The 116106-nt window shown below is 42.5% G+C and overlaps 2 protein-coding genes across 3 annotated transcripts in view; both read left to right on the top strand.

Moving 5' to 3' along the window:
• The first annotated feature begins 21747 nt into the window (after positions 1-21747).
• On the top strand, positions 21748-72911 carry FSTL1 (follistatin like 1). The gene is made up of 11 exons (XM_029214896.1): positions 21748-21873; positions 22035-22091; positions 55203-55307; positions 58004-58133; positions 58972-59004; positions 60284-60414; positions 64005-64123; positions 65417-65529; positions 65853-65963; positions 66889-66965; positions 70250-72911. The coding sequence occupies exons 1-11, from the start codon at positions 21871-21873 to the stop codon at positions 70292-70294; spliced, it is 924 nt and encodes a 307-aa protein (XP_029070729.1). The 5' UTR covers positions 21748-21870; the 3' UTR covers positions 70295-72911.
• A 24382-nt stretch (positions 72912-97293) lies between these two features.
• Positions 97294-116106, top strand: part of LRRC58 (leucine rich repeat containing 58) — a 20223-nt gene continuing 1410 nt past the window's right edge. Inside the window, exons 1-4 of one of the 2 annotated variants that reach the window (XM_029215095.1) lie at positions 97294-97859; positions 108516-108644; positions 110007-110284; positions 113407-116106. The exon at positions 113407-116106 is cut by the window's right edge and continues 1410 nt beyond it. In XM_029215095.1, coding sequence (XP_029070928.1) covers positions 97360-97859; positions 108516-108644; positions 110007-110284; positions 113407-113615 — 1116 coding nt within the window. In that variant the 5' untranslated portion in view covers positions 97294-97359 and the 3' untranslated portion in view covers positions 113616-116106. The remainder of the gene's footprint in view (positions 97860-108515; positions 108645-110006; positions 110285-113406) is intronic. The other variant, XM_029215094.1, reaches the window with a different exon arrangement.

The following is a 116106-nucleotide window of genomic DNA, read 5'->3' as shown; positions in this document are numbered from 1 at the left end:
TCTCAAAGTCGGTTGTGAGCAGCAAAACTTCATCTTTTCGGACTTCCTTGGTGGCGCAGTGGTTAAGAATTTACCTGCCAATGCAGGGGACACAGGTTCGAGCCCTGGTCTGGGAAGATCCCACATGCCACAGAGCAACTAAGCCTGTGCACCACAACTACTGAGCCTGCTCTGTAGAGCCCACAAGCCACAACTACTGAGCCAGCATGCAACAACTACTGAAGCCCACACAACTAGAGCCTGTGCCCCACAACAAGAGAAGCCACCGTAATAAGAAGCCCACGCACCACAACGAAGAGTAGCCCCTGCTCGTCGCCAACTAGAGAAAGCCCGCGCACAGTATCGAAGACCCAATGCAGCCAAAACTTAATTAATTAATTTTTTTTAAAAATTCATCTTTCCATCTAAACAGGATGAGAATAATGGAGTGAGCGGGGGGGTGGGGGAAGCACATTTATCTTCTACAAAATGTAAAAAGGAAAGGAGAATTGGGATATCTTTATATTATCTAATTGAATCTTTGAAGTAGGAATTACTATATCCATTTTATAGAAGACAAAAATTGAGGCTTTGAGAGATTAAGCTACTTGTGCAAGGATATAGAGCTGGAAGTGGGCTAAGCAAAGCTTAAACACACAGTTTTCTCTAATTGCTGTTCATTATGCTGAAGGCAACAGTTATGGGTTGAATTCTGTGGCCCTCCGTATGTTGAAGTCCTAACCCCTGGTACCTCAGAATGTAACCTTATTTGGAAATAGGGTCTTTATAGAGGTAATCAAGTTAAAGTGAGGTCATTAGGATGAGTTCTAATCCAGTATGACTGATGTTCTTCTAAAAAGGGGAAATTTGGAAACAGATGCACATAGAGGGAAGATGGTGTGAAGAGACATAGGGAGAAGATGGCCATTTGAAGTAAGGATAGAGGCACGGAACAGATCCTTCCCTCATGACCCTCAGAAGGAACCAACCCTGCCAACACCTTGCTTGCAGACTTCCAGCCTCCAGATCTGCAAGATAATAAATGTCTGTTGCTGAAGCCACCCAGGTTTTGGTAGTTTATAACAGCAACCCTAGCAAACTAATATGGTGAATCTATAGTAAGGATTTAATCAAGAAAACAAAATCCACATCAGTTATTTTTACAGAAAGAATTTAACTGAAGAAACTGATTAAGCAGGTATTGCAGACTGAAAGGTAAAAGAGAATTCAGGAAGCAGCTACCATCCTAGGGCAAGGGGAAATGGGTTATCAGAATCTAGAAGCTTAGAAGAGTGGCCCTGCTGAGCTGGGGTTCAGACATGGGGGCTGCCTGTTAGTGCTGGTGCCTCTGGAGCTCAGAGGAAGGACCCGCCAAGCTGGAACTCATCTCTGAGGAGATGGGGCCAGTGGCTGGGGCTGGCATCTCCAGGGGGATGGTTCAAAAGTGTGAAATTTTGGAAACCAGAACCCATTGTCATCGACATGGTGAACACCATTTCCTGGGGTGACACTGACAGGAACAGAAAGCAGAACAGTTCCAAGAATCTCCTCCAGCCTTCCAGTCTCCCTTTAGTATCCCCTATTGTCAGGGTCACAGGGAGCCAGCCAGTCAAGGAGAAGTGTGGCTTGAAGACATCTGTCTTATTATAAAGGTCTAGATGGTTTTCCTTCAAGAGGACCCTGCTCACCGTCCCTCCTTCAGTCCCATTACTAGTCAGTCTGGAACTTGGCAAAGCTTACCTGCACCATCTGGTATACCAGCACTTTATAAAATCCCTGAAACACATTTGTCATCACATTGCTCCTCTCCTCAAAAACTTTTAGTAACTCACTGTTGTCTCTATAACCCTATTTTCTCTCAACTTTGACCAGGCCCTCAGCCCTGACCAGCAATGATTTCACTTGTCTTTACTAAATGCCCTTTCTCATTCTCCGTGTTGGCGACTCCACACACCTTCCACAGCTCTTTCTCCAGCCTATCCCCCTCAATCTCAGCAGTTGAGATAATTTGTCACAAAGAAAATGGGCCATCAGATCGGAACCCCTCGATTTCTTTTTCCTCTTCCTCTAAACTCACCTATCGTGGCCACAACTTTCCTCCTTCCTGCCTGGCCCAGAGGAAGAGATTTCAGTCCTCCTATCTCAGGCTAACCTCCTCACCTCCCTGAGCCTCAACCCAATCCCTCCTGCCTCTCCCCAGGCCTTGCTCTTTTGTCTATATTTTTATAATCTCACCCTCTCCAAGAGCTACTTCCTATCCACCAAAAATATATCCAAGTCTTCTCCCATCTGAAAAAAGGGTTCCCCAAATCCAGCTCCCTTTTCATGCTCTCATCCACACATATCTTCACTTCATCACTTTTCAGTCACTCCTCCACCTATGCATACTGGCATCTGTCACTGTCACTCACCTAACACCTTCCACTAAGGTCAGCAATGACCAAATAATCAAATTTATTTTGTACTCTCTTACCTGATCTCTTGGAAGGTTTTATGATGGTTTTTGTCTTGGTTTAAAATTAATACGCAGTCATTATAGACATTTGGGGGAATACAGAAAAGAATAAAATATAGTAATAAAAAAAAAGTTCTGAGGGGGTTCTGAGAAGCCATGGGGCATTTATGAGACAACTGGGATTCTTGGAGTAAAAAATTAAAAAGGAGAATAGGAATTAAAAACTGTTCAGAGGTCACAAAATATTTACACTGAAGTCTCAACTACTGACATCTTTGGAGAATAGTTCTGGATAATCCAGCATTCTGAATACCTAATGCTCATCCCTTTAACCATCAAGACATTTGAATCTTATCACATAAGGCTAAAAATCTGTTTTAAAAATAACATACCCCCCCTTCTTCAACAGAAAATAACATACAGAGTTTAATCCTTTATTGATGACTTAAGGTCATCATATGGTGAGTAGAAATAATAATAGAACTATATTTGTTTTCTGCCTATTATGTGCCAGGTCTGTGCTAGGTGTTTTGCCCATATAACCTGAATGTAATATCATATAATTTGCACACCTCGTCTGTGTTTTGTAAATGGACAAACTGAGGCTCAGAGAAGTGAAGGAGATTGTAAACTGCAGCCCACCTTCTAAGTGGCAGGGCCCTGTATTTGAACCTAAAGCCTTAGGTTCTTTCTGCTACACCAAGCTGCTGCCTGGTGGGCAGGAGGTTGGGTTGGGGAGCGCTGGGTTCAATTCTGTAACTTCCTGGAGATCTTGGAAAAACCCGTGGTCTGCTCTGTGACTAAACTACAAAACCTTAGGTAGACTTTTTTCAGTAGAAAGCAGATAACAGAGAAGTCAGTTCTTGGCTTCTGTGTTTCAAAATAGTCTTCATATTATTTTGCTAGGGCTGCCATAGCAGAATACTACAGTCTGGGTGGCTTAAACAACAGAAAGTTATTTTCTCACAGTTTTGGAGCCTGGAAATCCAAGATCAAAGTGTTGGCAGGTTTGGTTTCATCTGAGGTCTCTCTCCTTTGCTTGCAGATAGCTGCCTTCTCTCCATGGCCTCATGTTACCTTTTCTCTGTGTGTGTGCATCACTGGGTGTCTCTGTGTGTCCTCATCTCCCCTTATAAGGACACCAGTCAGATTGGACTAGGGCGCACCCTAATAGCCTAATTTTAGCTTAATCACCTCTTTAAAGGCCCTTTCTCAGAAGACAGTTACATTCTAAGGCACTGGAGGTTGAGACTTCAACATATGAGTTTGGGGGAGACACAATTCAGCCCATAATAATCTTTGCAAAAAAGAAAAAAAAAGTTTTGAGATCTAAAATCTTGCCTTTTAGTTGTCAAATGCTAATGCGCCAAAAGATTTAGGGCATAAAATCATGTCACACTGTTATTATTATGTCATATTATTAAATTATGAATCCCATATTTCATACTTGGATTAGATTCCTCTGAATTTCCACTGAGCTCTAAGACACTGATCAATTACAGCTCTGGTTACAGAAACAAAAGAGAAATTTAAGACATGCTGTCTTTACACTGATGTCCCTAGACAGCACTGATGTTTTAAATGTTTATATCTGATTTTTGTTGTATTTCTGACTCTTCTGTTGCTATCATGCTAACAGCACTTTTTCTTACTGTTTGCAGTATACAGCTAGATCCTCCTGTCACTTACCAACCCCAATCTAGCCTAGAAACTTGATAACTTGGGTGTGTTTGAATATGTAACAAGAACAAATAAGCTTTATTGAAGGCTTTAAGGGGCTTGCCTATGAACGAACTCTTTGGTATATGTCTTCTGTGAAACCTGTTTTCATGACTCTGAGACTTTGTTTGCTACTTCCTATCCCTAGCTGTGTTTTGATTAAGTCCAATCCAAGTTTCAGGTAGAAGAGATGTCACCATATAGTAGAACTTTTGCAAGGGAAAATCTTTTCCTCTTTCCACAGAGGAAAACCTTGAGCTTGGCAAGGGGAACACAGGGCTCTATTTAAATCCCCCAATTCATGAATACTCCACTGGCATACAGAGTGGATACTGTGACCCAATGTCTTCTCCTCCTACCCACCCACACACTTTCTGCTATCCTTTGTCCAATCTGCATTTGACCTAGACCTGAAGTTGTCATTGTCTCAGAGTAGACTTGTTACAACAAAATGCAAATAACAAGTCAGTTCTTAGCTTTGGGGTTTCAAATGGGCTTTGCAAGAAAAAAGGGGTTTGAGATCCCAAAGCTTGGCCTCTAGATATCAAAAGCTAATAACAAAAAAAATTCAGGGCATAAAATCATATCAAATTATATATTATTAAATTGTGAATTCCATGTTTCTAGGAGAGCAATATAGAAAGACTCTCTTTGTTAGTTCTGGTTATTTTGTAATTAAAGAAAACAACCAAATAAGCTATTTCTGTATAGGTACTCTAGTAAGAATAAAACACTATGTTTTAAAAGAAAATGTGCCATAAACAAGAGGCTGAGAAGACTTCCAGGGGAGGGTCTATGATCCAGTCCACCATCCCAGGGTTGCACAAGAGGAAAGAGAAAGAATGTCAGCTAGTAACTTGAGAAAGGCCCTTGTGCCCTTCCACAAGCTAAGCCAGGAAGGAAAATGAACAGACCACTCAGAATCCTGCTGGGGAAATCCGAGCCCAGGGAGGGGCAAGACTCTACCCCTGTGGGCAGTGGAGCAATTGCAGGGTCTGGCCCTAGAGAAGGTGTGGGCTGAGAGGCCAGAATCTACCTCAGAGAGTCCCTGTGCACTGAGGCAGCAGGTCTGGACCCCAAGAGCAGGAGGGCCAGGAGGACCAGAGGGTGAGGGAGATCATTGGAGATGCCAGGCATGCATCAGTGGTGATGACCCAGGGTTATAGCCCATCCTCACCAGTGCATTCCCCCAGGGGGGAAGAGGAAAAACACTGAACCCGGGGAGCAAACTCAGACTCTGCTACCAGGTAAGAGGAAGGCTGAAGATAGGAATTAAATTCAGCATCTAAAAAGCACAAATGTTACTCCCCTAGGCCCTAGCCCACACCTGAGTTTGTGGCCTGAAGAATATGTTCCCACTGCACATGTGGTTTACCCTTCCAAAAGCTGTAAAGTACAATTGAAAATTATGCTTCCAGTTAATACTTTTATTCCGCCTCGACTCCACTGAGATGCAGAAGCTAGCAGTCTGCAAGGTATGTTCTCCAGTTAAGCCACTCTTCCCGATCTCAGCTCACAGGAGGAGGCTCGTACATGCCCCCACTGCACCGGTTACCACAGACTGGCCAGGGGGCTTGATTGGAGCCCATTTTTTCAAAAGGACCAGAACAACTCAATATAGCTTAAGCAAAAAAAAAAAAAAAAATTTATTGGAAGGCTACCAGGGTATTCCATGAACCTCAGAGACAGAAAGAAGAGGTAGACCTTACACTAGAACCAGGCCTCTGGACCCAGAACCAAGAGATCAGGAACGTACCCCATGCTCCCCATTTCCCAGGGATCTCAGACTCTCTCCCCTCTGCATGTTTCTGTACCTTTGCTTCTCTTATCTCTCTCTGACGTACAGCTTTCTCTTCTGTGTATGCTTGGCCCCTCCACCCAAGATTAACGTGCAGTTTCTCAGCTCAGAGCCTAGGAGAGATGCCTAGAGGCTCAGGAGCTCACTGTAACTCAAGGAGTTTTGTTTTAATCTTTTTAAAGGGGCTTTTCATTTTCCACTACAATCTTTTCCAGTGTTTAAAATTTTAAACCAAAGAAAAACTGAAATAATAGTACAATGAACATTTGTATACCCTTCAGTTAGATTTATTAATTGCTATAACTCTGTGATGTTTGCTTTCTCTCTCTGTATAATATATACACATATATACACTTTTTTCCTGAACCATTTGAAAATAAATTATGTCTATCATGAGATGTGATTCCCAATTTCTTCTTCATGTATCTCCAGAAAATAAGAACAATCCGGGAGAGAAAATTAGGTTGACTCAAGCACCAAATCAGCTCTCCCTGGGTCAGGTGTCCCATCAGTTGCGGTGAGGGGTCACAAGCCAGCTCTGGGGGTCCATCTCTTTTGTTGGGGGGGAAGTTCTCAGAGGAGAGCATGACTGGGTGGGTACTCAAAATGATTCTACTGCATCCTCACTACTTCTTATCCCTTTTAGATTAAGGTGATATATATTTTATATATATATAAAATATATATACCACGTCATGAACCCTTGAGATTGTCTATGAATAGCTGAAACCACAAAACTGAAATCCACGAATGACAAAGGTCTACATCATTTTACAAATGGCTCAAATCTGTCCCTGCTAAATGTCTGTAAAACATTCTGCTCTAGACCATTTCCAGCGATGGAATTCTGATATTGGAAGGTTCTGGAATAAAGTACTTGTATGCAGGTTCAGTACCTATGAAAAAATAAAATAGTTAAATAAATAGCTAAGTAGTAATTAAGAACTCACTCTGTGCTAGGCACTAAGTGTTTTACATACATTATCCAGTTCCATCCTCATAAAAACGCTGTGTGATATTATTATTCTTCACGTTTTACAGATGAAACTGAAGAGCAAAGAGCTTAGGTAACTGGCCCAATCAGCTAGTAAGCTGCAGGTCTCTCATACACTGGAATCTGTAGTCTTAACCACTGCTCTGTATTCAAAAGCATAACTGTGCCCTGAATGCCTAAGGAAACTATTAATTTTCCCCTCCCCCTATAGAGAAAGAAAACTTGAGCCCATTTTTTAATAACAAAGGATGGAAATGGCCCCAATACTAAAACTGGGTAGTCTCAGACAACCCTTATCATTTTTACTGCAGGAAGCTCACCAGGGAACAATCATCACAGAGTAAGTATTCTTGTGCCATTTAGCACTATCTCTGAACAGCCCCAAATACTCCAAGTTCAACTAAAAGGTCACATGCCAGTTAAAGAGAGGTTATCCTTTTCTTAAGAACGCCATGGTGTTGGAATGAAACCATCCTTTCTAATCACAGTCCTGCCTCAGCCCACAACATGTCAATGGGAGTCTGTGAAGTGCTTAGCCAGGTGGCAGGCACTGTGTCTCCCACACTATATGTTGTGAGGGCCTTTCACAAGAACATTCTGGGCTAGGCAGTGTGTCCATGGAGTATACTTCTAATTACCCTCATCCTTGCAGAGACCCAAAATGTTGACTCGATATATTTAGTCCACACACAAATTGATAAATACACTATATTCCTGCCTCTGGGCCTGCTTTGAATGCAGGGGTTGAATGTTGCCTCCCACTGAGCCCATCACAATGGTTCAGCTCACTGCTCAGGTCTGGTTTAGGGCTTCTGGGGCTCATGTCCTCAGAGGCCATTCTCAACTTCACAGCCCCTGCTGGCAGCCTTATCAAGAGGAACCCTTGCTTCAGGCCGTCCTGGGTTGGTCCTGCCCGGGACACCACAGTTATGCCATAGGAGATCATCACTCTCTTTCCTGACATCCATCTCATAGAAGAGGAAATAGTCCCAACATATTGAGCTTTTCCCAATAAGTCCTTATGACTCAACCACACAGATAAGTTTTAAAATTTTCTTAAGCCTACTTATGTTTTCTAATTTTGAGGGAGTGGAATGTGTTCTGAAACTTCCTTTTTGCAGTGTAAGTTACTACTTCCTGTTATTGACCTAAATTGTACTCTTTCAGGTTTTCCTTGGATGCTCTCTAGTACAACTCTTTTAATTTTAGTTGCCAAATCTCTTTGTAAAGGGAAAATTTACCCCGTTGTCTGCTAGGCTCTTTCAGGCTGCTTGGGAAAAACACACCCTTACTAGTAGAGGAATTCATTGCAAGGATACATGAGAATGTGCGCCAGGAGGCATCCTCTCCATCTTGGCCGTAGACTTCCAAAACTGAGGAGCATACCAGGCTTCACGAAGACCTGGAACAACAACTCAACATTGCTCGCATTCAGTCTGAGCTCTAGTCACCCACTTTCCCTTTCTCCATCTAGCATTTATTCTTCCAAAGACCATGGATGGGATCATTTTGTCATGCCCCACCCTAGTGCTCCCCTATTGGTCACACTCTGTGACTCTTGGTCTAGATCCTGTCCAACTGCGCTTCGCAGCTTTTGGCTCAAGGAGAAATCTTTTGTTTCATCATTTATGGCCAGGATAGCAGGATAAACACATGATAAATAAATCCAATTTGAAAGAAAGGTGGGAGCATGACAGACATTTGAGGCTTCATGGTGTATCTCCCAATTTATATTTAATAAGTTCTGTTTTATAACTTCAAGTTTTCCTTAAAGCAGGAAAAACTACAGACACTGGCAAATTGTGGAGATTAAAGAGTTAACATAGCAGGCCTGAGACTGCTATCCTTAGAAAGTCCTGATTGCAAGTTTGGTCCATGGCTGGCATCAGGAAACTTGGGTTTCAGGAGGGTTCCCACCATTCCCAGAAACGATGAGAGTGGTTCATTGTGCCTAATCTGTGCAAACAGTATGGCTTATGCTGAACACTTGCTTTCCTTTTAAAACTCTGGAATTCTGGTAGGACCAAGCAGCGTGTGCCTATATGACCAGCTCCCAATAAAAGCCCTGGTTGCGAGTCTTAATAAGCTTCCCTGGTAGACAATATTTCACACTTGTGCCAATTTGGGGCTGGAAGAATTCCATGCATTCTGAGTGACTCCACTGGCAATAGACTCCTGGAAGGCTGCACCTGGTTTCTTCTGGTCTTTGTCCCATGTGCTTTTTCCCCTTTGCTGATTTTGCTTTGTATCCTTTCACTATAATAAATCATAGCTGTGAACACAACTATGTGGCCAGTCCTGTTAGTCCTCCTAGCAAATCATGGAACTGGGAGTAATCTTGGGGATCCCCCAACACACAGTCAATCTGGTCCACAGATTTCCATTCATACTGAAGTAGCACCATTTCCTCACATTAAAAAATAAACTGTACGTCTATCTGCAAGGAAGAGAGATTACATTCTCCTCCTTCCCCTCCCCCATACACCCATTACAGCTATTTAAGTCAGTAACTTGAAAGAGTCACCTTTCTTTGGAAGAAGGCATAAGTGCCTAAAAATTTAATGAGGGCAAAGAAGAAACATCAAGGGGGCAGACCCAGCTGGAGGGGGCTTCCAGGCAGCATCTCTGGTAGGTTCACTCTGAGTCGTATTCAGCAGGCTACTGGCAGCATTTCTATTTACCATGAAAAGCCAGTAAAAATGAACATTTTCTGCCACGTTCACACATCCTAAATGAACCAAGTTCTTCTACTGCATGACCTTCATGTGCAGGTCAGTTCCTTTAACCAGCTGCATTTATTCACTTCCATTTTTAGGTTTTGCTGGTGCATTAAAAATAATACCTAAGGATCTGAAAGAAGCCCTGTCATTGCTCAAAATACCTGATTTACTCCCGGGGAGTAGCCCAGACCCTGGAAGAATCTCAGTCTGTGAGGTTTTATGATAAATGTCAGTGATTATGCTGATAATAGACTGTTCCACCAAAACTAGGCAGGGGAAGGCATTGCTTCTCAGTGGGGAAAAAAAAGTCATAAACTGCTTTCTACAAAGCCCATGGCTGGTGCGTTAGCATCCTGCTTCTTATCCCAAGGGTGGGAGTTAGGAGAGAAGAAGAGAGAAAAAAGAGGGAGGGAGGGTAGTAGAGGGAGGGAGATTAAAAGGGGGAAAAGAGAGGGAAATGAAATTGCCAGAGAATGAGGAAGGGCTCTCTTCAGCCTTGAGCTCTGGCCATGAAAATGTCCTGTCCCTAGGGGTCCTCTCAGGAGAGTCCCAACCTATCCATAACCGGCGACTGCCAATTAACTTCATGGCACCACCGAGGCCACCCTCTCATCCAGCCTAGACCAGGCCCACTCTGACTGGAACATGTAGGAGGGTGGGCCCATCATTCTGATCAAACACGCAGCTTTTCCAGTCTCCACGTAAATTCCAAAGGCAGTTGTTTACTCCTTCATCTGGATTAGGGGAGGGAAGATCCAATGTCCCATGTCCCAGAGACAAGTCTGTTGTTCCTCTGCCCATAACCCTACACGTCCTCATGGTGTCCCAAGCTGGGAAAGAGCCCAGGAATCTGGCCGACTACCTTGTGGTAGATATTTGTTGTTTTAGTCCGCCCAGTGTCCTTTCTCGGGAAGAAACCCCTGCCCCATACCATGTGTTTTGGGAAGCTGTTAATCAGAATGTGCTGCCTGCTATAGGGATGGTATCATGACCCAAATACAGCCTAGCACAGGACCAGCCCCTTGACAATATGCTTTGTCCAAGCACATGGTAGCGGTGGGGGGAACATGACACAAACAGGACCAATGAGAATCCTTCCCTGGGTTGGATGTACACGACCTTGGGAAAATACACACTCTCTTCTTGCTGTGGTACCAAAGCTGGGAGGATGCAATTTGGGGACTTGCACTAGCCATCTTGTCAGCCATATGGAGAAACTAAAACTGCAGAATAAGCTGAGAGTCTGATGAGAGAAAGAGAGAGAGCGAGCAAGTACTTATAGCATTGAATACTGTATTCATTTCCTGGGGCTACCATAAAAAATTACCACAACCTTGGTGGCTCAAAACAACAGAAATTTCTTCTCTCCCAACTCTGGAGACCAGAAGACTGAAATCAAGGTGTGGGCAGGGCAGTGCTCCCTCTGCAGGCTCTGGGGGGAGAATCTGTTCCTTGCCTCTTCCAGCTTCTGGTAGCTGCCAGCATTCCCTGGTGTTCCTTGGCCTGTGACTGTACCATCTCCCATCTCCACTTCCCATGGCCTTCTCTGTGTGTCTCTTCTCCTTTGTCTGTGTTGACTATCCCTCTGCCTATCTCTTATAAGAATGCATGCGATTGCATTTAGGGCCCACCTGGAAAATCAAGGATAAGATCCTCCTCCCAAGATCTTCAACTTAATCACATCTTTGCCATATAAGTAATATTCACTTTTTTGCCTAAAAGGTAACATTTGCAGGTTCCAGAGATTAGGAAGTAAATAAATCTTTGTGGGAGTTGGGGGGGAGCATTTTTTTAGCCTACCACAAGTCCCATTCAAGTCTCTGAGACCTTATTTCTTGCCAATAAGTTCCTTCTTGTCTTAGGCTAGTATAAGTTGAGTTTAATCACTTGTGTTAAAGGTATCTTAAGTGATACACATCCCCATGTCTGCAGCAAGCTGGGGAAAACGCGGAGGAAGCAGCCTAGTGCAGTGGACAGAACATCTGCTCTTCTGCAAGTGTTTGCGAAAACCATTTCCTTTTCCCAGCTTTGATACTTCACACCTTTTACAAAGATTAGGTTTAAAGGACTGTTGCATATGCTAACTATTTTGTTTTAAACACTCTGTACTTATATTTATGGCCTGATGATCAGTTGGGACTTTTTTCAATTATGATCAAAAAACTCAACCTAAGAGGCTTGAGCAAAACCAAGCAGACAACAAAGCTAAAAAGTCTGGGGCTAATCAGGTGCAGCTCAGTTTGAGGCTCTGATGATATTATTGGGCTCCATCTCTTAGCTCTGTCTCTTTACAATTGGCGGTATCTCAGGTCCCAGGAAGCGGCCCCTTGCAGCTTCAAATTCACATCATCTTGTACCCTGGCCAGTGGAAGAGAAAGTAGCCTTCCCTGATGGGTAGAACAGAAATCTTGAAATTGGATCTCATTGGCCCTATTGGTTTGACTTCTGTCAGATGTCTACTGCTGAACTGTGGCCAAGGGAATGAAAGGCATTAGCTTACCCTAGAGATCATTGCTTTAGCTCTAGAGTGGACTAGAACACAAGGATGAAGAGTGGAAGAGGAATGGTATTCTAGAGGGATATGCAATATGGTTACCTGAAGTGGGGTGAAAGCATGCTGGCTGCAAAAGGAATAGATGTGTACTTAATATCAGAGATTTCATGATATAAATTCCTTTATTTTTTCAAATGAATAGGCCTGTCAAGCTCATGATAAATAAATTGATTATCATAAATCATAGTTTTGTGAACACAATATGGTAATTTATACTACCAATTCACAGAATTTTCAGAAATTAACTTGGAGAAGATTGTGTGAATCTAGCACCTCTAGACAGGGTAGAATAGGCATACATATAAATTACACGTTGTTCTGTGTATGTAAATAAACACATAAATATGTAATATTTCCCTAAGTTGGTGATGAAAGCATCTTGTCACAGGTGCTCTCAATGATTAAACAAAATGTCACAATGATTTGATTAATGTCACAATGAACGTGATTAACAATAATAAATATTGCATTCAATTCTAGAAATGTTCTTTTGGCTTGAGTGTGAGATTTAGTTTTCTGTAGCAGTGGTCTTCAAATTTATGGTGACATACCTCCAGCAATAACAATGGACTAAATATATACATTATAAAACATACACAAAATATAAAATAAGGAGATGAGTTAAAGACAAAATAATCAACATTTAAAAAACACATCATTTTACTTATTAATGGTTGAAAAACCTTTATGCTCTCATTGGAAAAATAATAATAAATTTAGTGAGAGTGGTGTTTTTATTTTATTTAGAAAATATTTGCTTAACGTTTTGTGACAGAGACAGTTGAAGGTCTAATCCTAAGTCCAGTTTATTTTGATATTTGGTTTGATGACCGTGAAAGGTGAAACAGATAACTCATTTTTATAGACAAAATTGTGTTTACCCAAAACTTATATGTTGAACCCCCAATGTGGCTGTATTTGGAAATAGAGCCTTTAAGGAGGTAATTAAGGTTAAAAGAGGTAGGAAGGGTGGAGTCCAAATCCAATAGGACTGGTGTCCCAATAAGATGTGTCATGTGAGGACACATCAAGGAGGTGCCCATCTGCAAGCCAAGGAGAGAGACCTCACCGGAAACCAACCCTGTCATTGCCTTGATCTTGCACTTCTAGCCTCCAGAACTGTGAGAAAATAAATTTTTGTTCGGTAAGCCACCCACTTTGTGGTATTCTGTTACAGCAGCCCTAGCAGGCTCATACACTCCAAATGTTCATAGATCAAATGGGAGATGTGCATCAGTGGCCCACTGGCAAAATTATGACAGTGTTATAAATCAGTCATGCAAAAGTTCTGTCTAAATTTGGCTAGTAAATTTCCATCTGCTCCAGAAATCATTTGTTCTTCAAATTAATTGAAAGTTGTTACATATTTAAACTTTTCACAAGTGAGTAGATAAACTATTAAAACTCTTTGCTGGGAGATTTTTTAAACAGGTTAGAAAATTTTGTTGAATTTATTTATTTATTTTTAAACATCTTTATTGGAGTATAATTGCTTTACAATGTTGTGTTAGTTTCTGCTGTATAACAAAGTGAATCAGCTATATGTATACATATATTCCCATATCCTTTCCCTCTTGCGTCTCCCTCCCACCCTCCCTAACCCACCCTTCTAGGTGGTCACAAAGCACTGAGCTGATCTCCCTGTGCTATGTAGCTGCTTCCCACTATCTATCTGTTTTACATTTGGTGGTGTATGTATGTCAATGCTTAAAAGTTTTTTAAATGTGCATACATGGGAGTTTTTTATGGTGCCACACCTTTTTTGTTTGGGACAACAAAATCACCTAACAATGAAACGTTTCCAAATATCCGATTTCAAAGTATTTTCTCCACAGCACAAGTTTGTTTTTGTTTTTTTGTGGTACGCGGGCCTCTCACTGTTGTGGCCTCTCCCGTTGCGGAGCACAGGCTCCGGACACGCAGGCTCAGCGGCCATGGCTCACGGGCCCAGCCACCCTGCGGCATGTGGGATCTTCCAGGACCGGGGCACGAACCCATGTCCCCTGCATCGGCAGGCAGACTCTCAACCACTGCGCCCCCAGGGAAGCCCACAAGTTTGTTTTTAAGAGCAATTACTTTCTCACTCATTATTAGCATCACAAATTTTCCACGAAATGGTAGATTGTGTGTGGATTCTTTTTTTAACATGATTAACATGATAGGTAGCCTTGTTATCACATAATAAGACAACAAATATAGAACAGCTGTCTTTTTTTTAACATCTTTATTGGGGTATAATTGCTTTACAATGGTGTGTTAGTTTCTGCTTTATAACGAAGTGAATCAGTTATACATATACATATGTTCCCATATCTCTTCCCTCTTGCGTCTCCCTCCCTCCCACCCTCCTTATCCCACCCCTCCAGGCAGTCACAAAGCACCGAGCTGATCTCCCTGTGCTATGCGGCTGCTTCCCACTAGCTATCTACCTTATGTTTGGTAGTGTATATACGTCCATGCCTCTCTCTCGCTTTGTCACAGCTCACCCTTCCCCCTCCCCGTATCCTCAAGTTCGTTCTCTAGTACGTCTGTGTCTTTATTCCTCTCTTACCCCTAGGTTCTTCATGGCATTTTTTTTTTCTTAAATTCCATATATATGTGTTAGCATATGGTATTTGTCTTTCTCTTTCTGACTTACTTCACTCTGTATGACAGACTCTAGGTCTATCCACCTCACTACAAATAGCTCAATTTCGTTTCTTTTTATGGCTGAGTAATATTCCATTGTACATATGTGCCACATTTTCTTTATCCATTCATCTGATGATGGACACTTAGGTTGTTTCCATCTCCGGGCTATTGTAAATAGAGCTGCAATGAACAGTTTGGTACATGACTCTTTTTGAATTATGGTTTTCTCAGGGTATATGCCCAGTAGTGGGATGGCTGGGTCATGTGGTAGTTCTATTTGTAGTTTTTTAAGGAACCTCCATACTGTTCTCCATAGTGGCTGTACCAATTCACATTCCCACCAGCAGTGCAAGAGTGTTCCCTTTTCTCCACACCCTCTCCAGCATTTATTGTTTCTAGATTTTTTGACGATGGCCATTCTGACTGGTGTGAGATGATATCTCATTGTAGTTTTGATTTGCATTTCTCTAATGATTAATGATGTTGAGCATTCTTTCATGTGTTTGTTGGCAGTCTGTATATCTTCTTTGGAGAAATGTCTATTTAGGTCTTCTGCCCATTTTTGGATTGGGTTGTTTGTTTTTTTTGTTATTGAGCTGCATGAGCTGCTTGTAAATTTTGGAAATTAATCCTTTGTCAGTTGCTTCATTTGCAAATATTTTCTCCCATTCTGAGGGTTGTCTTTTGGTCTTGTTTATGGTTTCCTTTGCTGTGCAAAACCTTTTAAGTTTCATTAGGTCCCATTTGTTTATTTTTGTTTTTATTTCCATTTCTCTAGGAGGTGGGTCAGAAAGGATCTTGCTGTGATTTATGTCATAGAGTGTTCTGCCTATGTTTTCCTCTAAGAGTTTGATAGTTTCTGGCCTTACATTTAGGTCTTTAATCCATTTTGAGCTTATTTTTGTGTATGGTGTTAGGGAGTGATCTAATCTCATACTTCTACATGTAGCTGTCCAGTTTTCCCAGCACCACTTATTGAAGAGGCTGTCCTTTCTCCACTGTACATTCCTGCCTCCTTTATCAAAGATAAGGTGACCATATGTGCGTGGGTTTATCTCTGGGCTTTCTATCCTAGAACAGCTGTCTTTATATCAGACAAAGGTTTGAGTTTTCAAGTTCGACAACATTTATGGCCTCTGCCCCAAGGTAATCTGTGAGCCTCAATGTAGTATAAAATGCTTTCATAGTCATTTCCCATATCATTACTAAATATTAAAATATTCTGCTCTATGTTATTTTATAAAAGAAACCACATTCGTGACTTTCTACAGCATATGCTGTGCAGCGCTGGCCTCAGTCTCTTTGCTGCAGGAGCTCATCTGTGAATTGTGCAGCACAGATTCCCCCTGTGAGGGTAGCCGTGGAACCTTACCCTGAATCCTTCTTCCACTCTGTTCAAAGCAGCCGCTCTTCTGTGGCTTCACATACACAGTTCTTCCAGAAGATGTTGCTTTCATTAAAGAAGTCATTTAATATTAAGAATGTATCTTTTCCAGCACTATAGCTTTCTGTAGTTGCTCACACACAAAAAGCAGTTCTTTGTTGATTTCATTATTGAAACAGAATCTAGCCAGTCTTTAATAAGCAATGAAACATTTGAGGCATCCATATTTTCATCACTATATAGCAACTATGGATGGTGTAATTTGCTCTAATACTTGTTTTTCCTGCTGATCTTCAGGAGTGTGTGTGTGTGTGTGTGTGTGTGTGTGGCTTTTTGAATTTTTTTTGCCAATTCCAGTGGTGTGTGCTGACCAAAAAAGGCATTTTAACTTGTTATTATATTGTTTTCCATGTACTATTTCTACTATTCAAGATTAGATCAGGAAGATAATTGTTCCCCCTCAAGGTATGTCTTTTGCTATTATGTAAGAAACCCAAAAGAGTGTCTCTAAATATTTAATATCAAATTGAGTGAAATTTTCTAAAGTACTGAATTGAGTACTGCATATCTTCGAACATCACCCCACCCCACCCCAAAAAAATGATAGGTATCTGTCTCAATGTCTTTATGTTCCAGATACTTGGTTTCTAAAGTTCTTGGTAATCCTAAGTACAACATTCCTAACAAATAACTCAAAGCATACTAGGCATGAGGATATCACTAATAATAATGAATGTGAATCCATATTTCACATAGTCTTATTGTTACTTTTGTGTTTGACTCATTGTCAGATCTAATTAAGTCGTTTGTTTTTATCTTGTTAATGTGTCAGTCAGCGAGCTCTTTTCAGAAGTAGGAAACATGTCAGCTCTGACCTTTTCTTATTAATAGGAAGAAGGTTTATCCTCAATTTACGGTTCTGTTCCTAAAATGTTTTTTTGTTTTGCGGTACGCGGGCCTCTCACTGTTGTGGCCTCTCCCGTACGCGCAGGCTCAGCGGCCATGGCTCACCGGCCCAGCCGCTCCGCGGCATGTGGGATCTTCCCGGACCGGGGCACGAACCCGTGTCCCCTGCATCGGCAGGCAGACTCTCAACCACTGTGCCACCAGGGAAGCCCCCTAAAATGTTTTTAATCTAGTTTATTAAAACTAGATCATATAATATGTAAATCCATTTAAGTGGGCACACTGCAGTATAACACAATATGTTAAAGGAAACGATGCCGTCATTCCTTTGTGGGGAGAAGGCCCACTCTTTCCTCATGGTGTTTGGCAACAGGACATAACTCGTGACTGTCTGACATCGGGACTAAATATGGGCAACAGAGTCTGTCTACATATTTGCAAAGTTAATTTCTATTTTTAGATTGGAAATAAGTAAAAATAGACATTCTAATATTTTTTCCCATGTCCTTGGGGGACCCTGCACCCCAACTTTGGAGAGTACTGGTTTCACAGTGTAGGTTGGTGATTCGTTGCTGCAGCGGACATTCTTGGCTTGGTCCCAGCATTCATTCCTGCTTTTCCTGTCAGCGTTACCCTTATTTTCTTTTGGGTGGGTCTTCATTGGCTCAAATTAGCCCAGCCCAGCCTCCAATCAAAGTGACTGGTATGGAGATGTCAAGAAATTCAATTTATGCTTTCTTTTTTAAAAAGTGAACCCTAAGATTTTGTAGCAGCTCCCAAAAGAGGCTCTCTCCTTCACCCAGATGGGGTAGTCCAAGGGCGTGATGAGGCTGGCACTGAAACCAGTTTACCACCCTGAGAGCATAAACTGGAACTCTCAGAAGCCACCATATGGAACCCAGGGATGAAATAAGATTGCTGAAGGTAAAAAGGAGAGACGGCAAGAAACAGGATCCTTGCTGACCTTATTTGCGGTCCGGATGAAGGCTTTCCTGAAGCCAGACTTACCCCTGGATCTCTCAGCTACTAGGTGAATAAATTCTGTTTAATTGCATAAGCAATTTAAGTTGGCCTCTTTGTCATCTGCAACCAAAAAATTCATCACTGATACAGCTATCAACTCCTTTGTTTTGTTGTTATTGTTGTCGGTTCATTTTTATAGAGAGTCAAGTTAACCATACTCTGTAGCACAGAATTATCATCAGTATCTGCAAGGTCCTTCCATTGAATTATTCCCCTAGCAGCACACATTAATTATAAGCTTACGTACCAGGCACTGTTCCAAGTAATTTACATATATTAACACATATAATCTGCAGAACAATCCTATGGAGTTACTATTATTATTATCCCTGTTTTACAAATGAGGAAACTGAGACCAGAGGTAAGTAACTTGCCCAAGGTTACTCAGTAAGTAATAAAGCCAAGATTTACTACCAAGGCAAATTTGAACCAAGGTAACCTGGCTCCTAAACCCATGCTCTTAATCACTACAGTATACCAGAAAGACTACACTATGCACATACTAACATTTGGCATTGTCCAACTCTCTAATTTCTGCCACTGTAATAAGTGTAAAGTAATATTTACCATTTCTTATGTAACTTTGGGCAAGTTACTTAAACTCTCTGTGTCTAAGTTTCCTTACCTGTAAAATGGAGGTAATAAAATAATACTGATTTTATAGGGTTGTTGTGTAGTTTAAATAATGCCAGTGACTGTGAACATCTTTTCTCTACTTGTTGGCCATTCAGGATTCCTTTTTTCGAGAAACTGCCTGTTCATACCCTTTGACCATTTTTCTACTGAGTTTCCTGTCTTTTTCTTATTGATTTGCAGGGGTCACATATATATTGCAGTTATGTCCATTTTAGATATTACACATCTCCTTCTAATCTGTCACTTTTCTGTGGTGCCCTTGTTTAACAGGAATCTTTAATTTTGATATAATCAAATTGATCAATTGTGCTCCAGATGTGGAGAGAATGAAGACATGAAAAACAATGTTTATGCCCTCAGCAACTTAAAATCTGGCTGAAGAATCAAGACTAACAACTATTATGAACAAGTGTCAGACACCATATAACAATGTGCAATAAGATGCCAAGTTGTAAGTCTATGTAATCAACTATTAACCTCGGAAAAGTACCCCAATGTTTTTTTACTTGGAAAGTGGACACAATAAAAAAATACTTTTCAGTTTGTTGTGATAATTAAATTAAAAAGACCTGGCTCTTGTGGTTAGTACCTGGCATATGATACCAACTGCAATTCAGATGCAAAGCAGATTAATGAAATAATAATGGCTACCATTTATGGAGGGCTGGTACCTGCCTGGCACTTTCTATAAGATACCATATTTAAATTTCACAACCCCCTGCAAGGCATTATTGTCAGATGCAGAAACCTAGGTTCAGAGAGCTTCAGTAATCTGACAAAGTCACACAGCCAGTAAAAGGTGACAACAAGATTGAAAGCCAGGTTCATTTGACCTCAAACCTCATGTGCTTTCCACTATGCCAAGTTATTGCCAGAAAAGGTACCAGAAAAGCAATGAAACTTCACTTGGATCCTGAAAATTTTTTTAAAAAGACAGAATTTGAATAGACAAAAGGAAGAAGGAAGAGCGGAGACCATGCCAGATTCTGAGAGGGTGCAGTGCATGGGCCAGGGATGAAAAGTATTGTGAGTTACAGGGCAGAAGCAAAACTTGTACAACATAGTGCCCTTCAGTCCCAGCACAGAGACTGGGATGGGTAGCTGGTGGGGGAATGCCTATTCCCTACTTCTCTTACTTCCATAACGAGGAAGCAGGAGTGCATTTTCTGACTGGGAAGCTTGAAGGAGGAACTAGGGATGTGTCCCTCTGACCCCTCAATTTTGGGAAGCAGGCCTGCCCCAGGAAGCATGTATTTTCTGCTTTTCCAGAAACTGTAAAACTGCAGTCAGTTTTATACAAGCAGACTTTCCAACTCTGTTTGTGGCTGGTGGGATATGTTCAATTCTGGGGTGAAGTACAAGCAGGTCCTTGTCCCTGCAGATCTAAAGCCACTGCCACCATTCCAGTTTTTACCAGGGACAGGCTGACATTTTGCTTTCCACCAGTCTGACTCCTGCAGCTATCTCAATGGATTCTGAACTTGCATGGGCGATATGGGTGTTATTTGAAAGCCCCCTAAGACCACAACCGTCGGCACTCAATAAACCATGGTAAAAGAGTGAATGTGACAAATTCAGAGGACAATGAGAAGATGGCCTGATGTGAGCAGAGGACATATAAGTAGCTTAAGTAAGGTTAGATGGATGACTTAACAAGAAAGGCTTTTGGATTTGACGTGGGAAGAGTGCTTAAGTTTCTGAGCAGGGGAAGAGCACGAGGAAGACCGTGTTTATGTAGAGATAATACGGCAGTGCGCTGCAGTGGAGACTGGCGGGGGAGAACTTGGAGCTGGAGGGAACCAGAGGTGGTTTCTATAATTCCTAAGTGAAAGAGGATGAAGGTCTGGCCTAGGGAAGTGGAAATGTGAATGGGGGTGAAAGGATGAACAGGAGATCTCGAAGGAAAAACTGTCAGGATACGGTCACAACTGGGGTCTGAGAAGTAGAGATAACGTTTTTCAGGGAGGTAGATGAGCAGGCCCGGAACTGGTGGGAAGTGGGTCTCAGCCTTGGGGACATTAAATCTGAGGTGTCAAGTTGGTTTGCTCTCCGCACCAGGGACACCGGGCGCACAGTAGGAAAAAAGCTACAGTGGGAGCAGTTTGCGGAGTCAACGCTGTCAAAGACGCATCACGCATTTGAGGACCTCTGGGAAGAAGTTGGTGGAGATGTGAAGTATGAACATAGAGGATGCCCGGGATGACCGGGGTGGGAGTAGGGACACAGGTGAAGCTGGGAGGAGGAGAGCAGGGGGACCCCGGTCGCTCCTGGGCTTGAAGGAAGGACGGGATGAGGCTGCAGGCAAACGCTAGAATCAGGATCTTCTCAGCAGATGGCCTCCGCCTCCCACCCCACTCCCCAGGAAATCCACAGTTGAACCCAAAGCTGCTTTCCTCAGGCTGGCTGGTCTTCTGGGCCCCGCGCCCCCTTCCTCGCGCTCTGGCGACAGTGATGCCCTGGACCCGGAGCTGCGGGGGTCCCTCTGCACCTCTGGCCCTCTCTCTATCAGCCGTAGGGGGCGACTTCAGCTCCCCACGCCGCAGGGCCTTTCCCCCCAGGTTCCCGCCCCAGGGCGAGCCAGGGCCCCCAGCATTACCGCCCCACCTGGCCACCGCCGCAGCCCGCACTCGCAGCCTGCCCGAGCTGCAGCAAGCCAGCGGCCCCTCCCGGGGGTGGGGTTTCGGCTCCCACACCCACACCCCCTCCGCCTTTGTTGCAGTGTCCCCCAGGACCACCCCCTCTGTGCCTCGGCTTCCACGTCCTGGGGGCTAAACTGGGGGCCTGGGTTTCGGGAAAGGGGTTCGGCGGCGCCAGGACGCTCGCGGGCTCCAGGACGTAGCGAGGGGCTGGGAGGAGGGAGCGGAACCCTGAGCCGCGGGGGCCGCTGCTGCAGAAGGGGGAGGAGAATGGGGAGGAGCTGGGGGGCAGGCTGTCGGGGAAGGAGGGGTCTTAAGGGGCGGCGAGGCCAGGTCGGATTTCCTCTGAGGCTGGCGATCGGCGAAGCTCCCACCTTCCCTTAGAGCTCGCTGCAGCCGCCTGGCCCCGCGCCCTCCGGAGACCGGAACGGGACCATGGTGAGAGCGGGGTTTGCTGCGCGGAGCCGAGCGCACTGGCCCGACCCCTCTGGGCGGCCGAGGGTGGCCGGGCGGAGGGAGCGAGCCTCCGAGGCACGAGGAAGTTTCCGGGGTCGACACGGGGCCCGGTGCCTTCACTCTCGCTCTTGTCTTTTCCTCAGATGTGGACACGCTGGCTCGCGCTCGCGCTGGTGGCGGTTGCCTGGGTCCACGCCGAGGTAGGTGAGCCTCTGAGGAGGTCCGAACTCAGGCGCCGGGGCCACTGGGGTCTGCGCGTCGCGCGGGCGGTGCGTGCGTCCAGGGGATGCTCTCCCCGGGTAGGACTGGGAGTTTCCATCTGCCGGGTGAGGGGGGCGCTCGGAGCAGAAATGCTGCTTACGAAACTTAAACCTAAGAATCAGGAAAAGTAGTTTGGGCCGTCAGCGGGAACCCCCCCGCGGCTAATATGGAGGGAGAGTGGGGAGGGGGAGAGAGGACGAGCAGGGCCGATTGGGATGCAGACGGCAACAAGAGCAGGAGCCGAGTTCAAAAAGGCGCCTGAGTTCTTTCCTTCACTTAAGAGGAAATTGAGAATAGTTGGAGACTTTTCCCTTCCGAGTCTGTCTCCTGGGGGAGGGGGGTCGGGGGATCGCAAGAGACTCTTCCTTTAGGGCGGGATATTTTTTTTTTTCTTTTATAAAGTAAAATGATGATTCTCTGGGTTTTTTTTTTCTTTTTTTGTAAAGTGCCCTCGGATTTTGCGTTATTATCAGAGCCAAATAACGGCCTTTTAAAATCTCAATTTTTTTCTTAAACTGGCGTTGCGCAAGTATGAGTGATCCATTGCTCTGCTCTTTGAGGGCTCTGCGTTTCCAGTCAAAGTATTTCAGCGCCTTTTGGGTAATGTTTTCTTTTCAACTCCAGTGACCTTCCTGAGACACTACAAACAAACCAACAAACCCTTCGCTCACAAGCCCCTCCATTAACTCAAAGGTTTATGGACAGAAAATAAACAATTCTAAATTCCCTGGGCTCTAGTCTCCAGAAAAGTGAGGTCAGAAACCAAACATTTGATAATTATGGCAGGAAATGTGGAAGGAATTAAAAAGCATGAGGGAGAAGAAATGGAATGTACATTACAAAAGAAATAGCTCCCTGGTGGGTGGTTATTCTCCCTCTTTGAATTTTTTTTCTTCATATTACAGTTTAGCCCCACCCTTAGTATCACAGCTTGACTGCCCAGAAAAGTCATGAAAGCCTGCAAGGTCTTCCCGATTAAAAAAAAAAAATACACATTATACTGAACTCTCATTTAATTCACTACCACACTTTTGGTTGATCTGGAAACACGTGCTGTTTTTACTCACAATGAAATAAAAATAGCTAATATTTTTTGGATATCTACTTTGTGTTGTAATAAAACTCCATTTGAGTGATGGGGAAACTAAGTCAGAAAGGTCATGTAATTTACCTAGTGCCCTAAGTTGTTAAATGGTAGGAGTGGGATTTGAACACAGTCAGGCATCGCACCCCAGGCTCTTAACCACTGTCTCACACAAGGACTTCATAGTTGCTATGTACTTCTTATATAGCAGACATTGGTTGGGCTGCATGCCTCATTTCTTTTAAAGCTTCCCAGAACCTTGTAGGGTCAGTTTTGTTATCCACAGTTTACAGAGGAAGAAACAGGTTCCGGAGACTAGGTAACCTGCCCAAGGTCTCACAGCTAGTTCTTAGGAAGGATCTGAACCCAGCTCCTTCCACTGGTGGAGCTCATCTTGAACTCCAGATCTGCTTCTAGTGCATTTTGTTCTCCAGGGTTTGAGTTTGAGGGAGGATCCTTCACTGGCTGATTTAGTCCTGGCTGAGAAACAGCCTTCCATCCCTGCTGTTGCCCTCAAAAGGCTGCTGTAGTCCGTTGATGGACGAGGTGAATCCCTGGTTTGTTTTACTGCAGGTTTAGGAATTGCCAGCTAGTGTGTGAAATCGCTCTGTGAACTGGAATGCACATTTGAGGAGTGAGGATGCCATAGGTTCACTCACCGCAAGGCTCTGTAGCCCAAGGTCTGGGATCTATTCTCCCAAGCTGTTTGTACTATACAGCCCCCCCACCCCCCACCCCCAGTGCATTGCAGGGAAAAGCTTAGCCCTCATAGGAAGTTCCCCCAGCAGCAATTTCCTGCTTGAGGTGGAAGAGCAGAAAGTACTCTCACAGAATTCCCAAGGCAAAATCGTGGGGAAAGAGGCAAAATCAAGAAGTGCTGAGGCATGAAAACGGAGGAAGTGGTGCAGAAAGAAGGTTGTGAACTCAGGGTATGTGAGGAGTAGGTATGATGTAGCTTTCATTTCATGACTCCATATTATTAAGGATTATTTTTTTTATCACTACAATCTCTTGGTATCTGACCCTGGTAACATTTGGCAAGTTTTTAATCAGTGTTTTAATGATAATAAATGAAAAGGTAGATTAGCCCTAGCAATTTGGATATTACTTTCAGCATTTTATCGTGTAGTTAATGGTGCTTTTGCAGTGGAATTTTTTTCCTTGTTAGCTGCAACAACATATAGCAAACAAAGCCAAGTAATGGTATTTACTGTTTTTATTGACATGAATCCACTTTAGTAGACTTTAGGGCTGAAATCGTACAAATATTGTTGAACTTTTAAAATGAAATTTAAAAAACAAACTTAGTTTTCTTGGTGCTTTTTGATTTAATACAAGCACAAGGATTCAATTCAGCATATTTTTAAAGTATGTGATTGCACAACAAATTATGCTGATAGTTTAAGAAGCCAAGTCTTTGGAATAGTAGTAGACCTCTAGAATCAGGTGTCCCTAGCTTGAGAAAAGGTGGCTGTCGTCATTATTAGTGCCAGTCTGTAAATCCTGTTTGGTTAGATTCAAGAAACTATTAACAAATCTCATTAAGGAAAGTGTTATATTTTTAATGTTTTTCATGGTCTCTTGGCACCTCAGGGTTGATTTTTTGACTGCTTCCTCTTTTTCTTTCTTTTTGTCTTAATACTTCAGGCAACCTCCATCAAAATTCCATCCCATCCACTTGAGCTCACAGCCATGTACTCTTTAGAGTCTGCTTGAAACGGGGTGTTGGCACATATCTCTTGATGAGCATATATTAGTATCTGCAATGGACAAGGAATGGGCGGTTGCAGCGGCAGAGCAAGCTACCTTGTTTCAGAATCTTTTGGGAGGGGGCTAGGTGGGCCTGCTCACTCTTCCTTCACCCATCCCCCGCCCATTGAGAATTACTGCAGTTCACTGCGAGGTGTGGATAGTGGAGGCTGGGAAAGGTTGACATGTGCCCTTGAGTCTCAGGAGGTGGTGGGTATGAGTCTACTTTAACACCAAAAGGCAGCGTCGGCAAGTGCCCAAGCACACTCCACTCTCCGTTGGTGGTTATCTCTGCTGGCACTCTGATTTCCAACATTCCAGGTCTATAAATTCATCATGATAAGTCACAAGTACAGGAGACTGATTCACAAATCAGAACACTCATTCCAGTAAGGGAATACTTAACCTATGAACTGTCAGTGCATCATTTAAGATAATAGCAGCAAGAACAATAACAATTATACAGATAGGCAAGAAGATTCTGAGGGCATTGTCCCTCTGAAGCCAGGTTTCATAACCTCATTTATACCCTATTATCAACAACCACTAGGGGTATTATTGGCAGATGTGGGGTCTCCTCTTTATTCTTTAGAATTATTCTAATAGTGGATTCAGGAAGGCCTAGAGTGTGATTTTCCCATTTTGCCTTGATTTTCCCCACATCCTCTGACTGCTTCTTGAAGCTACAGAAAAAACTAGGATTTTAATATCCATCTTGTACATTAACCACTATCTCTTGTTTGTTTATCCTTTGGCAAATAAACTCCTCGCTGTGATTCTGGAGACCATTGTTAGAAATTGGGATGTTAAAACATGGCAGTGACTCTGCTGAATAGCCAAAACAGATGGACAAGCACCCTGCAAATTGAGGCCCTGGATGTTGAAAATGTCTTTAGAAGGGACATGTCACAATTCCCATAGACATCTCTGGATTGGGTAATGGAAAGCAGGAGTCCATTCTCAGGCTCAGAGGAATGAGTTTGGGAAGAGCTGTGAGGTGGGGGCATGGGCTGCTATGAATGTAATGTCACAAAGAAGAAAATAAAGTCTTCAAAGTCAGTGAGGCAGGAAGACACATGTTTCCAGGAGAACAGGGAAAGGATGAGCTGTAAATGCCGGTGGTCACACATGGAGGATTGAAAACATCATGGTGTCTTTTTCCTGCTCCTTTTCTAATAAATGGACATCCAGACAGAAATTTCTAGTAGCCACAAATAGTATTAGCTTAAGGACACCAGATATTATAGGACTGAAAAACAACTTATACTTAGATGGGTTCATTTTGTAAGCTATGTGACTGATGTCCTGTAGGTCAAATGCATACTTTTCTCTAAGGTTCCATCTTCTGTCACTTGTGACTTTGGCATGGGGTGCTTTCTCCAAGAGTGAGTCATTAACAGCACAGGCCTTCACTTCACGGTGCCCATCAGTCAGTATTCCCTGATGTAGGCTGAGCATGCCCTACACAGGGCAGAGTCATGGATGTCATAGCAAGCATAGCTATGTCAGAGTCATAGCAAGACATGGTCTCTGCCCTCAGGTTGCTTACAATCTAATGGTGGGCCGTCAGATTTAAACTGTGGCAGCTATAATGTATAATATTATAACTGCATGATGAACAACTATCTTCATTATTATTATTGCTTTTTTTTACATTAACAGGGACTTCCTCTGATTTTTAAAGTTATTTTACATTAGTACAATGCACAAATCTTTAATGTATAGTTTGATGAACTTTCACATGTGAATATACCCATGTAGCCACCACCCAATCAAGACTGAGGGAGTTGGTACAGTAAGGAGGCTATGAACTCAGGGTGTGTGGAAACAGTTAAAATGAAAAAAAGTGAGGGATAGGTATGATCGAGGTTACGTTTCATCACTTGATGATCATTAATTATCATTTAATTAGTCCAGTCTCTTGATGTCTGTCCCTACTAACATTTGGCAAGCTTTTAATTCATGATTTAACAATAATGAACCTTTAGTAATTCATGAAAAGGTAAATGAACCCTCTCCATGTGAGACTTGCACTTTGGATATTATTTTAAGCATTTTTAACTTGTAGTTAACAGTGCTTGCAGTAGAAAATTGTTTTCCTTGTTAGCTACAAAAACGTAGCAAACACAGTTAAATACAGTCTTTATTGACATGAATTCATTTTAGCAAACTTTGTATAGCTGACTTGACTGTTTTGCTGATGGATATTTCAGGGCTCCATATAATCTACGCTGAGAAACCAAATCAAGGAAAGAAACTCAGATAATTCTGTTTGACCACTTTGCCCTGGTCATTATTACTTTGAAAGGGACTCTACATAAGATGCCTATCACATTATGAAAGCTAAAAACTTAAAGCCTACTACATACCTAACAAGAGGAAAAGAGTTAAGAGTTAACAGCAATATATTCCACTAAAAGTTATGTTTACAAAAAATTTAAGGCTCCGGCAAATGATTATCATTTAAATTAAAAAGCAGAACACCCCCCCACTCCAGTGCCTATCCTCACAACTATGTAACAATTTATAGAGAAGTATGACAAAATGTCTTAAAATCCATCATGAGGATTCTTGTGACATCTCACCTTTTTCGAGAGGAATTTATCCTTCTAATATATGCTATTTTATTTAAATAAGAAAGTGTTATTTTCTGATAAAATATGGAAGTTAAATATGTTCATAAAAAGCTCAGAGAATATAGAAAAAACTAGAGCAACGAATAAAGTTGCCCATAATTCTACCACCTAAAGATAAACTAGCCCTTCATCCCTCCTTTCAGAGAAATTATCAAAATCAATTAACAGATGTATGTGATATGCCTACTAGACACTGTAAGCAGTGAAAATTGGTGCCTCCCAACACTATGATAAATCGCCTGCAGAGATGGAACAAACATGGTGTGCATGTCACCACTACCCTCTCCCTTACCCATGGCAGACCTTACTAATCAATCAGAATTCTTCCTTCTGAGCCTGGAGGAGGTTAGAAAATCCTTCTCAGCAATGCTGTAGACAGCCACTAGCAGTTACTCTGTGTGTGAGATAAAAGACATTTTGCCTTTTCTGCTGGAGAAGTCAATCCAATTTGACAGACATTGGTATATCTTTAGCCAGAATTAAGATGATTAGAAGGCAGAGTTTGGGACTATGTGAAACAACAACAACATGGGGTAATAGGTGATGGAACTAGGGTAGCAAATGGATGAAAATGTCGAGAAAACAGCAGTTTGTTCCTGGCTCAAGCTTCTAAGTTCTCTAGATGAGTTCGACCACCTTAAACATGTAAGCCAAACTCTCTAATACTGGCCATCAACAAAAATATGAGAATTTTCTTGGCTCTTCTGCTGGAGTAAATAGTTGTTCTTGCTAAGGCTCTAAGAGCTGCTGCTGTTATAGATAACAGCTTCTGCATTAGCAGCCGCCTGGCAAGAAACTGCTAAATGGAAAGCTCTCTGGGTAGTTGGAGTACAAAATATATCCTCTAAATCTGCATTTTCTGCTGTGGTTGGAGGATTTCCATGTAATCTCTTTGCAGACTTTTTATATGCTCATTTGGAAGCCATCACTAGTAAGCTATTCCCAGGATTGTCTGAATTTATGACCTTTAAAATGTTTCCTGTATAATCCCAGACACTATTTGTGACCAACTAAGCTGTTGCCAAAACAAGTCATGTGACACATGGCAAAAGCATGATATGTTGCAGGCCCGGTTTATACGTATGTGTGGCATGGGATATTGGCTTGAGGTAGGGAAAATGTCTTTTACTACTTTTTATCGTATTCAAGATTTAAAATCCTGTGTCTGAGGCAAAATTTGTCTTATTCCACAGTCTGTCATTCTGTCCCTCAGTGATAGTAAATGAATGTAATTTATTGATCTACAGCAGTGCCAGTTATACCAATCACTCTGCACATATACTGCTATTAAGAATAGTGTGGAACTAAAAGCAGTACCATATTGGTCCCTATTCTGAAGTAGCTGCTACCACCTTAGCTACTGTACAGCTCAAATGGACCTGGCCGTTAGGGGGCCAAATCTTTGGCATTCACAGAAATTACCACAGCTTCCTCACCTCTTGCTGCTGGTGCAGAAATCCCTGAAATGCAGCTGTGGGATGGATGCCTTCTCAGAATTTGAGAGGCTCCAAGGGAGCTGCTGGGGCCATTTTCAGGCTGTTCACCTTGACCACTTGACCAGTCTGTCCAGTAGGTGGCAGCTTTTTGTGTGGAACTTCATCTGAAATTGTGTCTGTTCCTGGAGTGCTAGCGCTTTTCTCTTATTTCTTGTTTTCATGTCACTCAAGCCTTCTACTGAGTTCCTTTCTTCATTCTCTTCTCTTGTTCTCATATCTGGGTGTTTCCAAGTCTTACCTTTTACATGGACCCTGTTACAGAGCTTTCTTATTATTAAGAAGAACATAGTGAAAGAGTCCTTGATTTAGAAGTCCTGCTCTTTCCCTTTCTTGCTAATGTTACCTTTTTAAAGCCACCTGATTAATATCTCTGACTTGCAGCCTCAGTTAAGAGCAGGGGCTTTGGGGTAACGAATAAGTTTGAATTCTGGCCTTGTCGAGCTGTGAAACCATGAGCAAATTACTTTACCTCCCTGAGCTTACTTTCTTCATTTGTAAAATGAATAATGGCTAGACGTCTCTCTTGCCTATCAATCCAATTAGATAATAGAAAAGCCTCTTCTCCTCATAGCACACAGTCAACACCAAACACTTGCAAAAAAGAAGTGCATCTTAAGAGTCCCTACTGGCCACTGATAAAGAATGTTTTTAACTCTAATGATTTCAACAAGAGAATTCTCAGTTTACACATTAACATTCACTAGGCATTGTCTGCATTTGTACAACCTGTGCACTGGCTCAGGTTGTTGTTCTGTTCACTGATTTATCGTTGAGAGGAAGTATAGCGTAATGGTTTAGCACTCAGGCCTTGAAGCTACATTACCTGAGTTTAAATCCTAGCGTAGCCCTTATTAGCCCTGTGAACTTGGGGAAAATACTTAACCTCTCTGGGTCTGTTTCCTCATCTATAAAATGGGCTTAATATGGAGTATTTACCCCATAAGTTAGTTGTGAGAATCAAGTAAGCTATTCCATGTAAAGCAATTAGAAGAGTGGTTTGGCACACAGAGTACAGTAAATGTTAGCTATTATTATCAAGCTTGTGGCATCTCTACTTATTGGAAGAGCTCCAAAAGCTATGGTGTGTGTGTGTGTGTGTTTGCACACTCGTATGTGCTCATGGCTGGCAGAACTCCCCTTGCTTCCTTTATTCTCTCCAGAGATTAAGGATCACCTTTTAAAAGACAACTAGAATATTTATTTCAGTGGATGCTTTGACGCCCAGAATTCATATCAGAACCCTTGCCTCTACTGAGCCAATCTTGCCTTCAAACTTCCAGCATTTCCTCTGTGAAGCCACAGCTCTGTCATTCCTCCGGGAAAAGAGTTAAGGACTCATTGAGCACCTTCCTGGCACAGGCAGTGCATGTTGTAAGCCAGCATAGGTTTTCCCTGAAGACTGAGTGAACAAGGCAGAGAACTGGAAAGGGAAGAAGAGTGAGAAAAGGCAAAAAAGAGAGGTGATAAAACTCCTCTGGAATTCTTCCAGATTCAGTTTTTCTCCTGTGTCCACCCTTCTTACACATGGAGGTGGCCACCAGATATCTTGGATTTTTTGTGGGATTTGTCATTTGCGTATTCTTGCTGTAGTCCCCGTAGCACAGCCTGTCCCTGTGCCACAAATACTCAATTTGGGGTTTAGAAAATAATGATCAGGCAAAGGAATAGAACCCTTTGCTTTCACTGTTTGAAAAATAAATACCGGGCTTCCCTGGTGGCGCAGTGGTTGGGAGTCCGCCTGCCGATGCAGGGGACGCGGGTTCGTGCCCCGGTCCAGGAGGATCCCACGTGCCACGGAGCGGCTGGGCCCGTGAGCCATGGCTGCTGAGCCTGCGCGTCCGGAGCCTGTGCTCCGCAACGGGAGAGGCCACAACAGTGAGAGGCCCGCGTACCGCAAAAAAAAAAAAAAAAAAGAAAGAAAAATAAATACCTTCTGTCAAAGACAGGGTAGGAAGTATCCCTGGAGCAGGCTGATTTGTCCGTTTGGGAACCAAGGCAGTGCTTCGGGTGTTTTGCACACAAATTTGAGTCCTCTGCTGGGCGCTGCTGTGTCTGGCAGCCAGCCCTGACTGCAGCCTCACGTGGCCACCAATTCCCAGGCCCCGGAGCCTGGTCTCTTTATTGCTCCCTGCGTTGCTCTCTTCATCTTTTCCCTCTGCCTTCTTGTCTTTCCTTTTCTTTCTCATCTCCTTCCTCCACCATAACAAAGAGGTCATCGTGGAGTGTTTGGGCTGCATTTTCGGAGCTGCCAAAACATACACAGAGCACCAGGTTCACATTTCATGCAGAGAGAAAGCTGCACAAAATCTTGATGCGTTATTTTGCTTCACCCATCTGGGACAAAGTAACAGTTCTCCAAGTAAACTCCGGGAAGGAAAGGTTTCCTGTTCTCTGTCAGGCACTGAGTTAATGCTGGTGACTAAGACACAGACCTGTCCCCAAGGAGCTTGCAGTCCACTGAGGGAGGCACACAGGGCGGAGTGGCCCAGCACGGTAAGTGCCAGGACAGGGCTGACAATGTAACCCAGCACTGGGGGTTGCGGGAAGGCCTCACAGAGGGTGTGCCCCCAAGCTGAGCCCCAAGTATGAGTGGTGTTAGCCAGACAACAGCAGGGAGAGGGAAGGAGCCTTATCTAACTCTCACAACATGATGATGCCGTTACTATAATCTTCATTTATCAGTGAAGAAACCATGGCTCAGAAGATCGTTAGTTACCCCAAATCAGTCACCTAGTAAATCGTAAAGCCAGGATACAAACCCAGGACTTCCAACTCTCAAGGAAGGCAAATACTCTGTGTTCAAGTGTGCTTAAGGTCCACTGAGTCTTATTTCTGAAAGTGACTTTGAAAACAAAGCAAAGACCTTTTCTCTCTAGGTTATATGGACTCAAAAACAACTGCACAGGCTCTGTCATTTAACTCTTCATGCTCTATCAGCTGCAAGTGCCTGGATCAATACTTGAGGCCTGGTCATGGTCATTCTGGCCACATCGACATGGGCATGGCCTCAACTTGGTTCGGGTCCAGGTGCTTCTTTGACCCACACTGAAGTACAGTATAGTTGTTCCATCAGAGCACTTGCCTCATAATGGTCAGTGACTCAGGAGCTGCTTTAAAACAGTTTCTTTGTCCTTCAGATGTATTCCCAACGATTCCACGTTGAATAAGACCAAACTGCAAGACAGCTCTGAGACTCCAGCTAAGTGTCTGGGTATGGTTGTTCAGACTGTCGACTGCACAAAAGTGGCTGGCCAAGGGAGCCAACTGGGCTGACTCCATCCTGCACTCTGCTTACCAGTCTCTGTGCCCTATCCTGGGCCTTGTCTGCCCACCCAGAGGGAGAACCACCTTTTTTCTAATTGATGGTGCAGAGCTTCCCAGACCCAACATTTTCTCTCAGATATAAGATGCTTATTCGACTATGGTGGCCATTTCTCCTCTGTACATTTTGTAAATTGATATCATTCAGAGTCTTAGAAAGCTTTCATAACAGGCCTCCACCAAAAGCCAGTTCTGTATTTTTGTGGATTTTCCTCATGGATTACCTAAGATGATACAAATGGAAATTTTTTAAAATCTGTCCTTTTACAACCAGAAATGTGCTACTTTTGGCTCTTGCCCAACTCAATTTAGTCTGGGAACTATGATTCCCCAGGAATTGAGAAAAGCATTCCTAGCTTCCCCTGGATTGCTGGATTAGCACAACTTCCCTCAGCCCACAGCTGAATTCCAGCGCCGAGGAAGAAACGTCTTAGACAGAGTGAACTCCCAGCCTGGAGCCTGTCAGAGGTTGTGTCATGTGTTTGCCTTAGCTGAATAAAAAGCAAGCAGGCTTTCTGGCCTTACTCCCCCTCCTCCCCACACCCCCCTCTGGAGAGGCCGGTTAAAGTCTAGACAGTGTCTGCTTGGCAGTGAGCCTTTTCAGCACAGTCTGCACAGTTCTGCAGCTCTGACTTGGGTTGCCTCTCTTCAGTCATTCCCTGCCCCCTCGCCCCCGCTTTCTTAGCCTTAAACTGTCTCAGGGGACTGGCATGAGCCTCACATGTAAGAAGCAGGTGAATGAATTTATGAGACCGTCAGGATTCAGCTGTCTTGAGAGGTTCAGAGTTGAGAAAATATCAGCAGTGCTGGCTGCAGCTGTGGCTGAGTTTACAGAGATTCTGTGATGTGAGCCAGCTTCCAACAAGCCTCCATTTATTGGCCAGAGGTGGGCTGGAGGGAACCCAGGACAGGCAGTGGCACCCGGGTAATGAGCCTTGTGCGGTCCTTGGTGGAGTGAACTTGGGCAAGTCACTGGGGCCCTCATCTGCAAAATATGGGGGTTAGAGTAGGGGAGCTCTCAAACCCAGCTCTGAAATCCTATCCATATAAAAGGAGGCAGACATTTTAGGTTGGATTGTCAAAGTATTCTACTTAATGGAGTTAAGATGTTTGATTAGCTCTTGTCTTAATTGATGGCCCAAGGAGGAGCAGTTTGAAAGAGAAGCTGGCCCAGGAATAGGAACAGAGAACGAGTAAAAGCAGGAGGCGTTTTGTGTCCCTTGCTTTCTCCTGTGTGCATTGAATGAAATATAAGCGGTACGTCACGTGGCACCCTAACAGTCTTCATGCCCAGAAATCCCAGTTGCTGTCTATTCTACAGAAAGGAATCACTTGATTTTTCCACTTTAGAAAGCAGCTAATCCACAACACTGGGCAAGAAATGAAGGATGCTGGGTCTTCTTGGGGTTGAGCAAGGAATCTTTTTTTAAAAAAGAAGACAACCCAAGATTCCAAAACGTGCAACTTGAGCTTTTACTGAACTTACAAAAAAACAAAAACAAAACTTTCTTCTGACCTTTGTAAACGTTCACATTTTCTTTTCAAAATAATGATGCAATATTGAAGCAGCTTACAAAAATCATTGTCTGAAAGCATTGCATGGACCCTATTTTGTTTTCCAGAACTCTTCTTGCCTTCTCACCATGTTGCCTGGCCCATGACCAGGATCCTGGGTTTCCTCAACAGGAATTGATGAAGTTCCTGCCCTGGTCCCCATGCCTTCTCTCTAAATCGGTTCAGGGCTCTTGTTACAGCTGAAGGCACTGCTCTTTGGCCTTGACCTCAGTGGTTAAATCATGTGACTTGAGAGGGTGAATGCAGTAAGGAAGCAGAGGCCAGCGCAGATGTTTTAGTCCTGTTTAATGCTTGGTACCTCAACTGCACTCTAGTTCCTGAATCCCACTAGACAATCCCAGTATGCTAAACTCTGCTGACCTTTGGTTCTGAATTGGGGGGCCAGCCCAGTGCTGTCTGTGGCTTTCCTAATAAGGCCACTTGTACAGTGTCAGAATTGAATTCAAATTGGCCGTGCTCCAGGGTAGACTATATACACAGAGACACCCATAAATTTTACTACTTAACTGACTTAAGTTTCACTACTTGGAGAATGTGACCATCTACTTATAGACTACAATACACTCCCCTCACAAATACACTCCCCTCACAAAAACAAATTCCTGTGGAAACTAAAGAAGAGAAGCATATATGTTATTAAATTTCCCTTAATTTGATTGTTGTGTTTAATCTAATTTGGTACTTAACTTCTGTTATAATGTCCTGATTTCTTTCTGAGCCTAATGATATAGATCAGTGTTTATTTTTGTGGTTGTGAAGTTTGCTTGTTAACTTAATCAATGTATGTCATTCATTCATTCATTCATTCCCTACCTCATTCCAAGAATAAGAAGTATGTTTTTCTTCTCAAATTCTATGGCTAGTATGTCCTACTAGTTTTTGTTAGGGTCACGCTAAATAGACATATTTTCCATTTTGGTAAAGGACTCAATTTTATGGCATAACAGTTGCAACAGAGAAAAATAAAATGGATGGAGAACTTAAAATTCCTGATGACTCACCACGATACCTGGCTCATCTAGATTTTAATGTAAAATTGACACACTAGTGTGGAATTCCTATTAGAGCAGCTACAACCTTTGAAGCAGAATTCCAGATGCCTGCACTGAGCCCAGACTCAGACATACCAGAGTTCCCGTCATTGTCAGGGTCCCTATCAGGAGGACCCAGGTGTGGCTTCTGGGGGGCCCAACCCAGCTCGCAAAACCTTCTTGGGAATGGTGGCAGAATTCACAAATGCTCAGAACGGTCAGCTTCACTTTTCCAAGGGCATTCCCATCCTTGGGTCTTCACCATATGCTGTGATTACAATGCTACAATTAATTGGAGCAGGCTGAGGTCTACATCAGAAGCAGGAAATTCACCTGGCTTCTCCTTAGAGTCTTTAGGATCTTTCAGGAATCTGTTCATTTGTGCTTTGTCCCCTCTACCCCTCCTCTAGTCTTCTGTCCTTGGCATTTTCTTTCATTTCTTAGCCTGTGTGGCCTTGGCCTTGCCAGCAGCCACATGCAGAGAAGCAGACTTCCCTAGTTTAGCTCTTTATTTTAAGGGTAAAGCCTTTCACTTTATGCATTAATTGGTGTCTGTATCACGTTGAACAAAAGAGTAATTTTCTGCGTGGCATCAAGGGCTGGCTAATGATCAAAGAAAACCCCAGCACAAGGATATCCACTTCAGGTATGAGTTTGTTTGGGATTTCTCAATTTCCTTTCCTGGGGGATGGGACTAGAAGGGAGAATGGGATTGGGAAGTGTTTTGAGCAGAGGCCAGACATTCAAGTCTTTGCTAAATGTTGGGTAAAATAAATTCAGTACTCACTGCAGACTTATTTCTTAATAAAATTTTCTAAGCTGTCTGTGGGCCGTATCGTTTAAAGGGCAGTTAAAAAGTTAACAGTTTTCTCTCTGAGAAATACAACTGGAAAAGAGTCTTTGTGTTTTTCTTTGTTTTCTGTAAAAGAACGGGTATAATATAACCTGGATGATAATAAGAAACTGTATTTTTTTGTTTGTTATATGCCCTATCTAGGCTTTCTCTTTTTTTACATAAAAATAAAGAAACCATGAAGGTGATATGAAATCCTGTAAAAACAACCAACGCTTGAGGATTATTAACCCTGCTATGTTGGTCATTTGACAGCTTAGGTAATTGCATTTTCCCTCTAAATTCCCTTTACACATCTGATCAAACAGACGGCTCTTCATTTCTTGCCTAAGTTGTTTCATTGAATTGCTGTGTGAATTAGAGAGCAAGCTGGGTTCCTCCCTGGGGGCTATATTTGAGTTGGTGATTGGGTTATTTTTCTAAGTAATGCTATCATTATTTGGCCTAGGGTAAATAGCATTGTCATTTAGTGACCATAATTACTCACATTACAGTGGCCTGGAGTGCAAAGACCTCCTCATTCCCCAATGATCTGTTTAACTCCAGGAAAGTCTTCTCTCTAACCAGGTTGGTGAAGCGAGCGTGTGTGTGTGTGTGTGTGTGTGTGTGTGTGTGTATCTGTGTGTGTGTGTGTCTACATTACCAGTCTGTGGATTTACATGTGACAACAGCCATATTCAGAAAGTCATGACATTCTCTTTGAGGGAGAGACAAAGGATTCTAAGGCCAAGGGTGTTCAAGGCATGGAACTGTCCTAAAACAGTTTCTCGTTTAGAAATGCGTGGAGTAAATAGGAAGAAGGAAAGTAGTGTTGGGGAAGACTGCAGGGAGAGGAAGGAGGCGGTGATGGGGGTGGGGGACGCTCACCGTTAGCTATAGTTGGGTACGTAAAGGAAGAAGGGGTGATAAAGTGAAGAATATCTGGCTTTTATCTTAAATGCTTTATGAGGAAATACTGTGAGTGAACTCTGCTGATACATACGATCAGAAAAGAAAGGTGACTTTTTACTAAATGTGTGGACCATAAGCAAAACTCACAACAGCAAATGATAATGCACAAGGTGTAAATTAAAACAGTACGTGTATATAGTGTGTATAGCAAGGGAGATAATGGTACAAAGTACCTTACATAAGGTAAGTGCTCAATAAATAGTAGCTGCTATTCTCTTGTTGTTGCTTGAATTCCAGGGGAGAGTAGAACTACAGGGGGAGACATACAGAGCCTAAACCCATGTTTCTCAAACTGAGTACTGAGTGATGTTAATATATGTGCTTGGTTAAATGGTCTTTTAGTTGCAAGACTTCAGACCCTTATATTGTTCATGTGCATTATTTATCTTCCTCTCTAAAAGAAAGTACTAATAAGCAATGTTTTCCAGACATTTCACCACAGAAAACCATTTCGAAAAATACCATAAATATTTAAAGGCTAGTGGAACAGTTTGGAAGTATGGGTCAGTTCTAGACAGATTTCCATAAGCAGAGTCTGTTTACCCCAGGTCTTAGTGAGCTTGGTGAACTCACTTCCTAAACTATAATTCAATTTCATGAAGAAGGCATGGGACTCATCGGGATCCCAGGGCCAGTCTGACAGAAGATTCTTCTGAGCCTGACTTTAGACTGGACCATTGGCATGTCCATGTCTATACCTACCTAGAACTGGCTGGGGTTTTTTATTATCAGCTTGAAGTATCCAGGAATCTTCCTTTTGATTTTTCACTTGCCCCATCCGTACCCAGTCAGTCCATCAGCAAATTCTGTCGGCTCTGCTGTCAGAGTATATCACCTCTCTATTGACTGTTCTGTCTCCATGACCACCACCTTAGTCCATGCTGCCATCATTTTGTACTTGGGCTATTGCAGTAGCATCCTAGCTGCTCTACCCCTTTGCCCTCTAGCTTTCTCCATCTACTTCTCTGCACAGCAACCTGAGCGATCTTCATAAAGCACTTATATAATCACGTCACTCTTCTATGTAAAACCCTCCACTAGCCCTCATCTCATTAAGAATAAAATATAAACTTCTTACCCGTGCCTACAGGGCCCTACATGCTCAAGCCCTTGCTTGCTTTTTCTAGCTCACCTCTCATTGCTCTCCCTGTTGGGCCCTGTGTCACAGCCACAGTGACCTTTCTTCTGGTCCAGGAACATGACAAATTCCACCCTGCTTCAGAACCTTCACACTTTCCTTCTGTCTGAATTGCTCCATTCATCCCTCAGGTCTCAGCTCGAAAGAGTGTTTCCTAACCACTCGATCTAAGTGGTGACCTCTCTCCCAGATTTCTCTGTCAAACATACTCTATATTCTTCTAAACATTCATCACAATCTGAAATGATCTTGTTATTTGTGTTTACTCACTGTCCTCCCTCTAGAATATGTACTCCTTCAGGACAGAGCCCTTCTTTCTCCTTTACCAATGAATCCCCAGCACCTGGAACTGAGCTTAGCATATAGTAGGTGCTCAGTAAGTAATTTGTGGAATTAATCCACTGGCCAAATGTATTGATCAATGCACTCAAATATCTCATCTGCAGTATGAGAAGATGCATAGTATCCTGCCCACCTCAATCATTTCTGTGCCAGATTCTGCAAGTATATTGTGCACCTGGGAAGGTGGTTGATAGCACGTGTCCATCAACACCTTGCTTAACCTTGGACATGGTAGTAATGCTGGGCTTGCTTAGTCTGAAACCTGGATTCTGATTCTCTCAGGTCCAGGTAAAGTTGGAATTTACACAGACACTAGCTGAATAGTAAATATTTTTATTCTTTCTTTCCATGATCAGCAATTCTGATTTAACTGGGCCTCATTCCCAGAGTAAGCAAATGTCCCAAGGAATGTAAAATAAAGCATTAAATTCTGTTATCAGTGATTCTTTGCCCCAAGGCCTCTGGTCATTTTGTCTTCTGACCTCACCATTTGCTGAGACCTTTACTTTTTGGGAGGCTTTCTGCTTTTGTTCTTTCTTCTGTTTCATTTGAATGGCACCTGTGATGTCCCCAGTATGGGTAAAACAATGTCTCTGGATTTCCACATTAGATCTCAGAGAAGTCTTCTCTCCTGGGGAAAGTTCCACCAGAGGCACAGTGACCAGTAGTGAGTGGAGTCCCAGGGAACAGACCAGCCCCTTATCTGCAGTTTTACTCTCTAAACTCTCCTGCCATTGACCCACAGACCACGTTCCCGACTTCCGCTGCATCTTGCTCCACTTTTCAGTGAAGCCATTTCAGTGTGTTCAGTGTTCAGTCAGTTAAAAATGAAGGAGAACAGAGCTTTAAGAACTATACCGCCACATAATACTTGAGAATGTTTTTACCACAAATGATAATCTGTGTGTAGTTACTGAGCTAGTGGGTTTGGGGTAGAGTTTCTAATGCAGTCCTTAGGGAAAACAAAATGAACAGAAAAGGAGGTCTTTGTGCATTGTTGGTATAGCTTAAGGGTCTCACAGGATTTTAATCTCTGCAAAAATAGGGAGTTTGCTACAATGGAGCAGGATACCTGGCACATTCCCACTAGTGGGCCTCCTGTCAGCTAAGGCCTGATTGGCCAGCACAAGTAGGTTTTGCAGCTCCTTTTCCCCAAGCTGTGGCTTCCCAACTGCTCCAAGGAAAGAATGCAAGGCAGGAGTATCTCAAGAAGAATAGAATGTGCATGTTTTCATTGACTTTAATCTCAAGGCACTAAAAGTGTGTGTGTGTGTGTGTGTGTGTGTGTGATATTATTGAAAGCTGATGGCAACAGAGTAAATATATCAGTAGAGCGGAAAAATGAAAAAAAGAGTTTTGAGAAATATCCATCTCATTGTGAAAGTTGTCCATAGACTTCTATGCAAAAAAAAAAAAAAAAAGCGTATTTAAGTAAAGAGAAGGCTCAAAATATGTAGTTTAATTAGCCCTTTAACACTGTTTCATGAGATAAGCCATACAGTCCTAAAATAGGAGGTAGCAAACATTTTATCTTCCTTATAGAGGAGACCAGAAGGGTGAAGTGCCTTGTCCACAGGCATTGAAACCTGAGTCAGAATTAGGCTTAAGCGCCCAGGATGCCTGTCCATTTTCAAAGGACTAGGTACTCTTTCAGTTTCCTGGTCTCAGACGCAGCCCAGCATGCTGCCTTCCCCGCGGGATCAGATAATATCTGTTGACTTCTGTAATACACACCACTTCTAAAACATTCCCAGTTAAAGTCTTAATCTCTCTATCTAAACTCTCCTCCTCAATTCAGCTCTCAGTAAGGTCAGAACTCAGAACTTACTGTTTAGAACTGTGCTGTTCAGTAGGAAAAGCACTAGCCACAGGTGGCTCTTGAGCACTTGAAATGTGGCCAGTCCCATTAAGATGTGCTGTAAGTATAAAATACATGCCGGATTTCAAAGATTTAGTACAAAAAAAGGAGTGTAAAATGTCTCATTAATAATTATTACGTGCTGAAATGGTACTCTTTTGGCTATATTGGCTTAATAAAACAAATTATTAAAATAATTTTATCTGTTTCATTTGGCTATTTAAAATATGGCTACTAGAAAATTTTAACTCATTTATGAGCCTGGTGTTATATTTCTGTTGGACAGCACTGCTCTAGACAGTTGTCACCTAACCATATGTTGCATTTAGCCACACATTGTCTTGACTTAGCTCTTATTAGATTGTGTTGTTCTGTTATTTAAAATTCCATCTTCTCATCTGAACTGTCACCAGCTTAGGGACATGGACTATGCTTTATTGTTCCTTGAGTCCCTAGCATCTAGCATGATGTTTGGTATTTTGTTGCTTGATTATTCCATATTTTGCTGACTTTTTCCAGAATAGGTTTTGTCCAGTTCCACTCTGGACAGTGATAAGGAAGTGCAGATTAAATTGTGTTTGGAGTGTAGCTTTTTTCAAAAGGATTGATTTTATGTAATTCTTAATTCATTCCAGAAAGATTAACATTCCTCTAAACTGGACTATTAAAACCCAGGAAACATGCAGTGGGTGCTGGAATTTCCTGACACTCCTGCCCAGCAGAGAGCAGCAGTGTTAATTGATGATTAAGGGTCATAATTGCCACCCAAAAATCTTGGGGAAGCTCTACATTTAAGCTCAGAGATTTTGAGCCCCATTTTCCAGAACCTGTCGGGATATAGGTCCAGGTAAATAAGGCACATTGGCCCCAGTGGCTGCCAACCTTGAACCAGGGTTGAGAAGAGAGGGCTGCGACCAGCCATGATTGCTAAGTAACTGCCAGGAACTCTGACCAGATGGCTGTGATTTCCAGAGTCCCTGAGAAAATACTAGGGGATGCACCCTGGGTGGCCTTACCCTTTAAACATCCTACAATTTTGTAACTGAGGTTGTGACTGGACCACATGCTCATAATTTCTAGGCTGGCTGTATTATACCTAAAATACAGTCATTTCTGCTGGTTGCCTGGGAGAGTCTGACCTTTCGCTGGGTTTTGTGACCAGAGGATCCCTGAGCCACTGCTTTTGGTTCTGTTGTTAAGGAATATTTAATAATGCACCTTTGGAAACCTCCCCTCTTCAGGGGGAGATTTATTAGGTCTCACTGCTGTGGAATGATCCCACTCCATTGACCACATTATTGCCGTAAATTCATTAGGACTGGCTCCCTTTGGCAACGATGCGTGAAATTAATGATTGTCTCTTTAGAGAAGTAGTTAGAAGGATTTGTAATGACAAAGATTTTGAAGTAACAATGGTCTCATCTGCCCAGGTTCCCCAGCTTTGCAGCAGCAGAACCCCATGAATATCCTCATGTGGCAGTTGAATCAAGGGAGATTAAAGCTACAAGAGGCAGCTCAGGCCCAAAATAGTACTTTCTTTGGGTTTTTCATCTTTCCTAGGTTATGCCCTAGGAAAACCGAGTACCAAAATCTATAGCTGGGTTTCTAGGGTCTCATAGACACCAGGTAAGAATTCCCACATTATAAAATGAAAATAAGCATTTTCCACTTGGGCAGCCTAATAATTAAGGTGACCATGTGTCACAGTTAATGCCTGTTGTCCAAGTAATCTATTTGAAAGTTCCCCCTTTTACTCTCAAAAATGTCCCAGTTTGGCTGATAAAATGTATCATAGTCCTACTATGAGCACGTGTTCCCCCACTCAAGCTCACATACCCCTACTTGCCCTCAGCACTCATCCAGCATCCCCCTCATAGAGGAGCTAGGCTCCATAGTGATATATAAATTAAACCTGCAGCCTCCTTCACTGGTCCTCAGACTCAGATCCAGAAAGCTCCTGGGGCCAGAGACCGCCCAGAGAACAATATCACCTGCACAAACTCTTCCCCAAGAATCAACTTCCTTTGGATGCCATCTGAATGTAGCCCTTCATTTGCATGTGGAATTGCTCTGGGTATGTACCCGGCCCGTGGGAAGTGAGGAGGAACTGGGTAGGGAGAGTCCTCAAGAGTCTGGGAGTGGGTAGGCTAGAGAAACAGACCCTGCTTGTGGAGCCTGAGGGTGATGACCGCCACCTGCCTCTGGCATTTCCTTGGAAGATTGTATTCCTTAGACTCCAGGTTTTCCCCCTACTTCCCCCCCCCAGTGCCCCCCTCCCCCTGCCCCTGTCTGGCAGTTGCCATGACAACACAATGTCGGAGCACTTCTAATTACATCTGTCTATTTCTCCTAGAACCATACCGAGCCACACATATGGAGACTTCATTTAGTCCAGAGTTTCTTGCTGGGTTTTAACCCCTTCTGCATTCCCTGGGCTGGAGAATAATTGCCAGGATGCTGCAAACTTGACAGATGCTTTTCAGCTACACTACCCCAAAAGATTCCCAGGGCTTTGTCTGTGTCTTTAAAGAGGAGACTTAGGCTGCTCTGCTATGCTGGGTCTCTGGGTCTCTCTGTTCTATTTTGTTGCAGTCAACCCTGCCTTCTTGGCTTTCCCCCCACCCTCTTGCCCGCTCCATTCTGTCAAATGGTCTCAGCTCTTGGTTGGACATCACAATTCCTTTTCCCCAAGCACCAGGGGAAATAAATCACTCGGGCACAGCTAAGTCTTTGCCCTGCCCTGGCAACTCATTTCAGTGTATTCCAGCCCACTGCAAGGTCAGCCTAGTGGATGAGCCAGAGGGGAGTGGCTAGAGATATTCTCAGACTGGAGGAGGGGTAGAACAAGGCAAGAAGCCTCTTTTTCTCATGTAGGAAGACTGACCACCTTGCCTTCCTTCTACCTCATAGGGCAGTGTTGGGTGGGGTTCCTGAGAAGAGGTAACACAAAACAGCTGCCTTGATAATAAGCCCATTTGCACAATTTCTCTTGGCCTCTTCTCACGTGCTTCTCTTCATGTCCACTTCTCCCTTTTATAGGCCACCTTGTTGGGCTGCTCTTGGGTGGCCTGTACGCTACACTCTGAAGTCCCACCCAATTTTGCCCTCCCTGAGGGACCTCATATTCCCGCATCACCTCATCTTCCACCCTCCCTCCCTCCACCAAATTCTCATTCCCTCAGCGTATCAGCTAGGTTATACATTAATTGTGAACAAGGACATGTCTGAAAGTCATTTCAGTCCCCCATTGTTCTCCTGTCCACTTTATCAAAACACACATACACGTGCACCCCAATGTCTTTCTGTGGGTCTAAGGCCATTTCTAATTAGTGAAATTCCAAGCTAAATATTTATGGCCTGGTGGAAGAGTCGGGTCTTGATCCTATTTCCCCAAAAAGACTGGTCCTGGAAGGGGGCAGCCCCAGGAGGGAAGCTGGCACAGGGGCTGGCTTTCTGCCCCTGCTCCAAGTCCTTAGGGCAGTGGGGTTTAGTCCCCCTTTCATACTTTCAACGAAGGTTGACTGAGTGTCACAGGGTGCTATGCCAGGACCTGTGACAGAACTCTAAAACATAATCCTTGTCCTTTAGGAACTTACAGTTCAGCTGGGAAGACAAAATCTGCACAATTAAAAGTTTTTTAAAAGTGATCAAAAGGAGTTCATACAGAGAGGAATGAACGTTCAGAGAAGAAAGGAGGAATTCATACCAATCAAAAGGAAAAAGTCACTGAGGATGGAGTGGTGTAACTTGAGCTAAGCGTTGAAGGACAGGAAGAATTGGGGCAATCCAGACGATAAATCAGACTTCCCCTCTCACTGTTGTGGCCTCTCCTGTTGCGGAGCACAGGCTCCGGACGCACAGGCTCAGCGGCCATGGCTCACAGGCCCAGCCGCTCTGCGGCATGTGGGATCTTCCCGGACCGGAGCACGAACCCGTGTCCCCTACATCGGCAGGCGGACTCTCAACCACTGCGCCACCAGGGAAGCCCGGTGACATTATTTTTTTAGCTGGTCCTGTGGGACATTCTTTGCCCATCTGAAGGTTAAAGAAGCAGATAGCAATACCTCATGGTGCTGACATTTTCAAAGGGTAATGAGTTTTCTTTTCAAACGTAGTACCTCAGGTGCCCCATACCCTTTATTTTAGTCTGCTTTGGCCACCTGCTCTACTCACAGACACCTCCTGAAGTGCCTATAGCCAGAGGACCTGAGAAATGAGGATTCCTGGAGGTGAGAAGGCCAAGTAAACAATGAAGTCACCCAGAAGAGAGGAAGAAGACTGAGCCACGTGCCAAAGACCTGGTTAAATGTGGCCAAGTAGGTGACAGTGTTGGCATTGGTGCCAGATCATGTGAACCACCTTGGAGAGTAGTGGATTGCCTTTCAGTTTTAGGGAGAGCCATGTGCAAACTGGGATGATGGAAAGGAGCCACAAATGGTTATCCCCCAGTTCAGGGAAGGTACCCAAGTTCTCTGCCACGTTGGATTCCTTCCTTAGGAGTTATGTGATATCAGGAGCTACCTAATTGAGAAGAGCCCAGGCCAAAGGGGCTGGTGAGGAGAACTTGTAGCTCTTAGCCTGTATTCATGTCTCTTCTGCCTTCCACCAAAGCAGGGGAATAAATCCTATATTCCACTCAGAAGTCCAAAGAATGTGAATTCTCTTTTGTTCAGGGCTTGGGAAGCCTGGGGAGGTGGAGGGTTGGCTTGCTCGGGAAGGAGTGCCGGGAATGTGTGGGGATGTTGGTCCAGATGTGGCCAGCACTGCAGGGGACACTTCTAAAACTGGCTCTCAGAACTCTTCCACAGCTGCCCTAGAGCTGTCTCCCTTCTTTAGTTGAGGGAATTGGGACTTAGGTGTGTGGGGTTTTTTTTTTTTTAACCTTTAATCAACCATTTTCCTTGAACTACATGTGGAAATAATTAGAGCGTGAATGCTGAGTAAATGTAAGTCCTGGCAGTCCCAGACATACTTCAGTGACAGGTTCTTGGCAGGAATGATGAATTGTGAATCTCATGTGAATTTCCTTTAGCCATTCTCTCCCTTCTTTTCTTCCTTTTTTTTTCTTGCAAGGCAAACACAAATAGAATAAAAATGTTATTAATGGCATTCTAGGGGAGTAGAGGGTTCCAACCAGTTAAGAGTGAAATCAGGCCACTCAGTTGGGGTCCCATTACTGCTCCCCTGATTTCCTCTGCCATGATCCAGGAGGGAATGAAAAAGCATTGCTTATGAAAATCCTTTGACTATGAAATCCAGCTTTAATTCCCCCACCAAAGCCCAGCAAAAACCGTGAAACACCCTCAAGAGGGTCTATACATAACCAACATCTTTAGTTTAGTTTAGGTTAGTTTCCTTGGGAGATTAAAGTTTGATACTCAGGAACATCTGAAATGGTAAATTCCTGTGCTTCCTAGGTAAGAGAATTCTAACAGTTTAAGGGACTTTGGCATCATCAACAATTACATTTTATAGATGGGGAATCTGAGGCCCAGAGAGGTCAAGCACCTTGCCCTAAGTCACACAGTGTGTTAGAAGCAGAGACATGTCCAAGGCCTCTCTCCAGGTTCTTGCACCAATTCTCTTTACATAGGACCTCACTGCCTCTGCCTGGTCTGATGCCTGGGTTACTGATTCAGGTTTTAGCAGAGGTTTAAAAGTTTTTTTTGTGGGTTTTTTTTTTTTTTGCCTACTTCCCAATGTTTGCCAGAGCATTTCTCATGCAGTGCCATTCATCTTCCATTTCTAGGAGCTCTCTGGACTTCCTGGTTTTGCTCCCAGTTTTCTGAATGTGCCTACTCTGCTTTCTTGGCCGGTCCTGCCTTCACAGCCCTCATACAGTTGTGCAGGCTCTTCACTGCACAAGGAGGTGAGGGGGGCTGAAATCCAACCTGCACTCTGCTTGCCAAGCCCTGTAACCTGGCCCGGTGTTGCATCTGCCCAAAGGGGAAGACACGTTTTCTGATTTGCACAAGGACCCCATGGGCACCCTGCCTTCCTTTCTGCTGCTCTCTGTGCTCATCTTGTCCCTTTGTCTCAGTTGCCCTCAGCCCTCCATTCCCACCCTTTCCTCCTGAGCTCATTTGTTCTCATCATCTACACAGATGATGTCCAGATGTGCACCTCCAATCCTTTATTTTCAACTTAGTGGGATGTTTTACTGTCCCTTTAGACTAATGCCCATAACTGACTCATCATTGCCTGCTCCTCTTTCATTCAGCCCCTTCCCAGGGCTCCACTCTGACAGACACACCAGCAGCCTTCCAGGCCTTCAAAGCCAAAGATCTTGGCAGCTCCCTGGATTTTCTCCTTCCCCTCTTCTGTCTGGTATGTTGCCAGATCCCCTTGTTCTTTAGAGATTGCTCTTGGATTTCTTCCTTTCTCTGAATCCATGTCACTGCCTTCCATGAGACTTATCACCCCAGACTCTTTCTAGCTGGTTTCCTTGTGCCCCCAATTCCTCCTGACCTATTTCTTCCCACATACCACCACCCAACTGTTCTTAAAACCCTCCTGCTAGGGCTTCCCTGGTGGCGCAGTGGTTGAGAGTCCACCTGCCGATGTAGGGGACACGGGTTCGAGCCCTAGTCCGGGAAGATCCACATGCCGTGGAGCGGCTGGGCCCGTGAGCCATGGCCACTGAGCCTGCGCGTCCGGAGCCTGTGCTCTGCAATGGGAGAGGCCACAACAGTGAGAAGCCTGCGTACCGCAAAAAAAAACCAACAACCCTCCTGCTCAGAAACTTACAGATTTTCTGTCCAGATCCTACCATTCTTCAGGACGAGTCCCACCTCGTCCATGAAACCCATCTCCTAAGGTCAGCCCCATTGACTTCAGGACTGCATTGGTCTGTGTGTGTTAGTTTCATCTCCCGGACTACGTTAGAAACTTCTGTGAAGGCAGAGGCCACATCCTGTACTCTTTTAGAGTATATGCCACAGGACTTGTACCATGCTGGTCACAGGCTGTTATCCTTTTTTCTTTTTTTAAAAATAAATTTATTTATTTTATTTATTTATTTTTTGGCTGCGTTGGGTCTTCGTTGCTGTGCGCAGGCTTTCTCTAGGTGCGGCGAGCAGGGGCTACTCTTCGTTGCGGTGCACGGGCTTCTTATTGCGGTGGCTTCTCTTATTGCACAGCACGGGCTCTAGGCACGCAGGCTTCAGTAGTTGTAGCACGCGGGCTCAGTAGTCGTGGCTCACGGGCTCTAGAGTGCAGGCTCAGTAGTTATGGTGCACGGGCTTAGTTGCTCCACGGCACGTGGGATCTTCCCAGACCAGGGCTCGAACCCGTGTCCCCTGCATTGGCAGGCAGAATCTTAACCACTGCGCCACCAGGGAAGCCCCTGTTATCCTTCTTGTTTGTTGTTATAGGCATTATCAAATACGCTTTCTGAGAGGTTTAAACTCCTTGCTTTGGCTTTCACTGAAGAATGCTAGAGGACTATCCATACCCTCTACTTTGTCCTTTAAAATGGACAAGTCTCAGGCAGATGGTTGGAAAACAGAAAATGAATACCATGCTCACACCTAACAGACTAATTCAGGGTGGAGAGTGGTCTGGCTTAAAAGTTTCCATTCAGGGTTCTGATGAAACTGAAGGGTGAAATTGTGAAACCAGGGAACTTACAAAAAGCACCCTTTAGGAAGACTGCCATGCTATCTTGGGAATTCCCAGGGGTCACTCTGAAGACTATTGACAGATAGTGGGGAGCCCAATAGCCCCTGTCAGGGTGGCGTCATTGCATGTGCCTGAGTTGGGGAGATAGCATGGCACTCCATAGGAAGACACCCAGCTCATTGCTGTGGACCATGACCTGAAGGCATGGGAGCAGAAATGCCTACCTGCCTCACACACAGCTCAGAGTTACAGCCTCCTCACTGCCAACAGGGATGAATACTCCACCCTCAAAGACCCTTGTGAGATTATTTTCAGTCCATGTGAAAGGGCCTAACATATTGCTAACTCTGTGCTTACTAAATGCCACTATTTGTTTATGCTATGACTGGACAAGACCATTGCAGAAAACTGAACTTACCATTATATAGAAACCAAGCATCCAGTCTGCCATGCTGTATCTGGGCCACCTCAAAAAAGTCCTAACATATGGAGGGGGAGGCATTCCAGAGACGGCAGATGAGCAGCTGGGAAGGTGAAAGGGCTTCCATATGAAGATGGCAGTGTAGATCCTTGTGTGACAGGGCCAGCACTTAGGAGAATGTGACAGAATCTGTAAAATAACAAAGACAGTAGTTAAGGTAAACAGCTTTGTCCCATTTGAAACTTGAAAGTAGGCATTTCCAGGCACACAATACATTATCACATAATGAGTAGAAAATGTGCTATCCTGTAAGCTATGATAGAGGCTGAACATAGAAATTAATACAATGAAAAAATAGATAATTCTTGAATGACAGATCCATAATAGAGGTTTGTTTTTTTTTTCCTTAAGGCTAATCCTCTTGGGGGTGTTGCAGCCCTTATTTTGATATCATGAAGCTTAGCCATGCCTTACCCCAAACATCCTGAGTGCACTGTTGCTGGCCACTGACACTGACACCAACCTGAAGAACCCCAAATGACATTTAATGTAAAAAACGTTTACTGAGCATTTTTCTCTGGCAAGACAATGTGGTGAGTCTGTGGGAAGCCAAAATGCGCAGGCGTTTAGTCTACTTGAGATACACTTTGTGTGCATAAAATATTAAATAGGGCTCTAACTAACAGACTAAAGGCCTCAAAGCCTTCTTGTTTATGGTGAGTCAGATTGACTGAGAAGCTAATTAAGCTTCATTTTCGGTCCTTTTACTTGTAAGGCCACTTCCAAAGCCCTGTGCCCAATTTTGCAGTCATAGTGGTGTATTCTTTTTCTTAAGGGGGGCCCCTCAACTTGTTTAAGCTTCAGGCCCCACAAAACCTGGGTCTGGCCCTGGTGCCTAAACCTTAAGATGAGGGATTGGCTGTGAGCACCCACGAGGGAGGGACAAACACAGTGCCTATTGCCAAGCGCATCAGAGCAACTGCTAGAAGTCACTCCTTCCTCCTCTTTCCTGGAATATGTAGGACGCAGCAACACACTCTTCAGAGAAAAAGAATCAGAGAATTGAGCAAGGTCACATGATGCTCCAGCCATATTTCAGGGTCCTGAAGTGGCCTTGCTTTCTTCCTGGCTTTCTCAAGCCTGTGCTACTGGGTTCCATTCCAGAACGGCCGTCCCAGCCTGTGCCCCACCCAGGTCTCCTGCTCTCCCCAGTTCTGTGAATTCCTTTGTCCCCAGCTCTGGTGCTCAGCATATCTGAGGGGCCCTGGTGTTCCTGTGAAGTTTCCATGACTAATTCTGGCAAAGCAAGGAGAGCCTTTCTCATGTCAGCAAAGCTGCTCTGTCACAGAATAGTGGCAAGGGGAGCCAAAATTCCACCTTGGCATACGTAGGGCTGTTTTTTTCAAAAAGAAAGTTGGGAAGGAGAAAAGGGATGGAGGGGACAGAGCCAACCCAGTTCACATTAGTGAAATGATGATGGTATATTAAGCTGACAGTTTTATGGCTTTGCTTATAAGCTTCCTCCCCTGCCAAAGCACACTGTTCTTCCAGAAATTGTTTTACTTCAGAAGACTTCGTTTAAACATTCAAAGCGTATTTTATGTTCAGGCTTAGTGCTGGTCAGCCCAGAGACTCAGACACCCTGTCACCTCTACTGGTGGTTTTGCAAATAACTGGTTTTCCCATGGCTTGCAAAGGATCTTTTTCAGGTGCAAAGATAATTTCTGTTTTGTTTTTTTTTTTTTAGACCTTGGATCCAAGACAATACCTTTTCTAGCTCTGATTTGTAGAGAGGCAAAGTGGTTTAGTGGAAAGAGGACTGGAAATAAAGTCTGGAGACCTTGGGCCAGGACCCAGGTCTGTACCCATGAAGTCTTGGACCAGTAAGTACAGCTGTGAGCCTCCATTTCTTCTTTATCACAGGATGTTACATCTGGAGGGGCCTTAGAAGTAACCCCTGCCTGCCTATCCTAAAAGGTTTTGAAAATAAAAGTAACAGTAAAAATTACAGACTCATCAAAATTGCTATTCAAACAGAAAGTATCATTATCACCATGCAGTGGCTCAGAGAGGACATTTTTCCCTGGTAAAAGTCAGCAATGTTCCCGGTCATCTTTTACCAAGGGGAATTTGAAGTGTGCAGAGTAACATGAGACCAAACCCCCAGAGCATGGCTTGCAACACATAATGAAAACAACATAAAAGCAAGTCAAGGAGAGGATGTAGAAGGATAAAGCTAGAAATTTGATGTTTCTCCATAGGGAGCAAGTATTTTGTTGATTTTTCTCAATATATCATGGTGGCCTCACTTCCAGAACACATTCCCTCTTTCCACTCAGTCACACAGGTATATTCAGACAACCAGTTCACATACCTGCGACCTCACGCTGCCAGAGAATATTCAGATGCCAACGTCGTTATCTCTACGTAGAGGAAATTCTCATACAGCTTTGGGACCTAATTCCTAAAATTGTTATGGTAGTAAAGCAGACAATTTTCTTTCCATTGTGAGAACTGCACTGCGCCTGTGACTCCTCCCTGTACCAGCCCTCGTAGCTGTACCCTCTCTCTGCAGCTCATTTGACTGTTCCCCATAAGGGATTATCAAGACCCTGGGGTCAGGCTGATCTGTGTTCCGGTTCTGACGCAGCTCTCGCTAGTTATGTGGACTCTGCACATCACAGAGCTTTTCTGAATCTTATAATTCCTCCCTGTCTGTTACATGGAACTAAAAATATGGAAACCTACACAGACGTTGTGAGGACAAAGAGATCTGTGAAGAGCCTCACTCAGTTGTAGGTGCCCTGATTAATACTAGCCCTAGGCCCTGGTCACCCCCCACAAGATTGCGGCCTTAAACCTGGCAGGTTTTTGTCTCCAGCCTCTCTCCAGGCTGCCCTGCACTTTGAGTCGGTATTTCCAAGCTGGAAAGGACCAGACGCAATATTCAAAAGCAACACCTTCATCATGTCACCTGCCCCGTCCCAAACTTCCCAGGGTCTTCACTGTGCATCAGATCCATGGAGAGCCCCTTGGATCACCTGGCCTGACCTGCCCCCTGCCACCTGCGAGCCCCACCTCATCTCTCTCTTCCTGCAGTCACACACCAGGCAGCCATTGTCCTGTACCTTGAGCATGTTCCTGCCATGTTTATCCCCTCTCAAGATGTTCTCCCCCACTCAGAATCAGTCACTCAGCAGACGGGTAAGAGCACCTACCCCTCTGAGGAACTTCTCAGGAGCCTCAGGGATGCTCCTGACATCCCTGCTCCCAGAGAACATAGGGCTTGGAGAAGGGCTTTCAATGACACAAAGAAAATTTTCTTCCTTATTGATTTCTACATGACAGCATGCCTGTGAATGGGCAGAATAGGGGGCTGGTGTGCTGTGAGGGTTTCAGGTTAGATGTTTTTTCCCAAGTCAGCAAATCCCTGGTTCTTGGTGTCCTGATGCCCTCAGGGCACCCGCCCATTCTCCCACCCCACTTTGTCACATCTCGATTGGGAGGACAGAGCTGAGAGGAGCTGCTGAAGCCAAAGCTGCGCTTCTGCATTGCAGCTCCAAGCTCCGTAAGACAAAGAGAGAGATTGCCCCCTATTGACAGATGTGCCACCTGCAAAGAGGAATGCTGTTTAGCTAGCATTTCTCTGTGGTCTTCAGACACGATAACAGGGTTGTTAGGCCCTTGGTTTTTTCCATTCGGTCAGTGCTGCTCTCAGTATTATCATTCAGTGTAAGGAAGGATGGTTGGGGACTTGACAGCCCAAGGTGATGACAGCATCACGGTGGGAAAATTGTATGAAAATCAGTTGCCCTCTGTAATAACGGCCGCTTCCTGTTGTGTGGCAGGCACTGTGCTGCATGCAGTACATCTCATATAACCCTCCCACAGTCCTCATAGGGATTAGTGTTCCCATTTTACACACTAGAAACTGAGGTTTAAAGAGAGTACCTTGCCCACAACCATGGCAAGTAAGGAGCAGAGGTGGGAGGTGGACATCAAATCTAACTCTGTCATAGCCTTAAGCACTTTCTCCTGACATTTGCTAATTATGCAAATCAAATCCCCATCATAATTTCTTTAATTTTCAATCTTATAGATATGAAAATAAATCAAATATAAAAGAATAGTTTTCCCTTTGGTTGGGTAGAACCCTAGCTCTGCCACTTTCTACTTACTTAACCTCTGAAGGCTTAGTTCCCTCATCTGTGAAATGGGGATAGTTATGATGTCTGATTTATGGTGTTGTCGTAGAGCTTAAATAAGATCCTGTAAAATGAAATTCACTTAGCAGGGCGCCAGGCATTTATAAATAGGAGCTTAGTCATCTATTGTCTGAAGATCTGGGTTGGAATCCTAGCTCCTCATTTTTAGCTGTGGGACCTTGGGCAAGTTACTCGACCTTCCCATTTTGTTTCCTCATCTATAAAATGTGGTTAATAATACGCATGTTTTTGCAGGGCTGTCCACAGTAAGATGAAATTGTATGTATGAAAACGCTTTGTAAATTTTAATAGTACTATTCAATTATTAGTCATTGTATTTTATGTAAAGGGTATCTGTTTCTTTAAATGGGTTTTTGAGAATTATTTCTGAAAAATGACTTGGGTTGAGTTCGACCTATCAGTAAAAGCTTTTATTTTTAATACTCACTAAAAACAAACAAGATGAAAATAGGCTCTGTAAATGCCACAGGTTATCCTTCAGGAAACTCTGTAATCATTAAAATGAATAATACTTAGCAAGCAGCTTGCTTTACAGTTTATGATGCAGTTCCAAATATATTATCTCATTTCATCTTCACAAGGTAGGGCAGGTATTTACCCCTATTTTACAGATGAAGAAAGCAAGGCTCAGAGAATTGAAGTGACTAATTATGGACATACAGCTAGTAAGTGGTAAAGGCTTGTGGGACTGTCTGCTGGTGTGTCTTTGAGTGTAGGCATATGTCTGAGCATGCTTTTTTATGCAGTAGTGTGTCTTTAACTCACGTGACACACTCACTGGGGGTATATATTTGTCTGTAGCCCTCAGCATGTTGTTTCATGAAGGGGGAGAGGAGAAGGTAGTCTTATGTGAGATTTTTTTTTACACTGGTCAGCAATAGCCTTTTCCTCTTCATTTTTAGAGCTGCTTGCCATTCCCAGGGAGTTTCCAAGAGGGCCCTGCCTGGAGAATATACTCGATTTTATCTCCACTCCTGGTTTAGGAAACAACAGCTCTCCAGTACCCCCAGCCTGCTGGGAATTACTTCCTCTTTCTTTGCTCCCTGCCAGCTTTATTGAATTTGCCTTAGCAACATCCAAAAGAGAATGGGTTTAGCAACAGCTTGTGAACCAATGAAATGTGAGCATGGCAAGGGTTTCTAGACCAATGGGAGCCCTGCATGACGGGCAAGCTGGCTCAGAGAGAAAATAACCTAGAGTTTGCAAAGCAGCCTCCGGGTGGCAGCAGACCAACTTGTATTGGACATACCCTCTCAGCCCTCAACATCCACTTTGTTTATTGCTTTCTTTGACCTTTTCTTGGATGTAAAACATTTACCGACTATAAGAATTTTACAGGTACAAGCTTTGTGGGTGTGAGTTTTCTGCATGACACGGCAGACATGGCCTGAAGGATGGAATCTTAGGTTCCATCCCCCATCTTTACTATAGCCAGTCCCACGACCCCATCCTAGCCTCTGCCATCTTTGCTGGTTCTTCCACGGCCAGTGCTACCCCAGTGGGCAGAAGCCTGGAGGCACTGGTGACTGCCTACCCATGCAGTCAAGAAAAGGGCTCAAGGGCTTCCCTGGTGGCGCAGTGGTTGAGAGTCCGCCTGCCGATGCAGGGGACACGGGTTCGTGCCCAAGTCCGGGAAGATCCCGCATGCTGCGGAGCGGCTGGGCCCATGAGTCATGGCCCCTGAACCATGGCAGCTGAGCCTGCACGTCCGGAGCCTGTGCCCCGGAGACGGAGAGGCCACAACAGTGAGAGGCCCGCATACCTCAAAAAAAAAAAGAAAAAAGAAAAAGAAAAGGGCTCAAGAAATCACATTCTCCTTCGTTCAGCCTCCACTACTGCTGACCTGAGTGGCAGATGAGGTGGGGCTAGCTTTCTGCCACCAATTAATAGGAGGGAAGGACTGTGTCACTGACAGATTAGTGCCTGTGAATACCCACATTGTCAGTGGCACAGACTGGGACCATTCCCTGCCTTGTCAGTTTTGCTGCACATGTCTGAACACGAATGTCTGACCACAAGTGGTTTGAGAACAGTTCTGTCTGTCAGGTGATTCTTTGGCCCTCTTGGTCTTGAAGCCAGAGGCAAATATGGGCAGGGGCTGCATAAGACCATGTCGAATAATAGCAGATCCATGTTTCCAATGGTTTAGCCATCCTTCTTTTGCCTTTTGAGATGGCAGTGCCTTGAACACTGCTCAGTGAGATTTTGGTCCTTCAGATATCTGTATTTCTCTCAAGCATTTCCACTTCTGCCTAGCTTGCTCTTCTCATCCTGTAGGAGTCAGTTAAGGCATCTTATCTTCAGAAAGTCTTGTTTGAGTCTCATCTTCCTGTTGTTAACACTTCCTCATTGCTTTCTAGAGGTCTCTTTATTCTATTTCCTTGGATAGCCATGGAGCTTCTTGAGGACAGGGACTATGCCTTTTTATCTCCAGTCCTTAGCCTAGTATTGGCATTTAATGGGTGCTCAATAAACGTTTTAGAAGAAAGGAAGCCTGCAAGTAAGAAGCTCTTGCTCTTTGAGAAACAATCTTAGAGATTCATAGGGAGCTGGGCCTGAGAAGGAGCAGTGCCAGCAAGACTGATGCTGGCTGTTGGGGAGAACTTCTGGCTGTTTAGGACCCTTCAGCACCATGAGCCTCGACTCTAGGCCACGGCCCGAGCCTGAGAGATAATCACCACCATTGGCTCATCCGGAGATGGGCTCATCTCACTGACACAAGGGTTTCCTTGATGATTTTGTGTTTTAGGAGGAACCAAGGAGCAAATCCAAGATCTGTGCCAATGTGTTTTGTGGAGCCGGCCGGGAATGTGCAGTCACAGAGAAGGGAGAGCCCACCTGCCTCTGCATCGAGGTAAGTCCCGAGGGTGGGAGCCAGAGTGTGGTTATCTCGCTGGAGCTACCAGTCTGTAGAGCAGTGCCAACGATTTCATCATCTTTATAAAAGCACACCTTGTCTATCTGAGAGAAGTGAAATTTTTATCTCAGAAGTTAAAAACCAGATGTGAATGTAGGGATATTTTTCCTTTTAAAAAATGTTTAGCTTTATGAGTTTTAAATTACAAAATTAACAATTGCTTTTTATAAGTCAAGTAGTACAGACATTTATGCAAACATAAATTTAATAATCTTCCCCATAACCCTCAAATCCCATCAGTCTGAAATAACCAGTGTAAACAGTTTGGTGTTCCACACGGGTTTTTTTTCTATGCAGCTATAAACATACAGGGTTTCCCCCTATTTTATACAAAAATGGGATCGTAATATAGACAGATCTAGATATATGCAACTTGTATCTTATACTCGTTAATATATAACAACAACCCTCTAGGTCAGCATATATAGTTCTAACTCATTTTTTAATAGCTCAATATTTAGTGATGTACAGGAACCAGATTTATGTAATCATTTTCCTATAGATGGACATTTAGGTTGTTTCATGGGTTGTTTACCACTACAAACAATGACATCTTTCTACAAATGTTCTTACATCCTGCTGGCTTTATCTCTGTAGGATAAAGAGTCCCACTGGGGCATGCTAGGTCAAAGGATATGCATATTTTAAAATACTAGACGGAATGCAGATTTCTCAGGTTTGTTTTTTAATGAAGTTTTTGTTTTTAATGAAGTTTAAAAAACAAAGTGACCTTTTAAGAAATACTTCTTTTGTAGGCAGCATTCTTGCTCTTGGCAAACATAAATAACCTGGATGTGTGCCCTTTTTTCCCCTTTCTGTCAAATGAACCCAAGACTGGAAATTCATCTGTAATTCTACAAGTAAATACACCCACCTTAGTCCCCTGTTGAAAGATCCTGACCCATTGTCCCAGAAAGGAAGTCCCCAACTCAGAAACCTGCAAACCAAATCTGCTGGGGACTCTGGGATGTCCTCACTAGTGGTGTTCCTGGCCACTACGTGGCCATTTAGGGTCCAGAAACCTGGTGTCTAGCCTCAGCTCGGCCATATATCATTGTGTGATTTTAAACAAATTAGTTGCCACTGGATGCCATAAAGACAGACCATGTCTGGCTTTGCTCAGGGCCAGCACATGGTAAGAACCCAGTGGTAAGTATTGGTTAAAAGAAGTTTGTCTTTCTGGGCTTTGGTTTTCTGGTCTATAAGTTGGAAAGGTTGGGCTACTTTCCAGTTCCAAGGTTCTGTGTTCTTTTACCACAGCTGCTCATTTTTACTTTAGTGCCTTTATTAGGTCTGAGCAGAACTTGCTCCTCCCTTACCCCTTTCAAAAACCATGGAAGTCTCGGGCTTCCCTCCTGCCAATGCAGGGGACACGGGTTCGAGCCCTGGTCCAGGAAGCTCCCACATGCCGCGGAGCAACTAAGCTCGTGTACAACAGCTACTGAGCCTGCACTCTAGAGCCCACGAATCACAACTACTGAGCTCACGTGCCACAACTACTGAAGCCCGCCCGCCTAGAGCCCGTGCTCCGCGACAGGAGAAGCCACCGCCCACGCACCGCAACAAAGAGTAGCCCCCGCTTGCTGCAACTAGAGAAAGCCCGTGCACAGCCAAAAATAATACATAAATAAATTAAATAAAATAAATTTAAAAGAAACTAAAAAAAAATCATGAAGTCTAAAGAAACTGAGCTTGCCTGTTACAATGGCACTTTATATAGTATAGCCAAAGTAGAATCAGGTTGCCAAGTGAACCTTAGTTCATTTACTATGTAGTACTTCACAAAGACCCAGGCACCCCCTGCCCCTGCCTCACAGCAACTGTTGTGAGATTAGGAGAAAAACAAAATACTAAATAAAGCCAGAGAGCAAAGATTCTTGTAGCTAGACCCTGGAATAAGTGAAGAATTGGGGTGATGGGGGGTAGGGAGCTGTATGTGCCTGTCTTTCAGTCTCTCCACATTCCCAGCTCTGGCTGTTTTGTGTCATAGAATGTTGGAATTTAGGCTTCCCTGGTGGCGCAGTGGTTGAGAGTCCGCCTGCCGATGCAGGGGACACGGGTTCGTGCTCCGGTCCGGGAAGATCCCACATGCCGCGGAGCGGCTAGGCCCGTGAGCCGTGGCCGCTGAGCCTGCGCGTCCGGAGCCTGTGCTCCGCAACGGGAGAGGCCACAACAGTGAGAGGCCCGCGTGCCCGCAAAAAAAAAGAATGTTGGAATTTTAAGGGATCTTAGATCATCCAGAGACATTGATTGGCTTTCTACAAAGTGATAAAGTGATAGATAATCCAGATTCCTGACTTCGAATAAAATGCCCTTCCTGCTAATTTGATAGGGTTGGAGTAGGGGGGATTTATTTCTTTTCATTGAGTAGAAGAGATGACCCTGGGCCAGGATCAGCACAGAGCACCACGAGGGGGGCTGCAAGGTGATGTGGTCCCTCTAACAATGAGTGAGGTAAGGTCACTGATGCCAGAGCTGAGGCTCCCTGTTGCCCTGGCAGGATAGAAGGCATCTCTGCTGGTGGGGACTCCCCTCACAAGATGGCTCTGTTTGCGTGTGCGTGTGTGTGTGTGCACGTGCACACACACAAACTCAGCCCTAACTGCACCAACGTCCTCCGCGGTCTGTTTCAGCAATGCAAACCTCACAAGAGGCCTGTGTGTGGCAGCAACAGCAAGACCTACCTCAACCACTGTGAGCTGCATAGAGATGCCTGCCTCACTGGATCCAAAATCCAGGTCGATTACGATGGACACTGCAAAGGTAAAGAGTGCTCTCATCACCACATCACAGCTCCAGCTGGGGAGCCATGGAACGGAGCAGTGTGGCCTGGCTTCCTGGAGTCCTTTCCACCCTGAGCATAGTGCCCAAAGCTGTGGAGACCACCCAGTTGCTTGGAGAGGCATCCCCTTGGTGCTCATGAGCCTGCTGGGTTTGCCCTGGGTGGCCCAGGCCTCTGCCCTGTGCTTCCTGCATCAGATTCCCAATGTGGCTTTCAGTGCTGTCTGGAGATGGATAGTGGATAGGGAACCACATCAACAGTCAATAATATGGTAGCATTTAACTGAATTCTGTATCTTTTTAAAAAGCAGATAAATTTCACATATCCTATGCTTTTTAAATTTGGGCACCTCTCAGCCCTGATAATATTATATTTCCTCTAATTCACACTCAAACCATTGCTATTATGGTAAGAGGGAAGGGGTCCCAAGCTTGTTGCTACCTAGACACCAGCCGCCTGGCCAGCCTTGAACTTCCTTCGAGAAATAAGAAGCTGTTTCCCACATGTTGGTCTCCATTTCTTTGTCCATAATGATTCTGTATGAATTCTCAAACCCCCAGCAGGACCGCGCCCCCCGCAAGCTAACAATAGGAGGTGTGATATCAGGAGGGTAACTCAGTGGCCTCAAAATGTCAAACAAAGCAGGGAAGCAAAGATCTCCGAACGTGGGACCTGGAAGGAGAGGATATAAGGACTCAAGACGAAGTGATGGAAAGATATAAGTGGCCCCCTTAATGTGGGCAGTTTTAATCCTAGCAATACACAGAAATTTCTTTTTTCTTCACTTTGCATTATGCATTTTCTCCTTTTGTCTTGCAGAGAAGAAATCTGTAAGTCCATCTGCCAGCCCAGGTGAGTGCCTGTTTCTTCTACGGTGTGCATCTTAGGGAGGAAATCCCATGTTCCACAATCCCTGCCAAAGCTCACAAGATCTTCAGTGTGTCAGAACTTGTGACCCAGAACTGGTCACTCCTCAACATAGCTCACAAAAGCTGCAAAACTGCATTTTTTTGTGCTTGTCACGGGAAGCAGCTGGTTGGGTCAGAATGTTGGCTGTGTTTTCCATTTTTGCTGAGTAATGATTGAACTGCAAGGATGGGAAAGCCACCAAGTCCCTCCTTCAGTGCTCTGTGAGACCTGCGGGTGACAAGGAGAATCAGATAGGACAACTCATTTTGAAAGGGGTGATTGGAAATGACAGTGAGACTCTTTCCATGGTTTTCTATGAATACAAATTTAAAATTTCCTCATGATTTATAGTTACCAGACTCCTTTAGCATACACTTTTCCTTAGATCCTCACAATAACCTTGTGAAGTAGCTTTTACTATAATTACCTTATAGATGAGGAAATCTAGGCTCAGAGAAGTTAAGTGAACTTCCCTGAGTCACACAGCTAGGAAGTGGCAGAGTGGGGGAAAGTGCCCATAGTTTCATTTCCCTGGCTCAGTGCCCTTTTCACATCCCAACATGTGTTGCCTCCAGGAATTCCCTTTTGCCAAGGCTTTCCCTTCTCTGCTTCCCCATCCACTGGACTCTCAGCCCCACCTGTTGTTGCCATGTGGCTTACCATGAACAGCTGTCCAGAGCAGGGCTTCAACGTGCCCTTCCTTGGCCTCATTTTCTGTTGTTCATAATAAAGTATAAAATTTTAAGTGGGAGAAGTTTTTAAGTGAGAGAGATGAAAAGCTATATAGAAAGAATCAGAAATCCAGTGCATAAAGAATTGTAATGTTTTCACTTATTCGTTTATTATTTCAGCTCATTTTTGAGCCAAGAGAGCTGTTCTATTGATTGATTGATTTTTTTTCCCCTCAGCTTCCTAAAGTTAATGAAAATGTCCTTTATTTTTCTTTCTTTTTTCTCACCTTAGCAACATAATATCTGTTTCAACATTCTCAAACTTTATATTTTTAGACATGAGCTTGAATCCTGGGTTAGATACTTTCTAGTGTGTACCCCCTGGGCTGACTCCTCTGTAAATGTGTGTGATAATCCTGTTTCCCTGGATTGCTGTGAGAATTCAGTGAGATGACACATGCAGACTCCTGGGCACTGAGTCCCCACGTACGCGGTGCTGGGTGACGTTGGGGTCCTCACTGCTCGGCTGACCTCCCTCCCCTTTCCTGCAGTCGTTTGCTATCAGTCCAACCGCGATGAACTCCGGCGTCGCATCATCCAGTGGCTGGAAGCGGAGATCATCCCAGATGGCTGGTTCTCTAAAGGCAGCAACTACAGTGAAATCCTAGACAAGTACTTTAAGGTAAACCAGAGTTGGAGTCAAAGACCGTTCAGCCAGGAGAAAGGGAGTCTTCCTCTCCCATTACCTGATCACATCTTCCCAGACCACAAGGAAACATAAACCTGCCTAGAGTCCCTGAGTTTCTTCATAGACCATTCCATGAAGCTGTGACAGACAGTGGGACTCCAGGAGTCCAGCCTTTGGGATCTAACACACATGGGCTGCTCCCTTTGGGCAATTAAAGCCACAAACGTCTTGGAGAGCCTGTCCGTGAAAAATATGGCCAGGCTGTATCCCCATCCTCCATATGACACCTTGTAGAGCTGCCTGCCAATACCCAGACCCAGGCCACTTCAGCCTCTTTCCCACCCAGTTTGGCTTTTCTCTAAGTCTTTTTTTTTTTTTTCTTTTTTTTGCGGTACGCGGGCCTCTCACCGCCGTGGCCCCTCCTGTCGCGGAGCACAGGCCCCGGACGCGCAGCCCCAGCGGCCATGGCCCACGGGCCCAGCCACTCCGAGGCATGTGGGATCTTCCCGGACCGGGGCACAAACCCGTGTCCCCTGCATCGGCAGGCGGACTCTCAACCACTGCGCCACCAGGGAAGCCCTTCTCTAAGTCTTTAACTTGACCATCCATGGCTTGCAGAGTTTCTCTTCATCTGAGGAGAGTCAATGGACTGGTGTTTCATGGGTCCAGAATTCTTCATGAACCTAGATATTGCTGTTCCTATTGTGTTTAGCTGAAGAAACAGATCGTTCCAGTTGGAGGGAGGAAAGATGCTGCTTTCAAAGAGGAAAACGAGGGAGGGAATAGTATTTAGCAATGAGTAAGGCTGCCATGATGTGGAGATCTTTCAGAGAGCTTGAGACAGTTGTTGGAAGAAGCAGTTAATGGCGCTCTTCCTGCTGACTGATAAGGACATAGTCGCACACATAGGTACATCGCACTCATAAACATACCACACACAGAAACACAGACGTACACACACCACATACAGAGATGTGCGTGCCACACAGAGACACATCATACACACACGTTCAGGTGCCCTCATTCCCACACCTGCACAAAAGACCCCCTCACTTACAGACACACACATCTCTGGGTAGATGCCCTTGGAGGCTCATCCCCAGACGGACGCCCTCACATGCCCCCAGGGTGTGTCACAGGCCTAGCCAGCCCGGACGCGGGGGCAATGCACACACACACAAGGGACTTCTTGGCACCTCTGTGGCCACTGAATGTGGTCAACACCTGCCTAGTCTGTGGCTTCCTCTTTCTAACTGGCATCATGGACCCCACAGATGGAAACATACCAGGTGGTGTTGAAGTAGGATATTGGTCATTTAGGACTTCATTTGCGTTACCGTCCTTAGGTAGAAGTTTCTCTCTGTGACAGAAAGTAAATCTCTCTGGATTCCAAGTGTTTGAGAAGAGAAAGCACAGCCTCTCACTCTGTCTTCTCTCTCAACTACTCCCACATTAGAGAGCCCTGGGGGCAGGGGTGTTTCCTTGTCTACAGAAAGGAGCCAGGAGAGTCAGACAGGAGCAGAAGGTTACTTAAAAGAAAATGATTTTTCAAAAGCCAAGTGAACAGCACCTGCTGGGTCGGTCGTGAGCAGTGACTTCGCCGTGGTCATTACAGCCCAGGAGCCGTGGGGCCCAGGACGCTCTTTCCAGGAGACCTCCTGGGACCTTGTAACCGTTCTGGTGGCCCCTTGATGGCACCCTGCCGTGGGCATCACTGGCAGCTGCTGTTAATTTGATTCTCAAGGACCAGGGCCACACACCCCCTCCACACATCTCCACCTCCTCTGGCAGTAACTCTCTCTAATAGGCTTCCATCTAAACACTGCAAGACCACTTGAGAAAGTAAGTAGCTTTTCTGTAGGGCATTCTCATGCTAACCAAGAAAGCTTACTCCTGACTGACAAATAAATGCTCACTCTTCCCAGTGTCTTCTGAGAAAACAGGGTTTTCACTATCTACTTGTTGATGATTATCAAAGAACCATATGGTGCAATCTTCAAAGGGAGGCTTCTTCCCACTAAGCAGACAGCTGCCTGTTGCTGAGAGATCAGTATCTCACAGAGACTGTTTCTAAACCAGTGAATTGCCCTCTAGCCCAGTCGGCATTCCTTACATCAAAATCAGTTGCAAAACAAATCTAATCGGAATTTGGATAAGACCAGAATCAGACTCTCATCTCAACTGGTGTTTCAGTCACAATTTTTAGACAAAAGCATAACAGAGTGAAGAGGGGAAGACCGGGTAGAAAGAGCCTTTTATGACCGTGTCACACACACACACACCCTGAATTCCTGGTGGCCAGGGCTGAAATTGGAGCCAGGGTATAAGTATAGTGACCAGAGATCTGAGACCTTTTCCTAGGAATTAGGATGAGAATGATAACTAGGGATTAAGTAAAGGCCTACAGGGTTGTTTTATACGTACCTGTCATACATACCACAGAAAGATTTACAACCTTAGTGTAGAATGCACATGACACATGAGTCATGCAAGGAGAGTCAGTAGCTGTATCTTTCCCTTCCACCTGGTCAGACTTTTCTTCCAGAATCCCTTCCACCGCCTGGGAGCCACTTTGAAAGTAACACGGGGGTGCAGATTATTTCCCAGGGTAGCAATATGAGGCAGCCTAGGGAAAGAACTTTGAAAAAAAATTTTTTTCCACTAGAACTATTTAGGAGAGCAGCAGTTATCCAACTTGGACTTTGATCAGAGCCTTGAAATTGCCACCCTCCTCCTGCAGCTAGGACCTGGGCATCCTGAATTGTCCCAGATGGCTAAGGTCTCAGTTTAGCATCTTGCCAAAGGGAGGACGGTACTGAGCTCACTACACCCTTGCCTTGTGCTCATGGCGTGTGAGCTGGGTCATGAGGACAGGCTGCACCGTCTACAGTGTAGCCTGCAGCATAGGGTGGAGGGGTAGGGGGCTTGCACCACCTCCACGGGCAGGTTATCAATGCAAATAACATGCAGGGGCCTTTGCCTTTGACTTCTCACTGATGAGTTCAGCTAGGTGTACCAGTGTGAGAAGTAAGCACTGAGAGCAGGCCAGGGAGGCTGGAATTCAAGCAGCAAGAAATGGTCCTGTGATTCCCAAAGTGAGCTCTGAGGGTCACCTGCACCATTGTTCCCAAGCAGCTTGTTAGAAATACACATCCTGGGCTCCGACACAGATTCTGATTCACAAGTTTGTTCCATGATCATTAGGGTTTGAGAACGTGGAGTGGTGGAGTGAAGTCAAGAATGTCTGGAACAGGGTCAGGGACGCGGCTACAGAGACCTCTTAAGCACCCCCAGGCTCCTTGGACAGTGCAGGCCTAGGTTCAGGCTGCCATCCTGAGCAGGGTCTAGGATTGAAAGGCCCTCAGTGACCTCTGCCCAGACACTTTGACTCTCTCATCTTGGGGCACAGGTGCCTTCCTTCTCTGGGTGCCCCAGGGCTTTGAACCCTTTTTGCTCAAAGGGCAGAGCAGGGTTGGACAGTGTCAAGAACAAGATGAACCAGAGATGGGTCAAGCTGAATGGGGGAATGATAGAGCTGGGGTTTTACAAAACATTCCTGAAAGATCACCTTGTCCCCTTTCTAGAACTTTGATAATGGTGACTCTCGCTTGGACTCCAGCGAATTTTTGAAATTTGTGGAGCAAAATGAAACCGCCATCAACATCACTACCTATGCAGACCAGGGGAACAACAAGCTGCTTAGGTGAGTGGAGTGAGCGGGCAAGGGAGAGGCCCACGAGGGAAGGCTGGACAAGAGGAGAGATTTGAACCCCTTCCTACCTGCACAGGAGCCACCAGTGTCAAAGTCAATGTGAAGTAAAAAGCAAAATAGGGATTCTGTCCTGGTCTCTTCTGTGAACGTTATGATATCGGATCAAGTAGTTACTGTTTTTGGCCAGAAATTGCAAGGAATGGAAGAATGTAATTTTAAGATAAATGATCACATCAGACCAAAGTTGTTTCTGAGTGTCATGGGTGATGTTTAATTTTCTTAAGGAATTACTTTAATGTTCTATTTAACGATAGGTCTAAAATAGCTTTAGTTCTGATTTTAAGATAACCAGTGCTATTTCATGTAGAGAACTCTAATTGTTACAAATGTAAGCACGTTCCTCTCCTTTTCTGGTAATATTCCAGAGTAAATATTAATAAAAATCAACCCCTAAGAAACTTCTGGTGTGGTTCCAGTATACTGGTAAGAATTAAAAATAGGAAAAGCACCTATTTGTTCAAAAGATTTCAAAGCATGAAACCCAGATTCTAGGATTCTTTCCTAATAATAGCCCATGACCTTAAAGTATAATATCTGTAAATCCTTCATATTTTGATAACCTGAAATGTTCAACATCTGATCCCCATAATATCCCAGTGAAGGAGGGCTCCTCATTCCCATTTTACAGATGAGAAAACAGGTGCGGGAAGGTTGAATAACTAGCCCAAGGCCATTTGGGCTGTAAGTGGTTGAGCCAGGACTCAAATCCAGGCCAAGGGGAGACGGAGGGAGCTGGAGTTCTAGAAAATTTTTCTGAAAGATCTCTTTGCAGAAGGGTGATAGTGGTGATGCTGGCTTCAACTCATGTTCTTTCAAATCACACATGCATTTCATATCATCTGTTCCTACCACTCTGTTTGATTTTTCTAGTTGGGTTGACTTGACATGCATAGCATGGGGAAAGGCAACTGCTAGTGGAAGGTATGCAGGTGGTGAAACATTTGCCAATCCAAGTGGACAAAACCATCCAGGAAACTTTAGTCATCTTGGGCATATTTGAACAGCTTGAGTGATCTGACATCCCATATAATAAACTAAAGGTTGGATGCTTACAGGAGTCGGGTCACATAATGGTTGTAGGAGGTCAGTGTAGAAATGTTCTCTTTAAATAGTCCCCTTGGCCGCCTGCGGAGGCCTAGGTCTGTGTAATCCTGATGCTTAATTCCTTTCTTTGGGACTGAAGCTGAGGTCTTGCTGACACGTTTCTCCTGTGTTTCATTTCAGAGGACTCTGTATCGATGCTCTCATTGAACTGTCTGATGAAAATGCTGACTGGAAACTCAGCTTCCAAGAGTTTCTCAAGTGTCTCAATCCAGCCTTCAACCCTCCAGAGAAGAGTATGCCTAACCTAAGAAATAGGGAGGGGCTTGTAGGGAGCGGGGACATTTAGAGGGGGCCAAGATAGAGGGGATCGTGGAACTCTGCAGAGCTTACTAAGAAAATTCCCTTCCACGATTCTAGACTGGGCGCCAGCCCAGCATCTCCGAGCTGAGATTCAGGTCCAAAAATCTTCAGGTTGTTGGTGGCGTTTGCTCAGATATGGTGCCTCTGAGGGACAAGCAGGTCTTGTCTGGGAAAGGGGTAACATGCACAGACTGTAGCCAAGACGTCCTGTTCCACCCTCGCCCTAAACTCTTGCCTTTTATTTCTGGTCCCACAGAGTGTGCTCTGGAGGACGAAACATATGCTGATGGAGCTGAGACCGAGGTGGACTGTAACCGCTGTGTGTGTGCCTGTGGAAACTGGGTCTGCACAGCCATGACCTGTGACGGTGAGCTGTGCACCTCACGCAGAAAGAAGGGACCGCACGGAGACAACTTCCGTCGTGAAATCACCATGAGAGAAGTCAGGGTGGGGATGGTGGGGAAGAGTGCAGTGGCTGGGTCCCAGCAAGGAAACTGGGGAGCAAGAGACTGGCTCATACTTGTAATGTCAGAGCTCTCAGGGGGCAGCATTGAGGGCAAAGCACTTATGCCAGATGCATTATGTTGGAAAGTCATTCCAGAGGTTTGGAACAAGAGAGGTTCGAGACCCAGGGCAAGATCAAATGTTGATAAGAGATTAGAATGGTAATAATAATAAAGAAAGCAAATGCATAGGAGTGAGAACTACATGCATTTCTTCTAAGCACTTTACATATTAACCCACTTAATCCTTATGACAGCTTAGGAAATCCTGCATGTCAAAGACTTAGGTGGTTGGAAGACAAAATGACTCTTGCTTGCCACCCATGCCAAGCAGGAAAAGGAGGCATGTTCATAGACATGTTTGAATTAACAGCATTGGGTCCCCCAAAAAAGAGAAAGTTGAGATAGTTGAGACATGGGCAGGGTGGGTTGGGAGATAGAGATGTCAGGGAGAGTTTGGGGAGGAGGGGGCCGTGCACAAGCCAGCATCACCACTATCACCCTTCTACAAAGAGATGTTTCAGAAAAGTTTTCTAGAACCCCAGCTCCATCCGTCTCCCCTTGGCCTGGATTTGGGCCCTGGCCCAGTCACTTACTACCCACGCACATTACTTTGGAGGTGTCCATTGCACTGGGACACTTTATAGTTAGAGAAATGTGGGTAATTCACCTCGCCTTCCATATGGTAAATGGGAAATGAAATTGAGAGCCTAAAAGGTAGATATTAGTAGGGATCCCTAACTGGCCTCCCTCAGCCACCACTGCTCTGAGCCTTGGTTCTTCTTACAGGAAAGAATCAGAAGGGGGCCCAGACCCCTACAGAGGAGGAAATGACCAGATATGTTGAGGAGCTCCAAAAGCACCAGGTGAGTTGCAGCCTCCACGCTGGTTCAGGTATCCCTGTTGCCACCAGGCCCTTCCACCACTCAGACACTGCCTAACTCCCCAGGTGACCAAGGAGATGTGCTCTGTCCCATACATTAGGTCCCGAACGATATACCTGTATACCTGTATTACACAAACCATGATACATATAGCTCCCTGACGGAGTCCTCGTGGGGCCAGTATGCCCCAACAGATGTAGGTTACAACTTGGTAAATTGCTTTATAAGTTAGAATCAGCTGAGTGGTGGTTTGCAAATGTGTTGGAAGTGGCTTGCAAATGAGCATAGTCTAAAAAACCTCCTATTCCTTTTCACCACCAGTGCCCAGACCCAAAGACTGTGAGCCTCTTGAGGGCAGGCTCTATGACTTGCTCACCATTGTAGCCCTGCATTTAGCACAGGGTCTGGTGTACAGTTGGCTCTCAATGAGCATGAAATTAGTGGATTTGGGCCACAGCAGAAAGGATTTAAGTTAAATGCCAAGCTAGCTAGAACATAGCCTGGAAACTTAGAGATTCTGCTTCCTAGAGACTTGAGAAAATAATAAATCAGTATTCTATGTCATTAAGTTGAAGGCCTTCTTGGGGAAAAGGTTCTTAGCAGAATAGTGATACACTGACATATTTTTCTGAGGGCCTAGGGAGAACACATGGATATGCTGGACTTCTGGGCCTGTCTTTCCACTGGTTTACCTGTAGTTTTAACAGAGGATGTTGCTCCTTGAATCATCTGTCTGTAAACTGGGTCTGGTAATATGGGCCTTCTCTCTGACATATAAGTTTTTAAGGAATATAATGGTCACAAGAACTATTGGCATGAAATATTTGAATCGAAAATCAAGAATTATTAGTATTAATAATAAATTCTAATATTTATTGATGCTTTTTCATATGCATTGTCATTATTGTCACTGATAGTGTAGAAACCTCATGTCATTTTTTAAAACAAATGCAGAAGCTCCTAGCCCTTTGTTTTTCCATATTTCAGCAGCCTTGAGCCTCCAGATGAGTATAAACCCTTAAAAGCAAAAAGAACTTAATAGGAATTCCTTTCATCTAGGGTGGAGAAATGATCAGAGTAGACAGTGGGGAGTGAATGATAATAGCTAACATTTTTTAGCGTCTCTGTTTTATGTGAGTTGCCTCTGAAGCAGACGCCAAGGCAAGGACTCAAGTACAAATAGTTTATTTGGGAGGCAGTCCCAGGAAACACCAGAAGGGGAGTTGGGAAGAGAGCCCAGGAAGGGAAGGAAACAATAAAGAGTGCGTATCCAGGCATGTTACCACTGGGAGCAAGTGGAGCTTAGTCATGTTGCAGAACTCCAGGAATAGTTACTGTGCACAAGGGAGCAGGGAGCTGGGCTATGCCTGTATGAACTCCCATCAGCCATTGGCTGAGAGCAGCCACCGGCAAACATGAATTCCCTGGCATTTCTGCCCTGTCAGCATGTGTGGGCAGAGCAGGCTCCAGCAGCCAGAGAAAGCCTCAGGCAAAGAGATGCAGCTGCTGGCAGTAAGAAGCCAGGCCAGTGTACTGAAACGTTAAAGGCACGGGCTATGGATGGGGCACCGACAGTGTGTACTAGATGCCAGACACTTGTTTTTTATTCCCTATTTAATTTTTTTTATTGAGATGTAATTCACATACCATAAAACTCACCCTTTTAAAGTATACAATCCAATGGTTTTTAATATATTCACAAGATTGTCAACCATCACCACTGTCTAATTCCAGAGCATTTTCATCTTCCCTAAAAGAAACCCCATACCCATTTGAAGTCACTTACATTCTCCCCTCCCCCAGCCCCTGGCAGCCACTAATCTACTTTCTATTTCTATAGATTTGCTTATTATGGACACATATAAATGGAATCATATGATATATGGCATTTTCTGTCTGACTTTTTTCATTTAGTGTAACGTTTTCAAGGTTTATCCTTGTTGCAGCATGAATCAGGACTTCATTCCTTTTTATGGCGAAATAACATTTCATGGTGTGGATATACCACATTTTATATATCCATTCATCAGTTGATGTATATTTAGGTTGTTTCTACTTTTTGGCTATGATAAACAATTCTGCTATGAACATTCTTCTACAAGTTTCTGTGTGGACTTATGTTTTCAGTTCTATTGGGTATATACCTAGGAGTGAGATTTGCTGGATCATATGGAAACTTTGTGTTTAATCTTTTGAGGAACTTCCAGACCGTTTTCCAAAGTGACTGTACCATTTTATATCCTCACCAGCACTATTCCAGTTCCTCCACAAACTCACCAACATTTGTCATGGTCGTTATTTTTTATTAGCCATCCTAGTGGGTGTGAAGTGGCATCTCATTGTAGTTTTGATTTTCATCTCCGTAATAACTAAAGATGTTGAGCATCTTCTCATGTGCTTTTTGGCTATAAGTAAGAATGTCTTCTTTGGAGAAATGGGCTACTGGTATAAGAGGTAGTACTCATTTTGTAGTTGAAGACATTGAGACAGAAGATTTCATATGCCCAAAGTCCCCCAGAAAGTCACACAGCCATGATTCAAGCTCAGGCAATCTGCCTCCAGAGCCTGTTGCTCTTTTGTGTGTGTGTGTGTGTGTGTGTGTGTGTGTGTGTGTGTGTTTGTTTTTTGGGCTGCATTAGGTCTTAGTTGCTGCCTGCGGGCTTTCTCTAGTTGCAGTGAGCGAGGGCTACTCTTTGTTGCGGTGCGCAGGCTTCTCAGGGCTTCTCATTGCAGTGGCTTCTCTTGTTGCAGAGCATGGGCTTCAGTAGTTGTGGCACGTGGGCTTAGTAGTGGCTCATGGGCTTAGTTGCTCCGCAGCATGTGGGATCTTGCCGGACCAGAGCTCAAACCCATGTCCCCTGAGTTGGCAGATGGATTCTTAACCACTGCGCCACCAGGGAAGTCCCGAGCCTGTTGCTTTTAATGCTTCTCCCAACTTGGATTCAGAACATTTTGTAGCACCTCCATTTAGCATCCTTTTTTCATTTTCTTCATTTCTTCATGAATATAATAATGTCTGACGTTATTGTTTCATAGGAGTTTAAATGGGGTCAGCTCTTAATTTAGCAACAGTCCCTATACAGCCGTGTCACGAGTAAGACATGATCCTTGTCCTCAAGTTGTTCATCATCCACAGAGGAGACAGACAAGTAAACAGAACTCGGCATAAGCATGTATCTGTCATGCTATGTAAAGTCTTGAAGACTAGATAAATGCCAATATTTTTTTTTTATTCCATAACGCTTATTTTCTCTTGCTTCTCAAAGGAAACAGCTGAAAAGACCAAGAGAGTGAGCACCAAAGAGATCTAATGAGGAGGCATCTGGGAAAGGTGTCCAGAGCCTGGCACCTTCTCTTCCACTTCAGCGCTGAGTCCAGTATACGCAAGTGTCTGCTACAATCGCCAAATCACCAGTATTTGCTTGTATAGCAATGAGTTTTATTTTGTCTATTTGTTTTGCAGTAAAGGAAATGGGGGTGGCTGGCTAGGAGGGGAAGGGCCATAGCCTTCATTTCTAGGAGTACTTTGAGAGAAACTGTAAATGGTGCTCGGGGGCTGGAGGGAAACTGCATCGGTGTTGGGAGAGTGTACCCAGATCTGGAACACTTCGGAGTCTACCACAGCTGTGAACATGCTGCAGGGGGTGCAGGCAGTGAGAAAGAGCTTAGCAGGCTGTCCCCAGAGGGGGGATTTGGGAAGCTCAGTGGAGAAGACTGCATTCGGCTTCCAGCCCTTGCTGCTGCCATCAGCATAACAGACCTCTAGCATCTGTGCTTCTCTTCATGGCCCCAGCCACTGGCTCTAGATACACGGCCATCCTCCTAGTTACCCAGTGTCTGGGAGGGTGCACCCAAATGATGCAGATACTTGTAGACTTTGAGCCCCTTAGAGACCTAACCAAATTTTTAAAATACTTTTTACCAAAGGTGCTATTTTTCTGTAAACTTTTTTGGCAAGTTGATTTCATTCTTCAGTTATTATCATTATATTATTGTTGTTGTTGTTTAATATTTTATTTTCTTGACTAGAAATTAAGCTTTTGTAATTATTTTTCATTAGTCTTGCCATTTCAGAGGTGGGAGAGTTTGGGGTTCTTCCTTGTGCAGGGACTGCTATCACCCGGACTCCCCCCAGCCCTGCCATATACTAGATGCAGCCCAGAGTTTGCCCCCTGGCTTCCAGTGGGTCAGCAGTCTGTCAGAGGATCAGGGAGTACCTCAGACAGCAGCCAGGAGAAGTGTCTCCATACAAAGCTTTTAAGATCCAAAAAGCTAATTTGTTTTCATTCATTCTCATAGATCCATGCAAATCATTATTCCAAAGGATTGAGACCAGTGCAGCTAAGCAAGGCTTAGATGTCCCAGCCTATCAATATGCTCACTGATCCTCCACTAACTAGGAGAGTGACTCTGTCCCTGTCTCTTCCTATTTCTGGGCCTCAGTTTCCTCAGCAGGTAGGAATGCATTAAACTTTTGACTTGAGAAATTGTAAATTCTGTGGTTCTGATAATTGGTCCAGAAGGAGACAATGTGATTTTCCTCCTTCTGCTTAAGATAAATGAAACCTTGTTGTTATATAAGAGTCAGACAGCCAAAAACAAGCTGACCAAATCTGACCTCGGTCTGAATGGCTCCACGGGTTGTGCTGTGATGTAGAGCCTTCTGGTAAAGCCTGCCCAGGAAGAGAGTGGGAAAGAGAACCACTTCACTTTGTCTTCACTTTTGCATTTCATCTTTAACCTCCTTGGGAACAGAAATGGCTTTCCCTTTAGAGATGAGGATGAAAGAAGGTTTCACATTTCGAGAGGGAAAAAAATGGACATTGAATCTTAAAACTGTGACTGGGGAGAAGTCAGTCATTCCTGTGTCTTTCGGCCTCTGTGATAATTAACTCCACTTGATACAATGTTTAGGATGCATTTGGAATAACAATTAAAAACTTGACATAAGATCTCATTTTCAGAAAGCAGATTACAGACCACCAAAGGGAAATGATGTAGGCTATACTGCACAGGCAACTCTGAGACAGTTGTGCTGAAAATGGAATTCCTTCTAAACAGGTTTCCTTTTTCTCCTTTGAAAACATTCCACTTTGTTTAGAATTCTGAGCTTTTGTAAATCATCCCACTTAAAAGCTGTCTTCCAACCCAACTTGTGTGGTCTGAAATGTACCTCCCTGTCAAAGTGCCTTGGAGAACTCCCGACAGCACGCCTTGATCAAGATTTGCCAGCCCTTGGACACTATGGAAGAGAGGGCAGGAGTACCAGTCTGTTTAAAGCAAGAAGGCAGAGTGTCTCCTCACCAGTTACATTTCGGTCAGTGGTTGCTATCCAAGACGACCCTCCCCTGCAACATTGAATTCCCAAGAGCAAAATCTGCATTCCTCCTGTAAATAGGGAAGCTACTGTCTGCACCATAGGATCATGTGATCTGACAATCATTCACGGAAAGCTGCTAAATAGCCTAGTCTGGGGAGTCTTGCGTGAAGCTTTGCATGGAGCAAATAAACAGGATTCAATTGGGTTCAGTTCCTCCAGCTCTCTAAAAGCACAGGGCTTAGACTGCAAGCTTCCTTGGGCTTTCTCTGTGTGTGTATGGTTTTTATAAACATATTACAGCATCTGTTAAGATTCAGTGTCCATGGAAACCTTCTCACATGCCATGACTCTGGACTCCATCACTGCTTTTGGAAAGCAGGGCTCCTCCACCTGCTAATAAGCCCATGTGGACCAGTCTGAATGTCTTCCCTTTATACTTGTGTTTTTAAACAGTCAGATTCCAAGAAGCAATTTGGACAGGTTTCTGTTGCCTGTGTATTTGTGAAATGTATTTGTATTTAGTAGGCTTCCTTATGGCATTTAACTTTTTTGTTAACTCTTGATTTTTTTTTTTTGGATACTATTGATAAATAAAGAAATTAAAATAATAGTTGTATTGTTTTCTTTCCCCCAAATTAAGGCCAAATAAAGTTGCAAGTACATTAACCATTTACCTCATAAAAGTAGATTTGAGTTTCAGGAGGCTTAAAAGAGGCCTGAAAAGTTTCTCCTAATCTCGGGACTGCAGCTGCAGGGGGAAAGGTTTACTCAAGGACTGATAGAACAAGTTTATTTAAAAGAATCACCAATGGTGGGTCTGGGTAGGAAGTAATGAGAAGTCAGGGAACAGTATTGGGTAGAGGTTAAACTAAATGACTCCAAAAACTGCCATGGACCTTATGAGACTGAATGGCATCGGGTGAGGCTGGCTGCAGGTAAACCTGTATGAGAAGCCAAACAAACCTGGGAAGGTGGCACAGGGAGCATGTGAAGATCTGGTAGGATAATCTTAGTGGCTGTTTACCAGGTACACGTGTATACCATAGGGATAAGCATTTCCAAGTGGACTGAATGTTGGCTAGTTAAGACCCTCTGCTTTGCTCTATCTTGGAGACACATGACCAATACTAGTTCTCCATCTCCCTGTCCAAGTGATTCTAACAGATATCATGTACTCCCCACCAGCAATAATTAATTCTGTCTTCCAAGAGAACTCATTACAGTTGGTTTAAGCTTTCTTAATTTTAGTCATAATGTATAGAAGTCTTGCTTCTCTCAAATTATAGCCAGGTCACCTTGATTGGATTTGGAGTATTATTCAAATGCTAATCAGATATTAAAATGTCATCTCTGGTTGTGTTATTGCTACAAATTACTGATCTCATTAATCACCGTTTGATTCTTTAAACTTTCATTCTCAGAATTCTTAAACCCAATTTGAAGGGTACCTTGTCCACAACCACTTTTAAATGCTGGCTGGCCTCTCCCAACCTTCTACCATGCTCTGGGAGCACTTCTCCTGCTATTACAGTATGCATGTGTTCAGGAAATGAAAATGAATTAAAGGAGCCTGAAAGAAACATAATTTAGAAGGTAAGTTTCCTATAATCAAAATGTAACATTATGAGCTCTGTAAATTAGAACAAATTACTGTGATTAACTTTAGTTTTGGAGTGCCTGTGTCAAGTCCCCAACAGTCCTCTTAATTTACTTCTGAAATAAGGGGGAGGAGGGAGTAAAAAAAGTCTATTGAACGAGTAGATCTAAGCAGATGCCCTCAGAGCCCTGGAGTAAATGTAGCATAGGTGGAAGACATGAAGAACATAAACCCTGGGCTACTGCTGCTGAAGGCTGATTCATGAAGTAACTAGGAAGTATCATGTTGCTGTCTGAATGAGAGGTCTTCCTGTCAATAGGAGTTCACTTTTAAAAATTATTTAACACATTTCTTATTGATAAACTAATACATGCACATGGTAAAAGAAAAAATTCAAATTGTATCAAAGAAAATACAGTGAAAAAAATTCATCCTCTTAGAGGGTGTGTACACTTATAAATTTGCTTATAATTGCCACTTGTCCTTCAAAGAGGTTGCATGCATTTACCTACAATTGCACCAAAAATACATACACTGAGCATACCTATTTTCCCAAATTTTTGCAAGCACTGTGTCTTCAAACTTTGGGGTGTCTAACAGAGGAAAAATGGTAACTCATTGACTTATTTTTAATTATTTTATTATTCCTTATGTGAGATTGAGCATCTTTTCGTGAATTATTGGTCCTTGTTCTTTTCTTCCATTACCTTTGTTCATTTTCTGTTGGTTGTTGGCCTTTGCTTACTGGTTTATAATAGTTCTTCATGTATTATTATTAGCCCTTTGTCATGAGGGTGGCAAGATCTGGCAGTAGTGGACCAGATAGAAGACTACTTCAGGAATGAGGTGAGAAATAATGGTGACTTGGATTTTAAGATAATGGCAGTGGGGATTAATAGAAGGTTAATGAGGTAACATTGACAAGAGCTAGCTAATGACTAGCTATGGGAGTTAAGGAGGAGGTAATGGTCATGAATGACCCTAAGGTTCCAGCTTGGATGACTTGGTAGATAATGGTGCCATTTTCTAGCGTTGGTAAGAGAGCAGGAGAAACCAGTTGGCTGGGGAAAGGAGGAATGAATGGGAGATGATGAATTCAGTTTTTCACAGGTTGAATCTGAGTTTGGAGGTATGAGTAGTTGGATAGGAAGGTTTTGGAAGAGATCTGGGCTGGAGATAAGGATCTTGGAATAGACAGTATGGAGATAGTGTTCCTTTGTGTAGACAAGATGGCCTATGGAGAATATATCAAGTGAGGAAAAAAAAGAAAATGTTGAGTTGGGAAGGTCCATAATAAAGACAGAGAACCTTTTTGAGAAACTCTGGGTATGTGTATTTCTCCTGCTTCCTTGTGGCATCGTTAACAAACAGTGTACACAGTTAGAAAAATGGTATAATGGGTTGGATTCATAGATGAAAACATAGCATGTAGAGAGTTCAGATGGGAACTGGTACCATGGATTCTATAGAGAGGTCAAAACTGAGAAGGAAACACCATGAATGTATGGAATGGAGTAACACAACTTGCTGGAAAATGGGTTAAATGAATTTAGGAGAAAGGAACAGGAAATGCACCCTGATCATGATCACTGGAATGCACAGGTCTTAACTGACCTGATGTGGTCAGATAAGAAACTTAGGAAACTTGACAGTGTTAGGGTCTGTAAAAATAATATATTGCCAGGAAAATAAGAGGCAAGATTGTTAATGGATAAGAATAAAATATTTAACCAGGAAACCTGTATAAAATTGTCAAGAGGATGATGAAAGGAAATTTCTGCCACCAAAAGAGAAGGGACTTTATCCTTCTAGTGCCTTGCCTCATTTTAAATAAGTTAGCAGAATTTGTCGTTTTCCAAGGAGCAGTGACAACTCAAAACAAAATGCTTGCTCCAAAACCCTTCCACTAGACTCCATAGTTAAAGCTGGCAGCCAGTAATATTTATAACTTTATATATTCTTTGTCTTTCATAAATGCCATTCTTAGTTTCATGTTTCAACTTCTTTCTGATTTATCTGTATCATAACATTGTTCTTATTGTGACTGATAACTTACTGAGAGACGATATCATGTAATGTTTAACAACCAGGCTTCCTGAGTTTATATCCTGGTTCTGCCTCTGCCCTTTATATTCCAGGAGTTATTTAATCTCTCTGTGTCTCAGTTTCCTTTTTTTTTTTTTAAATTTTTTTGGCTTCATCAGGTCTTAGTTGCGGCACGTGGGATATTCGTTGAGGCATGTGGGATCTTTTGTTGCGGCACACAGGTTCTTCATTGCGGCACACACTCTTCTCTCGAGTTGTGGCGTGCGGCTTTTCTCTCTCTAGTTGTGGCGTGCGGGTTTTCTCTTTCGAGTTGTGGCGTGAGGCTTTTCTCTCTGTAGTTGTGGCGTGCGGGTTTTCTCTCTCTAGTTGTGGTGTGCGGGCTCTGTAGTTTGTGGCACACGGGCTCTCTAGTTGAGGAGCGTGGGCTCAGTAGTTATGGTGCATGGGCTTAGTTGCCCCGTGGCATGTGGGATCTTAGTTCCCTGACCAGGGATCAAACCCACCTCCCCTGCATTAGAAGGCAGATTCTTTACCACTGGACCACCAGGGAAGTCCCTCAGTTTCCTCTTTAAAGTGGCATAACAAGAGTACCTACCTCATTTTGTTCTTTTTTTGAGGATTCAATGAGCTAATGTATATAATTTTTTCAAATAGTCTCTGGCACATAGAAAGTGCTGTGTAAATGTCAAATTATCACCAATTATTTTCTATTATACATTCTTATAATTCTCACAATGACTTGGTGAAAAAGATATTTTACAGATAAGGAACAGACAGTTTGTAAAGTTTAAGGAATTTATGTAATACCACACAATTTGCAAAGAACAGAGTCAGGATTCAAACCCGGGTCCCTCTCATACTCATTCTACTTTGCCACCGTCTTTCCCTTTATTTAAAAAATTATTACATCCACATGAGCCATTAATTCCTCATTTGTGTTCTCTAATTATGTAACTGCTGAGCACGTATAAGCAATTAATAAGTTTTTTCATTTAGTTCTAATAACTGTCTGCACGTCTTCTCACTCTTAAGTGAGTGCGGATCAGGCCGGGCCTCTGAAGTTCCCCGAGGCGTGATCCACAATCCAACTTGGTTTCCCCAGAAACAATGCATCCAGGAGTCATGCCAGCCAGTGTGGGACTCCAGCAACCTCCAGCATACACCTCAGAGGTTTGGCCCAGTAAACCCCTCTGAGGTGCCTTCTTTTTGTGACATTCTATGTGGACGTATTAGAAGCAGATATATGTCTTATCTCCATCAAAATTATTTTATCACCTGAGTCCAGTAATTCAAAAACTTTGGGTTTTAACCCAATTAAAATCTCTTGTTCCTGGATGATTTTCTGAATTCCCTTTTCTCTTACATGCCTTTTTCTCCTCTCTCCCATAACCTAAGCTTGATTCCTACAAGGCCCGGGACGGATATCACCCCCACCCCCTTCCAAAAGGAACAAAGGAGGAGATTCTGTACAGAAAGCATAGAGATAGGAGAGATTTGGAAGGTGAGTTTTAGGAATAATAAAGACTCTGAAATCAGTTGGGCAAATCAGAAGCGTTCAAGAGTGAGTCTCACCTTCTTTGACTTTCCAAGATTTCCATAGCCTTTGCTCAGTTATGCTATGTAAAAGAAGGCTTTTACAGATATAGTGATTCCCATTCGTAATCAGTTTTAGGAAGATGTCTCGCTCTCAACTTCGTATCAGCAAAGTGCCCATGTAATAATATCGATACCAAAACCCAAAAAATCTGGCTTAGAGAAATCCTGCTCTGCCCTGAAGTCTCCAACAAATCGTCTGTCACTGCAGCACCACATCAATGAAACATACACAGAGTAGAAAGTTCATCAGGCTTTTGGTCATCTTTCATCTCACAGTAAAGATTTTAAAATTTTATTCAGAGAACTTGACATATGAGAGGCATGAGGTCAAATAAAAGTAAATCTTATAAATAAGAGAAGTAGAGATAAAGAAACAAGACTTTATAAATATACAGACCTAAGAGAGACAAAATAGGGGCGCTCCTATAGTTTTAGTCAACATCCAGTACACTGGACCTGTTACCTCCTTACCTTTTAGGTTTATGACAGGTAGGTGCCTAGGACAAAGAGAATATAGTCCACAAGAGAAAACCAGGAGCTCCAGTGGCTAAAGGCAAGACAGTTTGGTCCTCGGGCAGATATTATTCAAATCTCTTAATAGTAGTCATATGTATGGGGATACTTTCTCCCTGTAAAAAAGAAAGCAAGCATGGAAGGCTGGAGTTTTATATTAGAGGCAAACGCTGCATTCAGCTACAGTGCATTCCTGAAAGTCACACAGGAAGGAACAGTCGTGAAAAATGAGTTCTCTCTGTTCCTCCTAAGAGCAGTAGCCCTCAAATAACTCATTCACCATTAGTAACTCTCCTTCATTTTTAAGGCAAAATCCTGGTTTACTCATTCATTAATTCAACACTATTGTTAGGGGAACAATGACAGAAGCAAAAAGAGAAAAGGGAAGTGAATGGGATATTTCCCACCAACTTTCAGAGAGAGGGGAGATACAGAAGCAAAATAGGCCCAGGGCTTCGGAATATACTATACTACTGGGTCTGTTAGGTTTGTGGGACTGAGATACATGTCAGAGGAACTGATACCATCAGTCACCAGATCCCACCGCATTCCAGTATACACCGGAAAGAATACATCCCAGGCCAAGGAATGACTGCAGAGTCTGCCTATTAGATCTGAGCCTGCAGGGGGAGGAGGAAGGAAGATGCTCCTGATGTGTCCTGAGAAAAGGAACAACAGAGTTGTGCGTTTCCATTTCAAGAGTCAAGGTTATTTTGCATCTCTGGGGCCATGACAATGAGACTCAAAAACTAAGAGCTAACACCACCTATTCCAAGAGCCTACTGTGTATCAGGAGCCAGAAAAGAGGGATAGAGGAACATGGCTCCTGCTTGTGAGGGATTCGCAGTCTTGGGACAAGACTTAGATGATTTAAATCTGTTCATGGAGTGTATAATCTTAGATACATAAATGCTGGATGGTGTAAGAAAATAAAGTATATGAGCTTTGGATTCAGAAAGAATGGATTTGAATTCTAACTCACGTGCTTATTAGCCATGTCCTTGGTCACATTCTTTGCCGTCTTGCTTCCCTCACACAGGAGGGGGACAGCAATAACAACTACCTTGCAGGGTTGAGGCAAGGATTTAAAATGACGTATGTAAAGTGCCAGGCACATGGTAAGAGACTGATAAAGGGCAGCTCTGCTTATTCAGCCTGTCACATCATAAAGCTGACGCCCGTAGCAGAGGGAGAGAAGCCTTACCAATAGGAACAGACACATCGATCGGGATGAAAGCTGTAAATTCCTGAAGTGTGGTCTTTTTTCAAACACAGAGAAACTCCCACCTCCCCACCTTCTCTTGCCCCAAGCTACAACCTTCTCTTCCTGAGTTTCTTTAAATCTCCAAAGTGCCCAGAAGTGCCTGATATATTTGGCATTTGGTAAATATTACTGAATAATGACTTCTTTGTGGGGAAATACACCCTGCTTTAACTCACCTAAGATGATTCTGAAGGGCTGGTTGTTCACATCTGTCTCTGTTATGTGGCAGACATATTTCACGTTTAACTTGACCGGGTATTTCAGGACAGAGAACACCCGGTAGAAACCATTCATCTGCTCCTCCAGGACCTCCTCGGTACTGTGGTTGCTCAGGTCCCTCTCTGCCCGGTCCAGCCAGGTCACACTGGGCGTGAGGTACCAGCCCCTGGAGACGCACGTGGCCACATCCTCATCATTAATCTTATCAAACTGCACCTGGGGCGTTTCAGAGTCTGGTTGGAAAAAATAACAAAACAATTAGTTCCTTTTTTAATTCCAGCCCCAAGAGGATCAGGCTAGCAGAAATCTTGCCCTGAGTTTTTACATTAACCCTTATGTAGGCAACACATCTTGAGGTTCACCATAGTTAAAGTTTTGATCCAGGCACAGCGAGAGAATATCAGGATACACACATATGCCTGCCCTCCAGGTCTCATCTACCACTGCTGTCTTTATTTTTGGAACCTTCCTCTACATGAGGGGGTTCATTTCAGACTCTCTGCTGTACTCAGATAGCCCTGCTGAGGATCATAGAAGATAAATGACTCTCAGCACCACCCTGGCATCTCTTCCAACTCCTACCCAGAGGAATTCTGCCATGCCTCCCTCCAACTTTGTGAGATCTCTGATGAGGAAAAGACCACTCTCCATGTAATCCTGAAAAGGGTGAGGATCCTTGGGGCACTATGGAGATCCACTGGTCCAGTCCAATCTTACATTTTAATAGTGAGAAAATGAAGCCTGGAAAATCTAAATGGTTTGTCCAGAGTCACACAATTAGAACCTGGGCCTCCTGACTCCCAGCACAGGGCTCTCTTCTCACCAAATCACACATCATATCTCAGAGTTTTCATGTAGGATTCTTTTGCAACATTTTGGTTTTTCAGTCTTACAATTTGTTTAGTAAGTTTGGGATAGGACCAGGGTTTTGGATTTTGGGGTTTTCTTTTTAATGTTTTGTTTGCTTGTTTGAATGAATGAATGATGTAGTCAGGTACAGATTAATACCTTTGGTTCAGAGCAATATTTTTAGCTAAGATGAATTGACATTCCAAATACCTGACTCTCATAATGGGAATAAGAAGTACCTATAATGATTTGAGTAGAAGAGAAAAAGTGAGAACACAAAAAGAGAAAACGTGTAGTTTATCTTTGTGAACAGAAACAGAGCTTGAAACCAAGTTGATCCAATAAATTCCCTTACCTTCTCCTATTAGCTTAATTGTACTTTTGCCTCTTCCATTTGGTGTGATGGCTGAGCATTTGTAGATAGCTTCATCCATGAAATCCACATTTCTTAATAAGAGTGATAGAGTCCACTCAGAAATTTCCTCCCGATCCACGGAGACTTTTCCCTCATACAAGGAGTTTTGGTCCTCTAGTTGCTCTGTGTTACCGCTAAACTGGTAAACCAGCTTCAAGAAAACTTCCAAAAAATCATAGTACCTAAAAAATTGGTAATATTCTTTATCATCCTCTACCTCATACTCCTGTCTTATGTCTTCTCTCTTCCAAGGAAACTCAAGCTTTTCTGTGCCCTCCACAAAGGAGAAATGACGGGAAAGGGTAACATCAGTGAAAGGATGGGCCCGCAACTCTTCTATAGACACTGAGGATGTCAAAGAAGAAATGAAGTCAGCAAAGTATTTGTAAAGACCAGTGAACACTGCATCAGGTAGGGTTTAATAACAGATAAAATAAATCACTCTAGCTATGTCAAACAGAAAGAGGTTTAGTACAGGGAATTAGACATTTACAAAATCATTGGAAGCCTAGAGGAATGAGCCCGAAGAAGGTCACGGAAGGTAAGACATGCAATGTCTTATGTGTTAAGTCCTTCCCTGAATTATGCTCAGAACAACAGGCTGAGCTGGTCTGCCAGTGGAACTGCTGCCTCTGCTATATCAGGAAGCTGGTAAATCAGGAAGTTGTCACTGCAGGTATTGGCTCCAGAGTCAAACTGCACCTGCTAGATTCACACTGGGAACAGAAAGGATGCCTCATGCATTATCACCATTCTCCTCACTTAAATCAGTGGCTAACTTGGTCCTTTAGCAAATGTATCTGATTGGCAGAGCCTACGTCATTTCCAGAACCCAAAATACAAAGGAATCTTGGAAATACAGTTTTTTACTCTGTAGTCTCAGCAGCTCAGGAAGGCAGGTTAAAAAGGCAAAAATAGAATTTCAGTAAGTCAGTCTATTCTACCTGCCACAAATATCTACTGGTCTGGGCAGAGTTATCAACAGAAGGGGCTGAGGGCTATGGGGAATATAGCCATGCACTATGTACCATTCATAGAACCATGACCTAGAATAGAATCCTGATATGTTAGAGCTGAAAGAAAGCTTAGAGGTCATCTGATTCAATCTTTCCAAACTATTTTCCCCAAAGCCCACCTCATTGACAGCCAGGTGAAAGACCAAATCAGTGAGATCTGCATTCCTTTATCACTTCAATCAGAAAAATCCCTCTATAATTTAATTTATAAATGGGGCTTCCAAGTAAGAATTCTTCTGTCAAGTGTCTCTGCTACTAAAAGACAAAACTGAAACCCAGGGAGCAAAGTTGCTTGGGGTCACAAAGTAAGATACTGTTAGCACAACAGAAAGAAACAAGACGTCTCAGAATTTAAAAAGAACCTTTTGGGTCATAGTTATCAAACTTTTGAGCCTAAAAGACTTATTAAATTCCCAACTTGAGTAAGACAGAATAATGAAACTTCTGCATTATGAAAGTAGGGACTCCATCTCTTTTTTCTCCTAGAGACACTATGCAAGTAAGAAGCATCATAAAGGAAGAACTTGTCATATAAGCCTAAGTAAGGATATTGTTTTATATAATGAAGTGAGATCAAATAGAAGAAAGAAATACGTGAGGCACCAAGGAAAACCCAAATGGTGAAAGTTAATAGGCAAGGAAGCTTCTAAGCCATCAGCCCAGCAAAGAGCAGCCAGAGAGACATCTGGTAGGGGACATTCCAGCTGAATAATAGATGCAATCTGCTCATTTCAGCAGTGGCAACCACATGGCTGATGATGGCGCTGGGTATAGACTGTACACAGAGGGCAGAGACCATATCTTAACCACCCTGTTTCACCAGTGCCTAGCACAGGACTTGACACAGTAGAAAAACATCAGGTGTAATGGTAAATTTTATGTCAACTTGACTGGGTCACTGGGTACCCAGATATTTGGTCAAACATTATTCTGGGCATGTCTGTGAGGGTGTTTTTAGATGAGATTAACATTTGAATCAGTAGACTGAGTAAAGTTGACTATTCTCTCCAATGTGGGGGGCCCTCATCCAATCAGTTAAAGGTCTGAAAAGAACAAAAAGACCGGCCCTCCCTTGAGTAATAGGGAACTCTTCCTGCCCAGCTGTTTGAACTGAGACTTTGGTCCTTTCCTGCTCAGACTTGAACTGAAATATAGGCTCTTCTTGGGTCGTGAGCCTTCGGACTTCCACCGGAAATATACCATGGGCTTTCCTGGGTCTCCAGCTTGACCACTGTAGTTCTGGGGACTTCTCACCTCCATAATCACTTGATCTCTTTATATAGATTTTATTTGTTCTGTTTCTCTGGAGAACTCTAACTAATATGTTGGGTAACATTTAAGTTTTTCAATGTCCTTGGCGTATTCAAAGAGCTTTTCCTGAACTAATTCATTTAATCTGTATACTAACACCGAGGTAGGTACTGCTATTATTCTCAATGTACTACTGGGAAAACCAAGGCACAGTGAGTGAGGTGAAGTAAGCTGTTCAGGGACACACGGCTAGTGAGAAATAGGGCTATGATTCAAACCCAGGCAGTTTGGCTCCAGAGCCCTCCATCTGAACTGGGTTCTGTCTTCTAACAGTAGGCACTCGTTCTAAGTTTGATGAATGAAAAAATGACTGATGAAATAAATGACTGAATGAATATAAAGAAGACAGATGACAATGGAAAAAAAGGAGGCAGGGAGAAACAACTTGTCTACCCTTTGGAAGGATGGATTTGCATACCAAAAAAACTAAGTGCTTTCCTGCTCAGATTGTTATTTGTCTGACGTGGTTATAATCAAGAAGCAGTGGATTACAGGTACAAAAAAATCTTGGTAGATTTGTAAATCCAAGTTCTAGTTCTAAGTTTTCTTTATTAGTCATTTGGAATTGGGCAAGTCACTTAATCTCTCTTATGTTACAGTTTCCTTATGTATCATTAGGGTAAGAACACCTGCCCCAGGGCTGTTATGAAATACCTTGGGATCTTAGGGATTGTTTTTATATGACATGGTTTAGTCATTTTCCAGAGGGACAGAAGGAGTGGACCAGATGGGTGGATACCTTAGTAAACTGCCCCTCTTCCCAAACTCTCTCATAAAAATATGAGAGGTCCTTGATTCTAGCTTTTCAGTTTATATCCAGGAGGTCTTCTACAGCTGTACACTTTCTGTCCCCAAGGGAAAGGGTCTCAGACTCAGGAATCCAAAGGCTCTAGCCAATGAATCATGAAACAGGATCTGCCAATGATGTAATTGTTAATATAAAAGCCAACTTTTGAGTGATGTGTCTGCAGATGGTCCTACTTGAATCTGAATAACTCTTTTGTCTATTTCAATCTGTATTATTTCTAGACCTTTGTATCTTTAGCTTCCCAAGGCCTAAGAAGCTGAGGCAAAAGCTCAGCAAAAAGTTAATAATATGGGAAAACACTTTGAAAACTGTAGAAAGATACTACATCTAAAGCACCTAATATAGTACCTAGCACCTAGTATTAGGTTGTCACTATTGCTATAAAATATAAGATACTATTAGAACTAACACAGCTTTCTCTTTCTCACTTACATATATACCCATTCCTTTAATCTGTTTGGTTGGGTTGTTCCTAACTATGAGTGGATTACCATCTCACTTTGCCTTACTGCTCCCTTCTGCGCGCACACACACACACACACACACACACACACAGAGGAACCAAGCATCAAAAGAAAAGAGCCAGTAAATATAATCTGGGTGGACCAGGCCTTGCACTAACTCCTAAGTAGATCTCTGGATGCATCTCCTGAGGATGCCTTCCAGCTTCTGCCAGGTTTCAGAGACTGGCAGAACTGCCGTAGGTCCCTGAGACACTGCATATACCTAAAACGGATTAATGTGTTTGACTACTTTTTGAGTAGTTATATTGCGGGTTTGGGATATATGTTTTTTTAAAGAAATTTTTGCATACATATTTTTGGCTAGCTGAATTACATTAACATTATCAACATGTATATACTATTCATCTCAACATTTTTGAAGAAATGAGTATAAAAATTATACAAACTCTGTGTGGACTGCCCATCCAGATTTTTCAGGACAGACCTGATCTCAAATATTCTGTGATGCTACACTCTGAATCCGCACTTATCAGGCACTTGAAGTGGGGAGGACTGTCTAGATTTTTTTTAATTGGGGGAGTTCAAATTATAGATGTGAATAGGTGTAGCTATCCAGATATGGCCTCAGATGGGCAATTCAAATTGGCAGTGGGGGTGGGAAGGCTTTTCTCATTTAAAAACATGAAAATAGAATAAACAAGAATGCTTTACAATTTGGGTCTGTTATATTTGCCCATCTGTCTTTACCATTTCCTGTTAAACAAATATAACATTGTTACTCCCATCTAAAAAAAATGAAAAGACTGAGGTTCAGAGAGATTAAGTAATTTGCTTGTTTTTTTTTAATCTCCAAATCACTATTTCCCTCACTATCCCCAAAGTTTTCTCAGAAATACCCACAAAGATTTTTTGAAAAGTGACTCATCTACATTATGAATAAGTAGAAGTATGTTGGCAGTTACCAAAAAGAAAGACATTCTGTAAGGAACAAAAAGAAAGGGAGAAAATTTGCTTCAGCTGAGAAACAGTGTGAATCAGCACAACCCTGCTGGGTCCAAGGAAGGCCCCACCAACAGGCACTACCACCAGACTCCACGCCCACCAGATGCACTCTTAGCAGACAGAGGCTTCCAGCACTTCAACATTCTGTGTGGGATTGTCCACTGAGTCAAGTTCACCCAGGCTGATTCTATGCAGATTTGTTTGACTTGCTATATGAACCTGGAGCTCTATTTCTGTAATATGCAAATCTATCTCTAGAGGTGAGTCACATTTGAATTCATCTGGATCAGAGTTAGCCCTGAAATGATGTTTGAGGGATCAGTGACAGCTTCCCAAGCAATTGTCATTGATCTTTCTGGATGTTGCTTGGGGAAAGTCAGCAGTGGGGGAGATATAACTAGTAGATATACAGATGTATCTGGGAAGTTATGGAGCGATGCTTCCCCAAACAGAGAAAAATAACCAAGAGACAGTACTAAACACGTCTGCCCTGCCAGGGCTGCACATTAATGGAAATGGTACTAACAAGCCTGGGACATCTCTGGAGGCGGTGGGAGAAAGGTATCGGGGAACAATCAGCCCCTTTAAGAAGCTCTGACATAAATGTACATCTACAGCAGGTAAAGGCAATCTTACGGTCTGGATGCTGCCTCCCTCTCTGGTCTCATCTCTCACTACTCCCCCACACCTCAAGTTCCACCAGTGCCATCCCTGAGTCATGGTGCTGTTCAAAGCCTCTTTGCCTGGCACATCCCCCATCACGACTGCCCTCATCTGCCCTCCACTACTCACTTAACATTCAAAATTCTGCCTCTTCCTATAATCTGTTAAGGAGAAAAATAAAACTCCACAATCCCCCAGGTCTGTGATACATTATAATAATAGCTACTATATATCAAATGTTAACAAATACCAAATTTAATCTTCAAAATAAGCCTATAAAATGGGCACTATTATTATCTCCATTTTTTCTCTTTTTTACTATCTCCATTTTATAAGTGAGGAAAATAAGGCATAGAGAGGGTAAATAATTCATCAGGAGCACACAGAACAAAGACACTCATCTTTCAGGTTAGCTGAAGCCTGTCACGTCACCTAAATTCTGTCTTGACAAACCCCTGCACTGTCGCCACATACCATGGGAAGTCCCATCACCCAGGGTGCCCATCAAAAGAACAGGAAGCTCCTGGCCGATGAAGCAGATGGCTTGTGGAATATTACAATAAGTCTCTTTCCTAGAGGCCTATTGGACCCTGGAGAATATGTGCTCTGTGGGTTGAATATTAACAGATACAGAATTCTTCAGAAGAACAAGAGGATAGAGGAGCCCCTGCCAGCAGATGTCCAAGTAAAGCATTTCTGGGGTCATTGGGACAAGTGGAAAGATTCTTTGCCAAAAATATATACTCTGACTAGGAATATGACTAGTGATTGACAACAACTACTGATTTAGAAAATATTTCTCTGTGGTATATGTAGGAAAAAATTTTAAAGACATATCTAAAATAATAAAAAATATAAAAGGTAATATGCCAGATAGCAGCTACTAGAGCTACAGATAGTCAATAGAGAGAGACTGTAGTCAAATGTCATAGAGATAAAAAGTTGTAGGAATATAAAATGCCTTTTCAACTCAATGAAATTTCATTATCTATTTCCAAGATTGAAAGTTTTGCATCATTATTAAAGACATAAAGCCTTCCCAATTCCCCCACCTCAGTGAGATATAATCCTTGCTCCTCCATAATTCCACTGTATTTTTCCACTGTATTTTGCAGTACTCTCACACATTTAATAGAGCGTATTTTTTAATGATTCTAGTAGTAACACATATTCATTGTTTTAAAATGTTAGAAAAATGGAAAAGAATAAAGAAGAATACTACAACCACTTTTAAGTCCATCCAGACAACCACTGCTACCATTTTGGTAGTACGTACACATACTGAGTATGTGTAATTTTTTTTTTTTTTTGCGGTACGCGGGCCTCTCACTGTTGTGGGCCTCTCCCGTTGCGGAGCACAGGCTCCGGACGCGCAGGCTCAGTGGCCATGGCTCACGGGCCCAGCCGCTCCGCGGCATGTGGGATCTTCCCGGACCGGGGCACGAACCCGCGTCCCCTGCATCGGCAGGCGGACTCTCAACCACTGCACCACCAGGGAAGCCCAGTATGTGTACTTTTTAAGAGAACTAAATTTGTATACAGTTTAGTGTCCAGTTTAATTTTCCTCTTGACACTGTTTTGTGAGCATTTCTTCCTCATTAAAAATATCCCTATAATCTGGTCTACTCTGTTTTATAGTTATGTGTGTGCATATCTTATCATGCCTACTAGACTGTAAGTTCCCTAAGGGCCTGCCTAGGTCCTCTTTGTCTTTCATATGTCCATCATTGTGTTCCATATGTCGTAGAGGCCCAATACATGTTTATTGCATTAACTAAATTTAATTTAATTTGGTGTAACATTCTTACAAATTTTCACTCTATAACAGAAAAATGAAAAAAAAGAAGAAATTCATACACTACTAAAGATGAGCATCAACTATGCCAAAGCAGAAAATTCCAGCAGTGCAGCCCGGTATTGTCTCCAGGGCTTGTACCCTTTTCACCTGTTGTCTACAGAAAAACTATGAGAAGAATATGAACTAGCTTGATATAGAGGCACATATGTAAAGGGACCACATACAGTTGGAGTAGATACCTAAATACTTCAGTCACATTATCCAACATTTGACTCTCCAGTTCACAATCAAGGCCAACACTTTCTCGCAAATAGTCTATTTATTGAAAGAGCTTACCTGTATCACAGCTGGTCCCTCTGATCAGCCAGGTGAGAAGCAAGTGAGGTGAATTCAGCATGTCTTTCAGAGGGATGGTTGTGTGGCAGTCCCCAGAGAGAAGGCGTGGTGATTCTGTTATTACCAAGCCATTGCAGCAAAAGCTCAGCAAAGAACTTTGTGAGATTTAATATTTCTAATGGCTATATTTGTTGGTTAAAAAGTGTTTACAAGGCATTATGGCTGAAGAGCGGAACTAGTAGAACACCATAATGTCCAATATTGGGAATCATTCTACACGCAGTTTTTAAAAATCACATTTTTGGAGAATAATAACACGGAAAATGCTCACTATACAATTTTTAGTGAGAAAAATCAAAATACAAAACTTAATATATGTTTATACACATGCATAATTTCAACTTTGTGGGAAAAAATATGTGCATATAGAAAAGGGAGGAAATACACCAAAACGTCAGCAGTGGCTACTTCTGAATGGTCAGATTATGTGTGATTTTAGTTGTTTTCATTACACAGCTCTGAATTTTCTGTAATGACCTTTTACATTTACATTACAATAAATACTTTATAACTGGAAAAAATAATGAAATGGACAGACAGAACTTACACACATAATGCGGTTCAGAGAGTGAGGGTACAGGAAGGAGAGCAAATGAGATTTATTCTCTATTCTCTTCCTCTTAGGGATGAGTACAGCTTGTGTCTCCTGTTTAAAACCTTTCTGATTAACCTTTAAACTCAAGTTCAGTGGTAGCCAGCTCTTTATTAGGGTGCCTTTCCCTCTCCCATCACCACAGCAAATGAATTACTGGGTCTGGGTCTCAACTGGATTGCCCTAGTTCTTACACTCAGCATGCAACCCAGGTGAACTACAGACAAGGGTTTGAGGGAACACTTGGCAAGTAAGATAAAGACATAAACAGGAGGTCTCCTGCTGGGGATCAGTGCCAGAGGCATCTGGATCCCTGACCTCTTCTGACTGCTAATGAAGCAGTTAGTTCCTCCCTTTGCATCTCCAGAACCTCTCAGTTCTAATCATCTTTAGTGGTTGAGTGAAGGCAACACCCATGAAATGTCGAAGTGAACTTAAAGCTACACCCACAAACATGAACTGTTGAAGAATGTCGTTTTTTTTTTTTTTTGAAAGCTCCTACAACATCTAACAGAGTTTTTACGCAGTTGCTCAATAGAATAACCGTGGAATGGAACATAATGGAATGAAATAATTGTGATCAGTTCATATCACTTCTCTAATTCCTGTTATGGGGCTTGAGGCTTGGTCTATTGGGCTGGCCAAAAAGTGCCTTCGGTTTTTAAGTAAAAGTAAAAGACACATTTTTCATTTTCACCAAGAACTTTATTGAACAACATATTCACCCTTTTGTTTCACTACCTTCTGCCATTTTTTTTTTTTCCTTCTGCCATTTTTCAGGCAACTTCATAATTCCCTCTTCCCAAAACTTTTTACCTTTTTGAGCAAAGAACTGTCCCAGGTGCCTTTTACAGTCTTGCAGGGAATTGAAATTTTTCCATTAACAAAATTTTGTAAAGACTGAAGTAAATGGAAATCCAAAGGTGCAATGTCTGGTGAATATGGCAGATGAATCAGAACTTCCCAGCCAAGCTGTAACAGTTTTTGCCTGATCATCAAAGAAACATGCGGTCTTGTGTTTTGCTGATGGAAGATTATGTGCTTTCTCTTGACTAATTCTGGATGCTTTTCATTGAGTGCTGCTTTCAGTTGGTCTAATTGGGAGCAGTACTTGTTGGAATTAATCATTTGGTTTTCTGGAAGGAGCTCATAATAGAGGACTCCCTTCCAATCCCACCATTTACACATCACCTTCTTTGGATGAAGACTGCCTTTGGTGTGGTTGGTAGTGGTTCATTTCGCTTGCCCCACGATCTTTTCTGTTCCACATTATTGTACAGTATCCACTTTTCATTGCCCATCACACATTTGTTTTAAAAATGGAACGTTTTCTTTACATTTCAGTAGAGAATCGCCCTCGGAAGTACAGTCAAATAGGTTTTTTTCACTTAACTTACGTGGAACCCAAACATCAAAGCGATTAACATAACCAAGCTGGTGCAAATGATTTTCAGTGCTTGATTTGGATAGGATATTTTGAGTATGTCAGCTATCTCTCACATGGTATAACATTGATTGTTCTCAATTAATGTCTTGATTTGATCACTATCAACTTCAACTGGTCTACCCTAAATCTCCAGCATGAAACTTCACAAACCACTTTTGACACATTCGATCAGTTACAGCACCTTCTCCATACACTGCACAAATCTTTTTTTGCATTTTGGTTTCATTTTTACCTTTGTTGAAATAATAAAGCATAATATGCTGAAATTGTTGCTTTTTATCTTCCATTTTCAAAATGAAAATGGCTACACAAAACTTCACCAATTTTGATGTCTTTTTTTAAATGCACGCTGATATGACAGCTGTCACATACAATCTAACAAAATTGTTTTGAATGAAGTTAAAGACAACTAAGTGCTACTAGAGCCATCTTACGGAAAAAAATGAACGAACTTTTCAGCCAACCCAATACATTTGATTTCCCCTCTGCGGCAGAGGAGAAACATCCTGATGTTACTACAGTCTTGAGAAATGGGGAAGAATACTTTGTCTTCATATATAAAGCTCTTTCTACAGGTGCCACACTCCATAGACTCCCCCAAGCCTGGGAGTTTTTCATGCATGTCTACACAAGCTAATAAGGAAATGGGATTTCAAGCTTCCAGTAAGGAAAGAACTACAGATGCTCTCTTCACTTGGTATTCATACCTCTCCCACCATGATCTAGACCAGCTTATCATTTCAAGCATTACCCTTCCTTTATACGAAATAATAACAGTACACCTTAGATTTGGGGGGCAAAGTTACAATTTAAAATATTTTCTCCCATTATTCTCCAAAGTGCACCAATACCAGGCTATCGAAACAACCAGCACCAACCACCTCAGCCGTCAGACCCCTCACCATTTCCCAGACATAAGCTTTCCTTCTTGTTTTTGCCATTCTTTCTCAAGAAATATTCTTCATTTCTTTCTCTCCAATTTCGTATGCCACATCCCATCTCTACCAAAACCCCACCACCCAGTGAAGGCTTTCCTAACTGCAGGAGCCTGAAATAGTCTCTTTCCTCTGAATTTTCATAGTATTTGTTTATGCCTCTATTCGACAGTTACCAAATGCTACTTAATATTTTAATTGCTTTGGGTTTATAACAGCTTTATTGAGATAAAATCCACATATCATACAATTCATCTAGTTAAAGTGTGGTTTTAGTATATTTACAGAGTTGTACGACCACCATCACAATCAACTTTAGAATATTTTTATCACCCCAGAAAGAAACTCTGTACCAGTCACTCCACATTCCCCCCTCTCTCCAGCCCCTGACAAACATTAATCTATTTTTTGTTTCTATAGATTTGCCTATTTTGGACATTTCATTTAAATGGAATCATACATCATGTGGTCTTTTGTGACTGGTTTCTTCCACTTATGTGTTCTCTCATAATGTTTTCAAGATATACCCACGTTGTAACACATATCAGTACTTCATGTTTATTGCTAAATAATATTCTATTTTATGGATAAACACGTTTTTTAGTCCATTCATCAGCTGATAGAAATTTGGGTTGTTTCCACTTTTTGGCTATGATGAATAATGCTGCTATGAACATTTGTGCACAAGTTTTTGTTGGATATATTTTTTTCAGTTCTCTGGGATACATACCTAAGAGTGGGATTGCTGGGTCATACAGTAATTCTATTTTTTTAACCTTTTGAGGAACTATCAGACTGTTTTCCAAAGTGGCTGCTCCATTTTACATCCCCACCAGCAGTGTATGAGGGTTCCAATTTCTCCACATCCTTGTGAGCACTCATTATCTATCTTTTGGTTTTAGCCATCCTAATAACTGTGAGTGGTATCTCTTTGTGGTTTTGAAACTGTGCACGTCAGATTGGGACTTGAACCCATGTGCTGGGACTTGAACCCGGCCAAAACTCACAGTCTTCCAACTGAGATCACACACCTGGTTTCAGGACTTAATGAAACTCAGGCTCTTGATGTCTCATTACAGAAAGAATTCGGTGAGAGACAAAGTGATAGGTAAGAAGTGGATTTATTTAGATAGAAACACACTCCACAGACAGAGTGTGGGCCACCTCAGAAGGTGAGAAAGGCACCAGGGTATGGGGTTTTCAGTTTTCATAGGGATGGGTAATCTCATAGGCTAATGAGTGAGAAGAGTATTCCAGCTATTTTGGGAAGAGGCGAGCATTTCCAGGAATTGGGCCACCGCCCACTCTTTGATCAAGGTTGGTCTTGGAACTGTCATGGTGCCTGTGGGTCATTTAGTGTGCTGATGTGTTACAGTGAGGTATACTGAGGCTCAAGATCTAGTGGAAGTTGACTTGTCTGCCATCTTGGACCCATTTGGTTCTAATCAGTTTATGTCATGTCCTTGGGCTATGTCATTCTTTCAGTGCCCTGCCCCCTTCCCTCCTGTTTCAGTTTTGATTTGCATTTGCTAATGATACTGAACATCTTTTCATGTACTTATTGGCTATCTGCAAATCTTCTTTGGAGAAATGTCTATAGATTTTTTGCCCAATTTTAAACTAGATTATTTGGGATTTTATGGGTTCATGTTTACTCTGTTACTATACTATAAATCCCTTGAAGGCAGTGATTGTATTTCAACAAGATCATAAACTTTGGAGTCATATTCTACTATGCTGGTATCCAGCCCCTTCATAACTGTGACGTGGCAAGTTACTTAATTTTTCCACACCTCAGTTTTCTTGTCTGTAAAATGGGGATAATACCTTACAGAATGAGTATGAGAATTAAATTAAATAATGACTACAAAGCCTCTAGGACAGTGCCTGGCACTGAGAAAACACTCAATGTTAGCCATTATTTTTGGATATACATCTTTAATGCATAGTTCAGCTTCTTACACATAAGACGTGCTCAATAAGTATTTACAAATGAATAAATTGGGGACTAGAAGTATTTTAGCTTGTTTATAGTTGTTGTTGTGACTAGCTATCTATGAAAAGGTAAAACAACCCAATTATGGAACATAGGCTGAACAAGTGGATAAAATTTAAAAGATGTATATACACTACCAAATGTAAAATAGATAGCTAGTGGGAAGCAGCTGCATAGCACAGGGAGATTAGCTCTGTGCTTTGTGACCACCTAGAGGGGTGGGATAGGGAGGATGGGATGGAGACGCAAGAGGGAGGAGATATGGGGATATATGTATATGTATAGCTGATTCACTTTGTTATACAGCGGAAACTAACACACCATTGTAAAGCAATTATACTCCAATAAAGATGTTAAAAATAAATAAAAGGTGCATAGCTACTCAAATTCCCAAAACAATCACCAAGGAAAACACCTCAACTGGTGTGAGAAAACCCCTACATGAAGTGAATTCAATGGAAGTAGTCATGAGGATGCTTTTATATCTCTCACTGAAAGACACCCAGATCCAAAAATGTCATGTCATTATTTGAATCTTCAAAATAAAGAGAGCCCATACTTCAGTAAAGACTCATTTGGGGAAAGGTATTGAGGAAAGCTTAATCTACCAATTAATACTGACCTATCAATTCTATAGCAAGAATACACTGAAGCAGAGGAAGGAACCTGCTAATAACCAAACTGTAGACCTTAAATTACAAAACTGTCTGCAGATTCACTCTAGGCTCCTGTAAACATAGAGGCGGACTCCTCCTCATGATGGATTGAAAGATTACAGCTCCCTCTGCCTTCAATGCTGCCTGGAACAGAGAGTAACTGTTGTTTGATATTTGGACTACAGCTGGTAGGAAGATGGCAGAACTTTAAACCATCCCAGGCCAGACTGGATAAGCCACTCTGAGAGTGACTCAGCAATAGTAATAATCCAAAACCCTGCATGCCAGGCTAAGCAATTGTCCTTCATCTGATAATGAAGAGACATGGGGTTAGGAGAGGTAGGAGAGAGATAGCTTGAAATAATAAAAGCAGTGCTTCATCAGAGGTAGCTGGAATGGAGGTAGGAGTCCAGTTTAGGAGGGATGAGGTCTTGATATATAACTTGAAGATAGGGTAATAGGCATAAATCTTAGATGTCAAGACCAAGGGCAAGGAGAGTTCACACCAACCTCTCGAATTCTAATCCCTCAAACATTGCTTGGCCCAGAACAGAAAACCACGGTTTATGCAGTAAATTGTGCCATCATAGTAAAGTTTGTTCTCAACTTTGTTCATCTTTACCCTGATCATGATCTAAAAAGGAGGAGAGGGTAATAGTTATAACAATAACTGCTATTACTATTATTGCTAATAATAGTCACTACTTATGGATTATTTACTTCATGCTACATACATGCTAAACTCTTTAGATTTAACCCATATAATGACCCCACAAAACAGACAATAATCAGATAATGAAATCAAGGCTTAAAGAGATTAAGTAACAAAATCAAGATTAAATAAGAGAAATTTGATTTCCAGAGGTGGGATTTGAAACCTATATCTGATAAAAGCCAAAGCCCACACTTTATATACTTAGTACACTGCCTCCTGGCTAGTATGGTTTATGAAAGGATTCTTCACTCAGCTTATTCTTGTTTCTTCTGCAGTCAATTGGGCAATAGTGGCCATCCTAGTCAGGTATACCAAAGCCTATTCATGCATTTATTTTCTTCACTTACTATTTACTGAGTGTCTCTTATGCCTCAGGGGCGGTGCCAAGGTAAATAGACACAGCTCCTGCCCTCAGGAAACCTGGACAGGGTGGCTGAAGGAGGACCTGCTCTTCATTTGGTCTCCCTTTTTTTCAGTAACACTCTAGTCAGGAGACTTATCCTGAAACAGTCAATTTGACCCAAAAGTGACTCAATGGTGAAGTTTTGATAAGTGTGCAAGTATGCCATGTTTCTTCCCAACTCCCTGTAATCCATCTCCCTTTCCCTAGATAACTCATCATGTCTCCTATTTCCCTTTACACTTTCTGGTGCCCCAACTGCATCCATCACTGTGAAGGTTCACAAGCCACCAAAGCTCCTTCACCTCCCAGGGAGTTTTCAAAACTCTCCAAGCTCACTGGACAGTTTCAAGGCCCACTGTAGTGTTGAGGGATGCTGCTTTATTTAGACCCACCTGGCTTCAACAAAGAGATGCACCCATGGTAGCTGAGATAGAGAGGGTTCTTACAATGAGCAATGGGGGGGGGGGATCCTCCCATCACTGTCAACATATCTCCAAAACTTTCTACCAGGTAGCTTTATTCTCTAATACTGAGACTATTTCTATCTCTTCCCCCTTAACCAATTTGTGACCTTAACTCTATTTCCGAATCATATTTGAATTATGTTTTCTCATTTTACATTACATTCCCGTCAGTTTATTTTTTATCACAGACACATACACATTTTTAAAAGCATAAAACTGGGGCTTCCCTGGTGGCGCAGTGGTTGAGAGTCTGCCTGCCGATGCAGGGGACGCGGGTTCGTGCCGCGATCCGCGAAGATCCCACATGCCGCGGAGCGGCTGGGCCCGTGAGCCATGGCCGCTGAGCCTGCGCGTCCGGAGCCTGTGCTCCGCAACGGGAGAGGCCCACAACAGTGAGAGGCCCGCGTACCGAAAAAAAAAAAAAAAAAAAAAAGCATAAAACTGTATTACTTTACACATTTGCAATTTTCACATATTAGGTTCCTGCCAGAATGTAATCTTGATCCAAAATAAGGAAGGTCTCATTTTTAAAAGGGCCCTTTCAAAACAGGCTTCAAATTCAGGACACTCCAGCGGTTTTAAAAACATTCCATCCCTGGTTTAAACTCACAATGTGTAACCTCCCACAGCTATAACTCAATCAGAAATTAAGGTGACGTTTGGCAGGGGGTGGGGGGCGGTAAGAAGCATAAAGTTTCTCACACTAACTGGAAAGAAAAAAGTTACTTTATCCTCCTTTTTAGGAAGAAAGCAATTTAACGGCATCGGTTATACACAATCTTTTAACGTTTTTGTGCATGACTTTGTAAAAAATACGCTGAATATTTTCATTTCTATTAATGACTTTTCAAAATTATAAAAAGTAATTTCAGAAAAGACTGAATTTAGGGCAAGGCAAAAAATATGTTAATTAGAAGTACTGAGTTAAAGCCAGAGTGTGGATTTTCCCAGTTACATTGTAGTTTTAACCTAAACTAAAATCTCAATGCTTTCTGCCTTCTTAAACTGATCAATTAATCTGAGCTATCTCAAATTAACGAAAACTTCTCCATGGCCCCCAAATTCATTTCTAGCCACTAAAACAAACCTAAAAACCACAGAAGTGCTTCTACAGCTAAAATGGCGAAACGTCCTTATTTGACACCTCCTTTTAAAACGGTTTTTTTAAAAAAAATGCTGTAGGGCAAGCAGGGCAACGATTATCCATATTTTATGGATGGAGAAACTGAAATCAAATCCCATATCCGAGGAAACAAGGCTATTTAACAGCTGAACCCGAGGTAAGATCCAAGAGTTCTGATTTCTAGTCCAGCTGCCTTCGCACTTCAAAGTCGGCTTGGTTAATCCCGGGACTTGAAATTCCTGGGGCTTGCTGTCATGGAGCTGAATCACCACTAAATTCCTGTGTTCTTGCTTAATCCCTCAGACCAGGGGCCCCACTCCTAAACTGGAAACCAAGAGGGCGGGGCACCGTGACGCGCGAATCCTCAAAGCCAAATAGCAAAACTGTCCTCGGGCTGTTTACCGAGGCGGTCCTGGACTCCGGGGACAGGTCACCAGACTCCAGCGACCAAAAGCCGCGGCTGCCCAAACCCGGCCGCGTTCAGAAGGTAACTGGGAGCCGCCTGGTCTCCGCCCCCGCCAGCAAGCCCGGTCCGCGCCGCGGGCCGCGTGAGGCGGAGCCCTGCCCCCGAGCGGCGCAGCCCGGCCCCCAAGCGGCGCGCGCACCCCGCCGCCTCGCGTCGCGTGACTCGGCGGGGGCGCGCGGGCTTAGCGCGCGCTCGTCCGCCCGCCCACCCGCGCCACTTCCGACGCAGCGCTTGGTTCAGGTTCCGGGGCGCCGCGGAGCTCCCGGCCTGTGGGTAGCGCGCGGCGCTCTGCGGCGGCCGGGATGGAGGAGGCCGGAGCGGTGGTGGCCACGGCCGGGGAGTCCGAACTGAACTTGTCACGCCTCAGCGTGTCCCCCGAGACCCTGGAGTCGGAGCTGGAGGCGCGGGGCGAGGAGCGGCGTGGCGCGCGGGAGGCGCTGCTGCGGCTGCTGCTACCACACAACCGTCTGGTGTCGCTGCCGCGGGCGCTGGGCAGCGGCTTTCCGCACCTCCAACTGTTGGACGTGAGCGGCAACGCGCTGACCGCGTTGGGGCCGGAGCTGCTGGCGCTGCGAGGCCTGCGCACGCTGCTGGCCAAGAACAACCGGCTCGGCGGGCCCGGCTCGCTGCCCAAGGGCCTGGCTCAGTCGCCGCTCTGCCGCAGCCTCCACGTGCTCAACCTTAGCGGGAACTGCTTCCAAGAGGTTCCAGCCTCGCTGCTGGACCTGCGCGCGCTGCACACCCTCAGCCTCGGTGGCAACCAGCTTCAGAACATCCCAGCCGAGATCGAGAACTTGAGGAGGTGAGCGGGTGCCTGCCTGAGAGTAGGGAGGCCCGGGGCGGTGTCCGGGAGCCCCGCGCCAGGTCTTGGGGCGCCGTTCGGTTGTCACGTACCTGTCTTAGTCTAGGCTCTTCTTCAACTCTTTGGCTGTGAGTATTGCCCTGCCAACTCAGGGAGTTGTAGTGAAGATCTAATAAGATCGTGGTCGTGACAGCATTTGGTTTGTTGTGTTTGCCCTGTGCAGATCTTCCAGGCAGTTTTTCTGTCGTCTTCTGGGGTCTGGGGGAGTGATCCCAACTGAGTACATACTCAAACAAATGTAAGTCTGAGGTTGCCTCTTGCAACCTTGCTCCGAAGGTTCCTTCCTTGCTCCGAAGTCTTGGGTGGTTTTCCATGCCTGTAGATCAAATTTATGCCTTGTAGCGTGACAGACAAGGTACTCCGATCTGATCCTTGCTTTCCACTACATTTCCTGCTCCATCTTCTCTGTAGCGATACCAGCAAAACTATTTGTGGAATTCACTGAGCTGTGCACTTTACTGGCACCTTATAAGCACTGACTAAATATGTGTTGAATGGATACAATGCCTCTGTGTTGCTGTTCCCTTTGTCTGGAATGTTGCTTGCATCTGGCAAACTCGTGTTCATCCTTCAAAACCTGTTTTGAGTGTCATTTCTTTGTTTCCTTTCTTTACTGCTTCTTGGACAACAGTTAGTTATTGCCTAAACTGTACTTCTTCTGTACCTCCTTCACCCTGCCATTGCACTTATTGATTATAATTATTGCCTACAGATCTGCCTCATCTACTAGATTGTTCAGTAAATATATGTTGAATTAAATGGAAGAAGGAAGCAGAGAAGCAGGGTAACAAAAGTCCCCTAAAGGTGCCCTGCAGGGGAGTGAGAAATAAAGTAAGAGCAAGTGTATTGTCCAAAGTGAAAAAAAAGAATCTTCTATCTGTAAAATATTTTCACATCCTTTATTGAATTTTCTGAGATAACAGAATATTAGAGCTGAAAGGGACCTCAGAGTTAAGTGTAGTGAAAAGAACATTGACCTGAGAATAAGAGCAAAGGAAACCATAAACAAGACAAAAAGACAACGCTCAGAATGGGAGAAAATATTTGCAAATGAAGCAACTGACAGAGGATTAATCTCCAAAATTTACAAGCAGCTTATGCAGCTCAATATCAAAAAAACAAACAACCCAATCAAAAAATGGGCAGAAGACCTAAATAGACATTTCTCCAAAGAGGACATACAGATGGCCAACAAACACATGAAAGAACGCTCAACATCATTAATCATTAGAGAAATGCAAATCAAAACTACAATGAGATATCATCTCACACAGGTCAGAATGGCCATCATCAAAAAATCTACAAACAGTAAATGCTGGAGAGGGTGTGGAGAAAGGGGAACCCTCTTGCACTGTTGGTGGGAATGCAAATTGATACAGCCACTATGGAGAACAGTATGGAGGGTCCTTAAAAAACTAAAAATAGAACTATTATAAGACCCAGCATTCCCACTACTGGGCGTATACCCTGAGAAAACCATAATTCAAAAAGAGTCATGTACCAAAATGTTCATTGCAGCTCTGTTTACAATAGCCAGGACATGGAAGCAACCTAAGTGTCCATCAACATATAAATGGATAAAGAAGATGTGGCACATATATACAATGGAATATTACTCAGCCATAAAAAGAAACGAATTGAGTTATTTGTAATGAGGTGGATGGACCTAGAGTCTGTCATACAGAGTGAAGTAAGTTAGAAAGAGAAAACAAATACCGTATGCTAACACATATATATGGAATCTAAAAAAAAAAAAAAAAAGGTCTTGAAGAATCTAGGGGCAAGACGGGATTAAAGACACAGACCTACTAGAGAATGGACTTGAGGATACGGGGAGGGGGAAGGGTAAGCTGTGACAAAGTGAGAGAGTGGCATGGACATATATACACTACCAAACGTAAAATAGATAGCAAGTGGGAAGCAGCCACATAGCACAGGGAGATCAGCTCCATGCTTTGTGAACACCTAGAGGGGTGGGATAGGGAGGGTGGGAGGGAGGGAGACGCAAGAGGGAAGAGATATGGGAACATATGTATATGTATAACTGATTCACTTTGTTATAAAGCAGAAACTAACACTAACATACCATTTTAAAGCAATTATACTCCAATAAAGATGTTAAAAAAAAAGTAATGAGCCTAAATCTATGCTTGACATGTAATAAGCACTAAATAAATGTTTATTATTGTTAAAAAAAAAAAAAAGAACTCTTGGTGTCCCAGCCTTATGCAAGTCACTTTAACATATCCTGACTACAGCTTCCTAATCAGCTAAATGAGGCATTTGGACAAGATGTCCCTTTGTTTACTCACCAACAGATTTTTATTGAGTACCTACCCAGTGTCAGGCACTGTCCTAGGTGCTGGGGTGGGGATACAGTGGTGAACAGGATCCTGCCCTCATGGAGCATTCTAACAGAGGAGACATTAAACACCTGTTAACTTCATTATTTAATTACAGTTGTTATAAGTTCTGTGAAGAAGTACAGAGTGCCTTGAAACAAAGTAACTTAGTTTGGTCTTTGAGCAAGTAACATTTAAATTGAGCTTTTAAAGGAAGAGTAAGAATTAACCAGGAGAGGGTGGGATGGGATCAGTCCAGACTGAAGGAACAGCATGCATGAAAACCCAGAGACAAGAAGGGCTGAAGGCCAAAAGTTTGAAAGGAGGACATTGTACTAGAGCATAGTGAGGAAGTGACCAACAGGGAAAGTGGCAAATATAAATTTGGACCAGATCCCAGGCCATGTCATATCTTGAAGGCCATGGTAAAGCTTGAATTTTATTCTAAGTACGCATGGAAGAGTTTTTAAAAAGCACATCTGTCTTGTTGCTGTGCAAGAATGGAGCGGGGAGCAGGTGGAGAGATGAGAAGACATTTTGAAGGCTGGATGGAAGGAGGCTATTCTAGTAGAATGAGAGATGATGGTAGCTTATACCAGGGTGATGCTAGGAGAGATAGTAAGAAATATTGATAGAAGGGTTGGAGAGAGATTTAGATGTAAAATTGTCAAGCCTTAGTTCCTTCTAATTTTGATGTTAATTCCAGCATTCTCATTTGAATTTTTTTAATATACTAAGAAAAACTTAGAGCAAATATTACCATCACATGGGGAGAAAGGTAGGTAAAAATCCCATTTATTGAATCCTTACAATGCAGTAAGCCCTGTGGTGGGTCCTCTAAATATGCTTTTTAATTTTCACAATGACTCTGTGACATGAGAAGAAGAAACTGAAGCCCTAAGAAGTAAAGTCTTAAGATCACAAAGCCAATGAGTGGTAGAACTGGATTTGACCTTTGGATCAAACTGGATCTCTGACTTCAAACCCATGAATTTTCCACAGTGACAGAGTAAGGGCTAGAACCTAATTCTTCTGACTTCTGTTCTGTTGAATATGTGATCAGGAGGATTGGCTAAAGCCATTTTCCTGATTGACCTGATTTTCTGGGCTGTTTACTGTGGCTTTTGGTCATTGTACCTTTGTCTCCAATTGTATGTAGGCTCTTTTATGTCATTGTTTTCATTCTTCAGTTGTCTGCTCTATTTCTCTTTACTGATAAGAATCAGTAAAGGTTTAGGTTATGTGCTCCAAATATAAACTCTAGTTGAATGTAGGCTGAAAGGGTCATGTAGGAATATACTCTTAGGAGTAGAGACAGCCTAGGCAATTGGCCTGAGTCACACCCCCTTCTTTTTACAGATGAAGATACTGAGATTTAGTATCAGTGACTTGCTTGAGGCCAGATAGTGACAGGGAGATTCATGTACTTCAACCCTCAAAGGCTGCTTACTATTTACTACTTACTACGAAAATAATACATTAAAGCTTCAAAAATGTAGAGGTAGAGGTTCAGTTACTCAAACCCTAAGGTACCTGCCCAAGAACACCATCTTCTCTTAGAATATACGTGGACTCCCTAGACCTCATTGGTAACATTGATGTATATTGTTTACTATGCCATGTTGCTTTTAAAACCAAGTGAGGTGTTTTCTGGGCATTTGGAATCTATCTACCCTCTTTAACGGAAGTTTAAAAAATAATGCAGAGTATATAATCCATATAGAGGTCCCCTTTCTTCCCCACCCTCCATCCTTCCAGGAGGGAATAACAAATAAATACTCCTAGCTTAATTGGTGTATTTGAGCCTCCAGATTTAGCAGGGTATTTTCATGTATATTTTCTGTATTCTGTTGATCCTTTTCCCTGGTGATAAAATTTTTGAAAAGTGGTTTTTGAAAGATGATTTTAAAGTATAACAAATAAGTAGATGGTGAAGATCTTACTTTTATGATTAACTTCATTCCCCTGGAGTAAATTAGGCTCAGTGTGAATCATGAGGTTGTGGGTGTAGATTCTTTCCATCAAAATATGAGGTTCTTCTTCAACAAGTAGGTATAATAACTTGCTAGTAGATGGACAAACTTGGTTTTGTCTTACAGTGTTGGAAAAGTAGGTGTAATTCATATTTTGACCTGTTTCTTTTTCTGAACTCTTAACTTTTATTCCTCTCAACTAGCTCAGACATTAACTAATGAAGAGCTTAATAACTTATCACCCAACGGGTAATAGACTTTGTTAAAGAAAACAAAAGCTCCAGGATTCTTTGGCATCCAGGATGCTAGACACTGGGAGAGTAGGTTTGAGCACAAGTGAGTTTCGTTGGCTCCATTCCCCACAGTCTTTTCTTCTCAGGTAAGAAAAGATTTCCTTCCTTTTTCTGTTCATGATGCCTCTTTCACTGTCTGCCTGATGTGGTTTTAGAAATTAAGGATATGAGAATTGTGATGGAAATAAAAGCTAAATATTAATGTCCTGGACTGTTTTGAAGCTAGTGTGCTTCAAAGTAAGTTGATATCTTACAAAAGAGACGACTCAACCAGATGATAAATAGAATGCAGCAGTAAAGTTTAAATAAAAACTCTTTTCCCCATTTAGAGTCATATTGAGTTTTTTTCTGGCTCTCAATTCTTCCTTCTGACTTCTTTCAATGCCTTAGTCTGGGGCAAGAACCAAGAGATGATTCCTCCATTTGTGCTTCTACTTTTGAACATATAACGGACTTTAAAATCCTGTAGTGAGTATATTTGAAAATGATTTAGTATGGGGATGCTGTCTCAAGAAAACTACTTTCTTTATCCACAGACGTATGGTTCTTATCTTTCTGTGTTTCTCTTATTTTCTATTTTCTGCCTCTTTAGGTACAAACCTGTCTCACTTTAATTCCATCTCCCTTTAACCAATCATAACATGGGACTAATGTATATGTATATTTTTGTTATATTGAATGTCATTTTTGTTTGGGTGGAGAAGCAAAACATTTCCTACTTACACCTGTGATTAAGTTGATTGGCACTAAGTGGACCCTAGTGTATTTTTCCAGTGGGTCACTGGCCCTTCCTATAGGAAACGTACCCACTTCAGTATCCCTAAGGATTGGAGAGGTGAGATACTTTTCAGGAAACAAATTTAAGGTTGGTCTGTTAACCTTAGACAAAAAAGAAAGGAAGAATTCTTCTCTAAATTTTGTGAATGATTTTCATGTTTTCTGTATTTGTCAAACATCAAAAGAATAGAATTGTTTCACGTCTGATTAACAGAGGTGTAATTTTGACAAATACAAGAACTTTTAAACACTACGGTTTTGCTTTAAATTCAACAATAGTTTCATTTCTCCGTATAGAAAAGCGTGTTTGGAAACAGTAGAGTGTGTTTTAGAAATTTAATTCCCACAAATCATTGAAAGGCTTTAAGTCCAAGAACTTTGGAAATTATTTGAGTTTCAAAGTGGTACATAAGCCTGAAAATGTAAATTTAATATGCTGGTTGTATACTCTAATTAATGATACCCATCAGCTGCAAAAGAGATTTATATGGTCTTGAAGTCATGAACTTGGTTATATTTTAGAACATCAGATCTTCCTCTGCCAAAGTCGCAGTAACAACTAAGGTTTGGCATCCTTTCTGTCTGTTTACCTCCCCACCAACTCCAAAACACTGAGAGAAGACATTGAGTAGTGACTGACCACCAGACACTAATTTCTCTTGGTTCCTGACTTACCCATATAGGAAGGGCAGTATTTATATTTGCTCTCAGACTCACTCTTCCCTTTCATCACTTTCTTTACTTTTCTCCCTCACTAGACTAAATTGCAAGTTGTTATGTAACTGTTGAATCCTTTATAAAAGAACTTCCAAGTTTGCTAAAAATTTTTCCCAACTGTCTCATTAAAATTGTTTTTTTTCCAGAGAAGTTTCTGTTTTGGACTCCACATATTCTTTTCTACTCTATTCTATTCTATTCTAGTAGCTCTCATCATTGAAAAATAGAAATTTCTCAGTAACTGAGCAGTAACTTATAATCTGTAAGCTCAAAAAATCCTGCCTAGGAACCTTTTTCACCAGTGTTTAAACACTTATATGTAGGGGAATTCTGTTTTGTATCCAGACCATTGATTTTTGCCACAAGGTAATCCTTAAAGGAGAAAAAAATAGCCTATCAGGGTTAAGTGTTCTGCTTACTTTTGAGCATTGTAAATCTAAAGAGAGAAATGCAGTCTTGAAAAGACTTACACAATAAGAAATAGCATTAATATATTTTTATTTTTTTTCATTAATATATTTTTAGAATGACAAAACTTCAGATTCAAACTGGCTTTTTGAATCACCACACATCAAGGAAGGCTGAGATTATGAAATACAGATAAGAAAGTCAACAAATGGAAGAAATTGTATCTGAGAAACTATGTATAAAGGCCATCTGTAAAGGACTTTAAAATAAGTTTGTTTCCTAACTTCAGAGAGATAAAGGAGGGAACTTCATCAGTGAAAGAAGAATAAGAAGTTTTAAAACTGACAACTATGAAAACCCCAATCGGAATTTCTAGAAATAAAAATACATAATTAGGAACTCGGTGGGCTGAATGGTAGACTGGAGTCAGCTGATGCATAGTGAATCAGTAAGCTAAAAGATCTTACTGAGGCATTCTGGAATGCAGCACAAAAAAATAAAGAAACGGAACGTATGAAAGAAATGTTAAGAGGAATGGAAAATAGACTCTGAAGTTCAAAGTGCTGTTTGCTAGGAATTCCAGAAAGAGAATAGAGAGAATGTAGGAAAGGCAATGCCAGAAGTAATAGTAGCTGAGAATTTCCCACGATTAAAGAAAGAGAGCACTCTGAACTGGTATCTTGACACATCATAATAAAATTGTAGAACAAGAAGGATAAAGAAAAAAGACCCTAAAAATTCCTAATAAGAAAAAAAACAGATTACCTACAAAGGAATATGGGCTGTAATAAGATAGTAGAACAGTATCTTCCTCCTGGTAAGGAAAAGTAACTGTCAACCTAGAATTTTATGCCCAGCCAAGCTATTACTCAGGTGTGAAGGGAAAAAATAAGAACATCAGAGATAAAGGACTCAAACATTAACAACTGTGAGTCCTTACTGAAAGGACTTCTACAGGCTGTACTCGAAGAAAAATGAACTTTAAAAGAAATAGCAAGTGCCCAGAACAGTGGTGAGCAGAGAAATTGGTAAAACATATAGATGACTGAGTAATTATTGATTGGGAATAAATAAATTTAAATTTATTTTCAAATCAAGGTAGAACTAATCCTGGATGATGATATGAAGATGACAGAGAAGTGAGCATGGTTGTATATTGGAGAGTGAGAGGGAGAGCAAAGGAAATTGAAGGGGCGACTACTAGCAAAATACATGTAGCATGTGCAATTCAAAATAATGGAGTGGGACAAAAGGAAACTTGATGAACACAGCAGAAGGCAGACAGAAGAGAAAAAGATATTGAGATATACCATGGTAAAGAAAACACAAGTGCAAATATATCAGCAATCAGGTTGTGCACTGTTTACAAGAGTTACACTTGAAATAGAAATACCCCAATATGTTTAAAGTTAAGGTGTAGAAAAAGCTGTACGAAGCAAATCTCTATCATTTCATACCTAGACTCAACTGCCTTAGGCTCCAGTCTGGTCTTCCTGCTTCCACTCCTCCCATTGCACTCGCCTGTCCCTGCCACTTCTCCTGCTGTTTTTCAAACAATAACCAAAGTGATCCTTCTAAAGTGTAAGTCAAGTTACACAACTGACCTTTGTTCAAACCCCTTCTACCTAGGATAAATTCAGAATCCTTGCTAAGCCCTGAAGGACCCTCTGTGATCTGGCTTTCCCAGGCTACCTTTCTGACTTCTCTGACCACCACTCTCCCCACCTCTGTCACCCTGATGTACCCACACTGGCTGTGTTGCTCTTTCACAGCACACCAAGCTTTTTTCCACTGCAGGGATTTGTACTCACTCAGTCATTCCATTCAGATCACTGTTAAAGTGTCATCTCCTAAGAGAAACCTTTTCTGACCACCCTATCTACAGTATCACTTCCGTCAACATCTGATTACCTGTTTTCCTTTGTAGCACTTAAAGCTGTCTGGCGTAATATATATACATTCATTGACTTACTGTCTCTCTCACTAAAATGTAGGCTTCTTAAGGTCAAGAACTTGGTCTTATTTACATTATATTCCCTGGAATAGTGCCTGGCACATGGTCCGTGCCTAGTTCATATTTATTGACTATATGATATATAGTAATGTTATTCAATTTTAAAGAAGAGGAAACTGGGGCATAATGAGATTTAGTAATGGGCCCAAGTTCTCGTACTGGTAAATGGTGGAGCTAGGATTAAATAAATACTAACAAAAACAGGTAGGCAGTATTGATAATCAGAGGCGATAGATTTTACGGCAAAATGGATTAGAAGGAAGAATGAGAAATGCTTCATGTGAATTAAGGAACGATGCAACAAGAAGTTTTAACCATCATGAACCTGAATGTATCTTCAATATAGCTTCCATATTTTGAGGAGAAAGAGAGCAAAAATTGACAGAACTATAAAGGGAAAACCATGGTTCAGGTAGGAAACTAACCACCAGAGTAAGAAGGTGAAATAATGAGACACTATAAAAAATTTGAATTGCACAGCTAACAGGCTCAATCCTAATAACTACACATTCTTTTTACACATATAAAATGTGAACAAAAATAGACCATGATCTAGACCACAGAGGAACAAGGTTATGCAGAACATATGTTTAACAACAACAAAGCTCTCAACAAGCTAAGAGAAAGCCATATAACCCATGAGAAAAATGGGTAAAGGATAGAAACGCAATTCTCTAAAGATGTACGAATGGTCAAAACATAAAAAGATGCTAAACGTCACTAATAATTAGAGATTACTAGTACAGAATGGTATCATTTTTCACACCAGCTAAATAGTAAAAAGTAGAATAAAAACGTTAAAGCAGGTGATGATATTAAGTGTTGGCAGGGCTGTAGGGTAAGGAGTGCTCTTAAATGCTAATTGTGGATTGTAATTAGCTATAACTGCAGGGTAATTTGGCTTTTTCTTTTAACATTACAGCTTGTACCCTAAAATCTGCCACTTCTCAGGCCCTTCCCCTGGAACTCTGATTTACTGGATCTGAGCAGGGCCTAGATTTTGTAGCTTTAAAAGTATCCCAGTTAATTCTTATCCTGGAAGTTTGGGTAACAGTTTAGTAGGCTGTTTTTCCCTACATTTAAAGGTGTCTTAAAAGAATGATAATGTCTACTGAGCAGATTTAACAGGAAGACAAAAGTAACATAGTTATGGGAAAGATCTCTATGTATACATTTCATTGATATTTATATAGTAAGAACTGATTCTGCCACCCCCACCCATCAACTGAAAAAACCTTTTGGAGAGAGTCTTTCTACAGTCATCACCACAAGGAGTAGCAGTACATTTTGGTGCAATATATGCTATGTCTAAAATGTTGTTAACTTATTATTAGAAAACAGGATAATTATCTAGAGCTTTAATTTCATAATCGTGGTCAGTTTTACATAATTTAGTTAGCCTCCTGAAGACTGCATTTGCCATAATAAGAGCAAAGAAGAAACATAAACTTCAGCTGTGTTTTTCCACTCCTCAAAAAAAAAGCTAGTGGTTTTCCCCTTCCCATTGCCTAGTAATGCATTGAATCCAAACCCACCAGCGTGAATACAGGGCTCCTGTAATTTGGCCTTTATCCAGCTGTATCTCTGGGTTCCTCAACATGAATTCTCTTCTTATGTGTTAAAAGGTATACTCATTATCCCATAAAAACCCTTCTTCCGACCTGAAGGTCCTCTTTCCTCCTACCCTAAATGGGCTAAATTCATAGTCCAGCTGAAATCACAACACTTTTGGGAGCCTTTCCAATCAGAACTAATGTCTTTTTTTTTTATTTCTCTACTTTTTAAACTCCTATATCATTTATGGATTGTTTTGCTTATTTTGGTATTTTAATCATGTTATGCTTATTTGGGATCTTGTTTTGCATTTAATTATAAATGTGGTGTGTCTTGTCTGCTTACCTATAATATAAGCTCCCTGAAGATTGCATTATTCTTCCAGAGACCGTATAGCACATAGAAAGCCTGAGTAAAACATTTGCGGAATGAATAAACGATATATGTTCATTGTAATAAAGATAATGGGGTACTTGTTCAAATTTTGGTTTTTTTGTTTTTTTCATTTATTTTTGCAGTTTAGAGTGTTTATATCTTGGAGGAAACTTCATCAAAGAAATCCCGCCAGAATTAGGAAATTTACCTTCTCTAAATTACTTGGTATTATGTGACAACAAAATCCAAAGTGTGCCTCCTCAGCTTTCACAGTGAGTATTTTCAGGCAGTTTATGTACACACAGAGATACATGCTTAGGAATTATCATCCTGCATTCACCCACATGATTTGTATGTGGAAAAGAATTAAGTGTTCTCAAAGTAGATGATACATGAGAATGAAAGTTCTGAGGTGTGTTATGAATTGGGTGGCTTATTTTTAATTTTACTTTTAAATGCTCTGATATATTCCTCAAAATCATTGAGCCTCTTTTCTTTTTTTTTATTATCTTTTTAAAATTTTATTGACGTATAGTTGATTTACAATGTTGTATTAATTTCTGCTGTACAGTAAAGTGATTCAGTTATACATACATATTTTTTTTCATATTCTATTCTGTTATGGTTTATCACAGAATATTGAATATAGCTCCCTGTGCTATACAGTATGACTTTGTTGTTTATCCATCCTATATATAATAGTTTGCATCTGCTAATCCCAAACTCCCAATCCTTCCCTCCCTCACCCCTCCTTCCCCTTGGCAACCAGAAGTCTGTTCTCTGTCTGTGAGTCTGTTTCTGTTTTGTAGATAGGTTCATTTGTGTCCTACTTTAGATTCCACATATAAGTGATATCATATGGTGTTTGTCTTTCTGTTTGTCTTACTTCACTTAGTATGATAATTTCCAGGTCCATCCATGTTGCTGCAAATGGCATTATTTCATTCTTTTATAGGGCTGAGTAGTATTCCATTGTGTATATATACCACATCTTCTTTATCCAGTCATCTGTTGATGGACATTTAGGTTGTTTCCATGTCTTGGCTATTGCAAATAGTGCTACTATGAACGTAGAGGTGCATGTATCTTTTTGAATTATAGTTTTGTCTGAATATATGTTCAGGAGTGTGATTGTTGGATCATATGGCAACTCTATTTTTAGTTTTTTGAGGAACCTCCATACTGTTTTCCATAGTTGTTGAGCCTCTTTTCTGTAATCAAAAATAGAGTATTACTTTGGCATAGATTCCCCAAGGTTTTATGGGATTTTATTGATTTATATTTGATATGAAGCATTCCTATCCTAATGAGATAATGTGAAGGATCTTTATTCCTGTTGCATTTGAAATCTTTCCTTTTTTAGGTATCTGAATGATAAAGCATGCCAAAAAAAAAACCCTTTAAATCTAGCATTTAAATCAGCTAACACATCAGAATACTCTCTAAGTATTTTCAAAAGTCCTTCATGACATATACAAGTATGGGCTCTAATTTAGTTTCAGCACCTTTTAATTTTACTTCCATTGACCTTAATCTTAATTGCTTATTCTTGCGAGGAAATTGAGTCCTTCCCTTAACTTTCTGAGTAGTTTTCTTGCTTATGGTGGTTGATTTTTGTATTGCATTCATTCTAGGTTGCATTCACTTCGTTCCCTCAGTCTTCACAATAACTTGCTGACATACCTGCCTCGAGAGATCCTCAACCTTATTCATTTGGAAGAATTGAGTTTGCGAGGAAATCCATTGGTTGTTCGTTTTGTTAGAGATTTAACGTATGATCCTCCAACTCTCCTGGAGTTAGCTGCACGGACCATTAAAATTCGAAATATTTCCTATACTCCCTATGATCTTCCTGGGAATCTTCTTAGATACTTGAGTTTAGCCAGCAATTGCCCAAACCCAAAGTGTGGAGGTAAGTTAATTCAGTATCCTTGTTTCCCATTCATTTAGTTACTTTTAAATTAATGATCTAAATGTTGTTTTAATTAGCTGTCTTCTTTCAGAGAAAGGCAGTTTGTTTGTTTGCCTTATTTCACCCTTTTACCAGAAAGTAAGACATTTCACCCTCTCTGGATTCCTTCCTTCGTTCCTTCATTCCTTCCTTCCTTCCTTCCTTCCTTCCTTCCTTCCTTCCTTCCTTCCTTCCTTCCTTCCTCCCTCCCTCCCTCCCTCCCTCCCTCCCTCCTTCCTCCCTCCCTCCTTCCTTCCCTCCCTCCTTTTCTTCTTTCTTTCCTTATTTCTTCTTTTCATGGTACTTCAGGATTCATACACAGGGAAAATACCCAGAAAGTCTCATCTTTCTTGGAACTGTCATAGGGTAAGGTAAATTGGTAACATGAGAGGAAACAGAAAGCATAAACAGTTCTAATTGCTTTAGAAGAGTCTCTAAAATGTTTGGCCACCTTTCATATTTATTCGAAGGACATTTTCTTAGACTCACCATTCTGAGTATCAGGTACCTTTATAGAGTACAATTCAAGGTGTACGAGAATAGGCTGAATGTGTGCCAGTTTCAGAATGTACCCTGGAATTCTCTATTCTTTTAAATCCATGCTTCAAAATTTCTTGAGTTTAGAGCATTTAGAGAGAACTAAACAAATAGTATAATGTAAGACAGTGTAAAGTAGGAATCCAAAATACTGTTGGAAACCAGAGGAGGGAGAGAGCACATTTATTAGATCAAGAAAAGATGAGACAATTCTTGAAGTATGAGTTGAATTTTGATATGGTTTGATTGAGGATAGAAAACTTTTCAGATGGAGAGAGTAAAATTGGAAACAAAACAATATGGGGCAGAATGTTGGATGAGTAATAATTTGGTTCAAATGTACAGTTAAGGGAGTAATGAGAGAAGAGTAAAAGATACATTGAGGCCAGATTGTGAAGGGCCTGAAGTGCCAGTGTGTGGAGGGGAGTTGGTGAATGATAGCAGGTCATTTTATTTTGGCTCTCTCATAAAAGACTACTTTTTTAAAAATCCAATTTAATGGGGGTACAGAAAGGTTTTTATTATTGTAGGATAATTGTAGGTGCCAGGGAAATGCTGCATAAATACGATCAGAGCCAGCTGAGGTTTTCCCCAGATGTCCCGTCAGGCCTTGAAAACAGTTATAATGTTAAACAGAGAGAAGGTGATTTAAGTTTCTCAAAGAATATTAAAAGGTAAAAAAGATACTACTAGTTTAAAAAAGAAAAATGACACTACTCTGAGCCATTTCTGGCCACTTACTTTTAGAAGTAGAGACTGCCGTGCCAAGTTAGAAGTACTTAGATTTTCTCTGTGAACTCTCCTTCTGAAGTTGGCTTTAGCAGTGGCAAGAGACAACACTCACACCAGACCTTCAGGCTTCATAGTCTGTATCTAATCTCTTGGAATCTATCCTTTTCTAGAAATAGACCTCTACAGGAAGTCTCTTTTCTCTCTTAAATGGTTTCTTAATGAGTTCTTTAGTATACTGCCGTGTTATTTGTCTTAGGAACAAAAATACTTTTTAAATTATTAGCTTAAAATTTTGAGATAATATCTGAAGTGAACCATTGACATTTTCCCCCTCAGATTCCCTAGTTACTGAACTCTAAGTTAAACAAAAGTAATTTTCTATTTTGTGAGATATTGCCTTTGTATAGTGTGAGATCTTACAGATGACAAGATAGTATTATACTATTTTAGCTCTTGGTAACTATAATTATTTTATTCCATTTGTTTCAGAAAGCTAACTCATTTGGGGGGATTTATTGTTAATGATTGGTCAGTTTACTGAATCTGTCTACTTTTCTGAATTGTTCAAAGTAACATACCATGAATTTCCCTTTTTAAACTATGAATTATACTTACTACAGGATCAAAAAATTAGAAAGTTAATGGAGAAGTAACAGAAAAAAAATTTAATAGAAAAATTGTTTCTCCTTTGCTTGGACCACATCTTTTTATTTTGGTCCCTTATGTGATATATAGAGTAGTTGGTGCCAGAGGAGTCCTAGGTAGAGTATAAACGTTGAGATTCTTCTCCAGAGAGGTGATGGGACGCAGGGTTCTAGGGGTTCCAGTTATACTGCAACCATTGTGACAGCCTTCATGGGTTAGAGGTGTGCAATGTCTAGTAGGAGGAGCAGCTAGAAGCCCACGAAACAGCAACCTCTGCTTTCCTGTCATCTCTAGCTGTATTTTTATTTAGCTGGAGGACCACAGTTCAGGAGCACTAAATTAGGACTCACAAGAGCTGAATACTAGTTTCAGTTTACTTAGCAATATATAATTGCATGAAAGTCAAGTGAGATCAGTAGTGAAACAGCTTTGAAGCTGTAGATTTAGACCCTGTGGAAATAGGATGGCATTTTGTTACTTTTAATTTTTCCTTCCCAATACATAAAGACAGAGGTACTAAAAGTCGTCTCCTTTCTGCAAATTTTGGGTATAACAACTAATTCTTTAAGATCATTAGCAAGACTCTAGGGTAGTACCAAGGAGGGGCTTGGGGGATGGAGAAAGGGCCCTTTAGGTATCCTGTAATCTCCATCAACCACTGTCCACCAAGTCACCCAGAGAAAACAAGCCAAGTAAATAGTGTCCTTTTTGTTTGTTTGTTTTTTGTTTTTTGCGGTACGCGGGCCTCTCACTGTTGTGGCCTCTCCCGTTGCGGAGCACAGGCTCCGGACGCGCAGGCTCAGCGGCCATGGCTCACGGACCCAGCCGCTCCACGGCATGTGGGATCTTCCCGGACAGGGGCACGAACCTGTGTCCCCTGCATCGGCAGGCGGACTCTCAACCTCTGCGCCACCAGGGAAGCCCAATAGTGTCCTTTTAACGCCAGCTCTCTTTAAGATAAATCTCCTAGCCTTCTCTTTGTAGTCCATCCCTAAGACCTTCCAGTACTTCTATAAACAATTATGGGAGCAGCCACTACCTCTGCTTAAGATTCTCAAAAGAGAAGACTATAAGACATTTCTTCAGAATGCTGGAGATAGGGTTGAAAAAGAAAATGTGGGTCTTTGCTTTGTAATGATTACTTTGTCCTTATTCCTTCTTCTCTCCAGGAGTCTACTTTGATTGCTGTGTCAGACAAATTAAATTTGTGGACTTCTGTGGGAAATACCGTCTCCCCCTGATGCACTACCTGTGTTCACCGGAATGCTCTTCCCCTTGCAGCTCTGCCTCTCACAGCTCCACATCCCAGAGCGAATCTGACTCAGAAGATGAAGCCAGTGTGGCTGCACACAGAATGCAGAAAGTTCTTCTTGGTTGAAAAGGGAAGCAGGGCGGTGTGAAACACTAAAAGACTGAGCAGAGGTGGTTAGAAAAGAGAATAGACTTGGAAGTTCACTAGAAACCGTACCTTCATCTTAAATGTCCATGACGGAGTTGGAGATGGTGTAAAAGATTTTGTGTTTCTAGCCATTCAGCAGGAATGAGTCCAGTTCCATGTTTGGATTCTTTTAATATAATTCACTCTGAATGGCAGTTTCAGATTTAGCTGATTGTTTGCAGTTTTCACTCAAGTTTTGCATGAATCACACAGCAGAATGGAACATCCTGAAGAGCAGTGCTATAATAAACCATGAGTGTTAACTTGTGATAGTTGATATGAAGATAGAAATGATCAAAGATGTCATTTTTTACCAGAGTTGTCCTTGAGTTTAGGTTGAACACTATACCGTAACAGGAGTAGCCCTACATTCTTGTATTGCCCATATGTCTAGATTACAGTTATTCAGATAAGCTCACAGATGGTTACATAGGACCTAAACCTTTCTCAGCTACTGACTAGTAAAGTAAGGGATATAACTTTCATGTGGGGTTTTAAAACTCTTCACTTCTGCTCCTTTGTTCTATATGATTGTTGTTACCCTTGTATAATCCAGCAGTGACTGTAATAGTGCCTTAATCATAACAAGGATTTAGAAATTTATTCAAGAAATGATACCAGAGCAGCCTATAACCTGACATACTATGCAGGACACTTTAAAATATGCTTTAACGGGACTAGGTAAACAGCTGTATATCTGACATCTGAGCTCATAGCCACCTTAACTTCATTTTTTGTTTAAACAAATCACTTTTATAATTAATGGGAGGCCACGATCTTGATCAGTCTGTTCATCATAAGACAGAATAATAGTTTTGTTTTTTTTTTTTTTTTTGCGGTATGCGGGCCTCTCACTGCTGTGGCCTCTCCCATTGCGGAGCACAGGCTCCGGATGCGCAGGCTCAGCGGCCATGGCTCACGGACCCAGCCGCTCCACGGCATGTGGGATCTTCCCGGACCGGGGCACGAACCCGTGTCCCCTGCATCAGCAGGCAGACTCTCAACCACTGCGCCACCAGGGAAGCCCAGAATAATAGTTTTTAATGGAAAAATCTGTCAGATTTCTTTTAACAGAAAAGAGATGTAAGATAGGAAACTTCTTTATGTCTTGCGTTAAAGGAGTGGGAAAATGATTTTAAAGGTTTTAGCAGTCCAGTATGACTCCTTTGCCTGTGTGTACTGAACTGTAACTTCCTCTAATTTTAAAGAAAAACTAGAGAAACATTACAAGTGAAATAAAATTGGGCACAGCAGTCACTGTGTTTTTACACAATAGAAAAGTTTCCAAAACAAGTTTAACCATGGAGTAGTTTTTGAAAATAATATATTGATAAAATATTTTAAATGTATTAAATATACCCTTAAAGTACAGCAGAAAAATGGTTTCACAAATTGCCAGTAGAAATGACAAATGTTTACTAACCAGTATGTAGTAAAAATTGAGTAACAGTACAACTGTAAGTTGACATTGTAAAATAAAATACATAGCACACATTAGCAATCGTTAGCTAGCTAATCTGTAATAACGTAATGGTTTGTTGGTAAATACTACCTGTAGAGTAATACAAAGGTCAGAAACACATTGGAACATCAGATGATCTCCCTTCTGACTTCTGGCATTCATGACTGGGGCACACCATTTCCTAAAAGCAAGTTGTATAATAATGATATGTACATATGTTAGGTTTTTGTCACATATATTTTTTATTTTAGAAGAAAATATACTGTAGGATAGTTTGTTTATTATATGTTAATTCATGAAACATGAGAGTTTCATGACTGCAGTTGTGAAACGCTGCTATAAAGTGAATCCCTTCACTCTGATGTAATAAGATTCTTTTTTCCTTTTGATCCAGAAATTTTCTGACTGTCTGTAGAAGTAATGTAGTATCTTTCTACTGCCTAGCAAAGTAGTACATGGGTGATTATATCATAAAATGGAAGTAATAAAAAGTCTTTGTTTACTTCTCCATTTGAGCCACAGCAGGCTGTGTATTACAAAATTATAAAAGATAAAAGATGATTTAGGCAGTACCTAAATGACAAAGCCCAAAGTGTTTTGTAAGTAAGTGATTTAGGTAAGATACATAAAATATTTTCATAGAAAATAAATAATGTATTCATAGTAAAATAAATTGATAGGACCAAATTTTTCTGGCTTAAACTCCTCGGTTTACTTCCTAATTAATTACCAGTTTGATCTAAGTAACAGCTTGGGTAATCTTCTAAGAGTTAGTCTTTGTGAAATAAACAGGTAGATATGTAAATAGATGCTTAACCTTGCCAGAAGATACACTGATTGATCTTTTACAGATGTAAATAGATCCAACCAGAAACAGTTTCTAGCCTTTGCTGTGTAATGTAGATATATACATTGTATACAGCAAAATGTCTTTCAACAAAATGTTTGTTATGCTTCTCTATATGTACA

This window comes from Monodon monoceros, unplaced genomic scaffold, assembly GCF_005190385.1.
Source record: "Monodon monoceros isolate NGI ecotype Baffin Bay Population unplaced genomic scaffold, NGI_Narwhal_1 Super_Scaffold_11, whole genome shotgun sequence".
Taxonomy (NCBI): domain Eukaryota; kingdom Metazoa; phylum Chordata; class Mammalia; order Artiodactyla; family Monodontidae; genus Monodon; species Monodon monoceros.
The sequence above is the reverse complement of the archived record's forward strand: the minus strand, read 5'-3'. Positions and strand labels throughout refer to the sequence as shown.

Coding starts and splice junctions, on each gene's coding strand:
- FSTL1 (XM_029214896.1), top strand. Junction 22,092..55,202: donor TTGCCTGGGTCCACGCCGAG/GTAGGTGAGCCT, acceptor TTTGTGTTTTAG/GAGGAACCAAGGAGCAAATC. Junction 65,530..65,852: donor CTTCAACCCTCCAGAGAAGA/GTATGCCTAACC, acceptor CTGGTCCCACAG/AGTGTGCTCTGGAGGACGAA.